Raw genomic sequence first — 144,179 nt, 5'->3', positions numbered from 1 at the left:
AGCACTGACTTTAACAGGGAAATTAACTCTGCAGCATACTAGTGTTGATAGGAGAAGAATATTGCTCTGCCCAAATGTTTTGCTGCTCACTCCACTGTAATGTTACAGATAAGCATTTAGCCTCTTTTCAGCACAAAAGCCTTTCTAATCTGGACAGTAGAAATATTATGCAACCTGTTTCCGTCTCTTAAGCATTTAATTAAGTTTCTGAACAGATTTTAACAAATGCTCCTTTTTGAATTTTCTATACTCCTTGAGAAACTTCTTTCCATTTTTATAACTTGACTGTAAAATAGATGAAGTCTATGCTTTGGGATATTTTTATTTCCCTAAATACTGTTTTTGTGGGTTTTTTACTTTAAATCTGCTTTCTCTAGAAATTGTTATATACAAAAAACATCAAGGAACAAATTAGGAAAGAATAGACACAGTAATGCAATGCAAACCAAATCACTGCTTTCCCTTGGCATGTAGATTTACATTGTATTTGTTTATGTATCAAATATATTTTTAAAAATACATCAGGAACAAAACATAGGCCCTGTGCTGAACTCTAATGATGGACTGTAACCTGTGAATGATAGAACCTGTGAATGTGTCTGTGGGATTTATCACATACAAACGACAAGAAGCACTGTAAGTGTTCAGAATGAAGTCCATATCATTTCCTAATTCATCTCATAACAATAAGAATGTCTGCTGGAATGAAGACAAAAACATAGAATCAAAACCAGGACATGGGTATGGCCAATTTCAAATTTTAAGTCATTTAACCTATAGAGTTGTTCATACATTTTGGATTTCCATTTGAAAATGCTAATATAGTTTCAATCGCACAAACCTTAAATTGTTTTCACAAGCAAGTTTCTGATGCTACTGCTCTTCAAGGTGGCATTTTGAAGTGGTAGTCCTCTCTGCTGGTAAACTGGGCAAAATAAATTAAATAAAGGTGCAGTACATAGTATTAAGCCAGCCTCCAGAGTTGTGCGCTATTCTGAAAGTTGCTGAGCAGCAGAAGATAAAGTAATCACTCAGTAACATCAAGATGAATAAAATAAGAGGCTATCTCATGTTGCAATTGATTTCAATCTGCTGAAATATGCGCTATGCATTTTGATTAGCTTGGGAATGCAACGTGCTGTGCTCTTCACAGGGGGAGTTTGTTATTTGATTCTTTTCCTTCTTCCAGAAGCCCATCATTCATCACACCTCTTTCTAATCTACATTTTATGTCTTCTGATGTGATCAGTGGGCACAGTAAAGGGTGCTACTTTGCAATTCGACATTTTGATTGGAATAGACATTGTTGAGCACCAGGTTCAGGGAAAAAATTACTAATGTCATTAATTATAATTTCCAGTGACCTTTTCGATGCCTTCCAATTTCCTGACCACTCTACCTTAGAAGAGATGAGTACATAATTCAAGATGTCATTCCAACTCGTTCTGTTTGTTTTACAGGATTATGCAAGTCATAAAAATGAAAGATAATTTCTGATAAAGAAATAAACAACTGCACAGATAATGCCCAAGATGGAGAGCCAATGGCTCCTGATCATTGGAGTGCAATACTTTCAAGGGAAAATAAATAATAATTATTAGTCATTTTGGGGGACAGGTGAACAGTTTAGTGTGTCACTATGGAGGATATGCATTGGCAGGTTATGTGTTATTTCTGGGATTTTCTTTCTTTTATTAAAGAAATCTTCAAGATGATTTGAGGCTTGGAACATGGACAAATCATTGCAATTTAACAAAATGAGAAAGAGTGGAGAGACTTTGGGAAAGACAGCCTGCCATTTTACACTTGACACCAATTGCTTCCTGTAATGTTTAGTTGGACTATTCAGATATCTAATTATTATATACCAAAATATACACTGAAAAGTATGAAGGATAAAGAAAACCAATTCCAAAGAAGCCAGGTTAATATATTGTACCTGTATTTATTGCCAAAAATGCTAGATAAATAATCCACATTAAATAATCTTTTGGAAGGAGGCCATCTAAAAAAATGAGTTCCAATAAAGGTCAGTAGACATAAAGTTTCAAGATTAATTAACACATTTCCATAATGCAGTCACAAGCTAATGCAATTTAAAATATAGTCTTTGTCACCCATCCCAAAAAGTTTATCATAACCTGAGCCAACATGTGTTTTTCCAGATGTGTTATGCAGCTGCCATTATTCCAAGACTGTTGGCCATTCTAGTTAGGGCTGATAAGGGGTGCAGTGCAAAGTATTTGTGATTAAGCTGGGATGGCTCTCACTGAGCTTGAAATATGCAGAAAGAGGCAAGAATGATTAAGATACTAGTGCATTTACAGACCATTCAAAATTATTAATTAAATGGAACTCTCATAGAGATCAATAAAATTATGCATTTTTTGAATACAAAAAGAGCTCAGCTAGATCAATCCCAAGGTCTACTGAACCCACCATCTCATTTGCGCAGTGGCCACTAAGAAAGTTGCAAGTTCACTAAATGAACCACCTAATTTACTAAGCTGTTCCAACAAAATGAAATACATTTTATTATTTTATTTACTTAGGCTTCTATGCCATTCCAATCCTAGGCTTTAAGAAGGATGGGACTATCTTTACCTCTTGGAGTAAATTGTCCAAGAGGAGGGGCACAGCTGGAAAGGCTCCACTCATCAATGAACCCATGAAGGAGGAACCTATAATAGCTGTTCCGTTTTAGAATTCACTGGCTGGGCAGATTCCTGATGGAGTCAGCATCCTCTAAGATATCAAGGTCCTAAGCCACGAAGGGCTTTAAAAGTAACAACAGTACACTGAATTGCATCCTTACCAGTAACCAATGTAGTTCCTGAAGAAAAGGTATAATATGAACAAACTTAACAGAACCCATTACTATCCAGGCTACTACATTTTGGACCAGCTGTGGTTTCCAAATGGTCTTCAGAGACAGCCCCATGTACAGTGAGTTGCAATAGTTTAAACATGAGTGATAAGTGCGTGAGTGATCATCCTTAAAACTTTCCATTATATGAAAGGCTGCAGTGGTGTACATGCCAAAGCATGTGAAACCCTCCTGGCTATAGCCTCTACCGGTTCTTCCAGCAGGAGCTGTATATCCAAGAGGACCCTCAATTTACTCCAGATTCAGAAGGCTTCCAAATCCACAGCCACTCTGTCTTACTGAGTTTTGGTAAACCTGATTTTCTCTATGAAGGCTCTATCAGCCTCCAGGCAACAGAACAAAACTTTGAGCTCAACTTCTCTTTCACTCAGAGTGTAGATATACAAAGCTGAGAATCATCAGCATATACATCATATCCCACCTTGTGTCAGTGAATAACCTCTCCTAGAAGCTTCAGGCAGATATGAAACAGTAAGAGGAAGAAGACCAAGGCCTGTGGTACCCAACACTGAAGATGTCTTCCCCCTCACCTCATGCACTGTGGAAACTGGCCAGGAGAAGCAAAGCCTTGGAAGATTTTATTTAATCTACAGTGACCAGCGAGACAAAAAGAGAGATCTGGAGAAAGAAAATAAACAAATAAATCTGCTAAAGTTCAACAGAAAATAATTACCTGTATTTATATGAATATAAATAAATATTAAAATGATATTCAATATTTATTTATATTCATATGGAGGTGCAGGGCTTTAGATCTCCTATCCTGAGCAAAACAGGAAGTGTATTTATTTTGATTAAACAACAAGGAAAGGCAAAGTTTTAGAGTCTTTTTTCTTTTTCTTTAAAAACAATCTATAGCCTTAAAAGTGTATGTAAACCTAGAGGGAATAACCATCAAGAATGATGGAGAACTTGGGAAATCACTCTTATCTGTAATGGAAATTATTTAGTCAGTCTTTGAAGGCAATTGGTCAGAGGTGTTCTAAGCAAGAGTGAAAAGTTGGTTTTTCTTGTATTCCTGTTTTGTTTCTATGCACTTTTGAAATACTTGTTTTGATAAAATGGCATTGTCCTAAATTTGGCATGAAATAAAAATTTAAATTTAACCATTGTAGCTGTATTTGACTTTGGTAGAAATGAAGTGGGTTCTATTCTAGCTTTAATATTTTGTCATTGTATTGGCTTTGAATAGAACAGTAAGTTCCAGTTGGATTATTTGGCAAACATAAGCTTTCTACATATGGATATATAATAATATTCTATTAATTCTCACTGGATACAACAAATATCTAGGTCTCCTTGTGCTAGGCATTGCACAGCATACAACAGGCTTTCTCTCTTTTTAAAAGAATACAAATCAAAACCTCAAGCAAAGGATAGGGAAATCTCACATTTGATTTGCAGAGTTGTGCATCTCAGCACCTGACTATGCAAACTCTATTTTGCATCTTCATATACCTAATCCTGAACCTCTTTTCATCTCTTAGAGTAAAAATGATAAACTGCAATACAGATTCCCTTTGGAAACTGAACAATAGAATCATAGGCTTGGAAAGGGCCATGTAGGCTATTAAATCCAATTTTTGCTCAGTGCAAAAATCCAGTTAAACTCTATCATGAGAAGCTGATATCCAGCTACCCCCTGAACACATGTAACAAGGGGAAATTCACCACCTTACTTGGTAAAATTTCTTTCTGTTATTTTCAGCCCATTTACCCAACAAATAAGAGCATTCTGATTTGTATTTAAGTCTGAAAGCTATCCCCCAAATGCATGTCCTTTACAAATTGGATACGCATTTTCCCCATCATGTCATCTAAGTCATTTAATATTCAACAGATTGGAGGAAAGGACTGGAAAAAACCAGGATGCTTATAGTTGTATTTAATTGTTTCCTTCTGCCAGTGGAACAGATTCTGCTGACTTATCTATTTGTCTTTTTCTTCCACTCCTCCCTCTGCCTTCCAGATCTGCTCAGGAGCATTAATGCAATCTGCCAGGAAAAATCTGATAGGTGCATGGAGGAGCAGAATATAGGGAAAAATGAAAATTACCATTATAAAAGGGGATAACTGCTTGTGTGAAGTAGGACATAAGGGCCAAATTATTAATGATTTTCCCACATTATGGCGGGCCATACGCATGAGCCTGGAATCTGTACTTTGACCAGACATAAAGAGAAATACAGTATCTATACTGTAAGAGGTAAGCAGAATGACCATTAAAATATGGTTTGTCTGAAATTAATGCCGCGAATTTAGAATCATAGAAGTTAGAACTGGTATCAAAGACAATCAAATTAGATATCAGAAAACTTGGCAATCTTTGATTGTACTCAGCAGTCAGTCTCAGTATGCACAGTTCCTGTTTCAGGTAGATCAAACAACAGTAAATAATGCACAAGGGAAGTTAATCTGCAGCCTTGGTAGTTTAATAAATAAAAGGTAACAAATCCATTCAGATTCATGGCTTCTTTCCAATGCCGGTTTGAAAGAGAGCTGCTGTGAATATGTACAAATAGTGCCAATAGCTTTCTGCTGTTGCCTTTTATTTGTGGTAGTATATATTTTAGGACACAGGAAGCTGTAGGCTTTCATGTCACAAATACTGCAAAATAATAAAAGCCCTTAATGAAACTAGAAGTCGTTCGAAAATGGGAGTAGGCAGGGGAATCACTAATAATGGCAGTAATAATTCCCACACCTATTTCAAAGCTTTGAGCACTGGTTAATTTTCACTTCCTACATCTTCCTATATAAAGTATCACTTTCAACAAGAATTTGACTTGGTGTTTTCAGACTGTTCCACTTGTGGTGTCTTTGAAAAATAACCATTATTGGCTGTGATAGCTGCATTTCTGCTAAGTTCCCTTCTTTGGTGATTTTATTTCTGAACTGTCAGGTAGCATCACACATTTTTTTCTTTTCTTCCTAAGAATAAAAAGGCTGGATATTTAACTGATGTAGGAGGATAGTCATGGATATCAGTGGAATATCCACCACTTATTCCATCTGGAAAAAGCCTAGCATTCATCCCAGTTATACCAATCTCCCTTGGCTGAGATGAGTACCTAAAACCTCCCTGATAAATGTCTCATGAATGATTCCACTGAATAATCATCAGTGAAAGAACTTCCACACTTCTTCCAGACAACCTGCCATGACACTGAACTGCTTACAAAATTAAGGTGTTCTCCTCAAGGCCCTTTTAAGAAAATGGGACTTAGCTGTTTTCCTTAAAATTAGTGAAACTTGTATTTCTCTCAATAGGAAGAAAGATCTATTGTTCTTCTGAATATTACAAAATTGTTAACAAACCCTCCTTAAGTGTGGAGAATGAATACCCACGGTGTATTTGTCTGAATGTGGGAAGAGAGAAAGTGAGAGGAAAGAGGAGGAACTATTATACAGATCAGTGTTTCTCAACCTTGGCAACTTGAAGATGTGTGGACTTCAACTCCCAGAATTCCCCAGCCAGCTGTGCTAGAGAATTGAAGTCCACACATCTTCAAGTTGCCAAGGTTGAGAAACACTGATATAGACACTTCATTTTATAAGACAATTAAAATCATTCCAAGAAATGTTATGGTCTCACTTGTCAGATGTCCCATATGTATATACACACAGAGAAAGAAAATTTATATGTTGACCAGTAATATAAACAAAAGTTTTCTTAGCCGTTTATGATAAAAGTAAAAACAAGTCCATAAAGAACAAATCCATTAAACCCTACAGTTTAATAAAAGCAGTAGAGAATAAAATGACTCATCTTCAAAGATCTTAAAACTCTAAAAATATCAAAAGGGTCTATTGATTGCCAAAAAAGCTTAAGATTAAAAAGCCTAGGGGGAAAAATAATCTTCATAAGATATGACTCTTGTGAGGTCATTTCATATTATTTTTGCAAGTCTCACTTTGCCAGTGCCACCCATTATACTTCGGTGGAGACAGCAAGAGAAAGAAGATGACCTTAAGGACCAAGTGGGTATGTATCAAAGTAGACAATTCTTTAAGCCATTTAGAGTTGTAAAAAGTTAACAGTAAAATTTTACTTTGGACCCTGAAATGCCTGGAAGCCAGTACACATGACAAGACACTTGCTTAATGTTGCATCACACCATCCTGTCCAAATGAGATACTACTAGAATGGGAGTAATTTTATTATAGTTATCTCTGTCCAGATAAGCTTGCTATTGGTTATAAACCTAAAGAGGTAAAAAGCAGGTTGAGTCACAAAGGCCACTTGTTTCTAGCAATAAAGTCCATAAAGCAATCCGGCTGCTTTTATTTCCAAAACTTAGGTTACTTCTGAAACCTAACTAAAATGGATCTAAAAATGGATCCTATTAATAAAAGGCTGCATTGGTCTTTATTGTTAGGTAGATACATTCTATGTTATCTACCTATACATTCTGTTGTAATCTAACCAGTAAAACGATGGCTTAAGCTATTCCAGGGTCCCATCACATTACAAGATGACTTAGTCATACTTTGAAAGACAAGGATGGTTTTAAAAAAAATGATTTGACTTCTGGTACTAAAACTTAAAAATGCAGCACTGGCAAGCTTTAGCAGGTAAAAAATGCCAACAGGAACAATACAGGTAGTCCTCAGATTATGACCACAACCGGGACTGGAATTTCCATCGCTAAGCAATGCAGTTGTAAAGTGAGATGTCATGTGACCGGGATCCCTTAGCGATGGCAATCCTGGCAATCCCCATTGCTGAGGTTAAGTGAATTTCATCAGTTGTTTACTGAGGACCCACCCCAATTCAAGCCATTCTGGTCCCGCCCAGCCCTGAGCCTCAGTAAGGTAAGGGACTGCCTCCAACTCCCCCCAACTGCCTAAGTCTCCCCTCCATCTCTGCCCTTTTGGCCACCCTGGACCCTGCCTTGCAGGTGGCAAGCAGCTCCAGAACAGTATGGCACACCCTGGGAAGCCCCAGCCACCCCAGCCCAGTCAGCCGCATTCACCCTCACCACCCTGAACTCTGAGACGCCTGCCACCTTGTGCTCTGCCATCCCAGATGACCTTTGCAGTCTTCTTGCTCCCGCTTCTGATGAGATTTGCCCAGCCTGGCTGCTGGTCCAGGCTGGAGCTTGCCATTCATGTTGTGAAACAAAAAAAGCCCCAGCAAGCTCCACCAAGCTGCAGTGACTGGGAAGCCGGCAGTTGGCTTGGGGAGCCACATGTATGAAGCATTTGCCAGAGAAACTGGAGCACCTGGGATAGCATGGCTCCCTGAGCCACCCCCCGGCACTTTCCCAATGGGCAAAACCACTTCCTGACTTCCCCATTGGCTGGCATTCTTATCTGCACTGCACTCCTGGACCAGGCTGGGGAGCCATGTGTAGGAAGCGTTCACCGGAGAAGCTGGAGCACCCAGGATAGCATGGCAGCTGCAGGTCTGAAAAGGAGACAGCAAAAGCAGTGAGGTGCTTGTGCTTCAGCTGTGGTGACTGGGTGCAGAAGGCAAAAGGTCAGTGCAGGGAACTGGGAGAGAAGGTAGCTGGGCAAACAAATGCTTGCTGGGGCTTGCTGGGGCTTCCCGGGTGCTGCAACTTGCTGGAGCCAGATATACTTCGTCAGCAGTGGGAGCAAGAAGATGGCGAAGGTCAGCAGGGGAGGCAGAGAGCAGAGCAACAGGGGTCTTGGAGTGCAGGGCAGTGAGAGTGACTGCGGCTGGAACTGGGCTGGGGCTGCTGTGGCTTCCTGGAGTGTAGCAAGCAGCCCTAGAGCTGCATGGTTCTGGTGCTGCTTGCTACCCTGCAAGGCAGGGTACAGGGTGGCCAAAAAGGCAGAGATGGGGGGAGATAGGTGGGTGGGGGGAGTTGAAGTGTTTCTGCAGTCATAAGTGAGGGCGGGCTGCCAAGCACCTGAATTTTGATCATGTGACCACAGGGGCATTGCGACAGCCATAATTTTGGGGGCCAGTTGTAAGTCCATTTTTTAGCACCATCCTAACTTTGAACAGTCATTGAATGAATGGTCGTAAGTCAAGGACTACCTGTATCATGTGATGAACATTCCTTGTATTGAAAACCATTGCGAACATAAGCCGTCACTCTCCTAATATAGAAGAGAAATAAGAAATCAATATTTGTTAATATATAGTCAAAGGTGTTGGTAAAAATGTCACAGCATTGTAATCAATGAAGAAGCAAAATAAACAAACACTTGAGACAGTCATTTTAATTATTGCCATCAGAAGACTCCTACTTTGATACACTATGACTATGCTAATGCTTTAGAGAGAGGATTGAAGTTGAGAAGCAATATGCCATCAACTTTCAAGGATTAGTGACATATTAGGAACAACTAATTATAGTTTGAAGTTGCAAACCCAGGAATATACAGTATTTAGTAAGAAGCTATCTCTGTTGAATAATTTATATTTCCATGTAAACGTGAATGGATTGTAATCTTACTGTGCAACCAATACTTCAATGAACTGAGGGCCATTTCACTCAATGGGGCTAATTTCTGAATAGAAACATATTACTTTGCACTTTAAGTAAACTAATACTTTGGAATATTTATTCAGAATGCACAGCACTTTGAATTTGATTTTTAAAAAGTGCTTTGGATCACCTGGGAGCAATCTGAGCATGAATATAGAGTATGTCCACAACTCTTTAAAACCGCTGCATTTTTCCTCACATGTAAAGTTCAAGTATCTGTTAATCCATGTCTGTATGATTGTCAAGAGAACATCAGGGTTCTTGTCTATCAAGTCATCATAAGTCAAACTTGTCTCAAAGGAGATGTTATTTTAAATTCATTCCTCTGTATCCTGCCCTCTAGAATGATAGAGAACAGGTCTTGATCTGCTTCAGTGTGATGTCCTTTTAGGTGTTTGAAGGGTGGCATTGTATCCCTCCTCAGTCTGTTCTTCTCAAGGCTAAACATGCCCAGCACTTCAAAACTGTCCTGAAACAATTTACTATCTACTACTCAGATTATCCTCATGAGCCTTCTCCGAATCTGTTCTAGCTTCCATGAATCTTAAAATATGATGTCTAGGACAGGATACAGAACAAAGGGCAGTTTGGCCAAAACAGAATAATACAGAACTGCTGTTTCTCAAGATCTGGAAACAATACATCTGTTAATGCAGCCTAAAACTGTATTTGCCTTTTTTGCCACTGTTTTCATGCAACATTTGTAATCAACTATTAGTTCAGTATCTGTTTCTCAAGTAATACTAGAAATTAGATTAGATCTGCGTATTTGATTTCTTTTCTTGAGCTTAGAATGACACTGTTTTAAGGTAAGCGACTGAACTAACATTTAGCTCCTTTTACCCGAGGAAGCGATACTCTATGTGACATCAAATAGAGCATTCACATTTCATATGACTAAGGTAAAAGTAGGAGTGATTTAAAAAAAAAAAAAAGAATATAGAGTGATGCCAATGTATTGTCATTTATAGTATTATGCTTAATCATAACATTATGCCCAATATCCAATGATTTAGTCATTTGCCCTCATAATCTAAACAGTTAGAATAAACTGTTTTAAAACTTTGCTCTTCTAGAATTGTAGAATAAATTCTCTATTGCTTCTGTGTAGCATAGCCAATAGCAATTATTCATTTCCAGTTGCCTTAGTGATTTTATTTTATATTTTATACTAAATTCTTAATTTAAAAAGTGCTAATAAAACAGCTTATTCCAATTTTCACCTGTATAATATCCTTAAAGATATCTCTTCCTGCCTTGTTCCAAAATTGGAATTCTCTAATATATGCTTGAGATGCTGGTTAAATGAATTTAGAAGCCTAGACACATAATAGACAATACAGTACAACAAACAAATATATTAAAATGTTAAGAGACAAAGACACAGGGAATGAGCAGAATGGCAGACCTGAAAACAAACAGAAAATGCTACTACCACATAAGTTGTCTATGGATGGCAATGAAGACAAGATAAAAACATAAATCTAAAAGCAGTTTAGCCTTGAGGGAAGGTTTGGAAGTAATGGGAGACATTTTGTCATTGCAAGGCCACAAGCACAATCAAATTCTTCAGTGAGCACTGAGCACTTTTCAGAATGAAAAGCAAAAGAGCGAATAATAGCTTTGAAAAATCCTCAACAGCAAATGTTTAGGCCATATGCTATATCACAGATTTAAGGCTAAGTGACCAGTATAGCCAATGAATGGCTGGGGTTACACTAGAATTGACAGATGCATTCGAGGCGACATTAGGGAGAAAGGCTACTTTAAAAATGCAGCAGGAAAACACTTCTAGAGGTCACGTTTGCAGTGGGAGGGGAGTGAATGCAGAGTGATGTTGTTTCTTCTAGCCCTTCAAAATGGTTGCCAGCCTGTTCTAGCAGTGGGGAAACCCAGGAGTGGGGATAAGCCCTAGGAAGCTATGTTCACTTACCTTCTAAGGATGTTTTCTAGTCATACAAGAAGTTAACTTAATTTATCTTTTTCTGAGGATATAGAATAAGCCAATATTACTAACAATAGTTCTTGGTTTGTTTTAGGAAAAGTATTTATAGGCTACATCTACTTAGGATCATTACTTTCCAGCTGAAAACCCATTCTTGACATTTAGGGATTCTCACTAGGTTGTGAGTTAACTGAGAGAATATTAACTCTGCATCTGCTCAGGGACTTGTTTTACTTCCTAAGTCCCAAGGTTGAGGTCTGACATTAAGAAAACAAATTTTTGCCCAGAAGACCCTTGGAACACATCAATCCTTATTTGCTTTGGAGTAAAACTTGGAAAGAATAGAGATGTAAAATGTAGTTATAAAACCTATGTATATTTTTTGGACATCGGTAATAAGGCCAATACATGCCTATTGATTCCTGTGAAATCGTCATCATCATCATCATCATCATCATCATCATCATCATCATCATCGGAACAGCTTATATCCTGTGAAGATACCTTTAACACCATCAAGCAACAACATCTGCCTAACCCAGGTCCTTGGCAAGGACTCAATGGGTGAATAAAAATGCCAAATCCAGTCTAAACATCTGGCTTACTGTGCGACCAACCACAACAACAACAACAACAACAACAACAACAGTAGCAACATGCTGTAGCTCAACATGTTTTATATGGGAGTTTATCAACCTCAACAACCCATAACGAAGCTTTTGTTGAGAGATAATGACTGGCCCAAAATCACCCAGTGAACTCCCTCATTGACTGGGGACTTTAAATTGGGTGTCTGTAGTCCCAGACTGGCATCTTTATCATTATGCTACACTGATCGACTTACACCTTTCTTAGAAAGGTCAGGAAAAAAATAATTCATACCTTTTTTTCTTAGAAAATGTAACTCTAGAGGTGTAGCATCTACTACATATCAACTTGCCCCAGCAATTATTTTGAATACAGGTGGTTCTAAATAAACCACTATTACTACTAAGACTTCGGACACCTTATGCAAAGACCTAGATCTCTGGAGAAGGCTCTAATGTTGGGAAAGATAAAAAGAGAGAAAAGAAAAGGATGACCAGCAGCAAGGTGGATGGACTCAGTTCCAGTGGCGATGAGTGCACCATTGGAAGACCTGAAAGACCAGGGACAGATCATCATGGAGAAAATCTATCCATGTGGTCACTAGGAATCAGCAGTGATTATGGCACATAATCAGTGAAAACACTACTAAGACACAATCAAAGTTTGTTAATTTGCTTCATTAATAGTTTCATTCCTTCCTGTCAGCCTTTTGAGGTAATCCAGACAAGAAACCAAAACCATGAATGCTAACACTACCTTTACTGTAAAATTACAGTAACAGAATCTTGCAAGTCTGAATGCATGTCTTCCCTCCCTGCCTTTACATTAAAGAGAACTATGGAGTATCCCTTCTGAGACATTTTCCATGCTCCCATTTCTTCTCTGGGCTGAGATATCTTTTGTCTGACCATTGCCTAGGCTGCGGCTCCCCCTCCTCCTGTCTCCCAAGGTTATTCTCACAGCCTATTACACTACCTTAGTGGGAGATTCCAGTCAGTGGTAGCAGGGGAGGTGATATCAGCCTGGTGGCCACTACCTTGTGGTGCATTACAGGGATTCCTCTTCTTTCCCCTATTGCTTCATACTTGTATGAAGTAGCTGGGAGAGGTTTTCTGGCAATCTGAGGCTCAAGGTCATTGATAGTCTGATTATACAGGTAGTCCTCACTTACTGACCACAACTGGGACCAGCAACTCAGTCATTAAGCAAGGTGGTCACTAAGTGAAATGGCTACTGTGCTTATGATCTTACTTCAGCTTTCCTTTCCTTTAAGACTTGTGAAGGTTGTAAATGTGAGGACTGGTCATAAAGTTACTTTTTTATCACTGTTATAACTCTAAACAGTCACTAAACAAGGCAGTTGCTAAACAAGGACTACCTGTACTCATCTTTAAATTGCCACTTTGGGCCCAGGTGAAGATGTTGTTGAAATTCTGTGTTGGTGCCTGAAGGATGTTTGAGTATGGATGGGAAAAAATAAATTAAAAATGAACCCAAGCAAGACAGTTACTGTTTGTTCATCATGGTTCTCTACCAGCACCATGGTTATCACAAAGGGGTTGGGTTGCCCCTGAGGGACAACTCTATATTTGAGGGTCTTCTGGACTCCTTACTACTGCTAGATAAGTGGGAGGGGGTTATGGCCAGAAGGCCCTTACCCAAACTTTGTCTAATGTACCAGTTGTGGCTTTTCCAGAAGCTACAGTGGCTGCAGTGATTCATGCCCTTATCACCATTAGAATAGGCTTTTGCAATGCATTCTACATAGGGTTGTCTTTGAAGACCACACAGGAGCTGCAGTTGATTCAAAATGCAGCACTGGTCTGCTGTCTGGTATTAACTGACTGAGAGTATTACCCCTATTTTGTGGGCCATGCATTGGATGCCAGTAGGTTGCTGGGTACAATTCAAAGTGCTAGCTTTGACTTGCAAAGCTTTAGAAGGCTTGGCACCTAAGTACTTACAGGACTGCTTCCTCCTTCTGGATTTGACCCACCCAACCAAAGAGGTGCTTGCTATACTCAACATCTTGGAGGTGAGGTGGGCTGAGGCTAGAAAGTACTGCTCTCTGTTATGGTACCTACATCATAGAACAGCCTTCCTCTGGAAATTATGCTCATTCCTTTGCTGATTTAATTTATAAGTCACATTTATAGGCCACCTAACTTAGAATGTGTCTGGGCAGTATACAATTAAAAGCAAATCCAATACATTATAAAAACAAGAAGAAGGCAATAATTGAGGACTAAAATAAGGCTTTTAAAGACTGAGTTTTTCTGGAGGGGCTTTGGGGAATGATTGTTGCCACTTGGATGTCTATTTTATTAGTAGTACTATAATTATTGTTGTTAAATATTGTATTTTAATGTTGAATTCTTTGGTTGTTTTTACTGTTGTTTAGTATGTTGTAAGTTGCTCTGAGACACGAAGATCTGCATAAAAAGTGATATACAAACAAACAATTTAGCAAGTTAAAATAAACATCCAAGAATTTGGCCATCAGCTTTTTACAAGTCATTGTGATGCACTTTTATTCTTCACGGCTGATGGACATTTGGAAAAAGATGTCTAAAGGCAAAGATTAGAATGCACAATGCATTGCCTGCTCTGCTTTACTCATCACATAGCAGAAGGTCAGCAGGTATCACATCACTGAAATTCTGATTGTGCATTCAGGTCAGGATTTTTGTTCAGGCTATGATATTCCTCCTTTCTTTTGCATTGCTACACAGTGCGCACTACAGATTTTACCTTGTACCTTCAAGCACACTTTCTTTCATTCTGTGTATAGCATCTAGTAACCCGATGCCTGATGAAAAATCCATTGTATGATTTCATAAATCAGTCCTTATTTTTTGAGTGAGTGCTGCTTGTATATTAGATTTTTAATTGCAATTACAATAATATTACAGCACGTGTGTCCCAGTAACCCATAATGAAAGTAGTATGTCCTGTTTTTTTTTAATGCAGACTTTTTAAACAAAAATTCAGGGATGAGATTAATGTAACAATTCATACTTGTTTGTTAGTTCAGTTTATATCCCACTTTTAATGCATGAGTAGGACCCATGGAACTCCAGGGTGCTTATTTGGAGCAATGCTGCCAGTGTTTAGTACATGCAGTAGGACCTAAAACCACTTACTTTAGATATTTTAAATTTCTTTGGCTTTAATAGGATTGATCAGGAGCAACTGATCACATATCACATTAGAATTTGCATAAGTGTGATTTGTGACAGTGTTATAGCTGATTGTTTCAATCAATCAGCCCTGTTCTTTTCTATGATATTTCAACCCATTTATTTTTTTTCCCCTATCCAGAGTCAGGGAGTATTCTGTGACTGTGATGCATACGCAGTCCACGCAGGAAGATTCACACATTCATATATTCCCCCAGCAATACTTGAGGCTACTTCCAAACTTTCTGAGAGCTCCACTTGTACAAGGATGGTGTATTCAGCTCTGAATTTTGAATTTAAAAGGAATAAGTAGAACATGCTACGGTGCTGGGTGCTGATTTTCATTATTCTACCATACTGTTCTATCCCCCTTCCCCCCACTTTCCTTATATTTTCCTCAACAGTCTAGCATCATTCTGGGGTCATGGAGCAGACTCACTCTTCACTGGGCTGCTCTGGGGTTTCACCCTTTTAGTGTTTTCCTCCCAGAAGATGTATTGGTTCTCTTAAGCTAGTTGATAGCTCCCTCTTTATTTCATTTATGTATTAGATTTATATCTTGCCTGTTCTCCAGGAGTTCAAGGTGATTGTTGTACTATATATACCTATATATATCTATGTATCTATATCTGTCTGTCCTATTTTGTAAAATGCAGTCTTTTTAAGCAAAAATGCAGGGATGAGCTGAATGTAACAATTCATACTTGTTTGCTTGTTAATTCAATCTATATCCCACTTTTAATATATGAGTAGGACCCATGGAACTCCAGAGTGCTTACAGGTAGTACTCAACTTACAACCACAATAGGGACCAGAAAATTCATTGTTAAGTGGTGTGGTCATTAAACAAGGCATCACATGACCACACCCAATTTTACAACATTTTTTGCAATGTTCGTTAAGTGAATCACATGGTCATTAAGTGAATCACATGGTTAAGTGAATCACACCATTCCCCATTGATTTTGCTTGTTGGAAGCTAGCTGGGAAGGTTACAAATGGTGATCACGTGACCCCAGGATGCTGCAACCATTGAAAATGCATGCCAGTTGCCAAGTGTCCAAATTTTGATCATGTGGGGATGCTGTGATGTTCGTAAGTGTGAGGACTGGTTGCAAGTCACTTTTTTCAGTGCTGTGGTGACCTCAAACAGTCGCAAAACAAATAGTCATAAGTCGAGGACTACCTGTATTTGGAGCATTGTTGCCAATGTTTGCTATATGTAGTAGAACCTAAAACCAGCTATTTTAGATATTTTAAATTGTTTGGGTTTTAATAGGATCATGTTCAAATTATGAGACAGCTATGAGGTTCGTAGACTGAGCTTGGACAAAACCATTTTCCTTTGTTTAAATATTCTTACAGAGCTAATGTAGGAGGAAATATCTTCATGCATGCCGAATTTTATATAGTAATACATTCCGTTAGTACCAAGATGCAACCAGGTGTGCTATTTTCTTCCCTTGAGGCAGGAATGAATAACCTATGGCCTCAGGTCTATAGGCAGCTCACTAAACCCTTGGGTGTCGTGCTGAGGCCCTCTCCAGTTGTAACTTCTATTGTGATCAAATGGAGAAATTATTGAATACACAGGAGTAATTATATTAACTGTATATACTTAATGTACTTAACTGAATTTGAATTTGAATTTAAGCTTAGTTTAAATTAATTAAACCAAATCTAATTTTGCCTTGACCTGATATATTTGTCCTTGAGTGGGTAAAGCAGAAGCATAGGTTGTATACTCCAGGATTAAAGGAAGCAAAATAACACACTTCCTTTGGGTCTTTCTGGTACTGCTTTAAAACAAAAGATGAGGTGGAGGATCTGCACATTCAGAATCAACTCTGAAATCATTAGTAATTCAATAATTCTAACAACTTTTCAAGAGCCAATGTGGTATAGTGGTTAAGGCCTCAGGCTAGAAATTGGGAGACTGTAAATTTGAGTTCTGCCTTAGGCATGGAACCAGCTGGGTGACCCTGTGCCAGTCACACTCCATCAGCCCTAGGAAACAGGCAATGGCAAACCATTTCTGAAAATCCTGCCAAGAAAACTGCAGGGACTAGTCCAGGCAGTCGTCAGGAATAAAAAACTGACTCGAAGGCACACACACACCAACTTTTGTCTATGCTGATTTTCCCCAATCTGGCACCTTTCAGATGTGATGGGAGTGTCTCTCCCAGAATTCCCAAGCAGCAGCCACTTGCAGTATTTCTAATCTAGAGGGTACTAATTTAGGTCTGTGCCTATTGTGATAACCACTCTGCTTATACATTGTCCTGCCTGCAGTTGTCTTGCTTCTTGCAAAAGCAGCTTCAGTGGATTTAGCTCCGACTGGTTCCTATACTCATTTAGCCCTTCTTATTTTCTTAGGTCTTCTGGTAAGAATCAAGTCTTACTGTCAGTTTTACCAGCAAAGGGGAAAAATAAATAGTTATCCTGTGGCACCTGAAAGATTTATTTTAGCTCAGTTTTCATGGAAAAATATCAATTTCAAGAAATAACTTGCCTACATTGAAATATTTGTTTGTGTATGGGGATGATGTGTTTTGTGACTTTCCTTTCACCCAAATCTACTATCAGTTTCATTAAATAGTATCTAAAGCTGAAATATTATCAGAGATTTTTCCTCTCTGTATGACTACAATGCTATTAATAATTTCTCTCAGATATAACACTCATTTTGTTGCTACATTGCAAAGCATCAAATGCTTTAGCCTGTCCAAATAGTTAATATAGTACAATCATATAGAAATATCATTGTCCTATAGGAAAGGAATGTGTACATCTGCTTGTATTAAAGAGAGGTAGTCATGTATCCAATTTTTACCATATGGTAAAACCACAACTATGTAATTTGTGACCCAAAAGGAAAAGTTGTACTACTGATGCAAATCCAGAACTTCTATAAAGCTAAGAAATTAACAGAATGTAAACATTACTCATCTGTTTTATTAAAGACAGAAATATATGTGCATTTGAGCCACAACTACTTCTTTAGGTTATCTCTCCATGTCTCCTGGGTCAACAGTCAAGCTATCCTCTAATAATAGCCAAGATAATATCTAAGCTAAGCCTAAAAATACCATTTCTATGACAGCAATATAATGACTTGCTTTTAAACAAAATATGGTGCTAATTTCTTCTGAAGAACTTGAAATGCTTTCCCTCTTTCTGGCCTTTAATTGCTTAACTATGCAGATAGTATTTTTATTTCTGGCAGGTACTAATGTGTCTTGTAAAGTATGGTCCTACAGGATGCCTACTACACATTTCAGGAATTATGGCCGTGAGCAGATGTCACAGAGGTTGAGTTTTGTGAAGAGATTTTAGCTGCTGTGAGGATTGGAAGAACTGAAAAACAGGACTCCCAAATGATGTTTACCTTACTTTTCTGGGGACTAGAGATGGATTGAAGGTGAACCCCCTTGTCAGGAGGAAAAAGTAATACCAGAAAGTTCATATTTCTGTAGCTATTATGGCTTTAAAGGGGCAATTTGTTTCAACAATAATTCTGAAGATGCTGTGAGATGCAACCACCCTCCTCTTCTTAAAAGTGAGGCTAAGCAGCCATGCTGCTTTGCATCACTCCTCCAACCCCCATTCAACAGGCCCAATATCTGGAAGAGGCTTAAGTGCATATTGCTGAAGGGGAATGGAGGTGTAAGTCTTCTAGACCAACCCCCTGTTCAGTGCAGAAATCCACCAGAGAGCTTCTGTTGGTGGTTATCTAGTGAGAGGGAATCTACCTACCAGAACAACTAGAGAAGACACATGAAACAATCAACAACACCTTCAAAGGAATAAAATTCACAAAGGAAGACGAAGACAACACACTATTCTTCCTGGATATCCACATTAGAAGAGGAAATGATGGCTAATTAGAAACACAAGTCTATCAAAAAACAACCCTACTAACCAAGTGCTCCATTACTGTGATGGAATATCTACAAAGAGGATGATGATGTGGGAGATAGCAACAGAGATCAAGCCCACCAGGAAGGGAAAGGAGACAAAAGACAACACAGTCTGCAAGGGGAGCATGGGAAGCATAAGAGGTTCAGGATAGCCACTCTCTAGAATCTCCCAGGGTATATCCACTAGTTGTAGTAGTATAGATTTAGTCTGGCAAGATTCTATCTATAAGGTGTAAGCAAAATAAAGGAATTTAACAGGACAGTTTCACTGTTGTTTCTTGGGCTGGGCCTGACAATTACCAAAGTAACACAAGAGGAGTTGTGTAAGAACATTATTCAGATGAGCACAAATGCACTGCAGCAAACCAAAACAGAAGAAAAAGGAAACAGACCACCTATACATCTTCCAACAAAATGGATACCCATGCAACTATCAAAAAGTACCTGACCATGTAACCCATTACAACACAACCAACACAAGTTATGAAAAGGATAACACTACCATATGATAGAAACATCTCAGAAACAACCAACAGACTATTACAACCACATGGCATCACTGTAGCACACAAATCAGTAAAGCCCTCCAAAACCATTGTGGGGAGATGGGCAGGGACAAGTTAAATAAATAAATAAATAAAATAAATAAAACATCTTAAGTAAACCAATAGATCCAGTAGCCCAAGAAGGAAAAAACAGGAGTCATCTACAATATACTGTGTAAGGACTGTAACAGCCACTATCTAGGACAGACAGGCAGAAGGCTTGCAGAGCGCATCCAGGAACACCAACTAGCAGCCTGAAGACATGATGAAAACTCCTTAATCTCACAATACATGGACAGACTTAACCATAGTTTCAACGGGAAACTCTCAGCATCTTAGACCAAGCTAAGTCCAAAAATGCGACAGAATTCCTGGAAGCTTGGTATTCAGACAAGGCAGCCATCAACAGGCACATAGAGATAAACAACATCTACACTCTATTCAAAAGAGACAATAGAAAGGAAAACAAAAGACCAGAACATCTCCTTGCCAGCAATCAACACCCAGATAAGCAGGGTTTGTTTGTTTGTTTGTTTGTTTATTTATTACTTACTTACTTACTTATTAAATTTGTATGCTGCCTATCTTCCCCAATGGGTGACTCTGGGTGGCTCACAATTAACAATCAAAAGCCTATAAACAATTAAAGTACCCGATAAATAATTAAATACTCAATCCATTAAAATCCACCATAAAACAAACCCTATACGTAAATGCTAAAGACATTCAAGATGATGGTGGGGGGGGGGGATAAAATCAATTACCCCACAAGCCAGGATATAACACCAGGATTAGCACCAGACAAACAACAAGCAGTAAACAACAGCCTAATCTAGGAACTACCAAGGAAAAAAAACAACACCCTCATCAACACTCACAGGACAAGCTACTGTATATAAACAGAGCAAACCCCATTCCCTTCTAGCATTGCAGATGTTACCTATTTGGGTAATGAAATGTCTGCAAGAAAGCAACCAAGCTCAGAGAGCCCCAAGGACTCCACAATCTACCCCTTTTCTAGGCAGATGTTCACTGCTTCACAGCTTTTACTGTGAAGTCCTTGGGGCTCTCAGAGCTTGGTAGTTTGCTTGCAGACATTTCATTACCCAAATAGGTAACATAATGTGCACTCCACAGTTTAACCCTGAGCTACATATATTCTTTTCTATTGAAAGTTTTTACTGTCAGGAAGAAGAAACTTCTAGTGCTTTCAGTGAGCTAATGAAAGAGCCAGGAAAGGCTCTGCACGTACAACGAATGTGTTGTCACATACATTGTATCCTACAAATTTCCTCCCACCTCTGTTCTGACCGACAAAATGTTGTTCCTCCCACCCCTTGAGAACCTTAGGGCTGAAAGGGAGGCTTCTTTCCTATCTGATTAAATCTGTGCTCAACAGGAGCAGAACCCACATGTGAAGACCAAATTTATGACCTTCAGGGGAACCTTTGTTTTCTCCTTCTCCCTTCCTTGGGAATGGGGAGAGCTGCATCAAATAACAACTAGGCATACTTTCCTCCTACCAAAGCTCTTGTAGCTTTGCCAGGACAGCCAGCCAGCTAGATATTTAGGAGCATTTAAAATTATCCGTTGACTTCTCTATGACTTCTGTTGGCCTTGTGTTACAGCAGATATCAAGTCCTGTGTTTGTTCTTGCCAGTCTTATTTCTGTGCCAAGCTTCAAGCTGGCTAGACTGATGTATTCCCCCCTTCCCCATACAGAGACCTTAGGATACAGTTTCCTAGGGGTTTATTACTGACCTCCCCCAAGTACCTGGGCACCTTCTGGTGGTAGAAGATCACTTTTCTAACAAGCTTCAGCTCATTCTTTATCAGGCCCACCCACCTTTGTTTCTGAGACAGCTTATCTGTTTATTATAGAGGTTTTCCATGGCACACTTTTGGGAAGCTCTATTTCATCTATTAGATCAGGCCTCACAACTTGTAAAAGGGAAAGGTCCACATTGATAAATTAAAAAAATAATCATGGGCTGCAAAGGAATACCTGACATGCTGATCAGCTGTTCTGTGGCTAGTGGAGTAGTGGCAGTGTTGGAGTGGTGGCTGCTGTGAGGCTTTTGGGACCATAATGGTGGTGAATTTATTACTTTTTAAAAGCACTGGTGTTCTGCACAAGGTTGCTTGGTGGGCCAGATGCAACCTGCAGGCTGTGTGTTGTGCAGGACTGTGTTAGATGTTAAACTCCACTGTCTTCTGACCTTCATCCACAGTCAGATGATAAAACTGAGCAGACTAATGTCACCTTAGTTATATGTTTATCACAAAGCAAATGCCAGCAGGACAACTGGATTTATCTTTTGCCTATACAACTGAGTTTGTTTTAATAACTGAGTTCATGATTCTGCTCATGCAGGCGGCCATTTATGATTACCACCTCTGCCTATTGCCAAATGCTTCCCAACTTTCCCCTGTTCCAGAGGCCTTCCATTTTCTCCAGCACTTCCTTGAGGATCAACTGGAACATGCCAAGACCTCTAAAACATTGTGCTGGTTTTCATCACCAGAAAGGTCCCCACACAACTGTTGAAGATCATTTCTAGCTTTCTACCAGTTGCCTCTTCTCTGCATGACTCCTAAAAGACTGGACATCAAATTTATTGTACCAATTTCTATTTTTGCTCAGTCCTGTAGCCTTGGATCTGCAGCCTCTAGGAACACTGAAAATTCATGTGCCTTTTCAATGTTCTGTCCTAATCCAGGAAGGTCTTCATGGACCTTTGTCCTTTTCTACCCTACCACTGCCCAGAATCATAGTAGCAGAATCATTGTTATTCCAAACAAACATGTCAAATATTTGTTGCCATTGTTATTAGGAATTGTCATTAGTATTATCTAGAAATAAAATATGAAGGAATATAGCAATTACTTTGAGTGCTGTGTATTATCATTAGGCTTCATAAATTCAATTTTCTTCATTTTTTAAATTTCTTTGGATTATATCCATCAACTTAGTGTGATTATTTTGAATAAGATCCATATTATTAAACATAATGTGGACTCCAAGATACTTCCACACACCATCCATCTATTTATATTTAAACAAACATCTAATATTGTCCTGCAACTTACTTGATAAATTGATTGGTAGGATTTCTAACTTTGGATAATTGATCTTAAACTGATACCACTCTGCCACACAATGTTTTTAATTCTGTAATGGTGGCATGAATGAACTGGATCTGCAATAGTTCCATAAAATATGTTTATGTTTCCTTTTAGCTCTCTAATCTTTATTTTATTATTAACAATATGTACACAATCTGTAACAATAAGCTAAAACAATAACTATACCAATACAGTTAAAAATATTAAAGACCAAAGACCAATGAAACCTTAATTTAGAAAAAAATAAAAGGTGTTAAAAAAGCCAAGGCAAAAGAAAAGAAAAGAAATTTGCTGATTTGGTGCCATGCATTATTTTTATCTGAAAATCCCCTTTTCAGGGGATGTGGAGTTAAAGTTGGGATGGGCATCTTGAGGCTTCAGAGACATGTGTAGTCCTTAACCTGCTTTGGGGATCAGGGGTTGAAACCTCTCTGACTGCAACAACTGAAAATAGGTATTGTAGTTGCCTACAGTTTTGAGACAGGCGGTATATGAATATTGTAGTATAACTTCTAAAGGAAGTAGGCCTACATATTTTGAGACTCAACCCTACCTCCAGTGGACCTCAGCATGCTCCCTCCCACAAAAGAGCCACTACAGTCCTAGCTGTCAAAAGATTAGCTATCTCTGAGCTAAAGACTCAAAAGAGATAACAAAGATAGTACGAACAGAGGAAATGTGGTTTTTGAATTTGGAAGGCAATATGCCTGGTGATACTTTCCATGGCATATGCCAGACTGTCTATCCCACCTGATTTTACAAATGCTTTTAATAAAATGTGAGGCACTAGTATGTTGTAAAGCAAGGCACCAGCCTCCAGGACAAGCTTTATTTCTAAGAATACTTCTAAGCCCATATTGATCAAAAAATGTAAGTAGTTGCAACCCAACTCTCTACTTAGAAGTATGCTCTCATGTCTAGAAAAAAGTGACAAAAGTTAACTGAACTGGGAGGCCGGAGGCAGTGGTGAACAGCCTTACTAGTTTGCTTTACGTAATACAAATGGGTGTTAGTAAATGGATAACTGTTGACTTGCTATGCACACTAGAGCAGGCATTTAGTGAGAGTGCCCAAATCATGCTTTCAGAATTTCAAAGGCAACACCATCTGGCTGTTCTAGATGCAGAATTCTAGATGTAGAATTATGATTTCACTAACAGTAGGCTTAATGTCAAGAATCTATTGTTTATTTATTTATTTGATTTATAAGCCTGCTGACTCCATTATGATTCTGGGTGGTACACAATAAAACTTCAAGACAATATAAGCCAAACAACATAAAATAGCATCAAAACAAAATTAAAAAAAAACAAACCCAGCTGACTGGAAAAATAATACTACTTCGAATGAATCAGTCATCCCCTGTCAGACCTTCAAGATAAAACAGATGAGGAAATCAAAGTTATGAATGCTACTTTTATTATAATGTTACAGTAACAGAATCTTGCAAGTCTGAATATTTTCCCCTCCTCCCTCCCTTTATCTTTGTGAGAACTAGGGAGGATCATGTCTGAGACACTTTTTCAAATTCCATTTCTGCCCCAGGCTCAGATTTCTTTTATCTGACTTGTTGTCTTGGTTGTGGCTTTTCCTCCTGTTCCACAAGTTATTCCTTCTACCCATTACATCCCCATAGAGGTCCTGCCTCCCATTCTGGCCCACGGTCTGAGATAAAAAGAAAGACAAGGTAGGGGCCACACAATTCTCTGGGAGGCTATCATTGCAGAAGATGGTGTTACAATAGAAAAGAGCCATTTCTTGGTCTCATTAGTTGGCACTGTTCAATCAATGGGCCCCAGAGCTTGTCAACCCTTTCAAATCATGCAGGGTGGGTTGCCACCATGGGAAGCAGACAGTTCCTCAGATAACCAGGCCCTGTTCCATGAAGGGATTTATAAGTGATAACCAGTCCCTTGAATTGTACTCAAAAAATTACCCACAGCCTCCAGACACTGGGACAAGATCTTATCATCATCATCTGGTTGGCCTGGGGTTGAGATGTACAACTGGATACAACTGACCCAAATGCACAACTGACCCAAATGTACTGATAGAAGACCTCTTCTAGTGGCCTTATGTAGATGTTAAACCGGGGGCGGGGGGGCAAGGGCATCAGGCCTCAAGGCACCCCACATGTCAGGCATCTCCAAGCTTGATCCCTAATACCAACTAGACCTGAGAAAGGAGAACCACCAGAACACCATGCTTCCTATTGCTAATCCCTGCAGATAGCCCAGAAGGATACTATGGTTGATGTTACTGAAAGCCACTGACAGAACAAAGATCACCAGGATGGTTGCACAGTGGTTGGGCTAACTAAGCATCCTGTCCACTTCCACAGGAGTGACCAGCTCAAACTCACAACAGGTAACTACACAAGGACCCCATGTCCATCACTTCAGCAGGACCTGCTCATTCAGTCCAACTCTGAGCCAATCTGAGTGAGTTTATTTGGCAGATGCCTAGCATATTCCTCCAGATGTTCCTGACACTTCAAGGAACCTGTCACTTTAAAGAAAAAGTCATCAGGCAGCTATTTGTGGACATGACAACTGCATAGAAATAACTACATTTTGCTGCCCTTATTACTATGATGTAATCTCTAATGGGGGCTGTTACTCATGCTTGGTCATGTTTGCTTTTTGTCTTCCTTCGGTGGTGCTCTGGGCATCTCTTCTGGCATTTCATTTCCCCAAAATTCTCAGAGAACTCAGGGAGCACCTTGGGACTGACACACAGAGAGAAGCTGCATAGGAGCAAAGCAATCCAAGGTCCTTGACACATGCCATCCTAGGCAGCGATCAAATCTCAGTCGAATCACCCACTGGATCATTGAGAAAAACACCCTCTGGAACCGCCCAGCCAGTCTAATGTGTCATACCTCTCTGTGGGGGAAGGACAACATCAGTGAGCCAGAGAATAATCTGACCAAATCCCCAAGGATTAAAAGCCTCTTTTTATTGGGTTTCCAGCCTTTGGCCTAAGGAACTCCTGAAATATAAGTTACTTAAAGCTTCTTCCACTACTTGCAAATAACAATTAAGACACACTATGTATTTTGTCCTCCCAAAATATTGAGAACAGATACTTTCGGAAATATATAAAACAAATGGAACATTTACAGTAAATGCAAAATTAATTTTGGCTTTGCTTTTTTGGAGAAGTATTTTTTAAAAAACAAGTTAATGAATCATATGACAAGTAGAAGCTGTTTCTTCTGTTCCTTAAATAAAATAAAAAACATCTAAACCTTCTGTCTCTTTATGGCCTTGAAGCAAATTGAGCTTATAGCAATCTTATAGGCTCTCACAGGATGCTGGTGGCCTTCTGATAGGATGAAGATTCAGTTCATTACCTTGGTGAGGCATTTTTTTCTAGGCAGATGGGTGGCTGTAAATAATAAATTGGGTGGTTGTTTTTAATACACTGGTGTTCTACTCAGAATTTTCCTGTCTTGTGTGTTTTGAAAGTAATTTTCTAATCAGAAGGAAGCTTCCCAACAAGGAAATTATCTAGTTTCTAAACATTTCATATTCTCTTTTTCCAAAGTCTCACAGATAGCTCCAATGTACTTATAGAACTAAATATGCAACTGATGTTCAACATTTCCAGTCCAAATCCCTTTTATGAACACTCCCCAACAGTACTGATATTCCTTATAATAACTCATCTATGTCTGCATAACACCATTATATTTACCTCTGTATTGGTTTGAATTTTAACAAGGATTCACAGTCTCCAGGTCATCATGTAAATATTTGTTGGATTCAATGAATGTTCTTAAGAAACTTGGACTTCAAGAAGTACACCATAGAAATCTGTTAGCTCATTTCCTTCATACCAATCCTTCCTCTAATGAAAATTCCGCACAAATGAAAAGCATTTAATGCTTAATTCACTTGTGATGTCCTTGGGCTTTAGATCTCATAGAACTTAGTCTTAAAAATTAAACTATCTGAGCCTTTTATCCATCCAGTCCTTCTGGCTTGACATATCTTCCAGATATTAAATACTTTGAGCTGTGTTTATTTCCAATCTAATATCAACCTATAGACCAATAAAATTGAATATCATTAGCATCTTCTAGATCTTAGATATTATCTCAGTACTTGAAAGTATTTATATGGCTGCCCATCTACTATTGAAGCTCCAGGTGGCAAACCAAGCTAAAAACATAATTATCAAAATCAGTTGGGAAAAAGAGAAAAAAAATAAAAAAACAAAGTCAAGGCTCCAATAAAAACCTCAACATCCATAGATCATGCACAACCATGCCAAGACTCCATTAACATTTTGGCCCCAGTAATAATTTGAATGTATATTTCATATCTTTTGCAACCATTTTCTGCAAAGTATCAGCAGTGCATGAGATAGAATTTTAGATGTATCTTTCTGTTTCTTGGCTGGACTTCTAAAACAATTGATGCTAAGCATAGGCTTAATCATGTTGATGAAGTTGGAAATACTGTGTGATATTAACTTGCATGGCCTATATCAAGTAAAACCTTTGATGATACATTTTGGAATATAGATGGGAAAATATTGAAAATATCACTTGGCAAGAGAGAGTTGTGGTACAGATTAGGTACAGTGGCTTTAAGGAAGAATGCATTATCAACATTTGGAGATCACTTTCTACTCTGGGTTCCTTGAATTTCAATCACATCTAATTTCCCAGAAATAGAACTACCATATTTACCATATTTGAGCAGCAAAACCCTAGATGAAAACTAGAGGGCAACAAAGAACCAGATCAGTGTTTCTTAAAGTATTGATTGTGATTCCCAGAAGGGTCAAGAGATGATAGAGGAAGAGTTACCAGAGAGTAATTTTATTGCAAGTCCTTTCTGAGTGGGCTTGCCAGTTTGATGCAAAAATAGGCTGACTGGAAAGCCACAGGATGGTATCAGAACCCTGTGCAGATTCTGAATGTACTTTTTCCCCATCTGTGTTTTAATTTATGACATATGCTTTTCAAAGGAGGTACAGTATATCATGCCTGGAGAACACAATATGCAAAACTGACCATCTGACCTAACATCCACTAGACAGAGGGAATCATGAGAGAAGAGAAAGGAAGAGGGGAGATAAGTTGCAGCAAGGAGGAAAATGAAGAGCAGGTAGGGATTGACTAGCACTAAGGATGGAAGGGAAAGGTGGGCTGGGAAAGAGCACAAAAAGCAGCTTTCAGCTGTCAGGGATTTGCTAGCTGCAGCGTTTTAAGAGAAGCTGATGTAAGTCAATGGAGCATAATCTCCTCTCTTCCTGACTTTAGTGTATGAGAGTGGTTGTCTTCAAAATGAAAGACAGACTTCAGGAATTATGTAAACACAAATAAACACATCTGTCCCATTAAAATATAGTTCAACATTTTATTGATTGGAGGGGGGATTGCTTAATTCCAATGAAGTGGTTTTATTTTATCAAATTATGAGTTATCATTGCTTTATTTGATATATAGATTAAAATATGGAGGTAGCATATCTTTTTCATTGCCTAACCTTCACTTCACTTCAGTAATTTGTTTTATTAATTGAGATGAGGGGAGTCCTATAAATTCATTTCATTATCTTAGAGGATTATGTACAGTATGACAGTGTCTGAGAACTCTTGAGTTCTAGTTTTCTGTGCCTCTTTGTTATCTAGTGGTTGTCTGAATATTTGTAGCCCAGATCTGGAAAGAAAAACGTTTTAGGATTCTAGCCCAGTTCTTTCTGGGCTAAATACTTGGAGTTTTCAAATAGAGACAGTAGTGTTCACAGGGTGGGGGGAAGGAGAGCAAATGATGAAAGCAACATCATACCAACATGATGAAAGCTTTGCCCCTTCTGTTTGGGTCATGACATCACCTGCAGGTAATGTCTCCACAAAAGTGTGGAGCATATGACACAAGGCTGCTCTTGTCATTTTGAGGTCCTACAGATGCCTCTAGATTAGTTAACGTACAGTAAATTGCAGCTCCTGATTCCAAAGCTGAAGAAATTTAGTGCAATTTTTTGAGAACAGTCCAGCACTTTATTTGCTGAGTAATCATGTATCTCCAGAAGTTGCTGTGCAGCTGAAAAGCATCTTGTGGGAATCCAGAAACATTAAGGGTTGAAATGTTTCATCACACTCACACTTATTTCATGGTACAGTTTAATGCATAGCATGACAATGTAAACAATGTCAAGCATAATTAATTGGCTGCCCATATAATTGATACAGAATTCCTCCATGACCATCTTGACTAGCGTCTACAAGGTATGACATGAATGCATGAATATAAGTTCTGCTTGATCAAGCCAAAATCCACAATTTTGTTTCCATAATCACCATTGATATCTGTAGGAAGGAAAGAAGGGGGAGCAAATGACAAAATATGTGTCATCATCTTGCAAATGTCAAGACTTAGGTGCTGATGTTAGACATTGGTGGCAGCTGCATGATGACATCACTGCCTGTAACTTATTAATTTGATGTAATCACAATTCGCTACAGATGCTGCAGATAATAAGCAGGATATATGGCTTCCTGTCATTAGTTAATGGCAAAATGATGGCTTTCAGCCTATTAGTAAATTCTATAACTATGTGGTATATTCATAATGATGTTAAGTAAATAATCCTTACTTTCTTATTCCCTATAACAAAAATTGTGTAAAATGGATTTTAGATGCTTATTTGTATTTCTTTGGAGGACAAAGTTTTAAGTCCAGTTATGCAGCATACAAATAAGTGGATAATATTCTTTGATAAATTCATGCAGTAGCTACAGACATTCAGAAAAATTAAGGTTTCCTCTCTCCCCAAACTCTTTATTAGCCCAGTTTCTCCTCAAAGACTCCAACAGCCATAATTCCCTGATCTTCTACTGCTGCCTCAGTCTTATTTATCTTTCAACAGGATGCGGGTTTATCTTTTTTTCTTTAGGACAGAAAGTCATCTTGGATCATATCTCAGAGATGATGATGTGAGTGAGGGCAAAGAATAACAATTGCTTTACCCTCGCTCAGAATGGGGTAGGGACAAAGAAGCTGAATTATGTGGTCTGCTTTGTTTTGGCAAAGCCTTTGAAGCTCATAGTGGTGTAGTTGTGATAGCAGGAACCCTGTCTTTCTTCCCCAGCACCTCCAAACCCTTAAGGTAACTTAATATTATATTAGATATTCTCCTTTTTCTATAAAAAAACTATGGGTATTGGGTTGGGTAGATGAAAAAGAGGGCAGATGCAGAAGAAAATATGCATATGCACATGAAGAATCATTGTAGGGAGTTATTATTATTTCCAAACATCACAACTCTTTCCCTCCATTTTGATTTAGTGATACTGATCACTAAACACAAAAGTACAAACACAGTACTTTGCTTGTTGTGCTATGTTTTAAGGCCTCCAGATGAGGGTGAAAGTTTGTGCCAGCTTGTGAGAGTTCAGTATTTATGTATGTATGTATGTATGTATGTATGTATGTATGTATGAAATTTATATGGCTGCCCATCTCACAAAAAGTGACTCTGGGTGGCATAAAACAATTAAGTAAAACAATAAATATATAAAAACAGTCATTATTAAAAATATAAAACAATCAGTATTAAAATATAAAGAACCAAAGGCACAGGAGAGAGTGAATATTAACTACAATGTGGAGCCATCTGAGGATGTCACCGGTGCCCTGGGACCCCCAGGCCTGATGATATAGTCCCTCATAGCCTCCAGGCACTGGGATAAAACATTCATGGCATCGCCTAATCACTAGGGGCAGAGATATACAATTGGGTATCATCAGCATAGTGATGATACCTCACCCCATGATGATAGATGAGTTCACCCAGAGGCCTCATGTAGATATTAAATAGGAGAGGAGAGAGCACCACAGCCTGTGGCATCCCACATGGTAGGGGTCGAGGGCAGGATCTCTCCTTCCCCATCACCACCGACTGGAATCAACCCCAGAGAAAGGAGACAAACCAGCACAATATTATGCTACCCATCCCCAATCCTCTGAGCCAATCTGGTAGATACCATGGTTGATGGTATTGAAAGCCACCAAGAGGTTAAGTAGGGCAAGGATGGATGCACAATCCCCATCCCACCCTCACCAAAGGTCATCCAAAAGCATGACCAATGCCATTTCTGTCCCATACATGGGCCTGAATCCCAACTGAAAGCAATCCAGATAATCCGCTTCCTCCAAGGTGCTCTGAAGCTGCTGTGTAACCACCTTTCAGCCACCTTCCTCCAAAAGGGGAGGTTAGATACTGGATGAAATTGTTCAGTATGGTGGGGTCCAGCAATGGCTTGAGGAAGGGGTGAACCAAAGCCTCTTTAAGAGGCAAAGGAACAACCCCCTCACTCAAAGAAGAACTAACTACCACTAGAACCCACTCACATGACACCCCCTGGGGTGTTTAACAAGCCAGGAGAGGCATCAATCTAAAGAGCAGGTGGCTGAACTCACAGTCCTAAGGACCCTGTCAACTTCCTCAGGTCCAACAGGTTCAAACCATCCCCAGATAAACTGTGCAAGACTCCTCCTCAGGCAATTCCTATGGACCTATAACAAGGCCGGCATCCAACTGCGAGCTAATCCAAGCAACTTTGTCTGACAGATGCTGAGCAAATTCCTTTGCACATCCCCGCAAAAGGGCTCATGTCAGCCACAGGGCAGCTATCTGCAGATGCAATAAGAGTGGAGAAATACTGATGCTTCACCACCCTTACCGCCACAAGGTAGGCCTTAATAGTGGCTCTAACCTGTGTTTGGTCGAATTCATCCTTTATGGATCACCAGTGACTGTCTAGATGTCTCTTCTCTCATTTCATCTCCCTCAACTCCTCTGTGAGCCACTGAGAGCAATGGAATCCCTGAGAGGAGAGAGAGCACATGGGCATGATCTGATCCAACACCTCAGCTGCCCCCTTATTCCAAGTGGCAATCAAGGCTCCAGATGGACCCTGCATCAGACCAGCAGGAACAACACCCAGGTTCCTCTGAAACCATACAGGTCCATCAGTCACAGGGGGCGGGCCAATCTAATGGGTCCAGCCTCCCTGCAGTGGGTAGTGGCGTTAGAGAATTCCATGGAAATCAGGGTGTGATCTGACCATGACAGGGGAGACACCAAGAGCTCTCCCAATTTCAGATCACATAGCCACTGATCTGACAAGAACACCAGATCTGGTGTGTGACCATTGTCCCATATTGGGCTCTGGATGACCTGAGATAGCCCCATGGCTGTCATGGTGGCCATGAACTCCTGAACCACCTCAGACTGCACTCCCAGGGAAGGCAGACTGAAGTCCCCCAAGACCACAAGCCTGGGGAACTATATTGCCAGCCCAGAAATGGAGTCAAGGAGCTCAGGCAGGGAGGTTGCTATGCAATAGGGAGGCTGGTACAATAGCAACAATCCCAACTGATCCCTAGAGCCCAATTTAATGAACAGAGTCTCACATCCAGTGACCTGTGGTGCAGTGCCCCTGAAAGCCATATGAAATTCCTGGATGTAATGGAAGGCATGTGAGGAGGAGACTGGAATGGAAGATCAAGGCTATCAGGAGAGAGGGAGTATGTTCCAGGAGAGGGTACAAGGCAAGTGCTTTCTCAGCCCACATCAAGACTGTGAGAAGAAGAAGAGCCTTAGGCTAGCCCCTCCCTAGAGTCTCACGGGGTAAATCCACTAGTTGCTTTAGCTTAGATTTAGTCTGGTGAGATTCTGTCTTTAGGGTGTAAGCAAATAAGGGAACTGTACTGGACTGCACTGCCTCATCGTTGTTCTTGGGCTGGGACTGACACTGGATGACAATTGCCACACTACCACCCCTGCCCCAGAGTCTCCACTGATGCCACACCTGAAACCCAGCTGGGCATATTTCTGAAACGGCTACCCATTTCAGGACCCAACCAGGCCTCAGTGATACATGCAGGTCGGCCCTCTTATCAATGATTAAATCATTAATGAGGGGGGGCCTTATTACAGACTGACCTGGCATTTAGTAGCAGCAGCTGAAAGCTAGGGGCACTGAAGTTCTGCTGACAGGGTACCAGGGCTGAGACCAAGGAACTGGAATGCAAAACCAGTGTAAGACTGGTTCCCCAAGAGTGGCCTGCTTCCTGTCTCCCACCATATCTTCTCATGCCCATCTCAACCATAACAGTATGGCCTGCCTCCACCCCCCAATGGCAACCCATCCTTAAAACCAGGCCCCCCAAGACCTAGGACTAGGAACCTCCCACTGTCCTCTCCAACCATCCTTGGGAAGGGAAGCCGGGCACCCTGAGACACTTTAGCTTCACCAGCTCTCAGTGCCATCAGGATACCTAGCCCCACCTCCCCACATACTACAATACACTCACACACACTACCACACATTCATATACACAAAGACTCACAGGGACCCTCCCCTGCTGCTCCCACAAGCTGGTAGTGGGCTCCCTTCATTCACCCACCACCAATTTCTCCTCTGGCTCTCACCCAGAAGGAGGAATCAGTCAATTCACAATGGCAATTCAATGAACAGATGGAGCAGCCTTCCTTCCTTCCTTCCTTCCTTCCTTCCTTCCTTCCTTCCTTCCTTCCTTCCTTCCTTCCTTCCTTCCTTCCTTCCTTCCTTCCTTCCTTCCTTCCTTCTCAGGAGTACCCAGAGGGCAGGCAAAAATGGCCTCCATGGGGGGAAGGGGGCCCAAAGTAGTCTGCCACTCTACTGTAACTCCCCACCCCACCCGGCCACTGCTCACACCTCCAAAGCTCCAGCATCTAGCAACAAGAAGAGCAGGTGGTACAGGAAGGGACCAGTCAGTATCAGAGGCGCCCAGCAGCATCCAGTAGCAGCAAAAAACAAATAGTGTAAAAAGGGACCATCTCCAAGCACAGCTCAGTCCACAGGCACTGCCAAGGGCACAAACATGGGCAATATGACCACTCCACAGCAGGAGAGCAAGCACAGCCCATCTTCCCATGTGGCCCATCCTTTAGCTTGCTCCTTAGCCCACTCTTCTGGAAAAACAGTCCAAAAGCCAGCGCCAGGTCCAAAAACCACTACCAAGTCCAAAAGAGCTGCTGCCAAGTGCCTCCAAAAACATCCTCAAGCCCACCACAACAGTCACGAGGACAGCCCAAGTGTGGCTTCCTCTGTCTCTGCCATCTTAACTGGATATATGCTTTAAAGCATATATAACTGATTCCTTTCAGACCAAAAGATTCTTTGGCCATCTTGTACTTTAATTGTTCAATCATACTGGTATCATCCTGCATGCCTTCCAGCTTCTTTATCAACATCACTATATTCCTATTTACCGTAAGGTTTTTAACAACTGTTAAATATTAAAGAATGTTGTCTAAGGCTATTTTATTCTAAAAGCTTTACAATGCTTGTGGAAGTTACCTTTTTCCCATTGAGCTGAAGGAGAATTCATTCTTCAAGAATCCATCTCAATCATCCGACAGTTTCATATGGGTGGGAATATTTCAGGCTGTTAGTATATCCTAGTATCCGTTGTCACCTTAGTCTACATTTGGTAGACCCTTGTTTATACTGTCTTATTGGATTTTGATTCCTTGCTTAGATTCTAACAAACATACTTGTTCTGTTGCAAAAGGCCTCACCTCCTGGCTATAAGTTGCCCTCTGTAGATCATACATCCCAGTTCATGAAACGATCACAATGTTTAATATTAAACTTGTGTTTAAATGCTTTGGAGACTGAAAGGAGGAGAATAAACAACACCAGCCAAGCCCTACCCCTTTAGCTCTCCTACACCAATAGGCATTGTTTAGCATTACCCATAGGAAATCTTTAAATTTCCCTTGACAGCATTCAGTGAATTCTGTAAATGTATTCAACCATATTGTTTTTAAACCTTGGCAGAGTGAAAGGTACTGTTCCATCTGCAAATGCATTAAGGAGAGGGAACAGCAGAAATCTTTTTCACATTGTGATCAAAACTAGCCTTGCTAAGGCATGTGATTTTTTTCCCATTAGTATAGAAGAACATAGGCACTTCAATGTGTTCACATGTGTTTTAAGAAATTTCTCAGAAAGCAGCTGGAAAGTACATATCTATGTAATGCAAAGATGTCAGATGTAGGTTAGAGAGAACCCCTGCACTTGCGATAAACTGCCAAAATGTGAGTATGGGACCTTAGGAGATTTGTATCTTACAGATCTCAAGTTTTGTAATGTTCACCTTCTGAGTATTTTCTACCATATGATAGGGCAGCAATATTAAATTGTGTCCTGTGATCTTTCTGTTCCAGTAATAGCAAAAGTTCTAACAATATACATGCCTTGCACCTTATCTCTGTCTTTTAATTTGATTTTCTTTTTCTGATTTCCCCACTCCTTAGGTTTAGTACTGAATCCTTCCTCCCTCCCTCCCTCCCTCCCTCCCTCCCTCCCTCCCTCCCTCCCTCCCTCCCCTTTTTTTTGTAATTAAGATGATTATATTTTTTTAAGGTACTGAAACAAACATTCCTCTTCATTTGATCAATGGACTGATTTCCAAGTACAGAAATGATGTGAAACCAGGTATTGGGGCAGATAATCACCCAGAGTAGGAATGCGTAAACTCAAAACTCAAAAGAGATTGGATCTTCTGAACTATTTTTCTTGAAGTTTGGTAAATATTCAACTTCTTATTCCAGATCTAAAGATACCCATGCATCTTCACCTCGAAAGACCTGAGCCCATCAAGGTACAAAGGTGTGAAAACCAGATACCATAGAGTAAGGCCTACTTCTTGTTCAACAAAGTTCCAGATGAAGTAGAGAAGTAATTTCCATTTCATAACTATAAGTAAGCAGCCCAATTCTTATGCATCATTACAGCACATTGGGAGTTTTATTTATCCTTTGTTTTCTGGATAAAGTGCTGGTGGCAAAAATTCTGGTGCAATGTGGATTGAGATTACTTCCATGGAGCAAACAGCCTGTCGTTTCTATGGAGCAGAACATTTTGACTGTGAAAAGCCTAATGTGACACTGTGGACCATTAGGAAGAAAACTGAAACTTTATAACGGTGTTATAACATTACCATTATATTATACTATACTGTATACAGTTTGGGTTACCAGATCTCAAAAAAAATATTATGAGAGAGTGAAAGAGTAAGTAAGTCAAAGAGGTTATAGCTATATAATAAAAATGCAAGAATAGAAGGAACATGATAGGAGTTAAATAAATTATACAGTATATGGTTTGGAGAAAATGGATGGTGAGAAGGGTACTTTCTTTTCTCAAAATCCTAGAAACAATTCAAATCAGATTCAGGACAGAATGAAGCCCTTCTTCATACATCATACAATGACATATTAACTTTTCAGTGAAATGGATAATAGTCACTAATCTGAATGGCTTTAAAGGGGGATTAAATAGAGATCGTTAGTGATAAGCGATCTCCAGATTCCTCAGCAATAATGTGCATATTCATTGGTATTGTCCTCATTTCCAACTTGTGGACATTGACATTCAGCTGACCAAAGTGGGAGACAGGATGCTAGATTAGATAAGTATGATCTACTAAAGTTCATATACAAATCTGTAACATTTTATACCTTAAAGCATTTCTACAACAATCTGGACATGTTACCAATCTACTTATTATTCCAGCCTTGTACTAGTATAAGATAAATGCTATATGAGAAGACAACCCTCCCTGATCTTCAGGGGTTTCATCTTTGTCTTTGAATATGATTAGGTGGTGAAATCAGAAACTCTACTTTTCAGATTTTCTGAATTAGTTTTGCTGCTGTATTGGGAGGCACATGTTCAGATGTGTAATCTGTTACCATTCTCAGGTTAATAACATTGCCTCTTTATCTTTGTTTATAATTAATTGATTAGACTGGAGCACCATCCATCACAGATTCTTCCTCACTACATTTCAAAAATAAAATAGTAAATCAACTTTATAACCATAAAAATCGATCTAAGTCAGTTACTGAATGTAATTTTGAACTGAAAACAAAAACAAATAGATTGCTAAAAATTGTCATAAAAATGATTTTGAGTTGTTTTAAAAATGTTTTCTGTCCAATCAATTTAAGGGGCTGTTGCCTTGAGTGTAGTACTGTCCGAGTATTCTATTGTAAAACCTTCGTATTCCAAATAAGCATTTCATTTTTATATCTAACAGACTCTTACCTCTCTATAAGTAACTCCATAGCAATTTACCTGACTATGGTTTAGTTTATGGTATGTCAGTGAGGCAGGACTAACAGATACAGGATGACACATCCAAGAGTGTGCCATTCAGGATGATACATCCTCATAGTCTTCTACTTTCCAAACCTCATTCGACATGCTCCTATTTTATTGGAAAGCTGGTTCCAAAAAATGCTTTGGTGCTTCCATCCTAGTTTATGCCTGTGCTACTTATCATACAAAATCAGATACAGAGATTTTTTTTTTTAATCATGTGAACGATTAACACTCCTCTGATTGATATACTAAAAAGCTGCTGCCAGTTATAAGAGGCAGACCTGGGTAAGACAAGCCAGTATTCAACACAGTATAATGAAAAGAAGTATCAACTAGAACTGACACTGGGGAAATTAGATCTGGAAGGATACCTGATGAAACACTGTGATATAGTAATCCATGATTAGAACTCGTGCTTTATGTCACAGTAATGCTGGCAAGATTTCTATGTCTAATGACATCAATAAAAGCTGGAACTGAATAGTCATAGATGAACATGGAGAAAATCTGTGTAAATAAACTTCAAGTGCAATAGAACATTTTTTTTCTATTGGATTTGATTTTTCTGTAGGTCCCATAATAATAGTAGTAGTAGTGATGATGATGACGATGATGATACCTGCAAATAGAAATAGACAGTGGCAAAAGAAAGCAAAGATAGTATCTACAGTAATAGTGCAATCTTGGGTGCAATTCCCAAACATCTGGAATACCACCTGAAGACCATTGGCATTGACAAAATCACCATCAGTCAATTGCAAAAGGCAGCTTTACTTGGAACAATTTATATCCTACAATGACACCTTTAATCCCATCAATCAACAGCATCTGTCTATCCAGGTCCTTGGGAAGGACTTGATAGGTGCATAAAAAAGCCAAATCCAGTCTAAACATCTGGCTGACTGTGTGATCAACAATAATAATAACAGCAACAACAAACCAGAAAAAAGCATGAAGTTCATTGCATAGTGATCTAATCCACTCACTCTCTCCACTCCCAAACACACTGTCTACCCTGCCCATTCACAATTCTTCTTCCCCTTCCATTTTCCATTTCCTGTTCTGCTCCTTCCCATTCTGACTTCATTTTCAATCTATTTTTCTCTTCTGCCCAGGCTTTCCTTTCAGTCCCTCAAATTTCATTTTTAATACATTTTTGTTCTTGCCAGTCTTTCTCTTTTCACTCCATTTTCACCCTTGCCCTGGACTGTAGTAGCTTCTTCTCCACTCCTTATCAGCACATAGCTGCAGTCAGCAGAAGAAACACTCTCTCAGGCTTCATGAAGTAACTGCCTAGCTCTATCTTACACTAAAAAGCAAATGCAAAGCTTTACAGCAGCCTATCAGTTAACCTAAGTCAAGCAACATGCATCTACTCAATCCAGGGACCAACATGTTAGCTCACAGGCCAGGGCAAAGCCTGCTGCCATCCATTCTGCAATTTTTCTCTTTGGTCAGTGGATTTCATAAGAATTCTTTCACTAGGCCTATCCAATTTCCCTTCCCTTCCCTTCCCTTCCCTTCCCTTCCCTTCCCTTCCCTTCCCTTCCCTTCCCTTCCCTTCCCTTCCCTTCCCTTCCCTTTTCTCCTGTTAAACTGTCTCCTCCAATTATTTCTTCATGAATAAAGGCTGCCATCCTCATACAGGACCTCATCCAGCATACTATATTTATAATTATAATTATCAAACTAATTAAGAAAATGTATGCATACAGTGGCAATAACAATATAATATCAGCTCAGAATTCATAAACATAATAGTATTAAAAAAGGAAGAAAAAGAACGAAGAAAAAAGAGGGAGGCCTTATTAATTATGGGCTATTACTGAACACTCAACTCATTAGGCAACGTGTGAGACTAGGCTGAAGCTGCCATAACCTAAAGATGAAGCAGGCACATAAGCAGAGAGGACAAAAGCCAGGAATCTTGTCTATGAGATCCCTTTGGGGAGGTGGATAAGAAGGAAGCAAGTCGTTAAGGAAACAAAGGACCTGAACCAGACAAAAGAAATTGGGCCTGAGCACATGGAAACCCTCACCCCAATCCCATCAACTTGTAAATCAACAAAGCAAGGACTTTTGGGGATAAAAGGGGTCCCAAAGCTTGCCCACTCTGAGTTGTCTGAGTCTTCTGAGTCATCTGAGTCATCTTTGAATCCAGACTTGGCTTCCGTCCCTCTAGCTAGTGCCTGGCAGCCTAATTGGGAAGGACATGGGTAAGTGTGGATGAGTGTGTGTGTGTGTGAGAAAGAGCAAATGTACCTTGCAACCAGTAAAGTTTTGCTGTTACTTTAAATTCACTGGGTCTCCATGTATTACAAAGAACCTCTTGTTCCTGAGTGTTCGGTTGGAAGTGATTTCCGTGTGTCCCTAATTATTTCCCGGCTGTTGACCAGGGCTGTGTGTCTTGTCTGCTCTAGCCGCACCTATCTGGAAAACCCAGGTAGAAAGCAAGGGGGGCTGACAAGATCCGCGTGCCTCAACAGGCTGTGAGTGTGTGAGTGAGTGACCATAAGCTGAACCTGGGAGCAGCGTGTGTAACAAACGCGCCTGAGATCTGGAAGCCCAACTGTGTTCCTGATGTAGTGAGGCCCCTTTCTACAGATGGGTGAGGTACTTATACTATATAACTCTCTCTAAACTCTGCACAGCACTAACCTTAGCACACTTTACAGTGGTGTTTAAAAGTTTGTGGACCCTTTTGAATTTAGATTTCAGCATAAATATAACCTAAAACATGATCTGTTCTCCATGCAAGTCCTATAACTACATAAAGAGAAGCCAGTTAAACAAATGATTAAAAAACATGATACCTGTTCATTTATTCATTGAGGAAAATGATCCAAAGCTACATAATTGTGTGTGGCAAAAGTATGTGAACCTTTAGAATTATCAGTTCATTTGAAGGGAAATTAGAGTCAGGTGTTTCAATCAATGGAATAATAATGAGCGATTAGTGTGGAGATCCTGCCTTATTTAAAGAACAGAATTCTGGGTATTCACTATCAAAGTCTTATCTTCACAACACAGGGATGTGGAAGTGTGTCACAGTTTGAACAAAGGAGGTTTCTGAGGACCTCTGAAAAACAGGTATTGATGCTTACCAGCCTGGAAAAAATTACAAAGCTATTTCCAAAGAGTTTGAATTCACCAGTCCACTGTCAGACAGATTGTATACAAATGGAGGCAATTCAACACAATGTCACTCTCCTCAGGAGTTTGGTAAAAGGCAAACACTGCATTCCAGCATAAGAACCTTATTTCACGTGGTGGTAGTATCACGATTTGGGCATGTTTTGCTGCCTCTGGACCAGGATGGCTTGCTTCATTGATGGAACAATGAATTCTGAATCGTACCAGCAAGTTCTTCAGGAAAATATCTGGGTATTTGTCTATGAACTGAAGCTCAAGAAAAAGTGAGCCATGCAGCAAGACAACGACCCCAAACACATATTCCTGTATATAGCTGTTTCAGTATCTTGTACATAGCTCTGTTTTAATATCTTGACACTGTTTCCAATACTGGTGCCTGCTCTATCATTATCTCTTTCCAATGATAGAGTTGACCCCAGAAAGCAGAAAGCCAGGCTCTTAACTAGGCTCTTTCTACAAACTACAATTTCTTTTGCCTTCATGGACCAGTGGTCATGAGGTTTTCATATTTATATACTATAGATCCCTGTATCATTAAGTGTATCATGCAAACAATTCTAATTTCCAAAATATACAGATACACACATCTGGAAGTAAGGCTAGACTTCCTAGATTACAAATGTGTGCCTGTATGTATTAAATTATAGATGATACAATGTCCTATTTCCTTTCCTGGATAGGACAATAATTACAATTCTTTTTCCAGATGGGATCCAAAATGTTTTCAGAGATTAATTAATTGATAATATGAATACATAGAGCAACAAGGGTTTCAAGATGCGTATTGCTCTCCTTCAGATAGAAAGATATTCTATGCAACTGGTACTTGTTATTTCACCAACACAGATGATAAAAGAATAGTATCAACTGAACCACCTTTAAGGGCATATGGTTTTTTTCTTAAATAAATATATAATATTTCCTGTTAGAGAATAGCTTCTTTTGCAGTTGTTTATGTATCAGATGGTTCTTAATTTAGGTTTTGGGTATCTATATAAGAATTTCTTTGGTTCAATCATTTAAGGTGGTTCATACTAGTTAGTATAATTCAATTCACCTGCAGATTTCAGCATGGAATGCTAATCCATATGTATTATCCATGCACAGGAGAAAATCTTCATCATCTTATGGGAATCTCATGCTTTGCAGAAACACAGATTTGGGGGACAGAGGGAGGAGAAATAAATAAATCTAAGGGAGTAGAAGAAATATTCCTGTGAGCATTAGCAAACACTGGAATGTTGTGATGGTGGGTGAGGGGGAGTTTTTTAGGGAATAGAATAAAAGGATAGACTGGAAGGAGCTGATAAAAAAGAAGACATGGTTAGAATAGCTTCAAAACACTTCAGAACTGTGCTCATTAGCCACTGTTCAGATGGACATGGAAGACGTCTTAGTTAAGAGAGCCTTCCAGATGAAGGCATAGCACTGGTACTTGTATGAGATTAGCATAGGGCTTAATCATATGATACAGTAATGAGGGACTAGCAATTATGAGCAATTTCAACATATCTCCATGCTTGTCTCTGTGAAAGGAAAAAAGCCCTAGGCAAGAAGTGCACAGGATATAAGGCTAGTTATGAAAGCAGAAGATGACAGTTAAAGTTTGTCTCCCCCTCTATTTTCCTTTGCCTTTATTTCACTTATTTTTCTTCCTTCACTATGAAAACAAGCAAACTTGGACCCAATATTTCTCCTTGCAGATTAGGGATTGGAGTAAATCTGAAGAAGTAGTTTACAAAAATTCAGCATGTGGAATCAGCAAGCAACAACACAACAATTATAACCCTATTGTAAATTGCAGGGACCCTTCTGAGAAACAGCAGCTTCTGTAGCCTTAACATGGAATCTGCTATTAATATTGCAGTTGGAGATATCTAAAGTTGGCTTGGATTTCCAGGAAATAATTGTCCATATCATTCCATCAGCAACAGAGGTCAACCTCTTGTACAGTTCACAGATAACTTCTCCTAAACCAAATCCAACATTTAGCAACATTCAGTTACCTCATGCTCCACTGAACTGTGGGCAAATGAGAGGAAACCTGAACAGAGAAATATTAGCATTCCATCAAGCCTTAGGAGCCCCCAGCAAAGTGTCTCCAACCCCAGAGGATTCCAACTTTTCCAGTGCCCTGCCAGCAACAGACTTCCTATAGAAGAGAAGTGCAGCAGTAATAAGGGATTGTAGCCTTAATATTTAAATTAATGTTAAGAGAAACGTGCATATGGTAAGACTCAAATTAGAAACAGGAAGCTTAGATCTGAGTCTAATTTTGTATAACTGGTCTATGCGGCCAAATGTTTAGGTGAGGAAGGATATTCAGTTACATCTTCTTAGGGCCTCCTGTCTCTTCATACAGTCGCCCAGGCTCTTTGCAAACAGAAAAAAGCAGGACACCATCCTCTGTGCCACACAGATTGGATACCATAAATGCTAGCTACTGCATAAGAACAAAAGGTTGTGCAGATATCTTGCCGGGTGATTTTTAAAAATCTCCTCATTGAGAGGCCCAAGTGTACAAGATTGGCCTTGCATGATTAGATCCTTAAGTGGAATCTCTAGCTCATGCATTATGTCATCTCTCTGGCAGAGAGGAAGATGTACAGTGCTCTTCCTCAAGGGGGCTCAAATAATTTCTGGACGGGGGCTTTGTTTAATACGAAAGGGAACGAATAAAAGGGTATTAAAGCCACCATCTATTATACTTGAACTACAGTTGGCTCTGGCAGAGGAACAAAGAATACTTTTGAATTTCATAGGATTATCAGGAAAAAGCTATTTGTTTCTATTTCCTGTTCACTTCTTTCTTTCTTTCATCATTTTATAGGTTTTATCTTGCACATAAAAGGAATTGTTAGAAGATCAGACCTTGATCATTCAGAATGTTAGACAAGACGGGAAGGATTTTGTTAGTTTGAATAATTTCATCTTTAGATACCGTATGTATTATACACTAGAATTGCTTTTGTAAATTGCTGCATTGAACTAGTATGCTCTGTGAAATCAATCCTCTCCTTTAATAAAACGATACTGTAGTTATTATATTTATTGATTACCTAGTAGAAATAAGATACTCATGCATTATTATTTGTTTCTTTCCTAGTAGTTTTGTTAACTTTGGATGCTACCTGTTGGGGCCTTGGATTAATGTGGGAAATGACTAAGTCTATGGCACTGAGTCTATATGTTGGCTACTCCTGGGCCAGTAATAGAGCTGTGCAGAGACTTTGAAAGGGGGCTTCACAGTATGGAGGAGCCTCTCTTCGGAGAATTAAAGCTGCCATGTCTTTTGTAAGGCTTACCCAGTTACTTTGTAAGCTGCTCCTGCTTGTCTGCATCTGCACATATATGTAAAGCCACTGTGTTTCACCAAATCAGAAGAAGCACCCAAATGGTATGTAAGGTTTGCAGAGATGTGGCTTTTTGAATGATTCAAAGAGAGGTGCTTAATCCATGCTTCCAAGCTTTGTAAAACAGCTCCTTGGAAGACTTCGCAAAACTGTAGCAGGTAATAGCCTTTATTGGAACATGACAAAATCAGTCACATTTTTGTATCACATGTGTGACTATTACTTGTAGACCAACAAACAATCTATATATTCTTGCAGCATAATTGATGTAATATTATATGCTGATTCCTCTTCCAGCTAGAATAGTTAGAAGTGCTACCCAGGTCTTACACCCTATTCTTGGACATGTGAAAATTGTACACACTTTTTCCACAGCCTTCAGATACAGCTATGGGAGACATGATCCCAGAAAAGAGTAAATGCACTGTCATTACTGCTACAGAGGAAAATACTTTAAAGAAAACAAGAAAAAAGAGGCATAGAAAGATGTTCTCTGATGCTTTCTATCATTAATGAAGCTGAACGTGGATTGCTTGAGAGAGAATAACACGCCCAAGGCTACCCATTTAAGCAAATAGAGGAGTGGGTTTTTGAACTTCAGGTTTTCTGTGTTCAAAATTTATGAACTACAGCATGTTCAAATTATGACAAATAGCTAAGGGTAGATCCAGCGTTTGTAGCTGAGCTATTTGTGTTCCGATAACTGTAGAGTCAAGGGACGTGTGAGCAGTACCCATGTCTTGAGTCTGCTTTTATCTCTACCTTTCCAGTGGTTGCTTGCTTGCCCTCTAAAGGTTTTCTTGATCTTATTTTTTTGTTTTTTGTTTTTGTTTTAGAGAGAGGACATAGTATATCAGCCAGTGAAAGCAAAGCTACAATAAGTGTAGAAGAGTCCCAGTGGGTCACTGCTCTAAAAATAAAAGGTTAGGTGAATCAATGGCTATGTAAACAAGGACGGAAGAAGCTCTTCCAATGTACAAATTAGCTTTCTGCATTAGGGTCTGCACAATGTTACTTCCTGGGGGAAAATTCTGCACTTAGAATATATAAGTAGGTAGAAGTCTATACTGAAATGCATGAATTCCAGCAAATAGTTCTCAATATATCAGATGAATTCAGTGTCGACTACCCCTTTATGTGTGTGTGTGTGTGTGCATGAGGTCTTCAAACTGGGATTGCTGATAATTAATTCAGGATATATTATCTGGCTGTAATGATCTATTAAGAATTGTACGTGTGCATGTATGTGAAGTATTTCTAGGCCAAAACCAAAGGAATTCTGGAAATGCCCTTTTGGATGTCATTCAGCTATTTCTGGTCTTAATGCAATGATTAGAATGAGTTATTAGAGATTAATAACCTTTGCCCATCTGACTTCCATGTAATAAAATACAAAGACTTAACTTGATTGTCTAGGGATCTGAAAGGTCCATGCTTCACAAGTATTTAGACTTAGGCCTGTCTGAGGTTTAACCAAGTAATTTGCATGTGCCCACACATCAGTTTCAGGAAGATGATTACTTTAGATGTATATTTAATCTTGAAAGGCGGATGCTGCTGATTTGAGTTTCACAAATGGTGGCTGATTGTAACAATTCATGTCTGCTTATCACATTAGCATATATAATTTTTTCAGGCTCCAAGTGTTCTTGATCATTTAGATGCTCTATAAGCATGTAGATTATTGGACCTTGTTTCCTGTGGATTGAGTTTGCTGCTGTCAGCACAAAAGAAACTACAAAGACAAAGGAAATGAATGAATACTTCTGGAGTCTGAAAACTTGGAAAATATTAGTTGTAATTAATATTCCCCAAGTTTATGAATGCTATGTAGTCACCAGGCTAGAAACCAGAGAACATGAGTTGTACTCCTGCCTTAGGGACAAAGCCAGCTGAGTGACTTTGATCTAGAAACTCTCTCTCAGGCTTAGGAAGGAAAGAAGAAACTAAGAGTAAACCATGTTTGAAAAATATTGTAAGAAAACTGCATGGGCTTCTCCATGTAGTCACCAGAAGCCAAGATGACTTGAAGGCACCCTGCCCCCTGTCCTCTCCAATGTTTCACAAAAAAGAACAGCTGCATAAAGTTCTACTTTAACAAAATGTTTTAGTAATATGTAATGTTTTTAGTAACTTTGTAAGACAACCAGAGAGGCTGAGAATGCATTTGGATTGCAATAATAGTAAAGGTCTAAGATTCTGTTCCCTTGGCAGTACCATCTGTCGGGCAAGTATTTCCACTTTTAAATCAGCATATTAAGTTAAATGATGCAATTTTATGTTCAGGGGGTAACAATTCTGCTTTTAAAAATATCATTACAAGCAGAGATGGAATGTCTGTTTTAATGTGTTGTGCCCAAGCGTATTTTAAGAAAGATAATTCTTTAGTGCTTTGGGTGAAAGAGATTAGTACCTCTTGTCATTTTTTTTTTCAATCAATTATAGCAAGATTAGATTGAAGGCTCCTTCATATGTGGTTTGGTATCTATCATCATATACTAGATTTACTGAAAAACATTGATTGAAAATCAAGATGCATTATAAAGACCAAAAAGCACATTTCTTATATCAAAGGTGCCTTCTCAGGTAAGTAAGTAGAAAGTAGAATTTTAAAGATTGTATATTTTTAAATTTAATGGCTCAAAATGAGAATTGTGAACAATAGTTTTATCTGAATTTGTAGGAAACTGAAGGAAGTTTAATTAAAATTCAGACTGATGAACTGATTGATATGATGTATATGACCACCTAACTCATAAATTGCAACTCTGGGTGGCTGTCAGGATCAAGAACACAAAAAATTAATAATTGTGTGTGTGTGTGTATATACACACACATACATACATACACATACCTGTATATAAAATAATGCACAACACAGTACAGCATAACTAAGGCCAAAAGACAGTTATACTTACATTCCCCAAACTGTTTCAGGACAGGCTTATTCAGCACCTTGATGCAATGCAGAGAGAAAGAGGGGAAAAAAAAAGGTTTTCAAGGTAAAAAAAGTCAGGGCCATTCTAATTTTGGGGGCATGCTGTTTTAAAAGGCAGGCACTGTGACACAGAAGGCACTTACCTTCTTTACATAAGAACTGTCACTTTCTTAATTTTCTCAAATGACATTTTCTTATTTTCTTAATGACAGTTCTTAGCAATCCATTGTTTAAATAATATCCACAAACTTTAAGAAAATAGTTAAAAACTTTTGAAAATAGAACCAGGAATTTCATTAGTTAAACCTCAGTCATCAGAAATGTATTTGATCATCACACATCTATGTTGAATGAGCATGTTATTACCGTATTTTTCTGACTATAAGACGATACTTTTTTCTAAAATCCTTACGCTAAAAATTGAAGGGCATCTTATTCAAGGAAGTCAGCCGAGGAGAGAACCGCGCGGTGGCAAAACTGCCCATACTTTGTCTCTGCAAAAGGGCTTCCTCCTATTTCTAGCCTCCAATCACGAGTGAAATAGCTTGAGTCTGCAAACAGACTTCCTCCAATCACGAGCCTTATGTAACTGACGTCAGCTGATGCTGAACAAACCAATTAGAGGAAGTCTGTTTGCAGAGACAAGCTATTGGCAGTTTCACTCGTGATTGAATGTAATCAGTTATGCAAAAGAGCCTGGAAATAGAGCTGCAGACAGACGGTTTGGACCTCCTCCCACTGAGTGTATCAGGTAAATGTTAACTAATTACTAAATAAAAATGTGTTCTGCACTATCTTTAAAATATTGATTTCTTAATTTTGGGTTGGAAAAGTGGGGGTTGTCTTGTACATGGGGGCGTCTTATTGACGGAAAAATACGGTATGTCTATGTAACCTAGATTAATGCACTGATAAAAATAGCCACCTATTTACGCTTTCTCTCTCTCTCACACACACACACACACACTCTTAGACATCTATGCAGCTCCAATTGATCAGATTCTGCACTGTTTAAAATGTCTCTCTCCAGTAATTAGGATTAAAACATAAGTGTGATGGAATGGAATTATGAAGGCCACACTCAGGGAGGCAAGCATCCTCTTTCATCTCCAGAGGGATGAGGAAGAGATAAGAGGATGAGGCTGGCACCTCCCTGAGGAATTCACTCTGTTTTCATAGCTACTGTGGGAACGGAGTTTTCAGTCTGGGAAGATTCTTGATAGAGGTTGTAGCTAATAAACATTGCTGAACAGAACTTGCATGGTCTCCTGGAGTTCCTCGGGCTAGGCCTGACATCAGTCTAATTCCATTCCATCACATCAAGTCATATAGCAATACATAATCAATAAGAAACTACAGTATGATTCTCATAAGATGATAATACTCACTAAAAAGTCCTGCTGCCTCTTTTACCTCAGGAACAAATAATCACATCTCTATACCATTTCCAACTGACTTTTGGAAAATCTTTATTTCTAGGGGCTCTAGAGGTGGAAGGCCCTAACCAAGAAAGTTCGCCTCCAGTTACCCATAAGTCAACAATCCCTGGCAGGAGGGACCATAATATGCCTTACCTCTTCAATATCATTGGGTGGCAGATTCCACACAGAGTAGGCAATCTTGATGATACCAATTCCTAAGACATGAAGGCTTTAAAGGTAACAACCAGCACTTTGAAATATGCCCAGAGCTTATTGGTAAACCAAATAACCAAGTAAGTAAACCTGGTAAACCAAGATGTGTAGTAGAAGCATTATACAGGCAAACCAAATAAAGCCGATCATTACCTCGGCTACTGAATTTTTGACCAGCTGCAGTTTCCAAATGGCTTCCAAGAGCAGCTCTATGTAAAACAGGGTGCAAGAGTCCAGTTGTGAAGAGATAAGGACATGAGGGACTGTTATTAAAGCTTCCCATTACAAGGGCCACAACAGGCACATAAGCCAAAGTTGTGCAAAAAGCCTCCTGGCCATAGTTTCACCTGCTGTGTGAAATGGTAGCCCAGAAGAACCCCTGGACTGCTAGTATGTTCTGGAGGAGTCTGCACAATTCCTCCAGAACTTAAGAACTCTTACTTTAGTCTTACTAAAATCCATAATCCTTATTCCATAATCACAAGGCTTCCAAATCCACATCTACTTCATCTTGCTGGGATTAAGTTTGAGCATGTTTTACCCATCCATATACTAACAGCCACCATAGGCCGAGATGGAATTTTGACTGCAGCTCCTGTTCAGCCTAGTGTGGAGATATACAACTGAGTATGATCAACATATTGATGAAACTTCACCCCATGTCAACGAATGACATCATGTAGATATCAAAGAATAAAGGGCCCAAGCTATGTGGCATCTTAAATCACAGAGCTTGAGTCTTGACCTCTTTCTTCTGCCCAATTGGCTGGAACTGCGGACTCAGGAAGGAGAGAATCATGGCAACACACTGTCTCTCCCACTCCCAGCTTTTGCAGATGGTCCAGAAGGATACCATGATTGATAGTATTGAAGGAAGCTGAGACATAGAGCAAGGCAAGAAGAGTCACACTCCTCTTATCTCAGTCCTGCTACTGGTCACTACAAGGGCAGTCAGTGTAGCCTCAGCATAATAACTTCACTGAATCTTGACTGAAGAGAGTCCAGATAATGAACTTCATCCAGTGTCTCTGCAGCTGCAGCCTCCCACCTTCTCAACAACCTTCCCCCCAGAAGGGAAGATTGGAGATAGGCTGGGTTGAGGGATGGCTGCTTGAGCTTCACTAACTTCAGGCAGTTGGCATTGCCCACTGTCCAAAGTATTAACTAGCATTCATACCCAGCTTCCTATCACCTCTCTGATTTTCATCAAGCAGATAGGAGTCACACTGAACAGGTAGGACTAGTCAAATACATAGATGGCAGAGTTAATGTCACAGAGAACTGTACACATTTACTCAAGATTGACGAACTTGAATAAATTCCATATGGTACCACACTATTGTTTGCCTTTGATGTCAAGTGTCAGTAATGCTTCCATGTTGAGTTTTCACCTCCCCAGTTAATTTACATAAACACTTAGCTATGTCTTACAAAATATGTTTTTATATTTTGTAATTCTGTAGATCTGACTGCAGGAAACCCATGCTCATATCACTGGATGGATAAGAAGTGATGGGACAATTCAAGATGGAAATATTCTGTTGCAGACAAATTATTTCCTTAAAACTCTTTGTTCGTATATTGCAGACATGTTCTTTAGGCAGATAATGAAGGAATAATTTATTTTTAAAAATATATTATTAGATAAATCCAGTTAATTCCTTCTCCTTATGGAAATGGGAAGTGTTCAATTCCTACTTGCCCTGCAGTCCTCCATATACCATGAAGATCTCTTCTGATTTCATGGAGGAGTATCTGCTGGAGCAAGAGGGAGCAGTTGTCGTCCAGTGCTTACTGGAGCAAATATTCAGATGGGGTAGGTGGTTGGCAGTTCTAGGACAGAGCAGAAGACACTGTATAATATTTCATTCCACCAATCTGAATTCTTAATTTTATATAGATATCAACATGTGTCAATCCTTCTGTTAAAATAAGAGATTTCTCTTCTTTTATTTTGTTCCTCTTTGTAGGCCTTGAAATTGTGTTATCCCATAGATACATTGTCCCTTATAAATAAGCCTCATCTCAAGCTCAGCTTTTCATGCTGTTGTCACCTTTACATATTCTCTCCCTAACATCTATTTTGTGGTTTCAATTATAGTGCTATGACTGGATGGATTTTTCCCCCCAGATTCTTACCTTGTAACTCAGTGTCTACCAAGATTTTATTTAGCTTACTACATGTTGTGGTGCTATGTCTGCTTATACTAACAGATGGTTCTTAATCTCTTAACCTGCTACTTATGATATAATACAGCACAGTTAATTATATTCTCTGCATAATGTCACTCAGAACACCATGAGATGAAAGCAGCTTATGAATTTTCTCTAGTATCATGTTTGCAATCTCATTATTTTGGAGGTTTAAATTGATTTAGTTTAGGTGACCTCATGTTAAGATATCTTCCAAGCAACCTATGGGTTTTATCCTGGAATTTAGTTTAGTTTCACCAGTCATCATGGGGAAAAGGAATAGAACTGGATAGTAGCATCCAATCATTTTTGAAAAGGATTAGAGAACTGTAGAGTCCTTCAATGGATATAATCAGTTGCAAAAATAGAAATCTCTATATTCTTGGAAGATGTATGCATTTTACAAAGCTTCTATGCTACTCTTTCAAAATGACTCTGAGTGGTACACCATATGGAAACATTAAATCATCCATCCCTTCACAACTACTGCTACCCTCCCAACAAAGAACAAGCTCATCACCACCATAACACACCATAAAAATATCAGAACATAACCAAAAATTGCTGCCCAAATACCACTTGATTTAAATGGTAAATCCCCACTAAAAAAAAAAAAAAGAAGTGTCTTCACTGCCTTCCTGAATGTCAGTAGTGTTGACAATATTTTTGACAATCCAGAAATAATGTTCATCTTAAATGAATCATGGTTGTTTTCTTTGCAGGGGCATTTGGAAAGACTGTAGACCAAATAGTCCAGGCATGAATACATGATAGACCAGGATGTACTGGTAGGTCTCTGATGATTCATAGTAGTTTGGCAAATAAAAGAGATTCCATCCTTCCCAATCTAAAACAAAGGGGTGAAAGGTTTGCATGCACTTGGCTTTGGTTCTTGTTCTGATGGAACAAGGCTTCAACACTGGATGTCCACCTACTTTTGCTCATAAATTCTAATTAAGTAAGCCTTGTGAGCATCTTCCCAAACAACCTCAGCGTTTTATAGAATCTAATGTTAACATCTGCAACTAGACCCACATTCCCTCGAAACTGTAGCTAAATTCAGAGTCTGAACATTTTTCTGTTTCTCTCCCCTTTATGCTTTACTTCCTGCCTTGCCTAATAAAGGGTTCTTGGGGACGCTACCATTTGCATACTATTTTGTGATCCTGAACCGTCTGACTTAATAAAAGTATTGCCATAATATGGAATTTGGATCATTATTTCAGTGATGCTTATATGGTGTCATGCCACAGATAATGGATGGAGTCTAATGCCATACAATGAAGCAAGAGAGTTATATATTAACCCAGAATGTGCAAGGTTGATGCTGATCTCTGCATCCTATAAAACCAAGGTTTTTATGTATACTTCATATATTTTCAGTATTTGGTTCCTACAAGGATAGTATGCTCTGTAAAAATCATTCTAAATAGAGTCTTCTTCTTTAATCTGCCACTATCTTTAAAGACCTTCCCAAACTGCATTATTCAAACAGGTCAAGAAATTACAAGCATGCATAATGGTGATAAATGGAACAATTCCCCTTCACTGGAGCCTTTACAAATGTGTAATAGTGTTGAGTCCTACAAATTGACTACTTTGTATTAATGTGTGTTGGCAGCTGATCAAGTTTCAAAGTCTTAGACTTCACTCCTGACACTTGTTTTGCTCATAGTAATGAAGTGAGTAACAGTGGATACTTCCATAAAAGCATTCCTCTCCCCCCGCCCCCATTGGTATTATCTATATATTTCCTTAGGTGTTTTTCCCCTTCCATCCCCCTGCTGAGTCCATTACTAAATGCTGAAGGATAGTCCTGCCACAGCAGTACTGTTCAATAGACCTTGAAATTAGCAAGGGGAACTATGGCTGTCTGACAGCTACTCGTATCCTGGCCACCAAGTATGAACAAGCAGCAGAAGCTATACTCACTCACAGGAGAAATAAGGTTCATGGAAATATTAAAGAAATGTGAATGCCATTGCCGGCATGGCAACACTTTGCAGTAATTGGCTTTTTGTGATTCATGCTGGTTTGAATTCAGGGAACCTCAAATAGAAAGCCTAAAAGCATTAGACTGGGAAATGGCTCTTTTTTCTGAAGAAATAGGAAAAGATGAGAAGCTCACTGATATAAATTTTGTTTTAATTTACAAGTTGGTTTCTCTAAAATGTTCTGCATCTGGCTGTTGTGTGAACCATGCTAACAAGATCCCTCACCTTTTTACTGATGTTTAATATGATCTATCTTCTGAATGTCAGATGAATCCATTAACACACTAAATAAAAGGGATATGTTGTTATTAATCTTCACTTTCCCTGCTTTGGTTTTTTCTTAAACTAAATGTAGATCTAGCCAAACAGAACAGATTCAATGGACATCGGTCATTTCTGACATGTTCAGCTGCTTCTGTAGTTGTGATAATGCAGTGAAATTTGTCAGTCATATTTTGTCTTCTGAGATGGATAATATTCAGCATCCCTCAATATTTAAGGCTTTAAAAAAGCATGCGCACATGAACACACACACAGTGATGTCATGTAAGTTTATATTTGTGTTTCTGCTTCCATATTTTTCTAACTTACTTTTTGAACTACTCTTACCTACTTACGTTTTGCACTATATTGCACAATGTTCCCATCCTAATTCTGTACATGATGAGCCCTGGTATTCTTTTTAGGACATTCCAGAGGGGCAATATTTGGCTGATTTTGGAAAGAATCAGGGACTGGGCAGCCATGATGATAGGCAATCTCTCTGATGCTGCAAAGGAGCAGAGGCACTGGTTTCCATGTGGTATCTCAGTGGTGGATTATGAAATTATTGATATATGCTGCACATAAAAACACATTCTTAATTCTGATATACCGGAGATGGTGGGCATAGATGTCTAAAATATATGCAAGGGTTCAGCTTCATTCTTTGATTAACAATCCTCTAGATGGGTGTGAGGGGAACTAAGAATACTAGCTGGGAATCTCTGGTCCAAACTCTTGTGGGACTACTGCAGCTCTACTCACTTGCTGTGTAGTTCAGTGTTAGCCAGACCCAACATCTTGAATATAGATGAAACTCTGGATCCGTTCACTACTCTTATCCAAATCCAACAAGAAAGAGTCAAAATAATATTTTAAAGATTTATTTTGAAAAGAAAACTTTAACTTAAGACCATACTCATGTTTCTGATTGTTGCTTACAAACAGGACCAACTGAATATTTATATGAACATAGAGGTCAGCCAGGAATTACATGTAGTCAGGTTGGGCTTCAAGGATGTTGAACTGTATCCACTCTGAAAGCTGTCACTTATATACCCCAAATCTTGTGCCACCCTAAGTTATATTCATTATCATACTGAAACCTATTTGTATTGTTAAGGGATGGCAAGAAGCATTTACCTTCCTTCCTTCCTTCCTTCCTTCCTTCCTTCCTTCCTTCCTTCCTTCCTTCCTTCCTTCCTTCCTCCCTCCCTCCCTCCCTCCCAGAATTGTAAAGGAAGAATTGTACAATGAGGTGGAAGTAGAATTTGGGGGTCATGCTGAAAAAGCACCTAACCTAGATATAACTTCTCAGAGAAAACAAAGCACTATCTCAGCTATAAATTAATTAGATGCAAGAAACACTTGATTAAAGGAGAAAATGGGATTAGGGTAGGCAAGTAAATTGCCCCTTCCTCAAAGGCACTCACTCTCTCCCTACATGCACTTTCTCAAAAGAAAATAAACTGCTAGCTCAGCCAGAAAACACTGAGACACAAGGAATGCTGATTCAGATGAGAAGCGCTGAGAAACAAGGACATCCAAGGAAAGTAACATCTCATCAAAACCACATTTGAGGACCCCTTTGTTTAGCTCAAGTACACCACTGTATTCACCCATTATCTCTCCATCCTGACTCACTAACACACATTTTGCCGTAACTCAATCAAATTGCTGTATTGATTGAATGCATATTGTAATTTGCATAACTCTGCAAAAAGGGACTATAATCTCTCTCCACTTTAGGCTTGTCTTCTCCTCCTGCATTGATCAGTAAACCCAATGTGTGCTTCAATAAAGGTATGCTGGTCTCTGGTTTAAACAGACTCAAAAAGTCTCCTAGAAAATGCTACTTTGATACATGAAACAAAGCAGAAACATGTGACACAGCATGTTACATATGAAGTGGGTATTATGTTCAACTACAAGAGAAAAATCCCCTAGTTTAGAATATATGGCAGTATTGTACTGTGCTGATTTGTTGCCTAAATATTGATTGGATTGATTATGGGCCATCAAGTCATTTTCAACTCCTAGCGACCACATAGATTTTCTCCATATTGTCCAAATATAGCATGTGTTTATGCTGAAGATCTTACTCTACTTATATTCAACCTATTATTCTTCTGTCCCCTAAAATTTAGTACTAATCTAATTAAGCAGAAACTATGCTGTATGAGATACATTAAGCCCCAGCCTTAGCCTTTTTGAACACAGAATTCGTAACCTTTCTCCTTCAACACCCACTTACTCTTTTCTCTGCCTTCCATCGGCATTTAGGAAATAATATTGGCCTGCATTATAGGACTATTTTAGGGAATTCTAAGATGATCATTGTGACAGAGACCCACGGGGGTGAAGTATCCTTAGTTCCTTCTCTCTCTCTGGGTTCTTTAGTTTCTGGTTGTGTGCAGTCGTGATGACAGAATAACTCAGGAAGCAAGTAGAAAATTTTTTGACCAAGGCTTTACTTAATGCTCAAAAGGATTATGGTAAAGCAAGCTGCAAATTAAAACTTACTCCATAGGAGCAGACAGTCAACATATAGCAGTAAAAGCAGGGTTATGAACCCTCTTCACCTAAGTAGCATTACATAAATGTGCTTTGGTGGCAAGAGGAGTAGACAAAGAAACTTCCCTTTACACAACCGAGGAAAGGCTTGAGACCGCAGCTTTCTCAGGCGACCTGTTCAAGGCAAACCAACAACGACTCAAGGTAGACGCTCACTTCACCAACACCCCCCAATCCTCCTTTTCACTCCTCCAGGGCTAATCTTAAATACCTTCCCCAGATTGGCCGCCACCCCTCTCCACAGATGTTACAATTTAGAGCCCCACTTAGAATTACTTAACAGAGTTTGTAAAGGTTACAATGCAGGATACAAACTGGGGCTCTTTCCCTCGATCTTATCTAGTTACAAAGGTTTATTACTCTCTAACACCTAAAGTTTATTTTTCCAGCCGGTCATAAATGCCTTGTCCACATCACATTGAAGTGGGAGTCAGGAAGCTTCTTTCACCTACTACGGAGAACAGGGAAATGTGCAAAAGGATGGTTATTTCTCCCAACCCTGGATCTCTGTCACAATCATGAATGTGAAATGTACTGAATATATGAAATGTGCTTTTAAAAGGCTAAATATGAATATTGAATGAGTCCAAAACACTATGGTAATTAAACCTAGCATTGCTTTCTGTACTTGCACTGAGTAGTGGTAATACAGGACTTAGGGTATATTCATGCAAACTCTACATACATAAGTGTCTAGAAATAAATGGATAAACATTTTAATCTAGTTGTGACCCAAAGAGAGAAACACCATAAATGTATTAGGTACCATACAATTACAGCATTTTGTATTGCCATAGTAGTTTTTATTGGTATTGTCTTCAGATTTTCCTTTCCTCACCCGTATTTTTAACAACATCTGTTTTTCCGGCTATAATTATGGGATATAGAAACAAACAAAACAAATAACCAAGCATTTTTTTGGTAATGGCTGTATTTGTGATACATGGGTGATTCAACTTAATTCTTGGAATGCGCTTCACTGGATGGCACAATGAGATACTCTACCCTAGGTTTAGTAAATATAAATTTACCAACCACACCATACTTTTCTTCAGTCCATCTGGTATCTGTATAAACATGGAAATATAAACATTCCCAATTAATTTAATTTTGTGGGCCTGCAGTTTTGGCCACAGTCCAAATAATTTGTATACAACAACACATACACATACATATACATGTTTGTGTGTGTACTTGTAATAATTTTATTAAAAAGAACAGTAAAAACTAACAAGAACTAATATTAAGAAAAAGCATAAGGAGAAGAAAAAAGAAATTGGAAAAAATAGTAAAGATCAAAAGCGCAGGGGAAAAAAAAAAAGAAAAGGAGAGAAATGACAAAAGAAAGAAAAGAACTAACTTCCAACCCTCCTTGCAACAGATATAAGTAACAATATACATCAAACTCTTGCTCTAAATTTACAACATAATTTCCATTATTTCTATTTACTCATATTATTTCTAATCATCAAACCCATACAACATAATTTCATTTTTTTCTGATTCCCACAAAAAGTCCCCCAAAGATTTCTAGTTAGCATTAAAATCACACAATATATTATTTTGAATCAAAGCCTACTGATGATACCTCACCCCAAATAGTCAGATGACCTGAGAGTACTGAGCCCTGCAACACCCCACAAAGAAGGGATCCTATGAAAATGAACTGGAACTGACCCATGAGGAAGGAGGAGAACTAGCATAACACCATGCCACCCATCCCAACTCCCAGAGCCAGCCCAGAAGGATACCACGATTGAAAACCACTGGGAGGTCAAGAAGAGCAAGGATGGATGCACTACCCATATCCTGCTTCCACCAGAGTGAGATTAATGCTGTTTCATTCACTTTCAGCCTTACCAGGTAGACCAGACAAGAAACACGACCAGATAAGCTAATTCTACTTTATTCTAAAGCTTCATTAACATAATGTTGCAAGTCTGAAAGTACATTTCTCCTGCTGTCTCCTTTACAGCCTGAAAAACTAGGGAGGGTCCCTTGTAAGCCACTTGCCCCACACATTTTGCTACTGTGGGCTATGCTGTCTCTTATCTGACCATTCTCTAGGCAGCATCTCTTTCTCCTGTCTCCCAAGGTCTTTCCCACATACCATTACATTCCCATACCCAGGCCAGAACCCTATTGAAAGGGGTCTTGATAATTTGCTTCTTCCAGACTACTCTGAAGCTGAAATGCAACCACGTTCTCTATAACCTTCCCTAAAAAGGAAACTGGACAAAATTGTCCAGAATGGTGAGGTCCAACAATGGCCCTTGGGGAGGCCTTGGGGAGGGGCTTATATACCACCTCCTTAAGAGACAGTGGAACCACTCCCTCCCTCAAAGAGGAATTAACCACCGCCAGAACCCAACCACATTTCCCAACCATCCAGGAGGAACATGGATCTAACACAGAGGTGGCTGCACTAACAGCCCCATGAACCCTGTCCATTTCCTCAGGCCCAGCAGGCTGAAACTCTTTCATCCCATCTTTTATCTAGGAGTTCAAGGTGATACACTAGAACTCCATCCTTCAATTTTTACCACATGAACTACTCTGTGAGATAGATTGGGCTGAGAGAGAATGACTGGCTGAAAGTCACCCAATGCACTTCCATAACTGAAAGTGGACTTGAATCTGGCTCTTCTCAGTCCCTGTCCAACACCTTAATAGCCACCATACCATCTGTCCTGTATGTAAAGGTTACATGTACCCATGCCTCAATCAATTTACAAAAATTAAAAACAAACAAACAATAAAATTAATTTAATAGTAGCATCAGTTAGAAGTAGTTTCAATAGCTAGGTCTTAAGGTCTTGTTTAAAAATATTCAGTGAGAGAGCTTAATGTACTTCCTCCCTTATGTGGCTGCCACCAAACAAGTCTGTGTGTGTGGCTGACAATCTGGGTTTTAACTGCAGGCATATAAGAAGAGATTTTCTGGTTGATCATAAATGGACAGGTGTAGATAGGCTCAGGCAGTCTTTCAATTGTCCTAAGACGTTTAGGGTTTTAAATGTAATAACTAGCACATTGACCTGAACACAAAGCTGCACCAAACAACCCAGTGTTGCAGGCACAGAATCAGTGTTAAATCCGGCCATCGTTTCATGCCTCTACAAGGGAGTCCATTCTGCACCAGCTAAATGTTCCAAACAGTCCATATGTAAAAATATTAACTGAGAAGCTCTCCTGTGCTTTTGGCTTGTCCTTACAATCAACCGCAACACTGTGAACCCCAAGAAGTCATCAGATAGCTAGTGAGCATTTTTGGATGGCTTGTAAGTTGCCCCATCCTGAGCCAGATTTGGCAAAGCATGCATACTTAGTTTAAGCAGAAACTCATGTTAAAACATGTGTAAACTTTATTTCAGATACAAGACTTCATTTCTACATTTTGTGATCATCCATAAAGATTGAATTCCTTTTCTGCTTGATATTAATAAAGTTAATTCAATAGTAAATCCCATGCTACAGGATTCCCTGTAGAGTTTCTTGTCAAAAAATACAGAACTATCATAATGATCGGTATATTTAATGAAAAATTTCATACTGCTTTGATAGTTCTTGAGGATTAATCTTTTTTTCCTACAAACTACTCGATTTGAAATTACCTTGTATGAAGTATACTGTGCTCTTGTCAGCAAAAGTAAGATTTTCCATTTCAAATGCAGTTTCTCAGGCTCATTTCAGTATGCTTGATATAGTTGCTTTTGCTGTACTTATTTGAGCCGATTGCTTTGTGTTATCCAACTTTAATTGCTTTTTCAGAATACTGAGGGCTATAGAAATGATACAGCAAGTCTTTGACAACTGCCATAGTTAGTTTCCTGCATTCAGCCAGGCTTTTGCTTTCAAGGCCACTTGAAAGTTTGTTCTTGAAACAGAAGTTAGTTTTCAAATAAGTTTGCAATGGGAAGGAGGATCTATTTCAAAAGGTTTGTTTTGCAAGTTGAAGAACTTGCCCGAAGTATTGTCCCGGTACCCATTCTTATATGACACATCCTCAGGACATTGCCTATGTCTCATCCTCAGCCAACAGCTGAAGCAGCTTAAAGCTATCTTCAGCTGTTCCAGTTTTAAAGTAATGTTTTCCTACTTTTCCTCTCACAATTTTGCTTCATCAACCTGCTTCATCAACAGTGCGGCTGATGGATCTGCCCAGCTCGTGTTGGCCACCCTAGGCTATCCTTCCCCTCCAGTATTTGGGCAACTGCTTTCCTTGATCATTTTGGCTTGGGCTGTAGAAGACAGCAGACATCTGGCTCCCACAGAGGCACTGCCCGCATAATGCATGATTAGCACTTTCTGAAACATTTGTCAGGTTTTATGCAGGCTCCTTATATATGTGTCCAGTAGTAATGTGTGGCTGTGAGAGTTGGACCATAAAGAAGGCTGAGCGCTGAAGAATTGATGCCTTTGAACTGTGGTGCTGGAGAAGACTCTTGAGAGTCCCCTGGACTGCTAGAAAGTCAAACCAGTGAATCTTAAAGGAAATCAATCCTGATTGCTCATTGGAAGGATCGATAATGAAGCTCAAGCTCAGATACTTTGGTCACCTAATGCGAAGAGAGATCTCTTTGGAGAAGACCCTGATGCTGGGAAAGATTGAAGGCAAAAGGAGAAGAGGACGGCAGAGGATGAGATGGTTAGATAGCATCACTGAAGCAATGAGCATGAAACTTAGCAAACTCAGGGAGGCAGTGAAGGACAGGAAGGCCTGGCGCAATATGGTTCTTGGGGTCACGAAGAGTCGGACATGACTTAACGACTAAACAACAACAAATATATATGTGGGTTTAACGCTCTTTTCTGAGAGCACTAGATCTGTGTATAAAAGATAGGTTTGAATGCTAGTCCTACGATGCATAGTCAGTCAACTTACAAAGAAAAACATAGCCAACACACACCACCTGTGTGTTGCTGGTTTTGTCACAAATAATTACGACATAGGGCTTCTGTTGCTTCAGCCAACAAGTGGTTTGCACAGCTGTTCCCCCCCCCCGCTTTTATCACTTGGGGTCACCATCTTTCATAGTCCTGTGCAGTTTTGCCTATTCCATTGATTACTTACAGGTGCTACTAGCCTTGGCCATGTGCTGCATTATCCTGAATATAATTTCGGCATTAAGACCAAACTGAGATTTCAACTGAATGGCTATCACTGTTTTTATTATACAGTATTTCTTCAAAGGCATATGAATACAGTCTTTCATTTTCTATTTTGTCCTTCAAATAGTCTACTTCTTCATTTGCCCTTATTACTCTTCATTCCATTATGCTATGATCATTGTCTCCCTAATTCTTCTTCAGAATTCATTCATTTATTTTTTTCATTCATTCATTTAATTCAGCCAGAAAATATCTTTTTAAAGACACACACATCTAACCACAGCATTTAATTATGAATCCAAAAGTCATTCTTTTTTTAAAATAATTTTTATTAAAGAAGTTTCAACAGAAGAAAAACAATACAATTGTTTTGTATTGTATTTCAGTCTTTCCATTTTTGCACATATAATAGTCTTGCAGTGATGATCATATATAAAAATAAACTTCCATGGCTCTTTTCAAATGGATTGTCCATTAATCCAGCAAAACAAGTACTGGTTTCAGATGAATATTAGTCTTTAAGATTCTTTGTATTGTTGAATGTATTTGAACCCCAGATTTTCTGCCTTTTTTACAAGTTTGCCAGGCATGATAAAACAACCCTTCATGTTCTCCATATTTCCAACATAAATTCGAAGTACCTTTATACGTTCTAGATAATTTTTATACCAACAGTATATCATTTTGTAAATATTCTCTTTTAAATTATAACTGTGAATTTCAATCCTTTCAACTATGTGTTTTCTCACTGTTCCCACAATATGTTGGAATAAGAATAAGAACCAAAGTTCTTATCCCATTTTATCATACACTCTTGCACTTGTCCTTCCTCCCTTTCAAATTTCAGCAAAAGTTTATACATTTTAGCAATTACATGTTCATCAGTTCATAATTCAACTTCAATTTCTGTCTTCTGCTGTTCAATTCCAAATGTCCAATTATCTCCTTTAAATCTTTTTGTTGACTGTGCATACAAAAAGCATTGAAAATTAAATCCATTGGCAGCCTGATGCTCTCTTGGTTTCATCTTATATTCTCCATGCTCTTGTTCTAACATCTGTTGATAAGTTAACCATATCTCTTTACCTGCTGTTTCTTTCCTATAAAATGCTTCTTTTTGTGCTGAGACCCATAAAGGCATTTTTGGGCACAGTCTGGGTTTATATCTGTTCCATATTCTCAATATGGCACTTCTAATGTAGATTTTTTAAATCTACATTAATCTTAACTTTATAGTACCATAGAAAACCATACCATCCAAACCTCAGCTTGTGCTCGTCTAGTTCTAAAACTCTTTTATTCTCAGCAACACTCAGTCTTTCATCTAAACTGAACAGCAGACTGCAAAATACAACTTCAAATCAGGCAAACCCAATCCTCATCATTCCTTTGCATCTTGAAGGACTTTGTATTTAACCCTTGGCTTTTTCCCTTGCCATACAAACCTAGATATAGATTTCTGCCATTGCTTAAATGGTGCATTGGTTGTCAAAATAGGTATTGTTTAATACAAAAACAGGATTCCAGGCAATACATTCATTTTTATCACAGAGATTCTCCCTAACAGTGACAGTTGTAATCACTCCCATTTTAACATATCCTTCTTAATTTCATTCCAAGTCTTAACATAATTGTTCTGAAATAGCATACAATTCATAGTCATAGTAATACCCAAGTAGTTCACTTTTTTATCAATCTTAAAACCAGGTGTTTTTTTCCCCATCAGTTTCCTTTGATTTTCCATTTTTATATTCTTTGTTAACATCTTCATCTTTTGGTTATTAATTTTTAAACTCAGCTAATGCCTCCAAATCCTTTAGTTTTACCATTTTTTTATTTCCATGCATCTACAAGCTCTCAATTGTCATTCATTCATATATGGATGGATATATACACACACACACACACACACACACACACACATACACACACACACACACACATGCATGCATGCATGCACGCAAACAAACTTTTGGTAATTTACCTTGTGTTATTTTAATATATTTCTCAGAGGTTCTATCTTTTTGCGGGTAAATTACTCAATTCCAGTCTCCCATTAAACCCCAATTTTCATATGATAAATCTATTAGTTTATCCATAAGTCCTTTGTAGAATGTTGCTTTATCCTCATTTGGAGCATAAATCCCCATTATCAAACTCTTGGCCCCATGTAAAGTAGCTTCAACCCCCACATATCTGCCGTAATCATCAGTAAATATCAGTTCTGGTTGTAATTGGGAATTTATATACAAAACAACTCTATTTCTCTTTTTGGTGTCTGCTGAAATAAATTCTGCACCCAAATTTTTTCAAATAAATTATTCTGTATCCTTTTTTCTAATATGTGTTTCTTGTAGACAAACTACATCTTGTTTCAATTTTTTTCAATAGTGAAATAATTTTCTTCTTTTTTGAGGAGCAAGTCATTCTTGAGGGATGAGGAAAATCCAAAGCCTCTGGAAATTGGTATTCAGAAGAAAAAAAAAACCCCTATGTGTAAATTTCAGAAACTAGTATTGTTGGACTTCCGGTGAGTAATGTCTGTGCACTAGACTCTCCTTTTCAAGCAGAGAGTCATCTTCACAGACTTTTTAAGCTCAGGCAAGCTTCCTGGAGCCTGAAAAATTCTCCAGATCCAAAAAGAATCCTAGAAATTGTTCCATATGACCTCCAGACAGCTTTTCACAACCAGAAGACCTTGAAACAGAGATTTTCAGGATCGACCGGTGAGTGATCAGCTGGGAGGCGGGGGTACCATCAAGTTCCAAGCTGTACAAAAGCTGAAAAAAAAAAAGGACACTTGCACTGACCTCATTTCTAAAATCACATTTTTTGGGGGGGGCTTTTTTACTTCTATAGGGTTAAAGAGAGGCTTTCTTTAGTTACAGTATTTTTTCCTTTTGGCTACTATAGGTGCTTAGTGGAAAGATTTTACTTTCTTTTTTTGATTAAGATAAATAGTTTTGTATATTCAGCAAAAAAGGCAAAGGCTTAGATTTTTATTAATTTTTAAGAAACAAGAGAAAAGGATTTTTTTTTTATTATTTTTTTCTCTGGCCATTCTGCACTTGGTTTGTGATATTGGAATGTAGATATGGGAACTGTGTGAACTCTGCTTTGTTTTCCTACTTAATTGGACAGGTATCTTAAATAAGAGACTTCCTCCCTTTCACTATTAATTTTGGATAGAATGTAATTTGTATTTTTGACTCTAGAGAGTGCTATTGACCATGGCTATTAAGAAACCAAACTGCAGAGATGAGTGCTTCAAGATTATGTTTCAAAACTTTGCAGGAAAAAATAATTCAGTGCCTGGAGGATAAATTTGATAATTTGAACAAGAAACTCAATGCTAAATTAAATGAGGCTGTTATTGTTGTAAGGCAGTTGAACACAAGTTGGATATTTGGAGAATAATATGGATAATAAAGATATGAAGAAGAGAGATGGATATTTTACTGGATTTTAAATAAAAAGAATTTTATTTTGGACTTAAAATTACTTTGGATCAGCCTAACAATGATATTGTTTTGAATTTACAAAAAGAATGTTTTGAATCACTGAAAGACAAAGAGAACTTATTGAAATGGTTCCTGAAAGAAGAAGACAAGGAGAAACTAATAGAGATTCAACTTGTGTGGCACTGTTTGCTAGGTTTAAAGAATGAACTCTTTAAAAGTAAACAGAACTTGGATCAGTCTAATGACGACACTATCTTGGATCTACAAAAAGAAGGTCTTAAACTACTGAAAGATAAAGAGAATGCATTGAAGTTAAGAAAATAATAAAGACTCAATATGTGGAGTACTATCTGTTGGGATTAAAGAATGAACCTCTTAAAAGTAAACAGAAAGTACATAAAGTAAATCTGTTTGACTATGGTTAAAACATAGGCTGTGGTTTCTGATAGATTAATACCAATTTTTTTGGGACCAGAACTGTATGATGATGTTATTAAGATTACTGTTGCTTAATAGTAGTAAAAATGAATACAGGTTGTGACTCCTGATAGTCATTAGAGGGGTTTCTTGTTGATTAGGACTGAATGGGGAAGTTACTAGGACCATATAAGGGAATGTTAGTGCGGGTGGGAAATATGAGTGATATAAAGGCGCTTTCTATTATCTGTGGGAAGGGATGATAGTATATGATAATACTAGAGAGATTTTTATATGCACATAGATGACAAAAACACACAGTTATTTAGGATTGGACATTAATGGCGGTAGCAGAGATGGTGACATAGTATATTGAAATTAAAAAAGGAGGGGGGTTAGCCTTCTGTTTGGAAATCGTTTTTGTTTTCCTTTTTTTGCTTGGGATCGTAAAATGCCATGTTGACTTGGGTTTTTGACAATTATTAGATTTTAGGATTAGAGAAGTATTTTGTATTACTTATATTTTTAGAGTAAAAGATGTATGTATTTTATATTTGTATCTGCAACAGAGAAAGTCGGAAGTCCCCTATTCTTCCTCTCTCTTCTTCTTTTTTTTTTTTATTTTACTTTTATGCACATTTAAATTTATTTATTTTTTTTTCTGAATGTTTCTTTTTCTTTGTTATTTCTGTTTCCTTATATTTTGTTCTTTATTGAAAATTAATAAAGTTTTTTAAAAAAAAACTAGCATTTTTTACTGTTGTCACACACAGACTCTTAACAAAAATCTTTCAACTTTATTATGGTCATTCGTTACAAGAACTAAGGGCAGAATAATGTGGTTAAATTCTCTTTGGATAGAGATATGCTTTTTTTCCTGCAGCTTTAGTGTAATTTGGAATTTCCCAAGCTATTTACAATTATTTGACAGAGACTGCATTACTGGAAAGTTACATGGGAAAAGAATTCTGAAAAATGGTTACAATAGATCATCAGCTAAGTTTGTTCCAAGAAGAGTCAGATACCTCTTCTCTAATTAATATGTCAAAGCAATTCAGTAAGCTAAAATACTGTACGGAAAAAAAAATAGTTACGGATTTTGCAGAAGCAGTAGTGACATAAAAAATGTTGTACCTATACAGGTTCCAGCTATACACATTTTCTACATATTTAGCACATGCAGCTTTATCTATCTATACCTATCTATCTATCTGGTTGTCAAACTTCCTGAAACAACTTTGGGCAGCTTACAGTTGGATAGCAGTATAAAAAACAAAGGAACTAAAAGCAAAACCCAACAAACACAGAGAACCAAAAAAAGAGCATAGCAGAATAACAAGATAAAAGGATAGCAGAATAATCAGGCCAACCATTGTACAGACCATTCAAAAACCTTTCATTTTGCATGGATTCAATTCAGGCTCGGGCCCAGTGTCTGGGAGAAGAACCAGGTATGCAGGGTTTTATCAGAAGGCCAGCAGGATTGGGGCTACCCAAACTTTGAGGGGAGTGATTTTTCATAGGATTGGCACTGCAACAGAGAAGGCACCCTTCCTGGGTCCTGCCTGGTGACATTATTTAGTAGAAGGGACCTGAAGCATATCCATCCTGTGGATGTAGCTTGGTTATCTGTGTTATCTTCCTGCTGAGTAAGTAGAAACTACAGGAAGACTATAGGGAGTGAACTCAGCTGAATGTACAAATGAGCATAAATAGAAATATGACAGTGGAGTTTAATAGAAGGAAGAGAAGACAATAATTAGAGAAGCTACATGTTCTTGTTATGCCTCTGTCTGAACAGTCATTCTCACATGAGGAGGACCAAGAGAAAGCAGCCAGACCAGAGAATCCCAGACCAAGCAACAGCAGTGAAATGGCTCATGACCCTTGGGCCTCAGAGTTTCATTCATCCAGGTCACAAGAATGCCACTATCTCCATGTAAAGACTCAGTAGGGAGATGGAGAAATACTCAGCTGCACCAAAAAAGGATTTGACACAGATAAGCTTACTCGGGATTAGCCTGGTTTTTTAATTACCCCAACATCTCTTGGGCAAAATACTGTGCCAAGTATGGTCCTTCTGAGAGATTCCTGACAATTTTGTCCTTCAAAAGGTGGAGGGGGATACAAGAGGATCAGCTATTGTTGACTTGATGCTAACTGATAAGAGGATTTAATTAAGGTGGAAGTGGAAGTAGCAGGAAGATGATACTTAGCCATACATCTCTGCTCCAGGCCACCCAAGTAATGCTGTCGAGGTGCTTTACCAGGGCCTGGACGTGATACAGGCTTGGATGGGGAAGAATCAGCTTTAGCTCAACCCTGACAAAGACCAAGTGGCCTTTTAGGGGTTCCCATATCTAGTCATTTGCTACAGTATCTTTAACTCTGGCTGGGGTGACATTCCCGCAGTCAAAGCTGGTGCGCAATCTGGGAGTTCTCCTGGATTTATGGATCCTGCTTGATGAGCAGGTGGCATCCATGGCCAGGAGGCCCTTTGCACAATGACATCTTATGCACCAGTTGCACCCTTTCCTAGATCAGGAGGATACTGCTCATGGTCATTCATGCCTTAATCACCTCACAATTGGACTATTGCAACTTGCTCTATATGGGGCTGCTCTTGAAGAGCATGCAGAAGCTGCGGCTCATCCAAAATGCAGCTGTATGGGCAGTAGTGTGTGCACCTTGGTGCTCCCATGTATCACCACTGCTGTGTTGGCTGTAATGGCTTCCAATAGGCTTCCGAGTACAATTCAAGGTTCTGGTTGTCACTTTTAAACCCTACATGGAATGTGGCCAGGTTGCTTGCAGGTTAACCTGCCTATTCCCAATGGCTTCTGCCTGTCCTATTAGATCTGGCAGGGTGGGCACATTTCAGATCCCCTCAATGAAACAATGTTGCCTGGTGGGCCCTCAGAAGTGTGCCTTCTCTATCATGGCACCTGTTTACAGAACAGCCTCCCCCTGGAAATACAGATGGCCCCAACACTGTTGGCCTTCAGGAAAGAGGTGAAGACCTTGCTTTTCCCCCAGGCACTGGGGCATTTATTTATTTATTTTTCAAATGTATATATGCCACCCAACCTCACTATACAAGTGATGGAACTGGCATGGGGAGGTTGGTAGAAGAATGTAAGATTTATCAGGGCCTTAACATTATTTACTGTTTATTGTTCTAAATGGTCTTTTTCTGTTCACTGCCCAGTGCTCCTTTTGGTAGATGGATGGCTATAAAAATTTGTTCTAAAATGCATAAGTAAATAAAAGCAAGCTAGGGGGTAATGAAAGCTAATTACAATATTCTTCTTTTTAACAGAAACTAAAGCCCAAACTTCTAAAACATAGATTTTAATAAACCCAAAGTTTTGATAAATAGGATTTCATGGAGGAAGAAGCCAATGGTAAAAGGAACTGAAGGTAAAGTTCCTAATGAAGAAGATATTGAAAACATAAATGCATCCCCAAAAGTTTACTGAAGATCTTAAAAAAAAAAAAAAAAAAGGCTCACATGTAGGTAGAAAGAGGATGGATCACCAAAAGAGAGAGCATATATGTAGGTACTTTCGAACTGTAGATCTTGTGTCAGGAAAGGCTAAAGTTCAGAATGAACTAAGGTTGTTGAACAATGTGAAAAGAACGTCTTCAGATATGTTCAAAATGAAAAGAAGAGAAAAGAATCAGTATGAGAGCTGCTCAATGAAGGCAGCACAGTATTAACAGGTAACAAAGACAAGGCAGACCTACTCAACTCTTTTTATAGACTTTTCCAGCAAAAGGATATGTATTCCACCATGCAGCTGTGAAAAGCAGAATGAAAGAGCAGGACTGAAGTTTGAAATCGATAGAAATATGGACAGGAAATACCTATTTATTTAGAATGACTTTAAATATATAGGATCAGAATTTACCTATTGTAGGATTCTAAAGGAACTTGATGGTCTAGCCAAACATATTTGTATTTCAGAAAACCCGGAGATCTAGTGGAGTGCCAAACAACTTGAAAAGGGAAAACATTGTCCATGTCTTCAAAAAGGAAAAAGGGTGACCCATGGAATTACAATCTAGTCAATCCAATATCAGTTGATTGATTGATGTATCATCAAGTCATTTTCAACTCTTAGTAACCACATAGATTTTTCTTCATGACGATCTATCCCTAACCTGTTCTTTCAAGTCTCCCAATGGTGTACTCATCACCACTGTAACTGAGTCCATCCACCTTGCTGCTGGTCATCCTCTTCTTCTCTTTCCTTCTAATATTCCCAGCATTACAGCCTTTTCCAGAGAGCTGGGTCTTTGCATAATGTGTCCAAAGTAGGATCATTTGTGCCTTGAGTGAGAACTCTGGGTTGATTTGCTTGATGATCCATCAGTTTGTTTTCTTCACGGTATTCTCAAGATCTTGTCCAACACCAAAGTTCAAAGAAGTCAATATTCTTCCTGTCTTGCTTCTTTAAAGTCCAACTTTCTCTTCCATATAGTGTCACAGGGAATAACCTTGCTTGTGTGATTCTGATCTTTGTAGGTATAGACACATCACAGCATTTGAATAGAATAAATCATAAAGATGATGTATGATCTATGAATATGTGAGCACCTTAAAAATGATGGGCCAGCATAGATTTGTCAAGAATAAGTGTTGCCAAACTAATATTATTTTACTTTTGTTCTGGTAACTTTTAAAAAAAATTATAGGGATGCTATGGACATAATACATTTGGTTTTCAAGAAAAGCATTTGATGAAGAATTCTGCAGCACTGTGATTAACAAGCTAGTTAAACATGGAATGCATGGCATGTCAATTAAGTGCATACATACTGTAGCTAGCTCAAAAAATGTATTCAAAGAGTGCTTGTCAAGAGTTCCTCATCACACTAGAACGAGATATCAAATCAAAGGCATTGGCAGAATCAGAAGATTGCATCAAAATGACAAAACAGATGTTACAAAGTTTCAGTGCAAGCTGTTCCCCTTACAATACATGTACAAAAGGAATGGTAACTTGCAACTTGATCATAACACTTGTTTCATCTTTTCCCCATTCCTGCCCACAGCACCCATGGATCAAATAGGTTCAGATGTTCCAGTCCTGGGCCCTGCGTTCTTTAACATTATTATTAATGGTTTGGATGAAGAGGTAGAAGGACTGCTTATCAGATTTACAGATGAGACAATTTTGGGTGGGATAAATAATACTTTAGGAGACTGAAATGTTATACAGAATGTTCTTGGTACATAAGAGAAATGGGCAGAAAATAACAGAATGAAATTTAGCAAAGACAAATGCAAATTCTTTCACTTAAAGTACAGAATTCAGATGCAGAACTATAGGAAAGGAGATAGCTGGCTTGGTGGTAGTGCTAGCTTTTAAGTGATTCCCCACCCACAATGATGAGAACTTTTAAAGCTCTGTATTTATGGAACCCAAATGTCCTGACCTCCCCATGAAAAACAGCCAGCAGAGTGCCTAGAAACAAGTATTGATGTTAGAGGTATAGTTATACTTCTATACATTTTAAAAGAGAAGTCACACTGTTATGTCTGAGGATTCCTCTTTTAGTCAATGCTAATGGTATAAAACAGTTGGCCTGCCCCTACCATTTGTTCGAATGACATGGCCACCTACAACAGAAAATGCCATGGGGCAGGTATGTCAGGCTGAACCATCCAAACTCAACCATTCCTACCTCTTGAGCCCTGGTCTTGGCAGCAGTGATATTTACTTGGGGCTGGCCTTATCTGGCTGAGGTTGCATTTCTTTGCCTTCTTCTAATGCATCACAAACCTCATTGTTAAAAAAGATTCTTTTGTGGGCAAATAAGCAGAGAGGCAGGTAGCCCAGTACATTCCCAATAGCATACAATGTACATGGACATGAATTATCTATTAATGTGGTACACACTAACATTGATTCTGCTGTAATGCAGCATTTATATTTGGAAAAAGGAAGCAAGTGCCAAGTGGATCAGTGAGAAGGTAAGAAAGTTTGAAGAACAAAACTAACTTGTGTCTTGAGGTACAGCAAAGGCTACTCTCCCACTGAAATAAAATACAATTGCCAACCCAGGTAGCTTCTGCACATAAAGAGTGTGTGGAAGAGTTTCTTTGACTCATGTCGTGTACCATGTCTTTGGTTGATTCTGTTGAGGGATTGCTTTCAATTTTCCATCTTGTTTTGTTTATTCTTTTCAAGTCATGAAGGTAATGAGCCTGATAGCTTTATCATCATCAAAAAGCAGAAAACAGCATTAGATAACTAATTTGCCTATAAATTGGTTCTTTTTTACTTTCCAGAGTAGTCACTGTTATTTTTTTTTTCGCACAAAGTTGGTAGTATTGGCTCTTAGCTGTATGTACTTATTTGAGTTTTTTTTTTCCTCTTTAAGTTTAGAAATTAAGAATTGAAACTAGTCTAAAATAAATTTTAATTCACTGAAAGCAATATGAACTGCTGTTGATTAAAGCAGAAAATTGCATTATTTGCTGGATCATGTCTACCATTTTAAGAAGGTTTGTTTTTAGGCTTTCCTCTCATGTTGCAAAAAGTTGCACTGCTTGTGTGTGGCTTGTGTTTTCATCTGAGAAGAAGTGCACATTCCTACCTAAATGTGCAACGCAGGACTATTGTGTCATCATTTTTAAAAATATTTATAACCAGCTATTAACACTTAAACCAGCGACAAGCAAAATGGTGCCTTCTAGATGTTTTGAAGTGCAACTCTGTAAGCTTTGGCTGTCAGAGATTATGTGCATACAAAATATCTGGAAGCACCAGGTTCCTTATCTGTATCTTAAACCAACACATATTGAAAATCTCCCATAGAAAGCAAGGACCTGCCTCAGCATGAAAAGGAATGCCTCGCCACCCTTCCCTTCACTGTAGCTTTTAAAAGATTCTACCTGTGCTGATGCAGCCGTGTAGAAAAAAAAAAAAAGAATTTACAACTAAGATGGGCACCTGTGAATATAGCTAAGAGGCATGAGAAAAAGTGGTGGGGGTAATTGGTTGGGTGGGGTAGTTTTCATGCAGTTTGGAACTGATTGGGCTGACACACCAAAGTTTCTTATCAGGAGAGCTGGAAAGGCTTATCCATTTGAGCTCCAGAGCTGGAATTGATCAGCTGAAGCTAGAAGGAAAACAGCAGCTAGCTAAGCATGCCTGAAGCTTTAGCAGCTGGAGTAGGGACAGACAAAGTAGTGCTAAGTCCAGGAATAGACCTGGAGGACCTGGGGTGATCGAACAAGAGCAAATGTTTAAAGAAGCTTAGTTAGGACTTGGTATGGGAGGCAAGAAGTGGTCCAGTGGGAGAGGCCTAGTCCTGCAGGTGAAAAGCCCTGCAGAAGACTGCATGAGGAATGTGTGGCTTATCAAGACACATCTATGGGCAATACATACTGAAGAGCAGGAAGTTTTACTGAAGAGACCACAGCAGCTGGTAACTCACTAAGGAGGTCCAGTGCTAGAGAGTGGCTGCCAGCTGTGATGTAAGCTGAGATTTTCTGGGTTGGCTTTCTGGAGGAGAGTAGTATGAGAGGGTAGTCAGCAGTGAGAGAAGTCCCAGGTTAGATCCTACAGTAGGCCTGGTAGGCTGTTAGCTTCAATAGACCTTTAGCTGACTCAAGCCCTATTGTAGCTCCTCCTCCCTCATAGAGGAGCTGCAAACACCATTATAGTAAACTAGGATAGGAGGTGAGAGCAGCATAAGACTAGAGCTCTTAGAAGGCAATTTGGGGAAGGAATTATACTGCCCAATTCATAAGATAAACTGCCCAATTCATAGGATTTGCCAACTCATTTGCCTGAACTCTGTACCATTCTAAGTCAAACCTAGGATATCATTGGAAGCTAAAAGGGGACTTGAGAGGGACTTCCATAACAGGGTGCTGTCACTGAAAAGCCTGTGCCCTACATGTTTTACAGCCTTAGCACTTTGAGAGATAGAATAACAGAACTTCAGATTAATCTACAAACAGGTCCACATGGGTGGAGGAAGTCCATAATTTATTCTAGCCTGAAGTTATTTAGGTACTGTTGGGGAAAAAAAAATCATATGCTTGAATTGGACCCAGAAACAAACTGGAAGAAAGTGTAACTGATGTAGGACAATGTAAGATGATATAAAAAGCACACCACAGGAAGCCATCTGGCCGTAGTATTTTGGAGCAGCTGCACTAAAATTAATAAGAGTTAATGGCACTCAGGCAACAAATAAATCAGAAGTGTCCTGCAAAGGTGTAACTGTATATTTTCACCACAAGATGTTATGGGGATAAAAATGCAGCAGTTGAACAACTTGGTCTTTTATCTTTGTTAGCAGGATGAATCTGTCGTTCTTTGGCAGACAAGAACTTCAGGATGATGGTTCACCTTCTGTCACCTTCAGGCTGTTCTGTTGCAGTGACCTTTTTTTGGTGTTGACTGCAAATCCACAAATCCACATGGCAATAACAACTCATCTATCAGGTAGCAACTGAATTCTTAAATGGGTCATCCCAAACAAAGCCATTTACTTGGTGGCCAGGCAACATCTCCATTATAACAAATGTTGCCTATGACATATTGATGTACAATATTGATGATTAAAGTCTGAACTGATACTCTTGGCCAGATATCTTGAAATATCTGTTTCACTATAAAAATGCAAGATAACATGCTAGAAATGTAAATGTGAACTCTTGAAATATCTAGTTTTTGCTGCAAGTAAAATAATTGTGATCAGAAAGTTAATTCAAGCATTTTTTTCTGTTTCTCTCTCTCTCTCACTCACTCACTCTGGCAGGGAAGTATGATGTCAGTAGTAAAACATGAAGGACTTTGCAATGCCAACTAAGATTTGATACTATTCTGAACCCAGTGTGTCACCCATTCGAAATTACAAAGGACATACTATATATTTTCCAGCAAAGGACAACTTGGATGTTATTTCTTTCATTTTTCATTTGTAACAGAAAGGGATTCACCTGACAATATTGTGAGTTGGGGGAGGTCAGTGGCTGCAATATATGGGCAATGATTCAAACTGGCTAGGTTGCACCATTCTATGTCTCATATGAAGTGAAACTGAGATTTTAAGTCTATTATTGTTTTATAAATGATGTTAACCCTACTTTAGACAATTCTGTACTTGTAATATACTTCCTATCTCAAAATGCTGGGAAGCTATGCTCTCAGTTTTCCATCAGAAAGGATTTGGGGGGATGTATAAAGAGCTCAAGGCTTTGGGGCTATTGTTCACCCAAATTTTATGTAATAATACAGTATTTAATTTTTCTACCACCATTAGTACAAATTTCTATTTCCCTTGTAGTTTGGAGCTACCCCACTCATGGAACAAGGTTAAATGATAAGACAGAACAGACTTTGAAAGAAAAAAATATAATTATCTTTTCAGCAAACCTAAAAAAAAGTTGTAGCTGCTTTAAGGAGGCAACTCATTAGCATGAATATAACTCTTAAGATAATTCCAGTGTTGGATAATTTCCAACCTCTTAAATTTCCTTAAGATAATTTCAAAATTATCTTAAGACTTGGATAATTTCCAACTTTTAAGATAATTTTCCAGTGTTGGATAATTTCCAAAAATTTCCCTTTCTGGGTAAGATTATGTGGAGAAGATGATGGGGCTGAAGTTCTAGAAGAAAGCAGATGATGTGGACCCTTTTCAGTTGGACTTTGGGTCTGGGTTGAGGTCTGTGGTGGGACCAGAACAGGGATGGTGTAGTTGGATATCTCAGTAGTTTTTGATATAATCTGGAAAGTCTCCATGGGTTTAGAGAACAGCATTGTTGTACAATAATTCTCCTTCTTCCTTTGGGGTCAGTCCCAGTGAGTGTTGTGGGGGAGGGGGAGAGAGAGTGAACCCTCCTACTTTATAGGGTTTGATGCTTTTCCATTCTGATTAAACATCTATGTGAGGCTGCTGGGCAAGGTAATCTAATGGTAGGGGAACAGGTATCATCAATATATGAATGATACTCAAATTTTTCTTGACTGGCCAATCAGGTGATGATGTCAAGATTCCATTCCAGTGCTTGAAGGGTTTTATAAACTGGATGGGGAGGAACAGCTTTAGGCTCAACCCTAGCAAAACTGAGCTGTAGATTCAAAGATCCCTTGTTTCAGAGCTTTTTCTATCTCTAGTTCTTGATGGAGTTGCACTTCCCTAGGTAGAACTGATGCATAATTTGGAGTCCTTCTGGAACTGTGGCTCTTGTTGAAGGAGCAGATAACAACCATCACCAGGAGGGCCATAGATTCATCTAATGTGTCAATTACTCCCTAACCTGGATCAGGAGGCCCTTCTTGTAGTCACTCATGCCTCAGTCATCTGTTGTCTGAACAACTGTGATTCAATGTACATGGGACTGCCCTTGAAGACCACTCAAGGGCAGTCCCATGTACATTGGTCCAGAATGCAGTTGTGAGAGTCGTTATGGGTACACCTCATTTTGCCTATGTGACATCTCTACCTTTTGAAATGAACTTATCACTAGTTAGTTTCAGGGAGCAATTCAAGGTTCTGACTGTCATCTATAAACTCCATGATTCAGGGCCTGGATATTTGTGTGATCCATTGTTTTTGCTCATCCTGTAAGATCTGACAGAGTTGGCATGCTTTTTGCATTGTCAAAGCAAGGCCAACTTATGTGATCTCAGAAGTCAGTCTTCTCTGTGGCCTGCCCTCTGGGACAAGTTTCCCTCTTAGAGTCTGCACAGCCATGACCCTGCTGGCCTTTAAGAAACCTTTGGTGCTCTGGCTGTTTCATGAGGTCCTGTGGCAGGGCAATTGGAGATTCCTTTTTTTCTTTTTGGTGGTTATAGTTTCCCTAAGATGGCTGTTACTGTTGATCATTGATTTTTCTTCTTCTGTTTTTATTTTTAAAATGTATTCATAACGTGGCTGTATGTCGACTAGAGTTTCCACAGTGATTAAGGCTGCTTATAAATTGATTAAATGAATAAAATAAAGCAGCAGAACCTTTTCTCAACTTCTAAGGAAAGATGGGCTGCTTTAATGAATAGCAAAGAGAAATGTTGTACTCATACGAGATCTAAAGAGTTTCTTCTGAGTTACTCTCAAAGCATGCACAGCCCTGATACATAATTTATCTTTGGAGTCTGTCATCTTGTGTTTTATCATTGTAAGCAGTATCCCTCACCCCACCTCATGTCAGTTTTGTACTACTGATGGATGTGTTTATTTGTATATTAAGCAGTGTCATCAGAGAAATTTGAAAATGGGCACAATGGTGTGTCTTAGTTAAATTGTGCTGGCAAAGGTTTACTGAAAACATTTTGAACACTGTTTGAGCAAGTAGCTGCTACAGTCAAAAAAATCATATAACTTGAAAACATTTACTCTGATTTCCATGAAATTTGGCACACTTCATCCCTCATAATTTAGTTTCACTTTAAGCTTTAACCCATTCTGTTTACCAAAAAAAAAGGAGGGGGGAGAGGCATTTTAAATAACTCAAATAGTAATTTGAAGTCCAATTTCAGTGAAATTTGACAGATTTCATAACTTCATAATGGTTTAACTTCCTTGCAAATTGACCCCTTCATAATATGTAAAAAAGTTACAGGTCCAGTTAGGAATTTATATTTTTCTCAGTGATTTCACTAGTATTATATTGGTGAATTCATAGTATACAATATTTTTATATGCTGATAATATTTTGGCAATTCTGGATAACTATTCTACGTCATTGTCTAACTTGATATGGGAGGAAAATATTCAGGTTATAAGATTAATTTTTAAAAAAGCTAATTTGCTTCCTTTGGGAACTGATATATCAATAGATCTAGGGTTTTGTCATATACACAGAGCATATCAAATATTTAAGATTAGATATATCAAAAATATTTCCAACTACAGTATGTGGAAATTAGCATGTCAGATGTCATAGATAACATTTCTATGGATATCAAAAGTGGATTAAAATTCCATTAAGTTGGTGAGGTAAGGTTAGTATTACTAAAATCACTCTTTGACTGATGTATATTTTAAGAGGTACCCCAATGTTAATTCCAAATAGGCATTCATTCAGCTTGATAGATTTCCAAGAAAATATATATGGCAAAACCGACTACCAAAGATTTAATAGTACCTGTTGAAGAAGGTTTTAATATATTTTATCATCTACATTTAGGTGGAATGAGAATTCAATTGAATATCAACCTTTATGAGCTTTATTGGAAAGTTATTCTGTATCTCTGTTATGATGCTGACAATTATGTAGGTCAACATATAACAGAAAAAGTTTGTCATTTCCTGGCTTACATGCAGTTGGACATATTTGGGCTCTACTGGGATGTAGATTAGTTTTGATCCTGAATCTCATGAATATTTAACTTTATAGAAAAACTCTACTTTAAAAATAGGTGGGAAGACATGCTATATGGACAGAGTCTGAAATAGTTACTTTAAATCAAGTACTGTACTGTGTAATGATTATTTTATGGATTTTTAGCAAGAGATAGAAATGTCTTTGCTAATACACAACAGCAGCAACACAATCAGCCTAAGCACGTCTTGATGTCTCAATATTGGCCTGATGTTTTAGCTGCCTCAAAGAAGCCTGAGATACTATCAGTTTTGATCAGACCTGTTTCTGAAATTAAACTGACTTCAAAATTATACCAAAAATTGGGGGAAAAAATAAAGTTAAAATTAATGGTATTCATGACTTATGGAATACAGAGTTGGAATATCCAGTAATGGAATATCAGTGGATCTAAGCTTTAAAAAATGTTAAGTTTACTTCTTACTCTGAAGGCTCTCATTCAGAAATATACCAATATACAAAACAACTATATGTCATATTTGTTGATCTTACCTCTGGCCGTGATTCAATTGACAGGTTCTGATTATGGGAAAAACTTGCAAGGACAGATGTCAATAGTGCCTTTACAAATTAATAATTGCATTGCATACTGATATCACAGCTGGAGTAAGAATGGGCCCACAACAGTGGAATACAGAACATATTTGATACATGAAGCAGATTAGGGAGCTGAGCAACAGCCAGGCTGGTTCAACCATACCACCAGCAGCCCACCCTGATCCATCTGTCCTGTGCCATGCTGCCAACCTCCAAACAGCTGGCTGGCATGCCGGCAGCAACGATCCGATTCTACACCTGCTGCTGACCTTCCAGATAGTCTCCCCATCATCTGGCAGGTTAGAGACTCTTGCCAGGTGCCCTTTGTCACCAAGTCACCCAAAGGCCCAACAAGGAGTACTTTAAGACAGGTGAGATGTTTATGTCCCTATGCACTTGGAAGCCCTTGTGGGGGATTGAGTCTAAAGTCTTGCATAGCCCATTTCTTTCTCTTTCCATTCCATTCTAGTGAGCCATTACAGTATAATTATTGTAAATCTTCTGAAGTCACTGTGACCCATAAAGACATAAAAAGTCTCTGCATTAACACATGGATATCAGTTAATGGTTAGTCTTGAATGCTAGGTCACTGTGTTCTCTCAGGAATGCACTGTATGTGCTTTCTCCATCTTTGAAATGCTTCTGAAACTCACACTTCTCATCTTCTTATGCTTCCTGTGAGCAATGTGGCTGCCTCCAACAGCATGGAAAGCTGGTTTTGGTGTACGTGTGTCGCTGCATCTGTTATTAACTAGAGCCTTGTAAACTTAGGTTTACTGTTCCCTACACTTTTTGGCATGTGCCCTTTCATGGGGTAAAACATTTACCCCATTACTATTTGCTTAAGGCATTTAGTAGAATTGCTTTTGCAAATCACCTTGATAGGTTATATTCTAGTCACCAAAATGGACATAGAATACATATGGCCCAATTCACCCAGACTGAAGAATATTCTTAGTTCTTTCAAGCATATTAGTTCTTTCCCCTGAAATCAGTGGAACTGAAATCTGCTTAGCTTTGACTTGGCAGTATTCTCAGGCACACTTGCCATGGTTGCTGTATTCCAATGAAAGACAAAGGTGGCCCATTTGTCTTGTCATCCAGCTAATCAGTCATCAGCTGGGCAGCAAAAAAACAAGTTGCTTCTACCTAATGGCAAATGGCAGGGGAGAAGCCGCAATCTTCTACAGGACTGCTGGAAGCGGGGGAAGTAACTCCCAGCAACCCTGCTCAGCGATGCTACTTTCTCATTGTCATTGGTAGCATGGAAGCAGCAGTCTTCAGCCCTGACCCAGCCTAGAAAGATAACTTTGGCTGTTCTTCTCTCTTCCCAGTATTCGCATTGCAGCCACAGACATCCAAGGCAAAGGGAGGGCAAAGAGGTTGAGCCAAGGATGAAACGTGCATTGATTGTACTGGTCTAATTGACTGTAATAAAGTTAAAGAAAGAAACATGCATTGTGATATTAGGATGCAACATTGCAACACCTGTCTAGTCTTTTTACTATTTTATTTTATTTTATTTTATTATTTTCATCGCTGTCATTTATATGGGATGTCTCTGACTCAAGTTGATTTGTTCCCTGCTGTATTGGCAGCAAACATCATCATCCATTTAATGGTAATGGAGCAATCAGTAACCTTCAGTGGTGATCCTTACTCACCTTTGTGCTGGGAATTAATTTTCTTTCATCTGGGTATGCTTGGAAGTCTATAAAAACTAGAAAATCATCTTAGTGCCTGCTTGGATGCTGGCCAACTATTAGAAGTAGTTAGACTGCAAGAATGCTCACATTCCATTGATGTATCCAAGCCAGGATAAAGTAGGGGCAATTATGCCACTGTGTAAAGTGAATAGGCACTTCATATCATATTTAGTTGGAAAGTTTCACTTCATTTTTAACAGCTGGGAGATTTTAAATTAGTAGAAGGCAACCACTGTATCTGTCAATATTTCTATGGTGCCCACCATCATGCTCTCTTTCTCTCTCTGTCTTTTAAAGAAAAGGTTCATTAATTAAAATATGCATTAAACAGGAACTTGGTGTGCTTAGTGTCACCTTTATTTACAAGTATGCATCTGGTCCCATAAAAGCTACAGAAAATAAAACTACTTAGACAATTAATATAGCTTTTTAGAAAATAAAATGTGTGGTGGCTGCATTCCAGTGCTTTGTTTTCAAATGTGTCTACCTTCCCATGGGGGAAAAAAAAGTCAGAGGTAATCTGGGGTGGTAGACAGATTCTGTTGGTTTAGAAGGGGTAATGGAGAGAAACCCCTCCAGTTTGCCTTTGGGTGTTTATTGAGTTTGCCATAGCAGCCATAGCATACACATGCTCTCAAAGTCCCAAATGTGCCCACATCCAAAAAAGTTTCCTTGCTCTAAAACAGGAGCAAACAGGTTTATCGTACATCGTGAGTGCTGCCTGCTTAAATTTTGCAACCTCTGACCAAATTCGCATCACCTGTACCAGTTATGGTAGACAGATATGGGTCTTAGGCATTCTTCTGGTTGAGCCTTCATCTTAACTGAATTCAATGGCCAGAATCTTCATTTCCTTCTTTGAATTGATGGAAAAGATCTTGGTCAATATGTTTTATTCTTTGAAGAGGAGATTGTAAATTAAGGGTAGGAGAACAAAGAAAATGTAGGTTTTAATGAAAGTATTCTTTAGTATGATTGTCCAGAAAGATATCAAGTTACATGATTTGAAATGTAGAAACTGAACTTGTTCAACACATTGTAAAATTTTATCAGTGTGAAGGGATACATGCACTTTAAAGTCTTGGAATAATTTCAAGCGGTTTTTGAGACAAGTGTTGAGAGAAGACAACCACCAGTGGCTATGAAAAATATTGCATTATCTAACACTCACTGTTACTTTAAACAATTGTGCATTCTTTTAAAATCTCCTTCCTTGCAGAGGAATGAGGTTGTCAGGATCTCTGAGTTAAACAGAAGATTTCAGTCTACACCTACATTTTTCAAAAATATTCACACAGCATTGTCTGTTTAATCTGCTGAGGATATATAGCAACTATACAAATCTGTGCTCTGAAAAAAGTCCCATAGTCCTAAAATTTTTAAAGTATTTAGATTATCATGATGAAAAATACCCTGGTTTGTTTATTTATTTATGATTTATAAAGATTCACAATACCTTCATAACTAGAAAAAGGAAGAATTTGAGAGCAAACAAATTTGAAAATGAGGGAATGGAAAACTGTCAGTCAGCCACTGAAAGTCATGTTTGTGATGGTGAATGAGGCATATCTCTTTATTCTGAGAAGCTTTTCAACTTTAACAACTGCTTTAGCAACTTTATGCTAAGAATATAATTGATAAGAATTTCATCTGGTTAGCTTTTGGCATGAACTTTTTTTTTTTTTCAAACTTCATTAACTGGAAAAAAAAGGATTTTTTTATTTGTGAGAAAAATAAAACTGAGGAATTTAAGGAGGCTTCTGAATTCTTTCTCATCTAGATGTTTGCCTGGATTGTGAAGTCTTGTTCTTGTTCTATTTAATGGTAGAATCATAGAATTGTAGAGTTGAGGGGACCACAAGAATCATCTGATCCAACCCTCTACAATGTACAGGAAAATCAATCTAACCATCCATGAGGAACACTGTTCAGCCTCTTTTTAAACCCCCCCAGAGATGAAGAACATCCTCCATACATAGGCTATTCCACTGTTGTACAGATTTTACCATCAGGAAGTTTTTTCTTATATTTAAACAAAATCTAGGTAGCTATGAACTGCAGGTAGAATTGTAGCTATAACCTGCAATCTGATACAGCTTCCAGTTCCTGTGCCTTATTCTACCCCATACATACATATCACTTCACACAATTAAACACAGTTGGTGGGGAAGACAACTTGCACACAGTCTTAAATAAAACAAGAGAAACAGAAGTTGAAGTTGAAAGGTTCAACTTTTTAAAAAGCTGGATAACTGCAGGGGTAGATGATAACCAGTGCCTTGGCTGACAATTGGACAGGCAACAGATCAAAGCCAATTAATGACCTCAGAGGTATTATTGAAGAATGACAAAGTTTGCATTTCTGCTTTGTTCTTTACACATTCATTAAACAGATCCAAAGATTGGCTTTCAGGAAACATACAGAACCTTTTCCATCCTTTCCGGGCTGCGCAAGCATTGGTTTTACAGAATTAGGCTCTTTTGTCCTTCCAATGCCTGTGGGAGTGTTCAAAGAATCCTTTTCTGACACATATACAGAAATTTCAAAAAAGCAATCTTGAAATGATTTGTTTCCACCACAGTCCTTTTGATGAAGTTTTACCAAGAAGGAAGGAAGGAAGGAAGGAAGGAAGGAAGGAAGGAAGGAAGGAAGGAAGGAAGGAAGGAAGGAAGGCAGGCAGGCAGGCAGGCAGGCAGGCAGGCAGGCAGGCAAATTTGATATCTTATTAGTGTGGAATATCTTACAGCATGCAGAAATGACTTAATGTTATTAATTAAATAATTAATTTAAATAATTAACATTATTACCCATAAATATCCATTATCTTCAGGAGAAGATCACAGCAAAGAAAGTTTCAAAGGATCTGGCTTACTTGGTTTTGCTAGCTTATTAATGTATTTATGAATTTTGTGAGTGACTTTTCTTGATTACATTAAGTGCTCACAGTGACATAAAGAAATAGTATTCCCCCCTACTCCCCATTAAATGGCAAGGATTTTTAGAACAAAATCATAGGGCCATTGTCAGCCTGGAAAGATTCGAAATAAATCAACAGTGCCAATAAAACCACTACATTGGTTAAACAAAGTTCAGAGACAGGATCGAGGGGAGTTTCTTCAGAGACAGAAGACCATCAGTACAAATAAATTCCCCTCTCCCTGGTCAGTATTGTGCATTTCAAGCAGTAATAATAGATTGCTGGACCCTAGGGGAAAAAAGTTCAGTCAGAAGTCTGGGCAGTAAAGTCATTTAAGGGACCTGAAAGTGGTCAACTTCAGCAACTTGAGTTTCAGAGTTCCTAAAGATGTGTTCTGTCCTCTAGCATCTCTTTCCAGGTAAACAATAGGACGAGCGAACTCTAACTCTAATCCTCAGACTTGACCCTTTCCAGTTTGCCTCATTACTACACCCTCCCCCCCCCCCTTTCCTACAATAGTAGATATCAATGCTAAATTTGCTGCTTTGGGTTACCTTTCAAGGGAGAAATGGGAAGCAGGAGGGAGCTGATAGAGGCCTTCGAGTAGTTTTGGTGCTGCCTTAAAAAAAAACCTTGTTCAACCTCCTTCTCATTAAATTCAGTACTGATCACTCACTATATACATCATTGATTCCCCCATGCTCACCATCTTTATCATCATATATGCTGGTGATGCCATTGGTGGGGCAGCAGCTAGCCAACATTAGCTAATTTCAAAGACCTGGTTAGGACCTGGATGAGAGACCACCAGAAAGTCACAAGGTTTTAGGCTAGACTGAGACATTATAAACAACGTATTTGCAAATAATTTCTTACTGCTGCCATGAAAACTACATGGTTGCAGTCATCAGGAGTACAGCATGATTTGAAGGTCTCTTTATATATACATTAGAGAAGCATTTACTTCCACCAGCAATAACCATTTCAAGAAGCTGCACAGCAGAGGGAGAAACAAAACTTGCCCATAGCTTCTGCTGAAAAATGGGTGTTTTGGCCTCCCTCAACTATCACTTAGTTGATTGTGATGCTACTTTGTCTCTTTTTATTCACAATGGCTAGACAATTACAAACTGATGCCTTGTCCTCCTCTTGTGCCACCTCTTGTGTTGGGTCCCTCTGATTAGATGAAATGGTTTCAGTGCTCCCATCTGTAAAGTGCTCGAGTTGTCTTTAATTTACAAAGCTTTAGAGATTTTTTTTAAAACAAACTTTAGTTCAATAAAGAAATGGACTGCTGATACTTATCAGACCAATCTGTTTTTGTAATTGGCAGCTGCATAGAGTGATAGAGTTTAAATGTTCATCTAATGCCTTCTGAATTCCAAGCCAAACAGTCAGAACTTTAAGGGTGAAAACAAAAAGGAAGGTAGATCAAACAAAACTAATTGCATGGCTATTAAGAATGTTGGGCTTCTTATCAACTGACATTATTTATGAGTTAGTGCTTAGATATGCCATTGCTAAGCCTTGTAGTGTAAAGTAGGATAGTTGCCTCTAATTTAAATTGATGAAAAAATTCTTCAGTTATCTATAAATTGGGAAATTCACAGAAAACTCAAGAATCAAGCTTGTCTTCCAATGTTAATCTGAATCAAAGGAAGACTTGAAACCATCTTCAGATACTGGGAGCTGCGTACTGTACGGTATTTCAGTACCAGCTTTATCATGGGAGAAAAATGAAACCTCACTTATTTCAGGAAAGATGATTTTCCCATCTTGCATTAGAGGTGGTGGAAAGCAGTGATCACCTATTCCCAAGGTAGAAGAACTTTCTTAATAGAGGTGGGGGTGAGTGTGGAAAGAAATCTGAATCTCACAGAACAGATAAGCAAATACTAGGCATTTGTCAATCCTTATAAACTGATAATCTGGGAAAAAATATGCAGAAGAATGATGCTGATCTAATTAGGTCATTCTTGATATCCAAGTAGGGAGTTAATAAACAGAATGGGAGTGACCCATGTCATTCCCACCGGAAGATTTGGAAAAAGAGACAGAATTGCCAAATCATTTAGATCAGAGAGCTGCAACACTACCATATATAGAAAGGAAAGCAAACCACAACACTGCTTTTTTTTTCTCTTTCAAACCTCAATTTTACTTCCTAAATAACTGAAAAAGATCCATGTTGTCTGCTTTTCTCATTCTATTTTAAAATAAAGCACTATATTACATATTGATCAGACTGGAGTTTGCTCGCTCTGAAAATACATATGAACGCTAGTTCATTACCTATGGCAATAAACTGGAGAAAGTTCATGCTGTACCAGGCTGACAAGAAGAATATACAGCCCTGCCAAGGATGAATTATAAAACACTGTCTCACTTACATAGTGATTATCTGCGGTGAGTGATACAAAGAATAGATAAAAGTAAAGAAGCTGATGAACTGAATCCACTTTCATAAATGTAAACAATGCCATATGCTTGCAGTCACTTTAACAGTGATCAAACGTAATCAGAGATGGTGCTGACAGATGTAGCAAAAGTGTTAACTTCATCTTTCATCCTTTTGAGTGTGCACCCATGCATATGTGTGCTTAGATCAAAAAGCTCCTTAAATAATTATTAAGTGCTTGTACATCATTTAGTCTAGCAAATAAGCAAGAATATAGAGGGGAAAAAAGTATACATTACAAAATGCTGTGTGCTATGGTACCATAAAACGTTACTGATTCATACAGTTCTAATAATCAGTACTTGAATGGGAGACCACATGGAAAGGCCAGAGATGTAGGGTAGAATGGGAAGTAATACCCCGCTCCCTCTCCCAGTATGCTGGAAGAAAGAAAGAAATGATAAACCACATCCAAACGGTCACCAAGAAAACAACAGTGCGTTCCTAGAAGTTGAGCTTGACCTGAGAAAATTTTTATTTTTTTATGGAGCTGTGAAGCAGACAGAATGTGGCATCATATTGACTCTTAGTGACTACCTAGATAATTCTTCTCCATGATGATCTGTCCCAGCATGGCCCTTCAGGTCTTCCAACAGGGTACCCATCACTGCTTTAATTGAGTCCATTACCTTACTATCAGTTGTCTTCTCCTCTTTCCTTCCACCTTTCCCAGGATTATAGACTTCTCAAGGGAGCTGCGTCTTCACATAATGTGTCCAAATTATAATAATTTGAGCTTCATCATTTGTGTTGCAAGCAAGAACTCTGAATTGACTTGTTCTGTGACCCATTTGTTAGTTTATTTGGCTATCCATAGTATTCTCAGGAGTCATCTCTAATGTCAGAGTTCAAAAGTGTTCATACTTTTCCTATCCTGCTTCTTCAAAATCCAGCTTTCACTTCCATAGAGTGTCACAGGGAAAACAACTGCCTGCACGATTCTGATATTTGTAAATAAAGACACATCATGCATCTGAATATCTTTTCCAAAGCCTTCATAGCCGTTTTACCAAATTTTCTTTCAGGCTTTTCATTTGCACATATCACATATTTATAGTACTTGTAATTCCTATGTAATTGTAGGAAAAGATAATCTTGTTCCCTTTGGAATGAAGGTACTTGAATGTCATAGTATTTTGAACAGCAATTCATATATAGAGCATGTTAAACTGATTACAAGACTTTGCCGGTATAATTTTCTTTGAAATTTTAAGGTCTAGAAATTTTAGAGGGGCTAAAATCTAAGTTAAATTCTCATGCATCCTCATCTCATTTTCAACTGAAACCAGCCCATTTATGCACATTTCCTTAGTTTCTTCCTTCCTGTATCAGTGCATGGACGATCTTATTTAGTTCATGGGAATCAGTAAAATACCACAATTATCAACATGTTTTTCTAAACTGCAACTCCATGCAGTTTTCTAGGCAGTATTTTTCAGAAGTGGTTTACTTTGCTTCCTTCCTAGGACTGAGAGAGAGAGACTAGCCTAAGACAGGATTAGAATCCACAGTCTCCTGGTTTCTAGCCTGCTACCCTTAGTTAGTACACCAGACAGGCTTTCAGGCAAAGTATTAAGTATTTGGACCCAGGGAAGCTAGAAGGCTGCCTGTTTCCAATCATCTTCCATGCCAACATCTGAGGTCATCCTCTACCACCCAACATGATATGTGACAAGACTCTTTTATTAGCTGAGGTGGGACTCTCTTCAGTGGGATGATTATTTTTCCCTTTTCTTTTAAGCTTCCTGAACCAGGCCAAGACAAATGCTTTTCACTCATTTTAATTTCTAAAAGCTGATTCTGATGCTAGAGTGTCAATTCATAATTACTTTATGTCCACTGACAACTTTAGAAATTCACAACATACTACAAAAGTGCACTGCTGCATATGTGTCTATGGATCAATCTGGGTATCTAAGAATCACCATTTACCTCTCACTCCAACCTTGTCAAGTGGACAAAAATGATATGATGATATAGGGTAGTATGATTATGTATGAACAAAATTGGCCACACCAGTTTTAAAGAAACAGTATGTACAGATTTCCCCAATGCATGAAGAACCAGCCATTTTAAGTGTGTTACAGAGATGATGCTATCAAAACTTAAACTCTGAGTTATGTGTGTTTACACTATTTCAGCAGATAGTTACTTGCTCAGAAAAAGCATTTAGAGAAATCTTCAGATTTAGGTCTCAGTGCATAGATTAGCACAGGATTACAAACTTTTTTTTTTTGAAAGAAAAATCCCTGCTTTCTGTATAGAAAGCCAGAATTTGACCCTGAAGGAGTAGTGGAGAGAAGAATATACATTTTATAACTTCTAGCAACATTGCTTAATGATTTCAAATGTCTTAGACTGCAGATTTTCTCATTCCCAGTATACAAGATTGTTCAATACATGGGAAAAGCACTAGATGGTGGAAGGCTGGTTTATACTGTGAATACTAACTGAGTTCTTCCTTCTTGTTATTTAGAACTTGGAAAATTTTATATATTAACCTTCTTCTTTGTTCCATTATTTCTATTTGCTTAGATCTTTGATTCATCTTTAATATAATATTGGCCTATTGTTTTATATGACAGTCACTCTTTATTAAGGAAAGTTGCAATTAACTTTTATTGGTATGGAAAAGTTATAGGAAAATTTAGAGTTTTTTCTTAATCCATTCCACTGTTTTGCATCATTGCAAAATGAAGCAATGAGGGCCTTCCAGCATGTGTTAACCAATGCAATCATATGGTGCATAGTTTAATGTACTATCAGATGAGTAATATTGAAATATATCCATTTAAATTGGCTGGTCTTCCAGATTAAAGCTCAATTACCATTAGATTAATTAACACCTAATTTTAATCCAACTTTAGTGTTCACAGAAGAATAGTTAAATTTTTGACCCTAATTTTTTTATGTTATAGTGCACATATTAATATTCATATGCAAGCCAAAAATATCTTTGGAATACTCAGGGTCCGATAAGCTACTTTAATATTTGATTGAATTTGGTGGTTTCATAGATTTGGCAGAAAGAGGTTCAAGGAGAAAGGACATGGTTGAAAGTACACACAAAGCTTTGATCTGGAAGGGCTGCAAGCTTTTAGCACAAATAAGCAGACATACAAGCAGAGCCTAGAGTCTAGACACGCCTTATACATTTTTGCTAAATAAAGTTTCACTGCCACGACCACATTGCTTATGACGTTGTCAGAAACCTCAATTTTAATAGACTTTTAACAGAGTCAATGAATTTATAGTTTGTTTTTGAAATAGCAAAACCTAACCAGATGACCTGTGCAAAATGGTTGCCATCTGTCTTGGCTGTGTGAACAGCCGCGGTGGCACATTTGGCAAAGTGTTAGAAGCAATATGCTCCATTCTCATCAAGTATTGAAGTGGGTTGATCTACGTCAAGACACGGTCAAGCATTGAAGGGCCAGAGAAACATACAGGGCAGGGCAGCGCAGGGGCAAGGTCAAAGCAACTGTTACAATCCAGTAAGGAAAAAGGCCAGTTTGCTTCATAGGTCAGCTTGAACAGGTGAATGAATCCAATCACTCCATCAAATTTTGCATAGGCCTAACAGTGGTCTACTTAGTTACATATTTCCTTTCATATCCTGTAAAGTTTGGGACAGATTTTTCATTTCAGGGAGTCTGTGATTGAAGACTTGAGTGAGGAGGTCCAAGGTTATAGGGAGGGAGAGAAGAATCTCAAGCATCTCCTCAGCCTGAGTGTGTGAAAACTAAGAGGATGAGACTGGTACCCCCCTAAGGAATTCAGAGTGTTTAGTTGCTGTTGTTGGGGGTTAGAGTTAGTCTGGCGAGATTCTGCCTAGTAGGTGTAAGCTATTAAAGTAACTGAACTGTTCCAGAATCATCCCACTGAGCTTCTTGGGCTGAACCTGACAGAGTCCCAGATCGGGTAAGATCTTGGATGTTTTAGGATATTCTGATATCATAATGTATAAGGGTTTACAATTATGCATTTTTATTTCATTTTATTGCTGTATTTTAATTAATTAATTATTGTCATGTTTGTTTATTTTTGTTTTATTGCAGTCCCTTTGGGACTGGGGCAGTTATAAACATTGTAAATAAACAAATAGTATTTAAAATACATAAATATAAATAATTAGATCTAAGCAATGTGAAACCTTCTGTATCATGCAAATAAGAAATCATTATTAGCACCTTGCTTTTTTGTAATTTACTATGTATCCTCTAAGTTCAAACACTACCCATGCAACCAGCCCTCTCATTTGGTCTTTGCACAGATCCTCATATTCCAAAGCAAACAATGACTTCTGCCCTACTGTCAACCCGGGTCCTGAATAATTCTCAGAACATATGTCTGTTAAGTATATTTTTCCAAGGATTGTGGCATTGCGAGCCATTATGGCATACTCTGATGTGATTGCTCACCCCAGAAGCCATTGCTATAGCAAGGTTATACAATTTCCACTGGTGTGCAGAGATACAGGTATAAGTGTAGATATACATATTTAGGCATATGAATATCTCTAATCATGCAAATGTATGATGGCAGTTATTGTCCAAGCACCAGAGATGAAATAAGATTCAGGCTGTTCACTATTTCTACGTGGAACAAGGGCTGCATCTTGAACCCTTGCCTTGGGCAGCAAAATATCTTGTCGTAGCTGCCAACCTATTCACTTGTGTCTGTTGGGCCCGTTGGGCCTGCTCCACTCCCCACCACCACCTGCCAAGAACACCGTACTACCCATCAGCTGCTTGTGCCAGGCAATACACCAACAAACTGATTGGCGAGGTTCAAGGAACCATACAGAAAGAAAAATACAAACATATATATCATTTCTTTCCATTCCTTCTGGTGCTGTTTGCGACTGATACCATTGCTGTACTTCTTCACATTCCGTCTCAAGTCTCACCCAATTAATCTGGGTTTTGCCTATAAATGCTCCTCAAAGTAACACAAATCAGAGAAATGTTGCTGCACAGTAAATGCCAGTGTTACCAGTGTAGAGCTTTTATGAAATATGTTGTCTATTAAGAAATCCCTTATCTTTGGTCTTCTGCTGCAATAGCAAACAGTTTTATCATTCTGCAACGCGATTACTGTTCAGATGTTCTTCGAGCATTCATAACACTTGTGTTTACACTTATATAGCCAGTAATAAAAACATGTTTCTGTACCCAGAGAGAACTTTGATGTGTATTTTAGTAATGAACATTTGGCATTAGATTGTTTGGACATTTTTAAGAAAAGGAGAGGAAGGAAGGAAGGAAGGAAGGAAGGAAGGAAGGAAGGAAGGAAGGAAGGAAGGAAGGAAGGAAGGAAGGAAGGAAGGAAGGAATCAACTTCTGCAATTGGGGACAGATTATAGCTGTTATATGAATTTCTTGTAGTTTTGCAGATTGAATCCTATTGCTTTTCTCCCTTCCTTTATGTTGTGGCAACCAGAACACCACCACCAGGGATTCAGAAAATTAACAATATTTGCTTGCAAACTATATGCAATGTTCTTCACATTTTTTTTTAAATTACAGGATAGCACTGATATTTAAATCCTACTTAGGTCTCTGTTATACCATTCCACTGCTGCTTAGTTCAAAGGAATCTACCTCCTTAGGACATCTTGATGGATATTTGTAGGGAAAGCCTTCAGAAGTGCAGTTGTATGAACACTGTCTCCCACATTAGCAAGAAACCTGATTTAATGCTGATGTTCAGTCATTGGGAAGTCAACGTGCATACAACTGTGTGTGTAAAGGCTTTGCTAACAGACTTCTTCACTGTCTCTGTGGACATCTTGGGAAGGGTCCAACTCTGCATTTCCAGTTAAAATGTGCAGGAAAACAAAAGACAGTATCTCCTCTGAGGACAAAGACATTGAAATGAAAGCTAGCATTCAGGTAAGGAACTATGAGGCAGACCCAAGTCCAAACCCCCAAGGCCATGATCATCTGGAAAAGATAAGCATTTGTAGATTGATTTAAAACTTGGCATGTACATTTAGGACACCATATGTGAAAACCTGCTCCACCTTCAAAGAGAGATGCAAACATAAATGGGAACAGAACAACCACAGCAAGGTTTTTCCAAGACTTTGCTTTCCTAGCTATGATTTATTTTGATGCCCAAAGGCCTACCTTTGACCTTGCCCCCCCCCCACAAAAAAACCCCAGCTCCAGTTTGTTGCCTAATAGAAAGGGAGCAAGCTTTAAAACTCACAGTTGTTATCACCGGAGAGTCATTATAGCTGAGAAAGAGACGTGCTGAGAAAAGAGGCCCAATCTGCACAAAGGTTATATAAACTGGCTGCCTGCTGTTTATAAAGGTCCCGTCCTCCCTCCATCTCCTTGATTGGAATCACTTGTAGCAGGAGAGCATTGCTACAATCAAAGGCACATCCCTGTGTGATGCATTTTTAATTATTCACACCTGCTAAGGTTGAAAGCCGCCCACCCTGTGCTGCTGCTTGAAGAGAAAGAAACAAATAAACAGTTGTGACTCAGGGTGCTATTTTAGAATGCTCACAATTTTCCTTTCCAAGAACAAGATGACATTCATTATCCAAGCTGATTTGAGGTATATGTTACCACCCCGCACCCCATATGCATGTTTGCATTAACTGGGAAGGAAGTTCTGGTGCTTATTCAGGAGCTGTATCTTCTCCACTCTGCTCTGAAATGAATGGAGGGGTATGTGGGTCTGAAGCCAGAGAAACATCTGGTCTCTGTAGGTCTTGAGTCTGTTCTGAAGGAAGGCAGTGTAATGGCTATCCAAGGGATTTGGCCCAGATGCCAGATAGACAAAATGGATATCCAGGAAACAATTGAGTTCAGAACCCAGAATTCGCTTAGGTAGAGATCTGCTCTTGAAATCACACTAAGCTTAGGAATCCTACTTTGTTACAAGACAATGCAGGGAAACAAATCCAGGGATATTTTTCAAGCTGAATTGTACCTTATTGTTTTGATGTCTTTAAATTATTATTATAATTATTGTTGGTTGCACAGTCAGCCAGATGTTTAGACAGGATTTGGCATTTTTATCCATCTATCGAGTCCTTTTATCCATCTATCCCAGGACCTGGGATAAGCAGATGTTGTTGTCTGATAGTGTTAAAGGTATCATCACAGTATATAAGCTGTTCCAAGTAAAGCTGCCTTTTGCAATTGACTGATGGTACTTTTGTCAATGCTAACGATATTCAAGTAGTGCTCCAGATGTTTTGGGATTGCACCTAAGACACCTATAACTATTGGTAGTATCTTTGCTTTCTTTTGCCATAGTCATTCTACTTCTATTTGCAGGTCTTTATGTTTTGTGATTTTCTCCAGTTCTTTCTCTTCTATTCTGGTGTCTCCAGGTATTGCAATGTCCACTATCCAGACTTCTTTGTCTTTCTTCTCAACAGTTGTTAAGTCTGAGGTGTTGTGTGGCAGGTGCTTTTCTGATTGTATTCTAAAGTCCCAGAGCACTTTAGCTTCTTCGTTTTCTATTACTTTGTCTGTTTTGTGGTCCCACCAGTTCTTGCTTGCAGGCAAATGGTATTTCTTGCAGATATTCCAGTGCACCATTGTTGCTACTTTGTCATGCTGTTATTTGTAGTCAGTCTGTGTAATCTTCTTGAACCAGCTAATTAGACAGACTACTGTTTCTTCAGCTTCTTTGCAGAGGCAGCATTTTCTGTCTGTTGCTGTCTTCTCAGTTCTGGCTTTGTATGCATTTGTTCTTAAGGCTTGGTCTTCTGTAGCCAGAATTAGCCCCTCTGTCTCTTTCTTCAACTTTCCTGCTCTTAGCCATTGCCACGTCTTGTTGTTATCTGCTTTGCCTGCTAGTTTTTTAATGTACTGACCATGTAATACTTTGCCTTGCCATGTCTCTTTTCTATTCTTCGTTGGTCTTACTTGCAGGCCAGTTTGGTCTCTTCAGTATTCAATAAGCCTTCATGGTGTACTAGCTTCAGTGCATCTTCTTCACTGTCCTTCAGGTATTCTTCTAATGCCCCTTTTTTCTTCTTCAACTGTCTGGTGTACTTGTAACATTCTATGGCCACCTATGCTCCTTGGTAAGTAGAGTCTATCAACATCGCTGTGTGGATGAAGGGCATGATTCATTGTCATTATTTTTTTGGTATTCCTATCCAGGGCTTTAAATTCAGCTTGAGTCCAGTCCACTATTCCAGCTTTATATCTAATGACTGGAATTGCCCAGGTGTTAATTGCCTTGATGGTATTTCCGCCACTGAGTTTGGACTTTAAGATCTTCTTCACTCTTCTGATGTATTCACTACTAACCTTCTTCTTGACTTCAGTGTGCTTGATGTTGTCAGCCTGAAGGATGCCCAGGTATTTTTAGTGATCTTCTTCATCCAGACTCTTGATGTTATTTCCATTGGGCATCTTGATTCCTTCAATTTTCACTATTTTCCCCTTGTTGATGGTAAGAGTGGCACATTTGTCCAGTCCAAACTCCATTGCAAAATCTTGGCTATATATGTGGACAGTGTTGAACAGCAATTCCGTTTCAGATGGTGTTTTCCCATACAGCTTCAGATCATCAATGTAAAGGATAACCTGGTAGATATTTCTGATGTTTGATAGCCATGGCCTGACTTGTTCAGTATTGTTGACAGAGGAATCAATGCAATGACAAACAGTAGTGGTGATAGTGAGTCTCCTTGAAAGATGATGATGATGATGGTGATGATGATGATGATGATATCTGTGTGCTATTTTTGTGACCCTTACAGAAGGGTGATATCAGTAGTGTTTGCAGCAAATTGTGATGATCCCACCAAAATAACAGCATGTAAGCAATGTTCTTTGTTGTCACGCAGATGCTGCCATAACATACTTGCATCCCAACATCTGACATAAGTATGTGTGTTATTTGTGTGATGATGTAATCATGGATATGTCATCATCTGCCCCCCACCACAGATAACCTTGAGTGATATAAATATAAGATGCTAAAAATAAACTTTCCTTAGAGTCAAGTTCAACATCTGGTAACTTCATGGATACATCCCAGCTCTTTTCTTGCAGTAATATGGAAATGATTTGGCATTGCTTTCTTTTGTGATGTTGAAAAAAGTTGAAAGTTGAAATTCATTCTAGTCTACAGCCCTGGAATTCCTTTGTGGTCTCCCACCCAAATACTGACTAGGTTTGATTCTGTTTTACTTCCAAGCCCAGACAAGGAAACTAAGGTGATGAATACTTTTAATAAAACAATCAAATCAGTCCAGTTTTTCCCATATATTTGGTGTCCTCTAGGATAATTTCCTGTTCTCAGCTAACATGATTGAAGGTCAGTTGGGGAAGACTACAAAACGTATTGTTTTATGTAGCCGGAGACCTCTGATGCACTAATAGAACCATCCTCTCAGCATGTCAGAAAGATTTGCTTAAATCTAGCACCACCTAACAGAGGTATGTTCTCTGAATCACACTATATTTAAGCTTGATCTGTTCTAAAGCTTCTGGTATGATGACAAATAATTATGGAGTCCTTGGGGTTCTCTGAGCTTGGTTGTGTTCTTGCAAACATTTCATTACCTGATGTGATGGAAGACATGAGCGAGGAGGTCCAAGGTATAGGGAGTGGGAGAAGAATCCTAAGCATCTCCTCAGCCCTCAACCAGAGTGTGTGAAAGTGAAGAGAAGGAGACTGACACCACCCTAAGGAATTCAGGGTGTTTAGTTGCTGTCATTGGGGGTTAGAGTCTGGTGAGATTCTATCTAGTAGGTGTAAGCTAATAATGTAACTAAAGTGTTCCTAGATTGTCCTGCTGAGTTTCTTAGGTTGAACCTGACACCTGGCTAGGTAACATCTTCAGTGCTAGAATGGAATGGGGTTTGCTCTCTGTTTATATACTGTGGCATGCCCTGCCAGTCTTGGTGGGGGTGGGGGTTTTGTTTTATTTTTTCCTCTGGTAGTTCCTTGATTAGGGTATTGTTTACTGCTTGATTGTATGTCTGGTGATAATCTTGGTGTTAATCTCTGTTTATCTGGATGATGACTGCTGGTGAGGAGATGTTCTGATCTTTTTGTTTTCCTTTCTATTGTCTCTTTTGAATAGAGTGTAGATGTTGTTTATCTCTATGTGCCTGTTGATGGCTGCCTTGTCTGAATACCAAGCTTCCAAGAATTCCCTTGCACTTTTGGATTTAGCTTGGTCTAAGATGCTGACAGTTTCCCAGTTGAAACTATGGTTAAGTCTGTCCATGTGTTGTGAGATTAAGGAGTTTTCATCATGTCTTCTGACTGCTAGTTGGTGTTTCTGGATGTGCTCTGCAAGCCTTCTGCCTGTCTGTCCTACATAGTGGTTGTTACAGTCCTTACACTGTATGTTATAGATGACTCCTGTTTTTTCTTCTTGGGCTACTGGATCTTTTGGTTTGCTTAAGATGTTTTGGAGAATTTTAGTTGGTTTGTATGCTACGGAGATGCCATGTGGTTGTAATATTCTGTTGGTAGTTTCAGAGACGTTTCTGATGTATGGCAGTGTTATCCTTTTCATAGCTTGTGTTGGTTGTGTTGTAGTAGGTTGAGTGGTCAGGCACTTTTTGATAAACTTGTGTGGATATCCATTTTGTTGGAAAATGTAGTATAGGTGGTCTGTTTCCTTTTTCTGCTGTTCTGGGTTGCTGTAATGCGTTTGTGCTCGTTTGAATAATGTTCTTGCACAGCTCCTCTTGTGGGAGGCTGGGTTGTTACTTTGGTAATGGAGTACTTGATTAGTGTGGGTAGTCTTCTGATAGGCTTGGGTTTCTAATTTGCTGTTGTTTGTTCTGCTGCTGAGGATGTCCAGGAAGGGTAGCATGTTGTTTTCTTTCTCTCTGGTAAATTTTATTCCTTTGAAGATGTTGTTGATGATTTCATGTGTCTTCTCTAGTTGTTTTTTTTATTATTATAACAAAGGTGTCAGCTACATACTGGATCCATACTTTAGGTTGTATGTGTGGAAGTGCTATAGTTTCTAGGTGTTGCATTACAATGTCTGCTATGAGTCCTGACAGTGGTGATCCCATGGGTGTGCCTCTGATTTGTTGGTAGATTTGTCCATCAAAGTGAAGATAGGTAGTGAGGCAGAGGTTGATGAGGTCCATGATTCTGGGTATTTCGATCTGGGTGTATTTGGTTAGGTTATTCACTTCTATTAGAGAAAATTAACCTATGATTGTGAAGCTCTATGTGGCTCTAAGGACCTATTCTGTGATGCCCAGAGCTCTTGTTGACACTATTTCTGAAAACTGGTAGCAGATTTCTGCAGTTTGAGGTAGGAAACCAACAAAAATTACAATGTAAGCCGCAAAATTATGCATATCTACTGTGCCTACATATATAACCTAGCCCTATCTACTTTCATTCTAGTGCTTATCTCACACCTCAATAAAAGTTTGCCTACTTTGTGCTAAGAAGATGGCTTTATTAGTGCAGCAGAGACTCGTGATCAGACAGTACATTGGTTTATACCTGAATAGCATCTTATTCTGGCAGATCTGTACAGCCTTGTTTCTTTTTATCTACTTAAATGAGACTGTAGGGACACTTCAACTTAAATCCTTAAGAAGCTGCAGTGTTTGTATTACGATCCTACTCTCTGTCCTTTATTTTTCACTCATAACTGCCATAAGATAGTATGTTTTTAGGGTTAATTTTTGTTTTTTCACCTCACTTGAATAGCTTTGCAATTTTTAAATTTCTTTTGCTATGTATTCTTTTTCAGAATAACCTTTAAGTATGTCCTTCTTGCTGCTCTGTCTCCACCCTTTCATTCCTCCTCTCTAAGGACAAGTTCATCACATTTCTACCTCTCCTTTTTTCTTTTCCTTTCTGTCCTTTCCAATCTTTTTAGTCTTGGATTTATCTGGAAAAAAAAAGGGACAAGCATATAACCTATTTGACAGAGTATTTGACCTTTGATGATCTCGATACATTTCCCACTGGGTAATTTCCACAGCACAAAACTCCTACCATTTAGGTCTCCTACTGGAAAAAAAAAGAGAGAGAGAGAGAGAGAGAGAGAAAGGGGGGGAGGGGACTGGAAATTGCAAATGCCATGAATCCAAAAACATGATTTTCAGTGTGGTTTAAAGGCTACATCTCTAAGATATTTGTAAATATGAACGTTTGTTGGTGATACCTTACTGACTAAGTAGTTCCTTAGTTTGATCAGGGCTCTTTATTCTATTTGCATTTTCATTGTCACTTTCCTGGAGCTTTCCTGGAGCTCAAGTACCATGATATTTTCCAGGTAGTTTGTTTTTAACTCCCATCAGCCTTAGTCAGCAGGATCAGTAACAGACAAACACACGAACAACACTTGTAAGAACTATAGTCCAAAAGATCTGGGGGATATAAAATTGCCTACTCCTGTTCTCGCAAACCAGTCTCCACTGATGAATTGCCAGTCCCAACACTATAGTACTTCCTCTTTACAAATACTGTTAGCATAGAGTGAGATTCAGATGCCAGTAAGCAATAATCAACAATTCAATCATTTACAAATCAGCCTGCTTTTATTTAAATGACAGAAATTTCTTGCACCTTGCAGACTGAAGACGTTTATTGTGATATTATTTTCATATGATGAAAGCCTATTTTCATCATGTCTGAGGGGACATTGAAGGCAATATGTTCACCATCAGCCCACAAAGAGGGTCTAATTTGAAAAAAATCAACAATCAATAGCAAGCACAAACCAGGTACATTTTAGAAAGTCATAGTAAAATCCTGATTTATTTCAGGCTAGATGCATATTCAAGAGCGAAACACAGAAAGAAACTTTAGGAATTGCCTTGCGCCAAGATCATTTTCCATTTAAGTACAATATATGTGTACAACCTTTGTGGGTTGGGGATTGCATATCAGTCTTATGGGAATAAGTCAGGAGCTACGTCTGAGTTGGGCAAGGGGGATGATAGATGTGGTCAAAATAGGAATAAAAATTATATTTTTTCTTAAATACATTTTCCTTAAATTTATTTTCCCCATATGTTCTCTCCATCTTCTACTATAATCCCAAGTCTGATTTACAGAGGGAAAGGTGGTATGGGAGCATGACAGCCAACAGCACTAAAGGGTCCCTCCCAACTTACCTGCTGGTATGCAGATGAAAAAGAGATGACACGCTGGAGGAAAAACAAAGAAAACAAAATTAGTTTCTGGGAAAGCAAAACAAGGAGGGGATGGATTTGAGGTGAGTAAAGTTCACTCAGATCTGCTATGCTGCCCTGAAGTAGATTCAGAAAATTAACTAAGCCAAAAGCCACATTGCATACAAAGGACAGAATGGTTGATTGAAAAAACCATGATGCACACACTAACAAGGAGGAGGTAATCTGCTCCCAATCAATTGCATCAGCTTTATTAGAAGCTTTAATGCCCTGTGCCTGGCACACAGAGCAGTAATATCCTTCAGAACAGGAAGGCAATAGAACTGGTCAGTTCTATGCCCAAAGTGGTACAGGCACTTGTCATCCCAGGATCCATGACAGTGGACAGCCACAAAGGCATGATATAGGGACAGGTAGGAATGTATAAGCCAGATGTCCAGAAAGTGACAATGGTTTTCCCCAAATCAGAATAGATTACACAGCTAAAGATCTTCACAGCCAGGATGATAGTGTGTAGATACTTTGAAAAAGGTCTAATACAAAAATTAATATGCAGGAGCCAGTGGAAATATGAGAAATATGTAGGATAAGGCAGACATGGAAACTATTACTTCCACTTTCACTGATTTGCCTACCTTAAAAAGTGTGCATCTTAGGTGGGCATTACATTGGCTTTTCTTTGTTCAAGTGTGAATCAAAGAACAGTGTTGGAGAGAAGCCAAAGGAAAAAAGGCCACATGGAGGCAAAAGCCAGAAATGCCATTAAAGAAATGGCTGGACTAACTACATAATCATGTCATCATAAGTGGAATGGGGCCATCGTGTGTTTAATACAGCTATCGTATTCTGGATTATGGAGCTGGCAGGTGAAATGGCATTTATCAAATACAATAAGGACTTATACTGACAGCGGTGAAAAGAAATATAGGAACTTATTGCATGTCAAGCTATAGTTGTTTAAAATGGATTCACCGACTGGAGAATAGAAAGAAGGACAAGGGTCAACTAGGGCAAGTACAAAGGGAATTGTAGCATGCAACTGCAGTCAGAGCAAGTGGTGCAGATCTGATTGTAAGTATGATCATGACTCCAAAGGTTGCTAAGGGCTCCTTCTAAAATCTGGTAGAACAAAAGATATGGAAAACTGCCAAAGACCTCCAAAAAGTGGGGAGCATAACTCAATTTTGGCAGCCAACAGGGGGCAGATAGCTGTCAAAAAGAAAGCCATATTTCAATCAGATGAGTGCATCTCTTGGACGCTTGGCAAGATTCAGGACATTCAGGAGAAGGCATTGCATTGGTTGCACTATTAATTTAGACAGTAAGTTGATTCACTCAGGTGGCCCAATTTTTGTACCATTTGTGACTTTCAGGCAAGATCCACTGTATGTGTAGGCAGGTGGGTGACCATTTGTATCCCAATACATAATCAAGGCAGGAGGAGACTCCTTATCCAGTCCAGCTTGGATGCTTATGGGCTGGCCTTCCTTTCAATAATGGCCGGAAAGTATGCAATTGACTTGCATTGAGATGGAAAGTATACCTTGTCTTCCTTGATGTTTTCTTGGGAAATAGGCTGGTCACATACAGGATTTGAATCCAAACTCTGAGCTGCGTCCAAAACTTCATCTAAGAGCTGTAACCACAAAAACTGTGGCTGGAATTTTCTCACTATTTGAAACTCAGTACATGAAAAGGATGTGTTCTTTGGACATGATCCCCTTCTCTCTCCCTGCTTACTGTGCTTCATACTGTTGGCACAACCATTCTTAAAAACTAAGTTGAATTTTAACTTAACAAGATTTGGGAGTGGGGTTGCATGTGGTCTTCAGGTTCCAAGCTGTGTCCCCATGATTTACATTGACTGGCAGAGCCTCTCTTGACATCCAGCTGGCATCTTTCCTTCATGAACTGGATCTTTTACCAAGAATATTTCTATTCTTAAAAGCTAAAAAAGTTAAAGCAAAGCAATAAGCAAACCTGAACTGTTCTTAGTAAGATATGATTCAGAGTTTATTGAATATTGCCCAACAAACTATGCAATAAGGAGTCAGTGAAATGGATCAGCCACTGTGGGCCAACCAAGGGGAGTAAGGGGAGTATCTCTTTCCTTAATTGTTCATACAGCCAATGCCTACACAGGCAACTTCAACTAATCAATGGCAGCAGGTTTGCAGAGCCCAACTGCTTTGCCATTTGCCTTTAATGCCATTTGGCACCTCCAGGAAAAGAGCAGATGCTTCCCGCTCTGCCAGTTCAGAGCAGTGGCCTTACCATGTTGCCTAGTGACAGTTTTGCAGGCTGTCATTGCATCAGTGTGCAGCTGCATTTTTTTTTTTTCCTGGGGAAGAGCTATCATCAAATGACAGTATTATATTTAAAAAAAAATTCTTCAGTGAATCTGCTCTACACTGCTTTACTGATTGTCTGTTTTCTAGGTTGGTGTGTATGTGTGTATGTGTGTGTAAATATATTTACACACATATACACACATCATTATCATTTGTTTTTCTCTGTTTCATATGCACATTAAAGATCTATTTTTTAAAAAATGCAGCCAATGCAATTTATGTTTCTACCCACTGGTGCCTCTGTTGTCCCATTTTGCTTCTTTCATTGTTTTGGAAGACTATCTGCAGGAGTCTTCAACGCAGGAGAGCCAGATACTCCCTGTCTGTGGCTGCAAGAATACAGCCTTATTCTTGGCTGGACAGGCTTTAGCCAATGTGAAGGACATAGGCTTCTCCGGCTTCAGCAAATGCATGTTAAGTGCTGTATGGTACATCTAACTCCTGATCCACTAGGGGAGATACGTTTCATTCCCTCCAAGTTCCCCTTTTCAAATTGTACATCTTCCACCAACACAGCATCAGTGACATTTCTGAATATAAGCCCATTGTGTATGGTTCAGAATTTAAGCTTTCCCATTCTAGCAATGCAGAAACAAAATGCTAATGACTGTTCTTACAATAGTGTATGTGTGTGGGTGTGGGTGTGTTTAGCTCATATGTAGGCCAAAAACAATGTACATTCCTCTACCTACATTTCCATTTGTCAAACTGCATATAGACTTTGAAAAAGGTTATTGAGGTCACAGGAAAAACTAAAGCACTTGATGTTTCTGAACACAACTTTCTCTAGAACATCAGCAATAATACCTCAATATAAAGCAGAACTGTCAAATATCTTATTAGTATTTACTACAAGTGGATTTGGTGGAATGCTCAAAGAATAGAAAATTTCAGGGAGATTATATAGCTGTGGTCATTGCTAAGAGCTAAACTTTAATAAGTTATACAAAAAGGTAGATGAAAAAATAGGCCAGGCTCATGGGGGAAAAGCAAACCAACAACAAAGCAGAATTGCTTGACACATTTAGGGCAAAGAGATTCTTGATGGATAGTAGACTTAGCTATTTTTTTTTTCCCCTGGACCAGTAATCTCCCTTACCAATGGTAAGTAATCAGACAAGAATCTCAGAGTCTGTTTGTGAATTTAAACTGTTCCTATCACCGAGGCACCAGGGAAGCCGTACATAGCATTCCGACTGTGTCGGAGGGCCTCTTCTATTGTACCATCCCCCCCACCCCCCAACATTCAAAAAACACATCGAGGAATGCTCATGCTTTAAAAGTACTTCTGGGAATGTGTGCAGAAAATGAATGAAGATTCACATCTCTGTAAATGTCAAGAGTTCAGGGAGAGAATGAGATATATGAATTCTGGAAAACTGCTAGACTTGAATTTTTTACTGCTGATATCCAAAAGCATATGCCTTCGGTCCTTTTTGAATTGCTTTTTCACAATTGTATTTAAAAAAAATGCAAGCAAAGGAATATAACCATGGAAGCACCGCACCAAAGAGTCGGAGATTCAATTTAAATGAATATCATCAGGTGCAATAATATGTGTTCATTTATTCTTGTCATTATATCAGATGCTTAATTTCTAAACTGAGAAATGATGAAAATATCACACTTCTACTTGCAGAAAATGTTGTGTTTATATTGGAGGTTTAAATTGCTTTGAAATAGCTTTGCACTATCTGTGTTGGGTTTGTTCCTTGTGGCTGACTTAGAGTGCTATTCACCAGTCTTTAAGCTGGCAGAAAACTATACTGGCATAAAATTAGCTACCAATTTCTATCGTGCTGCGGGCATGATGCAGGGAGATGGCGCTATCCTTGCTTATGATATATAGGACACATTGGCAGGGATTGGTAGATTTCCCTAGCTTTGTTTCTCTCCCCTGTACAAAAGATCACTCTTGGTGATGGAAGAAACATCCACCAGTCCCTTTCTTTAACATGGGTTGAGGCTGGCGAGGAGGCAAGTCTTGATGGATGGCTCAACTGGCCAATTTACCCATCTGTCAACCTTAACTGTTTATGTGCTTTCAAAAGGAGCCCAACTATCAGCTGATACTAGCTGATACTTTGACTCCTTTGGGAAATGAGTTTAGCACTATTCCAGAAAGAGCACAACATCCATATTCAAAAGGAGCCCAGCTTAAATGTAGTGCTATTCCAGAACAGCACTAAACCTGGGTCCAAGAGTGCCTTGACTATCAGCTGATAGTCTGTCTCTTTTTGGACACAGATTTAGGCTGTTCCAAAAGTATGCTAAACCAATGTTCAAAAGCTGCCCAGACGACAACTGTCAGATATGGGGAAGGTTGTGCCGTGAAATAACATGACATCAACTGGACTGTTGGCCACATTGTATCCATAGTGAAAATTGTGCAGGATTAAGAGAAAAATATTACATTTAAAGCAAAATGATCTAATGCTGCCTCGACTAGGGCTGAGGACTCACAGAATCATAGGTTCAAAGAGTTGGAAGGATCTTCTAGTGCAATCCCCTTTCCAAGCCAGGAATCCTCAGATGCTCCCAGCCAAATGACTGGCCAACTTTTGCTTGAAAACCTCCAGTGATGGAGGAGTCACAACTCCAGGAGGCAGGCTGTTCCACTGCTTAATCGCTCTCACAGTCAGGAATCTCCTCCTTATTTCAAGTTTGGATCTCCCTCCATAAAGCTTCTCCTCATTGTCCTTCCCCGGGATGCTATGGAAAATAAATACACACTGTTCTCCCTGTGACAGCCCTTCAAATATTGGAAGACTGCTATCATGTCTCCCCTGAGCCTTCTCTTGAGGTTTAACCATTCATCATTGGATTTAGCCTCCAAATCCCTTGCCAACTTTCCTTCACGATATGTTTGCGCTGCTCACTGCATTCTTTCCAGTTCCTTAATAAAGGCAATGTCACAAGAATATATCAAAATAAGTACATAATTAAAAAATACTAGAGTGTGTTTGTGCCAAGGTTAGGTGCAAGTGAGAAAAGAACCTTTTTGCTTATGTAGAAGAGAAGCAGAGAGGCATTTGTAATCCAAATGAGAATTCTGGCCGGGGTTTAGCTTAGTTTCCCATTTTTACCAACTTCCCTTATGTAATAATTTGAATTTCCAAGTGCATTTTCAAGGTACAGATTTTTGCATGTATTTTTCCTAATGTTAAGGTTTACAGCCAATATAGTACTTGACATATCTATTATTTGCTATACTTTCCCTTAATGTGTCTGTCTGTATGTGTGTGTGAATGTATATATACAATATATATACATACATAGAGAAAGAGAGAGAGAGATACCCACATACACACACACCCTTTCTATGATGTTGCACTGGCATATACACACACACACACACACACACACACACATATATAGAAAGTATGCTTTGGGTATAATTTTATTCTTGTTAGGTGTGTTGCTTTCCTCCAGGAACTGAAGGTGAAATACAAACATCTCCAACTTTCTTCCACAATACGTTTGCAGCCCAGAGTCAAAATTTGTGAGAAGAGTGGCTATATACAGTAAATTGAAATAAACAATCAAATTAATAAATAAATAAAAATAAAATAATCCTGGGAATAAGTTAGGCTGAGAGGAGACTAGTTTTCATGGTTGAGGGGTATATCACCCTCTCCCTGGTCATAGTCCGAAACCTTAATCATTATATTATATCTACACACATGGCTATCTGAGGAACCCTCTCCCACCATGTAACAGCTTTGTAAGGTATAACTGTGTTCAAATTTACTAGGCATGTGGGATGATGAGAGCTTGTAGTACAATCTCAGCAAGACAACTGCTCCTTCCTTCCTTCCTTCCTTCCTTCCTTCCTTCCTTCCTTCCTTCCTTCCTTCCTTCCTTCCTTCCTTCCTTCCTTCCTTCCTTCCTTCCTTCTCCGTCTCAATATCTATATATCTTTTCATCATGTTGCTTTGAAAATCAATACCAAGAAAAGGCACAATTTAGGGCAAATATCTCTTGCATTGAAATAAATGGAACTGCACACTGTTTTGTTAAGAGAGGGGGAGAGAGAGAAGAAAAATAAAAAGAGTCTGAAATAAAAGTTATGCCATTTCAAATGTTGGGATAGATCCACTGCAGCTGAAAACACTTTCTTGCTGTAACCTCTAAATGCGGTCTCCTTGCCCACTTTTGCCATCTCATTATTTGTAGAGAGCAACTTGTGTAAAATATTTATGGAAGCTTGCTGACTTGCGGACTATGGTAATTCTCTGGTGGATGTAGGGAGTTTCTCAGTCAATGAATTCAACAAAGCACAGGCAAGACATTAAACGCTTCGTAAAATCAGGGAGAACCACTGAGAGCTGTCCTTAAAATTACTGTTAGCAAGAAACCCATGAGCCTCAATTATTTAATCTATGCAGCTGTTGTTAATAGCATTAATTATTTCATTCTAATAGGAAAATTGTCGTTTTCTATGTTGTAGCAGCAAACTCTGTGGCTGCAGTTCTGAATTCTCTTTAATGGCTATAACCACTAGATGGGGGTAAACAACCTTCATTTCCGCTGAGACTCCCACGGTGAAGATATCAAAGATTGCCTACAGCGCACTAGATACAGAATCTTAGGGTTTTTGAGTAAACCTTGCTATTTGTTAGCTGTAGGCAGTTTGCTATTATATTGAACTGATATGGTGCAATTTCCATGTGTATGGGTGTGCAAGGATACTGTACAGATGCAAATTCTGTTCAGGAAGATTTGTCCTTAGTGTTGATGTTGGAGGTCCAAATGGTCTTTTAGTGATTCAGGACCACTGGCCACAAACAGGCAGTTAGATTAGGGATTTACTCTGTATCCCCTCTTGATCTATCACCCTGCTTGTTGTTTGTTGATGAGATTGCTAATCTGAGCTCACTTCCTTCTGCCAAGCATACACACACACACACACACACACACACACACACGCGGAACATACATTCTTTGACTCTACTGCTGGTAGGGTATAACTAGCTAGGTCTAGGATTGTCTATCGCTATATAGTATTTCCTAGAAATAAATCTTTCTGTTAATAGTTATGTTATTGGTCAGGTTAGATTCCTGCTCTTAGAAATGCTGTTATGCACAAACACAGACAAAATACTTTAACATCTAAGAGCTGAGTCTAATGAGAAGTTCAAGGCAAGAAATTGTCTATCAAGATCCAAAGCTGTTAGTGGCTGCTAAATGAGGAACAAATGTTTACAGTGTATTTATTCATTCTGAAAGACACTCTCAAAGGAGTGTATTGATCTTGGCCCTCTTCCACCTTGATGGGAAATCTCAGTGGCTCATTGAATCAGCAGTGGAGACAGTTTGTTTGATGTCTTTAATGCAAAATCAGAAACCAAAGATTGTATATGGACAACAGGGCCATATTCTTGGTAAGAACCAATCCAGCACAGATGCTGAACCTGACATATGTAAGATATGTGTACATTAGCTAATGCAAAGACAGAAGGTAGAGAAGGATTGGGAATTACAGTGATTGTTCTGTAATGTTTGTTTCCAGATGAATGTGTAGATCCAGTAAGATAGCAAATGATCCCACCTTCCTGTGATTCCATAGTACCATCAATGCATGTATGGGAGTATAGTGGGATCCTAAGCAGCAGTATTAACTATCTGTTTCACTGCTAAAACAGCACCTACCTATGCAATGGATACAGCTAGGTTTGGAATCTCAATATGGTCTGCAAAATCCTGTATATTATAAACAAAATAATTTATCCATCCAAACCTGTCTGTTGCTTCATCTATACATCCCAAGGCATTGGGTGGAAAAGATCTCATGATTCTAATGGGTATGGATGGTACCCTGGTTCCTCCCATGAATTTTGTTAGCTTCTCCTCTGAGATGCCATTTACACATTCCAGTTCTCTCTTCAGTTTCTGTTACTTTCTCGTTTGCTTATAAATGTAATCTGTTTCTAGAGCTTCCCCTTTTCCATCAAACACACAACACTTTTTTACATTTCACTAGCACATCCCAGTTGGATCATTTTGCTGAGCTTGGTATAAAGGTACATGAGAAAAACTATGATCTGTGTAGAAGAGGCTCAGTTTTATTTCTCAGGTTAATATTTTTCCATGATTGAATACTGCACACAGACACATTTAGAGAGACAATTTCTTTTCTACCAGGGAAGAAACAACAAACCTGAGATTTAAAATTTCTTCTGTAGCAATTGTTCAATTACAAATAACACTCTTGACAGCACTAAGTGCTACCATTGGTACCCTGTTGTGCTTATGATTGTATGTTACATTACAAGGAAAGTTTGACAAATCTATGCTGAAATATGTAGTGCAATACACATAGTACAAGGTACTTCAAAATTGGAATTATGCAACACAACACTGCACTATGGTTTTTCCATTCATATGTATAACCAGGAGAAGTGCTTTGGAGTGGTGTAGGAGAAATATGCGCAAAAGGGAGGAACACAAGACAAGACCAGCTGCTACTGAATCCAAATTTGCCTTCTCTATGGGAGGTTAATTAAGAGGCATGTAAACCTCTTGGACAATGTCTTGTCCATAGTGTCACATTGCTATAGTCTCCTGCAGCAGAGAACTGAAGAACTTCCCCGAGATGCCAGTGGGGTGAAGGTGACCAATCTGATGTAGAAAACCTGAACAGACTTACACTTTACAAAGCTGTTAAGTGAGCTGACTGCATGTTGCTGCTGCTGCTGCTAATCTTGAAATTCCAGTTCAGTAAAAAGAACAATTCTCTGGCTGATCTTCCCTGGGCTCAGAAGCTAAGCAAAGTCTGACCTGTTCATTATGTGGATGGGAGACCACCATATAAATTAAATAAATAAATGTTACCTTTTGCTTTAGCTAGAACAGACAGGCATCCAGTCTTAAGTGTTGAAATCATCAGTTAGGCTAAATTCCAATGTGGTGCTTTTTGTGTTCCCATTAGATTTCATAAGCTGGAAATTAAATTGGATGTTAGCTTGTGGGAAAACCACATGTTAAAGGATCTCTGTGACACAAGCTAGACACCTGTCTATGCAAATGAGAAGAAAAATGCAAAAAAGGTACTGAGATGATACTTTAACTCTAGGTTATAATGTACTGAGATACGGACATACAATGCCAGGGAAGGGATATACACATTCATTTGGCAATCAAATAGTCAACCCACAGACTGGTTCAGAGCTGGGCGCTTAGAAGGTTTTAGTTAAGGTGTTGGACTAGGACTGGAGAGACCAAAGAAGTCATAGAAACTCACTGGATGTATTTGAGCCAGTTGCTCTCTGCAGACCTAACCTACCTCACAGAATTGTTGATAGAAATCCAAATAAATAAGTTAGTAAATAAATAAATACAAGCAAACATTAGGAAGTGCTCAAAATGTGGAATTTAGAACTAAATTAGAGGGAAAATTGGAAGATAGACATGATTGAAAGTATAGCTTTCATGCATCTGTGCAGACAAATATGCTACAGGGCTCAGCATGTTCTTTCCATTCCAGGTCCAAGTAGGTTGCAAAGGGAAGATGGGAGAAAGCTCTAGCCAGTAGTGACAGGTACAGAGCAATAATAGGAGCAATGCAAGGTGAGAGAGACAGAGGGCACCTTGTGGGACAATGAGTTTTTTTTCCCCTTTATATCAGAATCTTGATCATGTGATTGAACTTTTCTGTACTGTACTGAGAATTTTACTAGATCTTTTACATTAAGGCCATCATATGATCTCTCATCTCAGTCTACATAACAACCACTCTGGCTATGGCAAGAGGCTATCTTGATTCTTTTTTAATAGAGTTTAATATAGTTCTCCTTGGAGCCAGCCTTGGTTCTGTTTTTGTGTCTGATTAATGGGCTGTTTCCATCGGATGGGTGCTGCCTGGCTAACATGACTTTTGTCTCCTGGGCAGAATTCTCTCTCTGTGTGTTCATTTTAAGCCTATTTTAAGGGCTGGGTTCTCCTTGAGTTAGGTTTCCAAATATACACTCTCAGGTTTCCATGTGAGAGTTTAGGATTATCCTAAACCTGGCCTAACATCAGGTAGCACTGCCAGCCTTTCTCTGGTCTGGCTGAGATGTTAATATTAGGTTCCTCCCTTTCCCTTGTCCAGTCCCTTTTTGGCTCTTTAGCCAGCATATCCCTCTATACTGCTAGCAGATCATTTTGCCAGCAGAACTTAAGAGTCAGCTAATGAAAATACCTTTGGCACATTTGTTAAGCATGTTAAGATTGCACCCTAACAGCCCAGGCAGTTCAATACTTTTCTTCCAAAATAAATAACAGGCTGACTCTCAGAAGTACAGCACCCTAGCATGCTGGAAAAAGTGCATAGAGTATATATTTTGAGATGAATATTGACACTTTCTATTTACTGACTGCAGAAATGTTATGCATTTTTAACATTTCCATATTCAGTCCAAAAATATTCATATAGAAGTGAGGGTTGCAGAACTACAAGTGTGCCATTGTAATAAGCAGGCTTGCCAATGAATGATCATAGAAATGCTTGATAACAGAGTCTTTCTGAATGCCTGCATGAAATTTACCATTTTGTCTGAACCTGAAAGCTAGAGCACGCTTTCCCTAGCTCATAAGCAATTCTGAAGAACTTACGCAGGGTGGCCTAGTTTCTCTTTAAGGAAGAAAATGAACCTTTCAGCTCAAAGCAAAGTTTTGTGTAATTCAAAATCTTACCCCTTGCATTTTAAGCACTGGTTGGTCTAAATAAAGCATACTGTACTTTCCCATTTGCTCTGTGTTACTGGAGTTATCTGTTCTTCTAAAGAACCTTCCTTTGTTAATAAAAAAAAAGCCCTAAAGAAAGGAGAGCAAACATGATTTGTCTTTGAAGATTTATTTTTATCTTCACCAGCTGTTAAGCCTGCCCCACTGGCTTATACTGCCAAAAATAAAAAAAAAAATAAAAAAAAAAATAAACCCTGGTATTTCATTTGTGTTGCAGCCTTCTTGGGGGGAAAATATAATATGTTTCTTGGCATTGCATGTCCTTGTTCTTCTGAATTTAGGAAGAGATTATTTTCCTTCAGTGTGCCTTTCCAGTCAAAGCAGCGTTTCCTATCCCTTAATAGGACAGTTACCAGGAGGAGTAGCATTCAGCAGAACCTGGGGCATGTGCAAAAGCAAGGCTGAAAAGCATACTAATGACTGCCAGTTAATGCTGTCCGTGAAGGATTACCTGGGATTATATGTAATTATCTGAAATTGCACAATGTTTTTGGCCATTTTTTTTCAGAGAAGGGGTGTAATCGATAAGGCTTCTGATTTTATTTTTTCCCCTTTAACTATTGCCTTTCATTTCCACTTGCTTATTCATTGAAAGTAGACAATGTTCATAATAAAGAGATGAGTGAGTTGTGAAAAACGACATGTATCCAGACCTTTGAAATAAAGGGCGCGTCTGAAAGGCACCCAATTCCCCTTTGCTTCCCAGCGAAACCTCCAGTTCAGGCCTTGTAAAAAATAAAACACAAGGTGCAAAATGGTTCAATTTTTACACTGGAAAAATATCCTTTAAGCAAAAGAGAACACGTATCTTAACTTTGCCTCTTGGCAGAATTAGTCCTCTGATTCTCTCAACTGAGGCAGCAACATTTTCTTTTTCTTTGAAGGGATTCATCCTGCTAAAGTTAACCTATCAAGAGGCTTCATAGAAGCAGAAGAAGGAGCTGAAACCAGGAGTGGAATCAAAAAGAGATACAGGTATATTTCCCCCCTCTCAACAATAAAAACCCAATAAAAATGCAGAATATACAGTATCATCGAAAGAAAGTCCAGTATCTAGTCTGCATTGCACCCTTAGGCTCTCTTCATGGGAAAGGCTCGCATGCTGCACGGAAGAACTGTGAAGGTCATTTAGAGCAGTGTTTTTCAACCTCAGCAACTTTAAGATGAGTGGACGTCAACTCCCATGCTGGCTGGGGAGTTCTGGGAGTTGAAGTCCGCTCATCTTAAAGTTGCCGAGGTTAGGAAACGTTGATTTAGAGAATGGACATGAAAGTGGAGGGCTTTTTGCCTCAGTTTCTCTGACTTCCTTGGGTATTAAGTATTTCATTCACAGGGAATATATATCTTTATCAAACAAGCTGGTTTGCCAATGGTGCTCAAAGGAGGCTGCCCTGAAAATAGAAATTAAGAGTGTGTAAAAAAAGAGGGAATATGGTTTGAAAACTTTATATAGCAATAAATGTAGTTGCAAGTATTGCGCTGTGTTTTTTTTTTTAAGAACCAAACATAGTAGATAGTATAATAAAATGGCAAAAGTCCTCATTCCCACCCTCCAACTCAAACTAACGTCCCCTCTAGTGTGCAAACGATTAGGCCAATGAAAGAAATGCAACAGCTGTCGATTAGTGGAAACTTAGCAAGAAAACAGAACGTACAAAGAAAATACACAATTCCTTAGAAAACTTTGTACCTCAAAGTGCCTTGAGATGTGAGGGGTTTCAGTTCTCTGAAATATAAACAGCCAGAAGATCCTACTTTGGGGCCATACAGCGAATGAGGGCAGTGGAATGGCAAAGCGGCAGACCTATTCACTGAGCATCCACTTCCTGATGTTGGTGGAGAGAGGAACAGAGGAAGGGCTGTGTGTGCTTCTTTTAACTGGGAATATGTCATCACTACTAGCCACTTTGAGGACCCTGGGACAGTATTCCATAGTCCACCCTAGTGGTACCACCATCCATCAATGCAGTGTGTCTTTCCCATCGATTGCTAGCTGATTCTTTAAATTAAGGATGCCAGTTTATAAACAGATCAGATAATTTTAAAATCCAAGCTGAAGTGATTAGAACAAAGAATGTATGCTTCTTCCTTTCAAGAGTGCTGAATTGCATTAGATAAATTTGAATGTTTAGATATTTTGAATATAAAAGTCAAACCATGACCCAAACACTCCAGGGCCTGGCCCATTAATCTATGGTGTGAGTAACAAAGGAGCTGCTATTTTCCCAAACTAATGCTCCAGCACAAAATTATTGTTAAAGCTGTCAGCCACTGCTAACCATCTGTTTGCAGAGTATATATGAACTGGGGTGGCAATCAGGCATTTAGTGCATTTTAAGACATTGACGAGAGTTTTTTGTACCTTTTAAAATATGTGCTGCGTTCACTGTGGAGGGGAAATCTGGATACAGAAAGATTTCTGTGTCCCGTTTAGGTTAAGTAGGCACTTTAATGGGTTTCTGTACCTGGCAGTTTACCAGCTATGCTCTATTCATTTGCCAGTTGTGCATTCATTCATTTAACTGCTACTGAATGACAGGTGGGACTCATGTTTACATTAAGAGGCAGTCTCATGTACTAAAGAAGCCTTCCTCAACCTGACAGCTCCAGATGTCTTTTACTAGGCATTATATACTCCCAACACTATACACTCCCAAGGTGTTCGAATGCCAAAGGCTGTTCCAAAGACTTCCCAGTGTTTTATTACACTTATTTCCCTATCTGTTTCCTTTTTTTCCCGACTCCAAAAATTTGGGACCTCAGAACATTTACATCCATAAGAAAGGTCATGATGGCAATTTGTTTTGGGACAAAATGGAAAAGTGTCCCCCCCCCCTTTATATTCTGATAGAAAGCTCTATGATAGTTTCTTCTTCCAATGAAGATTTTAATTATTGTAATGCCTATGATTAGCTTTCATAAAAAGCTATATTCAAAACTAATGTGTCACTGCTAATGATTGATGTGGGTTTGATGATTGGGCCATTCTAATTATGTCCCCAGTCTTGGGGAATTCTGTAATTAGGCTATCCAACATACTATTTGTCACTTCACTATGCATTCCAAATTCCTAATAAATCTTTTATGGTGTGATGCTTGAAATTCATCAAAGTATATATACAGTTCCATCCCACTAGGTGATTTCACCTTTCTTTAATTACTAGATAGGGATTCAAGAATATAAGATGGTTACAAAGTCATATATCAGGTAATCAAGAGGAAAATCTTATTAACCTAATGTTGTGGGTGTGTTGGGGGTTGGCTGGGAGAAGATTCAGGTTAAACCAAAAGAACAGTATTTGCCATTCATTATTAGTACATAATACTAGAATTATAGAACATATAAACAGTGAAATTCTGATTAATCTATTCTTAATCATGGCCTTTGTTCAAAGAAGGCTGTGTGTAGGTTGCTTCCATTACTAACAACACATGGAAAGCAAGCTTGTGCAGTAATGCCAACCAGTAAAGGAAAAGTGGATTCATGGCAAAGATGGATAGGAAAGAATATCCATATCTTTGCTGTGCAGCCTCAAGCTGGGCACCTTGAGATTACCTGAATATCCATATCATAATGCACACACAGAGACACTCAATTGCTGCTGGTGTATAATCTCTTTCTCTGTGCATGACTTGGTTTACCATCCTACGCTCTTATATGATACATGAGGAGAAATATCTAAATGTCTTTCTCCATAAATGCAATGAGCAGTGGAAATCTGCATAGTTTAAACTAACTGTTCCTAGGTATGTGTCTCATGTTGTAGGTCAAAGATGTCTAGCTAGTAGTGGTCATCCTAATTAATTTAAATTAAATATTTAATTATGTGATCAACTTTCCTTTTCAAGTCCTTGTTTCAAACATACTAACCCCTGCACTGTAGCTCTGCTTTCTTAATATATATATTGGGTCTCTGCTCAAAAATCACTTTCCTGTGTAAATAATCAGGATATGGTATAACAATCATGATTCAATATAAGTAGCACTGCAATCTGGAAACAATGTCCCTTTTGTTCTTCCCATCCAGACTAACTCAGTCCAGTCTGTTAGCTTATATTTAACTTGTGGCTGAAAGGGTCACCCAAATCCCTTTCACAATTACTAATGCCAAACCAGGTCTTCCCAATCTTGTACTTGTGACTTACATTTTTCCTAGTCAGACGAGGACTTTCTATTTCTCCCTGTTAAAATCCCACCCTGTTCATTTCAGCCTACTGCTCAAGCCTTCCTAGATTGTTTTGAAACCTTTCTGTCTCCTCTAAAGTATTAGCCATCCCTCCCATCTTTATGTCGTCTGCAAACTCAATAACTCAACTCCCTCATCCAAGTGACTTGATAAAAATGTCAAACAGCTCAATATATCCCTCCAAGATGAAGTGGAGCCATCAATGAACACTATTTGGGCATGGTCATTCAGCCCACTGTGAGTCTAACAGTTGTAATATCCAGCTCATATTTTACCATTTTATTACTGATGATATCATTGAAAGACTTTGCTGAGGGCTACACTATGACCCTGGCATTTCCCTTATCTATTTATATAGTAACACTGTCTAAAAAGGAGATAAGGTGAGTTTGGCAGGACATCTTTATCGCAAACCCATGCTGGCTCTTGTTAATTGTTGCATTCCTATCCAATGCTCACAAAATATGCTGCTTAATAATCTGCTTAATGGACCTTGCCCAATGTAGATGTCAAGTTGACAAGTCTGTAATTTCCATACCCTTCTCAGTAGACACAATCTGATTATAATCTCAAATTACAGGAAGAGGAAGTGAAGAAGAAACTGGGGAAGAAGGCTTTTCCCCCCTGTTCTCTTCCAAAAGAAAAGAAAAAGATGGTTTTTTTCCCCATTAAAAGAAAGCTATCAGTGTTACCGTCTCTTCTACTAATTAGAAAAAAAAATACTTTTTTTTTGTTCTGGGCAAGGGTAAGAGAGTGGGGCTTATAAAAGTCAAAATGGCAGCCACAACCATGGGATCAAAGTCCCACCCTTTTTTATGTACATAGTAAGAAGGGGTGGGAGTTTGATCCAATTTGGCTGTCATCTTGACTTTCTTGGCCCCTCCATAGACACTCTGAGAGGCAGCATGGGGAAGACTGGAAAAAAAGAGAGCTCAGGGAAGTTGCGAAATCTCTCTCTCTCTCTCTCTCTCTCTCTCTCTCCCTCCTTCTCTCCCTCCCTCCCTCTCTTGCATATATACACATATACTGCAAGAGAGAACGAGAGAGATGAGACCTGAAAATCAGAGGGAGGTGGAGAATCAGCATAGAGACATGTAATGTGGGAAATGTTATAGGAAGTGGCTACAAGGGGGAATGAAGCTGCCCTGACTGGGCCTGTTGGAGCCACACCCAACTCCATTAGACTGCTTCTGGATAAAAGGCTACACCTTTTGTATTTCCTGCTTCCTGTTAAATGATCTCCAGAATTTTGCTACAAGGTGACAGACAAATTTGGTAAAGAGGTATGAAATCACACTGTACTCATTCATCGCCTTGGTTAAATGGATGGTTTAGTAAGCAATCAGATGAAAGCTGGACTGGGAGATTCCAGAAACTGAATTGGCTCTGGCTAGGTCTGGTTCTTCTTGTCTTAACTGCAACAAAAACATTCCTTTTGTTCCCTTCTTAAAAATGCAATCTCAATATGCACAATGGTTTTAAAGGCACTATCATTATACATCATAAAGTGATTTCTTTAAAAAAATTAGAGCAATAGGCTTAAAATATTTCTGGGTTCCTGGAAGGCTTAGATTTTAAACATTGGAAAACATATTTAATCAGGCACTCAAGAGACTTAGCCTCTCTCCCCTAACATTATGCCAAAGGCTTGTTAAATTATAACATCCCTGGGACTTCTTGTGGTTTATAGTCTTTATTAAAGTGCAAGTCTTAATAACGTATCTAAGGGTGAATGATCCAGGGCTGATGTGATAGCTACACAGGAAACTGCTATCAATGTCCTGGTCAGAACTAAGCATTTACTAAAGCTCACCAATTCCCTGGAATTATGAGAAATTCCTTTGATTTTGCTGTATGGAGAATTTCTACTCTGGAGAGTGATGATTTGTCTGTCAATAGCGCCAAGGACAGCTGCTATATTGCTGTATTCAGCAATCTGCACTGTTGTCAAGCACTTGAGTCAGGTTAAATAAAACTGTGGGAGGCCTATCTTCAAACTGGCAACTTCAGAAGGCTGAAGACGTAAAACAAGGTGAGTGGATCACCACCTGATGCTAGCATTCCCACTTGGAGTACAACCTTCCTAGAAACATGCCATGAATTGTTAGTACAAATCAGAAAATCAAAAGGCAACAGCAGAGTTTCATTCGTCCTTCTTTTCCCTTCTTACATATGATTGAATTTAATATTGTAACACCTAGCAAGTGGGAAGCAATTTATCTGTTCATTGAGTTCTGTGATTTATTTATTTAAGGCATTTCTGTGTGCTCTCTCTCTCCCACACACACACGCACACACTTATGTGTGTGTGTGTGTGCATGTGTGTGTGAGAGAGAGAGAGCACACAGAAATGTGTGTGTGTGTGTGTGTGTGAGAGAGAGAGAGAGAGAGAGGGAGACCAGGATAGCTTATAATAGTAATGCAAAATATAAGAATGCAGTCAACGGATAGATGTCTCTTAACAGAGACAATTCTTGGAGTGTTATTTACTAAACTTTACCAATCCATCCCTAGTTAGAATGCCTTACAAACAAATTGTTCACTGACCAAGGTATCAGTAAGATTAGACATCTCTACAGGCTGAAATTAGAAAGCTAAATTTTAGTATAAGTGTAGTCCAATGCAAGATCACTGGAAATGTAAAACAGATAAGTACTTCAAAACAGATCACTATCTAAAAGCAACTTAATATATTATTAATGTTAATAGGATATTTGGGTGAGTTGTACATCTGTTCCCTGAAATGTAGGGTTAGGGTTAGAAAATTGGGGTATGCTGCCCACTCTAGAATCAAGTGAGACAATTTGATTTTACTGTGACATCTGCTAGATGATATTGTCAGTTTGGGGATTTCACCTGGTATCACTGCTTGGTAATGTGCAATGTTGGAGTCTTATTAAACCTATTGTTTATGAGCTACAAGGTCTACATATTCACTTTGGAATCTGCTTATTGTTAATGTATGTGTGTGGGTGTGCATGCGCTAGTCATTATTGCCTCCTGGTGACTGCCTGGACAAGTCCCTGCAGTTTTCTTGGAAGTGGTTTGCCATTGCCTCCTTCCTGAGAGTGAGTGACTGGCCCAAGGTCACCCATCTGGTTTCATGCCTAAGGCAGTAGAACTCACAGTCTCCCATTTTCTAGCCTGGTGCCTTAAACCAACACACCAAACCAGCTGTCTCTTGTTGACACAGAAGTCCTGAAATGGCCTGGGCACTGGGGTCATTGTACTTTTAGAACACCTCTCCCAATATGGACACTTGGAAGGTGGTGTGGGTAAACCCTTGAGAAATCTTGCCAACTGTATCATCCTTACCATGTAATTCCCTGCCTTTAGAGGCATGACAGGCCTAGTCAGGTTAATTGCTTAACAAGAATGTCTTAATCTGTGCTTTGGGACCCCTATGATGTATTGGCTGCTGCTGGTTTTAAATAGGCAAGATTTGTACAATTGGGTTCAGTGCTCTGTATTTCTGTATTTGTTTTATTTTTTAGAATTTTGGAAAACCACTCAGTGATTCCCCAGTGAAAAGCAGTATATTAAATGAACACCTTCTCTGTGTGACCCTTGAAGATAAGGCAGCAGGTAGTGCTGTGAAAGATTCTTCTCAGTGGGATTCAATAGTTGTGGCTCACCTACACCCTGGAAAGGTCCTTCGATACTTATCTTAATATTAGTTGGATACAAAGTAAAACTCTTGATTTTTTTTCTGGGCTTTGAAAACTGTTTTGTGGTTGTACGATGGCTTTAGTTTAATGGATTTTATTCTTTTCTTCTCTGTTTTAAATTGGTGTAATGCTCTCTACTGTTCTTTGCCTTTAAGGGATATCTTCTGTCCTTTGGTTTCATCGTCTTTGTTGCTGTGTGACTTTAATTGTGTTGTACTATAATGTGCCACAGAACTAGAGACAAGCTAAAACATTTGCTTGGGTTTTTCCTAATACAATTTGAATTAGCAGTCTTTATTACATCTTCTGCCAAAGTCCATAGGAGGATGGAACTCCTCAACCACTCATAACTTTGAAACTGACTTATTAGTTCTAACTTTATTTATGGATTTAATGCAGCTGTATCATTTTAATGTAATTGTCATCAACATCGTCAACAGTTAATGACTAGTTTGTGTGCTAGTTTATAAAACTTTGATTCACTGTAGTTAATCTTATTTATACTTAATTTATAAAGACTTAACTTGATTTAGAAATTTAATTATAGAAATACATTATTTCCCTTCCATCTCTACATTAACAACCTGTCTAAGGCTCCAAGAAAACTGCAGTATATATTAGTTTTGCTAAGTCTAAAGGTGCATAAATTAGACCTGGATACTTAATTCTACATCTAATTCCCATTTCCCTAGGGCTACTAGATCTGGGCTGCAAAGACCTAGATGATCACTAGGTGGCACAAAGAAGGAGGAAGTGTCTGTTTTTATTTGCTGCCATCTACAGTATGTCTTGATTTTTGCAGTTCAGACACAATAATCCTACTTTAGGCTAATTATAATAAATTAAAGTAGAACTTGATCTCTACCACTGTCAGTTTGAATCTGTTTATTTAACTTTGCTTTGTGAAGAGAAAGTATTTTATTGTTATATAGCTCCATACAGCACCAAGTAAAATTATTCCAAGTTTCATGCAGTCCTTTGAATCAAAGTTAAAGTCACTTGTTTTTCTACTCCTCAAAATGTGCTGTAACATATTTATCCAGTAGCAAAACAAAAACAAACAAACAAAAAAACCCCAAATATAAAAAGGTGGGAAATAACAACAACAATAACCCGCAGTGAGGCACTACCCTGATGTGGTTGTGGGGCTTGCATGCTCTGAGGAGGATGAGAGCTATGCTAGAGGTTCAACCATACTGGAAAGGTCTCATCAGAGGAGCCACACGAAGAGTGTCTCTCCCATAAACAACATGGTGAGACATAATTTACAAAAACCCGTACCAGATTGGTCATTGCCCAGCTAAACAAGAACTGTGCTAGGTGTTCTAGTTCCTGGACACCTGGTGACAAGTGGGCTACAGGACTCAGGACTGCTGGCTGAGCAACCAGGGCTAGCAGCTGCAGGACTACTAGAAGAAAAGTTGTTTACCTGTAGCAAATATACGAAGACTGAAAACAAAGAAATAATTATCTGCGATTACAAATCAAGTCCAACGAGAAGAGGATATCTGAAAAGAAAGCACCAGTTCTGGAAAGAACAACATCCAGGATCAGAAATAACAGAACAGAGGCTAGCAGATCAACGTTGATTTATAATACGAAATAAAGTATTCACAGAAGTAGAATTGGAAGAACTACAAAGGCCTACCCAGGGCAAAGAACTCGAAGCCTTGCCAGAATTAGCTCAGACTGTAAAGACAAACCAGGGGGAGTCAGCAGTAGAGGAAGCCAGCATACCTATTGAATCATTTTCATTCCCAAACCAGGGACCTTCTCCTCTGCCTTCTCTTCAGAAAGAACAAAACCCTCTAACTAAACAAACAGATGTACACACACACACACACACCTCATTCATTCATTCATTCATTCATTCATTCATTCATTCATTCATTCATATTCCCCACCCTGGGGAGAATTATCTGAAATTCAGGGTCATATTCCATTTACAGTAGTTCTGAATATGCCTAGAATTGAGTGATTTTCATCTCAGTGTGATTTTTCCTGTCCCTTTTTCTTAGTGATTAGGTGCCCAAATTCAATGGTATATCTTCACATTAATCATGGGAAATACAACAGCAACTATCCGGATGATGGATCTTCTCATCTTCTGTATATCCTACTCATGGAAGGAACTCCTGCTCCTTTATAGAACAGCTTTTGCTTACCAGAGTAAATTCCCAATATTTCCATGGACTCTTACAGTCAAAGAGGATGATAGGCTGGCATTCACAGCATTATAATTATATGAATAGTTGTTAAAAATTAAACCTCAGACCCCATGTTTCCAATTCAGACAGGACTCAGCATATAGGGGCAGGACTATTGTCTCTCCAGTCAGTGGCATAAATAAAATTAAGAGAAGGGTGGTGGCTGGCTGGGACTCCTGACCACTTCTTTGATCTTTGCAAAAACCAAACCTTGTTTTGATCTGCTGCAAGACCAGCTCATGACCACCAAAGATGGCAGGGTGGCATGATGGGTGGAGACCATGTTGCAAGAGGAAGCAGGCTGAGGATGAGTGCAGCAGAGTGTATTCTTTATACTGATTCCAGCAACCAGGAGATGGCTGCCAAGACAGTTAGACAAACAAGGAAACCCTTTGCAGCCATCTAGTGGCCATATGTACAGCCCAGATCTGGTGACCTAGTACTGACCCCAACCTGCTGATGCTGCTCCGCTCCTAAAAGAGCACCCCAAGGTTCTGCTTCTGCTTTCTTTGACAACCCCCAGATATCAGAGCAGCTTGGTTCCTGAAAATGTAGCCTCTAGCTCAAACTGATGACTAATATAGAGATTGCAAGATATTTCATGAATTTGCATTGGGGCCCAGAGAGGTTGACTTATGCTCCTGCCTCCAACCCTTAAACACTGTATTCATTTTCAGGATCCCTGTTAGAGCAAGGAAGACACAGCCCACAGAAAATTGCAACTTCTCTATTTGGTGTCCCTGTTGCCTGGTAGAGTTAGAGATTAATTAGTTTCCTTTCATTTACCATTATGAGAATAGCATACCTGCCACCATGTCAGAATCAGAAATAGGGACATGGTTTCATTACAGTCTGAAAGGGATACGTATTTCCTTTCCCCAATGGTTTTATAAATCCCTTGCCCACTGCAAAATATGAAAAACTGAATATGGTTTCACTAGGCTTTTGCTTGGATTTCTGTTGGAGCATAGGACAACAATACATTTTTGAAAATAAAGTTGTGCTCTTTCAGAATAACCTTGGAATGGAACACTAAAGGTTTTTTTTTTTTTTTGGTAAAGAACAGAGTTCTGATTATTAGAAGAACTATGATCTGGAGTGATAAATAGCTTTTGAAAATAAAATACTGTTGAGAGGAAAATGGTTCATTCCTCTCCCCTCCCAGCCCTCTTCTTACCCTATTCCTGCGATGTTTAGTATTAAAAGTAATAATAATTGTATTTTTATACAATCCAGAGCTGTAAAAACAGTTTAAATAATCAGTCAACAATAAAACCAAATGTTAATTGAATATTAAACATTTGTTTTAAAGAACAATCTGATCCTGGATTAATTATTATTCTGGACATGCCTGTAATGTCTTCAGTTGTTGTTTAGAATAAGTCATTCTTTCTTTAAGAAAACATTTTATAATTAGGGTACTGCAGCCAAGAATCAGGTTTCTGCAATTTCATCATCAAATCAAGGTTAAAGCAAACCATGGTATGTGTGATATGTGAATCTCGTATTTGGTTTCACATCTTGGTTTATTAACCAATTGTACTAACTTAAATTTTTGCTTTGAAGGATAATATAGAATGACTTTATCAAAGAAAAGAAATCATAATGATGGACAGAGCTGATGGAATTGATTCTATTTAGGCAAGAGTGGGAGAAAGCTGCATATTTCCCAATCTGAAAACCTAATTCTCTCTCTTCAAAAGCAAAAACCGAAGACTTGTAAATGGGTGAAATGAAGAAAAATCTACAGTTCATTTCAGTTGGAGGAACTGGAACATAGGAACAAAACTGGAGTAGTCTTGAAATCAGGGAAAGCTTGATTAAAGTGCAGAATGCTTTTATTCTCCCAGTGGTTACTGCCTTGGTGAGCCTTTGCAAGGTTTGGAACCCTCTGTTTACCTTTGTTCCAGCGGTACAGCTGTAAATCAAGATAGAAAGCAACTAGATGTGAAGGAAAATTTTAAAAAAGGTCATTTAATCACCCTGTTAGCTTAAAATGATTATTGATTCCTAGAGGTGATGTCTAATTCTGCCAGAAAATCCATTTTAGTAATGATTACTGTCCTCTGCTTTATCTATTATACTACAAGTTATTAAAAGTGGGAATCCCCAGGGAAGTTTATAAGTTTAAATAATAATATCATTCGTTCAGATATCTATCAATCTCTATATATTTGTACTTGCCTCCCCCCACCACCCCCAAAAAAGAACAGCAATTCAGAGTTATCCCTTTAGCCTACAATGGAATTGGAGTAGACAATCACGAAAAATATTTTTTGCTATAGGTCTAATTATTATTTCCACCCCATGGAAAGCTGGTTGTGCAAGGCAATATATGACAGATAAATATCAGCAGAGAGGAAGGGTGGATTGGACATTTCATTGTTTCTTAGTATTAAAACTGTACATCGATACTGTTCAAAGAAATTTTATATTCCTTGATGGCTTAAAAAAGTCCTTATTATCAACCTTAGCTCAGAACTGTTAAGTTTTTATATACTGTATAAAAGCACCACTCAGTATTTCCCCCTTTCTCAAAAAACAAAGCTGTTCCTCAAACAAACCAAATGTATATTCATCTGTGTTTCACAATCAATAATTATCATGTTTGTAAAGATATTTCTAAGCTGTGTTTCCTTGACCAGGCATATTTGTTTCTAATTATAAGAGGGGAAGGAAATGGTATCTATTTATTAGTTAAATTTCTCAGGCCTTATTGGAAATGTAATTATTCTGTCACTATAACTTGGCTATGGTGTCTGCTGTATAATTCCATTAATTTCATGGCATGGGAAATATTCCCCAGACACAAGAACTGACATTTATAAACCAAAGTTTATTTGGCACATGAATTTTATTAACACTGGGTTATATAGGGACAATGAAACTAATTCTGGTTTCAGCTGAAACACATCCTCTAATTTCCTAGAAGTTTTTTCTTTCTTTTCCTTCCGAAGAACAACCTGCTTTATTACCTCATTGAAAAGCACTATGAAGGCATTTTAGAATTTCTCTAGCTGGCATTTCAGATATGGTAAATGTTTTTCTCTGTTCTTCAGAAGCCTTGACTGCTCTGTATCCTGACTGGAAAAGTCTCTGTGGGAGAATTTCTCTTATAATTTTGCTTCCTTGGGTTTGGTGACCAGATTAACAAATCATGTTGGAATCTATGATGTTTGTTTTTTGCTTAACATGGTATCTGAAGCAGGCCACGATGCCTTGCCATCAAATCATGGCTTAAATCATCCTGAGTTAGCATTACGTACAAACAAGGATGATTTATAAGAGATACCCTGGTTCCTTCTGGGTCATTATCAGTGGGGTGCTGAAGCCAGCTTGTACCAACTCGTGAGAGGCAATTGCTTTTAATTTTCTGGGATTTTGCAAGCTGATTGAGAGCAAAAAAACCATTTGAGTCCTGACCCCAAGCTATCTAATCAGCTGCTCACAGCTAGTGGTATGATGCAGCAGTGGCAATGGAGCCAGCAAAGCCAGCTGTTATACATTTAGCATCAAACCACTAGTCCTTACTTTGTTTTGGTGAAGCGGCTTATGCATCATAATTACACTATGGTTATACTACTGAGAATATGCATTCCCAGAAGAGTCACCCATGATGGGCAACTGATAGATGAGGGGTCAGGCTAAATACACTACATCCCAGTAGAGAAGGAAATGGCAACCCACCCCAATATATTTTCAAGGAAACCAAATGTGTATTCAGAACCTGGACAATGCCAACATTCTGGAAGATTAACCTTCCAAGTCAGGAGGCATCTAATGAGCTACTGGGGAAGAGCAGAGGACAAACAGAGTTCCACTGGTACTTATGTGGCTCAATTAAAACCAAAAGGCAGTCCAGCTGCTAATATGGCCAGAGGCAAAATGAAAATTCAGTGCTCCATATCTATCTATCTATCTATCTATCTATCTATCTATCTATCTATCTATCTATCTATCTATCTTTGGAATGTGGAGTGTCAGAGTAATGAACCAAGACAAAGTTGATGTTGTCAGAGGAGAAATATCAAGACTAAACATTAACATTGACATGGACTGAAATATGCCATTTCACCTCAGAGAAGCATCACGTTTTCTACTGCAGACAAGAAACAATACAAGAAATGGAGTATCAATCATTATTCACAAAATAGGGCCAAAGTTAGTGCTCAAATATAACCCCCCAACCTATCCTAGTTTGAGTCCAAGACAAATCAGTTAACAATATGGTGATCCATGTCTAAATTCCAACCAAAGATGGAGAGAAAGTGGAAGTTGGATGATTCTGTGGCAAACTTTGACCTAGGTGTTGACTCCAGCTCAGATCATTAACTCCTATTTGCAAAATTACAACTTAAAGAAGACAAATAAAATCCGTAGACCAACAGGATATAGCATCAACAATATTGCATATTACTCTACTACAATAGTTTTAATATATGGAGTACCCGAAGAACTCTGGACTAACATTTGTGATGTCATAAAAGATGAAGCAAACAAAAGTATCCTCAAGTGCAAAAAGCAAAAGAAAGCACAATGTTCTCCCCGATATGTTGAAAATAGCTGAAGAAAAGCAGAAAGCAAAAAGCACAAAGATAGAAGAAAATTTGTCCAACTAAATGCTGAGTTCTAGAGAAGAACAATAAAGACGAGGTATATGTAAATAAGCAATGCAAAGAAATTGAGGGTAACAATCAAAGAGGAAGGAAGAGATGTTTATTTCAGAAAATTACAGAAATCAAAGGGAGCATTTATGGGCATGTTAAATGACACTGAAGGCAAAAATCTGTTGGAGACAGAAGATATAAGAAAAACTGTACCAAAAAAAAAAAAAAAATCCCCCAAATTGATAATATATACAAAGGTTGATAACTAAATGAGAGCCAGGCTTTCTAGAAAGTAAAGTTAAGTGGGCCCTAGGACATATTGCCAACAAGAAAGCTGGAGGAGTTAATGAAACACCATCATTTTAAACCTTGTAAGATGATGCAGTTAAAGAGCTATTTGCAATTTGTAAGCAGGTACAGAAAAACACAGCAGTGGCCAAGAAAATGGAAAAATCAGTATGCATTCCAGAACCAAAAAAGTCAGTGCTGAAAAATGCTCAGATCACCATTTGCATTACTAGTAAGATCATGCTCAAGGTTTTGCAATCTAGACTTCAACCATAGAAGGATTGCCAACTCAATGTGAATCAATGGAGAAGTTCAGGTATTAGGAGAGTTTATCTTCTTAGGTTCAAAAATCTACAAGAATGGGCTATCCATGAAATAAAGAGACAACAAAGAAACTTCATACTGACACCAAAGGTATTTACTGTTAAAGGTATCCAATCATAATGTACAGATGTGGAAGTTAGCCTATCAGAACCGCTGAAGGAAGACAACATGATGCCTTTGAGTCATTGGGCTGGAGGAAATGGTTGAGAATCCCTTGGACCACAGGTATCATTACTAAATGAAGTAAAACCAGACTGTTCACTGGGAGGGATAATAATAAAACTAAAGTTTAGTTATTTTGGATACATAATATGAAAATTGGAGAAGACTCTGATCTTTGGAAAAATTGAAGGCAGTTGAAAAGGAGCTGACGGAAGACATGATCACTGATGACACAAACATGAGCTTACAAGAACTGAAAGAAGCAATTACTGACAGACAATGCTGGAAAAATGACATCCATCAGGTCATGAAAAGTTGGAAGTGACTGAATGAATGAACCACAACCTTGGTCTTTCACCTGTCCTGACTCTTGGCATTGAAAATTATATCTGGAACTGAAATTTTGGCTTGAACTATGCCTGGCAATTAATTACAGAAAATATAAGGCTGAAGCAGACTTGTGCACAATTAAAAAAAAGGAACTTTATTATTTCTGTTCATTTATACATAGAGCAACCATAAAACCATAGAGGCAAAAAGGCCGAAATGAATATTCATGAACTTTCTGTGTTGTTCTTATAAAAAATATTTTTAAACAGGTCGTGAAATTATTCTAAATGTACAATATGAGCCTCTGCTAAACACTTGATATTTTCTAGTGTGTAATATGGGTGGGTGAACAATGGACAGATCTCAAGTTTGCTAATCGGAGCCCTGGAAAAAAGGTTCCTCCTTGAGGCTTTTATGAAACTTACAGTAGGAATCCTACTGCTTTAGGATACCTGTTTATCAAAAGATGTTTCTTTCTATCTTGGGAGTAACATTGTCATTGTCCAAGATTCTGGGGACAGCAACAGACAGTGACAGTGAGCAAAATTGTACTTAATAGGCAGAAACAAAATGGACCAATCATTGCTGTTTGGTGGTGGGCTGATTACCAGAATGCAATTTAAAACAAACAAGTGATTATATTCTCCCTCTACAAATACAAAACTAACTTGCTTGAGAAAAGACTAAGTTGAAGTTTTTGTCTGAAACTTGCTAACTTTCCACAAGAATGGAGAAGATTTTGAAATAACTTTGGAGCGAATCCCGTTTTTGAGTAGCAATTACCTTTTTGCAGGAGGTGATAGTTTCCACTTGAGTTGGGTAACTGCCTCAAGTGATCTTCCTTGGCAGATGCGTATAAGATACCCATCTTTTAGTGCCTGGTTTGAAGCATTTTGCCCTAGTTTGAGTACCAATGTTTGCTCCATACCACGCACAGCTCCTGGGGTCAGGAACACTGAGAGCCACATACTTCCTATGATATAAATTGTACTGAATCCTGCAATCTGCAGAAATGTCCTTGGAGACTAAGCCCTATACAGGTACACATTTATGACCTTTTTGCGACAAGGGCAATTTTGCTTAGAGGCAAATCAGTAGTCATACTGTGGCTGATAACATGTGGGTTGAAAAACGTATTGAAAAATCAGAATAGATTAGCATGTAAAACAGCAAAGAACATACTGACAAATTGTCATGAATATATTTCTGTAACATGCAGGCAGATTCTGATATTATGATTCTGTGCTGAATGAAAGACCGCTGCAACTTAATGTGTCTTGATTTTGAAAGTGCCTAACTTCTACAAACTTTTTCAAACTTCTCTTGAAAAGAACAGTCTTCTGTACCTGCCAAGAGTCCTTCCACTGCTTTCTTTGGTGCTTCTTTCCCTTGTCTTCCTAAATATATTTATCAATAAGGGAGGATAAAAACTAATAGCTGTATTAATGTAACACACTGAAACACAAATTAGTCAACCTCATTTTAGACTAGCATGTAGTGCACACTCAGTCTGTGTAGTTAATAGTTCAGGGTATTGTGCAAACTCAGAAACTTGGGTTAAGTAAGCCATTGGTCAATTAGTCATATGTTCCATGAAGGTAAAAGTAAGATTTGCTTCAAGGTGATTTTGACTCTGGGTGACTTCATAAATAAATTCACGTAGTTTTCTCAGCAGCAGTACATCTTCCTCCAACATTTTTAAAAAACTTTCCTATTTAGCCTATAGCCTTGGTATTCCCCCATCTAAATGCTATCCATGAATCACCCTGCTTAGCTTCTGAGCCCCAATCTGGTCAATCTGTTAGTAGCATTTGCTGAGGCATCACATGGACATGGTCTGTGCAGAAGAGAAACAGAGAAACTGGAAAGCTTATTCTTCAATAGCAAAGCGGAGGCTTGGAAGCACGTTCCCAGGTGGCCAGGATATATACACACAGGGAAATGGGCAGAATGCTTGATACCTTCTCTACTATTGAAAACATTGGAGAGAAGAACATAAAGATGAAATCTGCACGTTGTTGTAAAATGCTTTTTCATGGGTACTTAAACATGACATCGTCTGTACCTTGCTCTTCAGTCAGAAAAAGAATAATTGCGCCTTGGCTCTGCAATGCCTGTTTGTTATTCCTTGCTAGATTTGTTTCCCCTCTTAAGGAATAATTTTTATGACCACTGTTATCCAGCTCTTCATATGCGGGTGCTTAACTGTAGGAGTCTTTTGCAAAGAGATTGAATAATATCTTCTTAATTTCTGTCACCTCAGAATAAATGCCCCCCTGCCTCCCATTCTTGTCCTTTTTTATTTAAGAACCATGCAGTCATTAAGTAAGCTCTGGTGCTGAGCCTTTTAATGCAGCTACAGTAATTAACGGTAATCTAACAATGGTAAGAATCAATTGAGCTTGTTTTAGGACAGCAGTGATGTATTTAAGATCATTTCATTACTGTACCAAATGATGTACCCCTTTGCTCTTCTGTGTTTTTTCTACCTGTGTGAACATGGCTTCTAAGTGGACTTGCATCAACCTTTTTTGTGGGTATAGTATGATGGGTTGGGGGGCTTCTTTTCTCTTTCTCTACTTTAGCAGGAAATTCCAGCCTTGTTTTATGAACTGAAACAGGAGCCTTCTTGATAACGTACCATCATCAGAAAGCTTTTTAGGGTTTATAGCAAAAGGTATTCTGGCTGGCTTAGCAAGCAAACAACCCTCCCCACACCTGAACTTAATGGACTAAAGGCTGTGCTGCTACCAGTGAAATAAATACCAAATTGACAGCATTTCAAATGTAATATGTAGGAAATAACTTCATGTTGGAAGGAGTGGGCAAAAGTTACTATTATCCTATAGCAGGGTTTCTTAACCTTAGCAACTTTAAGATGAGTGGACTTCAACTCCCAGAATTCCCTAGTCAGCCATGCTGGCTCAGGAATTCTGGGAGTTGAAGTCCACTCATCTTAAAGTTGCCAAGGTTGAGAAACACTGTCCTATAGAGATAGTATTAAGAGCTTGGATTCAGGATAAAACAAGGTAACAGCAGCTTTTCTAGTTTTCAGTAATAAAGTGCTGTGAACTCTGGTCATTTTCAAATCTTTTTCAAATCTTTATTTTTACCATATAGACTGTTGGCTAGGCAGCAGCTATGTACAGTTTGCTACAGTAGTTGTTCTGTCTGGGCAGCCAAACATTTCAAATTGATACAGTATTGCTTTATCAATTCTCCATATATTCATTTTCAGGAAAAAGCTCCTATGTCCTCACAAAGAAAAGCTGTACTAGGATTTGTTTGGTTTTGGTTCAACATGTTTGGAACCATGGTTTATATTTTATGTGATGGGTGAGCTTAGCTGATGAAGCACAGGTATCAAGTACTAACTACAATGATGAGAAAAATGATGTAATGTGCATTGTGACATTGTTACAACCCCTCTCCCCCTTGGATTTGAATCCCAATGTTGGACACAAGTATGTTACATCACAAAGTTTGTGTCATAATGTAATGATGCCCATTTCATCATTTGACTCCTTTGCTGCCCCTCTGCAGACTCGTTGTGCCATGGATAATGATTAAATAGTTATTAGAAATTTATTTGTCTATTTATTTATCAAATTTATATGGCCTCCCATCTCACCTGAAGTTACTCTGGGCAGTTTACAATAAAACCAAGAATTAAAACATTTTGCAATGGTGGTCTGCATATCAAAATGAATGACAATTTGCTCAGCTGTGGCTTAGTGAGAAAAATGCAATTGACTAAGCATAAGTCAATGCAGCAGTGCAAACAGTAACAGGTGCTTTTTGTTATGCCCATGTGTCACTGCTGCTACATGAGCTGTATTTGCTGCCAGTTGGCTTCTGATGCAATTCAAGGTGCTGGTTGTTACCCATAAAGCTATTCATGATTATTTGAGGGACCACCTGTCTCCAGTTGTTTCCACCCATCTAGTACGTTCGGGCAGAGAGAGTATACTCCAGGTCCCCTTAATTAAACATTGTCATCTTGTGGGACCAAGGAAGTGTGCCTTCTCCGTCAGCAGCCACTGCCCTCTGGAACAGCATCCCCCTGGATATATGCACAACTCTCACTCCCCATGGGTTCTGGAAGTCTCTTAAGACCTGGATCTGTTCCCAGGCCTATAGTTAGGGTGTCTGTGGAGCTTCTGTGGAGTCTTTTTTCTGAATGTTGGAAATGTTGTTTTAGTCTGGGCAGTCATATTGTTTTAAGTTGTGTTTTTAAACTTATTTATTGAATATATTGTGAGCCTCCCAAAATCTATTTGGAGTTGGGCAGCCTTAACAAATTTAATAAATAAATAAATGTGAGATCCTAACCCTTTGGGCAGTGTTTCTCAACCTCAGCAACTTTCAGAAGTGTGGACCTCAGCTCCCAGAATTCCCCAGCCAGCCATGAGTTGAAGTCCACACATCTGAAAGTTGCTGAGGTTGAGAAACACTGCATTAGGGCAAGTAGATATGATATATATATATATATATATATATATATAGAGAGAGAGAGAGAGAGAGAGAGAGAGAGAGAGAGAGAGAGAGTGAGTCAGTCAGTCAGTCAGTCAGTCACTGGATGACAACAAAAAACTAGAGATTTTTATATCTCTTTGTTACTCTCGTGTGGTTGTCTGGTTTTGCACCCCAGATATGATAGTCCTATAAATCATGGCTTGAAAAACAGAATCTCCGGGTCTGCATATTATGTTAAACAAAAATAAACAAATCACATTAATTTATTTGTAATATTTATAAACCACCTCATTCCTGAAGTTCTAGGCAGTGTACAAAATAATAAAAAAACAGTACAGAATAGCAATTCAATAAAAATAATAAAACTGTAAACAGCAACAAAACCATAGCGGGAAGATCTTTCTCTAGCTGCTTTTCCCACTTCGATAACATTATGTGTTAGCGTGTTGCATGAGTCCGGTAAATGTCTTTATAGCACTTTGAAAGTAAAGTGCTAAAAAAATAGCAATGAGATTGGAGAAATAAGGGAAAAAATTACTTCAGAGGGATTCTTTCATTTTTCTTTTCTTTTTTTCCCTCCAGTGTCTGTTGTCTCAGGGAGTATTAGCTACAAGCTTTCAAGAAAGCTCTGTATCTCCACAAGGGTTATATTCTTCTTTTCTGTAACTTTATTGATATTTATATGGACTCTTGAAACACAAAAAGAGGATCCCATTTGCAGAGGGACTGAAAGAGTGTGTTATGTATTCAGTTTCAGGAGCCCCACATCTTAACACTGTGCTTTTGAAGTCAAACAGTTATTTTAATTTAGAAGGGTTAAATGAATATTTAGGGTTCAAACCTCCCCCCCCCCCGGCCATTATTTTATTATAAGGGATGATGGCACCCAGGCAGAGATCAGGGTTGTTGTTTTTAAATATAAAAGATGCTTTAATTTTAATTATATATAAAATATTATGGATGTTCACATGCCAAAGACTGAGATTTCTTATCTGGGTGACTTTTAAAGCTTGTCTCTTTACCTTCTAAGGCTTTGTTCTTTTTCTCTCTTCTAACCCAATTCATTTTACTTCACTTTTTTTTACCTTGAGATTTTGCCTTGTAATAAACAGGTTCTTTCCTTCACTGCTTTGTTTTGGGGTGCAAAATATTGTGGTTGCCCTGAAATAAGGTTCTCTTGAGGAGTTGTTGTTCAGTCATTAAGTCGTGTCCGACTCTTCGTGACCCCATGAACCATATCGCGCCAGGCCTTCCTGTCCTTCACTGCCTCCCTGAGTTTGCTCAGTTTCATGCTCATTGCTTCAGTGATGCTATCTAACCATCTCATCCTCTGCCGTCCCCTTCTCCTTTCGCTTTCAATCTTTCCCAGCATCAGGGTCTTTTCCAAGGAGTCCTAATGCAAAATCTATCCAGGTGGAAATGCTGCCCAATTACAAAAAAGAAACAAAAATTGCAGTGCATATAATATATTAATGAGAGGACAGGACAGCCCAGTTGTTGAAGAGGCCCAAAGGGGTCCTTATTCCATTATGGCTAATAATATTACTATGCCAATAAATCAAAATGTTCCACCTATTAGGCCCCACCATCCCTCCCCCAAAATCTAATAAGACCATACAATACCTCAGATAGTAGGGGTAGGCAAGCTATAAATCTCTTGTAGTCCTGACTTCTTTTTTTTATAATAACTTTATTAAGTTATAAAAAGCATAAAAAGCAAACAAGAACTAACAATCAAGGAGAGAACAAGACAGTTGGAAATAAAGAAAGAATACAAAAGTGATGGAAAATAAAAAAAAGGGAAAAAAGGAAAAATTACAAAAAGAATGACTTCCGACTTCTTATACAGCAGATATAGATAAATCATATAATAACCTCTTACTCTAAAACTACATCTTAACATACTTATTTTGTATAACCTATTAATTTAATCATCATATCCATATATCTTAACTTCATTTTTTCTGTCTCCTGCAAAAAGTTCAAAAGAGGCTTCCAATTGGCATTAAAGTTAGTCAATGTTTTTTCTTTAAGCAAGGCTGCCAATTTTGCCATCTCAGCTAACTCTATCATCTTCACCATCCATTCTTCCATTGGGGGTAATGTCGAGTCTTTCCACCTTTGAGCATATAAAAGTCTAGTTGCAGTTATCATATATAAAAACAAAGGTCCCTGAGCCTGACTTCTTTTTTTCAGACATTTGATGTGCCAGAAATCATGGATTCTCCAATTCTGATAACAGCTTTATGGGTCAACCTTTCTCTGTAGCTTCCCCAGTCTTTAATGAACTTCCTGTTTAGTTGAGAGAACTGATTTCCTTTTGTGGTTGTATTTGGAAAGGGTTTAAAATTCCCCATCTCCCAACAGTGTTTTAATTGAATTGAATTAAAATGTAATTGTTAAAAGTCTGCTTTAGTATTTCTATGAATTCTGGTTTAGTGTTTTTGATATGAAAACTTCATATGAACTGCTCCTTCATGCATGTCTCTTCAAGCACAGTTACACTTAGTTGTGGATGTATGGGAATTTCCAATATATATTTGCTCTGGGCAGGGAGATGCACTTTTCCTAAAAGCTGAATTCACCTGAAAGGAAGGGTAAGTTTAACCATAATAATTTATGGTTCAAATAGAAGACATGTCTTAAAGTCAGTAAGAATACTGTCTAAATCCTCCTATGGGCTGGAGTATGTGTCTTAAATTAAAAACTGTTTTCTTGTCAAGTAAACATAATGTGTGCTTCTTAAGCAAAAGTTTGAGGGGAAAATAACAGATGGTAGTGGAACCCATTCATTGCTGCCCATCAGTCCCACAAAAGCATTTTGCTGAATCTTGCTCTTTCACTCTCTGTGGTTGCTTCCATGAGGAATCAAGGCATGGCCACGAACTAAGCTTTACCTCAAACATATTAGCATCCAAATTAGATAACTGAACCACACTGATACAGAAGACCTCATACTATATAAGCAGATTTAAATAACTCTGCACATTTTCCTGTGCCACCCTCTTTCTTTTCTCATCACTCCCCTGAAAACTATAATATCTCTGAATTCTTTCCCACAACAATAAAGCATGGTCTTTGTCCTGAAATGTTTTTTCTTTGCCCAAATCCTTGACACTCTCAGGGAAATTTATAATGGATTTCTTTTATTTCCCTCAGGAGGGTTGACCTGTAGGAACAAGGGATGAGCACTGCCCTCATTTTAGAAGGCCATGGTTGTGGTTCATCAGCACTGACTGCTAGGTTTCCATGTACTATTGAGATATAGTGAATTTGAATATTTGATATTGTCATCCAACAAGAGCGACATTGAAGTACTCTAAGTAGGTCGGGATGTTTGTGTGTTTGTGTGTGTAAATACTGTAAGAAACTCTGTTATGGGAGCACTAGTCACCTTTTGGGATGAAGTGGCAGATTTATTTGCATTTCTTCCATTCCTGTTATCTGAACAGTACATTTATCCAGATAAGCTTCTGAACTCTCACCGTTTGTTTTTCTGTTTCTAATATAACATGCAATTTCTGTTTCTGTTTTAAGGATCCATGTCGCACCTTCTCAGGAAATACCTTTTTGTGATATAATTCAGAATGTTCAAGTATCAACACCATGTGACTTCTGGCTTTTCTTTTTCATAGCATTTCAGTAACACAGGTTGTAGGCTCTGCAAGGCATTCAGAGGAGTTTTGAAATGCAGGGGAGCATGAATGAAGCATCTCTCTTGCAGCCAAGTCTCCTTCCAAGTTGATGGGGCTGCTTCCAAAGCTGCTCCTGGCTACACCCAGCCAATTCAGTTCACCGGAAAGCAGCTGCATGAGCCTTTCCTGAGCCTGCATGAGCTGTTTTAATGATTCAGAGAGCGATGCTTTATTTGTCTTCCTGCATGTTCCAAAGTACTTCTTTCAAGTGCTTTGCATTGCCCCAGTCAGTTGTCTAACCTCAAGTCCTGAATTTTAGGTTTATTTAAGTTTAAATTAAGTAATAGTTTAAATTATTATTTAGGTTTCAACTGCCAATTGGAAAAAAGAAGGGAGAAGGTGACAGAAAATAAGTGGGGTGGTTTTTTTTAAAGAATTATCTTCCAATACAGCCTTCCCCACTCTGGAACCTTCCAAGAAGACATGGCCAATGGCTATACTGTGTGGGCATTATAGAAGCTAAAATCCAGCACATCTGGAGGACTCCAGATTAGGGATGGCTATGGTAAGATATATAGCTTTTCTTGCATCAGAAATATATTTTAGATCCCTATTTCTCTTTTGACAACTGCTGTAGAAGGAATGGGTACAGCTGGATTTTCTTATGAAGAGTCCAATATTTAGCCTTCACCACAAAAGCCGAAATTATTGGCAGTATGATATGTTGTGATATCAGTCTCCCTGGCTCATTACAAAACTACAACCCTCAAATTCCTGATCATAACAGTATCTGTCTTTTAGGATCTTCTTGTCTTTCTGTACATCTAATCATTCTCCATCTTCCAGATCCTCATCTGACTGTAATGCAATACTGTTTATAACCTCTCTGGGCACATTGATGTGCATGATCATCTTCTGTTTCTGTATCTATCATGACTTGTTAGAAGTCTCTTTAAAACATTCTGTCATGTGAAGTGTTATGCTTTAAACCTTCTGTCATCTTGACTTTTATGTTCAAAACCTTCTGTCATATTAACTGCAGTGCTGTGACCAAGCTTGATGGCACTTCACAGAGGGAGCTCTTAACTTTCCACCTCCCTTTCTCTCTTTCTCTTTCTTAGAATTTGAGATAGGTTTGCCTTTCTTACAGAAAGAAGTCTATGGGGTGGTTCTGAGATTTTCCATACTGCATGTGCTAAAACCTTTCCAGATGCCTTTCAGATGTAGGAGATGAAGAGAATAATAGTCTAGACCAGCCTTCTCCACCTCCCCATAAACAATTAATGCATTGTGTATAATAAATGCGCAATCTAGTAGAAGATTCTTTATGGCATCCAGTATCTGCTGAATGTTTTTTTAAAGAGGAGCATGTGACCCTGCTTCTCAAGTCATAGATCTCTGACAAATCTCTTACAGAAGGTTTACCCTTTCAATCACAACTAAACTTTAATTAACACTCTAGGAAGAGGCTTGAGTTATGGATTTGCTGGCCCAGTTTTTAAGTTAGTGCTCATCATTAGTGCTAGTAACTATGTTTTTTGGGGGAAAGGAGATCCTTGGCTCCACTGATGTAGATAGGATTGTACTTAGGGCAGTTCCAGACTGCCACTGTTTTCATTCCCCAAACTCTGTGAAGCAGTTTGAAAGTAATACATAATACTGTGAATCATGTAAAGATCATTGCCCTCCTCCAAGCAAGGTCCTTTTCACCCCATTCTATCCAAAATGGAAAGGGGGAAAATAACCAACTAGTCAAGGAGTCTAGGCATCAGTTCAAGTTAGCATTTGTTTTATAGGACATGGAACTCAGGAGTTGTAAGAGGAGTGGAGAAAAAATTCTCTCCAGTTGGGAAATGGAGTTCCAGTGTCCCACCATCTTCTTCTTCCTGTCAAAATCAAGCTTCTTGGTGGTTTCAATTAAACCACAGTTGAGCAAGAATTAATTCAGCTCAGCTTTCCAAATCCAGAGCTTCTTTCAAACTAGTTCAAAATCTTCAGGTGAAAGAACCATGAAGAGTAAGCCTTCTTCCCATCCTGTCAAGTGAGCAGCATCAATTTAGTTGCAGTCAGATAATTCCACTGTGCTTATTTCCTTCATCGCTATTGCTATTGCTGCAGGAGAATCCAGAATCTGCATTTATTTAAGGATGCTGGACCTTTTTCTGCATTTGTTGTCCATTTGGTAGTTTTGTCTAGCCTCCAAAGAAGGAAGCTGAATGAAGAAATAATAGGACATTTGGAAACTATTGTACTGTACATTAAACAGTTCAATCAGTACAAAAGTTGAGACTTTTCATAGTCACAGGCCTAGCCCCAGTTCTATTTATCTGAGCAAAATCTATGGAGGCTGGAAAAATATCCATCATATTTGTTGACATTTTGTGGAGCTCTATAGAGCATCTGTAAATATTCACACATTATTTGTCTGCAAAAGCAAATTATGACTGAAGTGGCTGTCTGATCTGTGATTGCCAGTGCTTATGCTCATAGAGGTCACCAATCAATCATAACTTATCCATGGGAATAATAATCTGAATATGGCAAGAGGACAAGGAACTAGGAATTCTCCCAAGCAGCTGATAATTTGAATCTGGCTGCTAGTTTGGCTGCTAGTGATCTGATAAACCCTTGGCTAGTATGAAAGGTCAAGTGTGCCTTGGCACTAGGAAAGAGACAGCAAAAACTCATCAACTTCATAAATCTCTATAGTCATTTAGAAACAGATGGCTGCACTGTTGATTTACTAGTCCAGTACTTGGGTATAATGTGAAATGACTAATTCCTATTTTGTTTGTTCATTTTAGGAATAAGAACTTTATAACCATTCCAAGGATATATCTATTTTCTAGCCAAATGAACCACTTCTTTAAAAAGTAGTGGTGACTGAGACTGAAATTTTACTCAGAAGAATTTTCAGTGGAAGGATTTTCAGCCCGTTAAAAGTTGGGCTCACAGCCACGGAAGCAGAACATACATCATTGCCATCAAACATAGCATAAGAAATAGTTCTGGAGAAAGAATATGATTCAGAAGCGAACATTCTACATTCTGGAGGCTACAATACCCATGTGGAGGCTCATCTTATCAACATTTTGACAAAGAGAGTTGCCCATGAAAAATATTAATGCAATACGTATGCCCTCCATTTATGTCATGTTTGGTTTGCCTTTGGGGAATGAGAGATTTAGCTGTCAAAGTTTTTTAGTAGGTTTGTCATCTTTTTTGTCGTGTAGAAAAATGGGGGAAGGAGGATTGGAGACGGATCCTCTACTGGCAAGATTTACTTTTTCACACTTTGTAGTATCCGCTACTCCAAGGAAATGGTCAAACCCTGTGGAAATGTCAGAGCATTGGGAAAGGGCTGTTTGCTGGTCTCTTGCATTACTCCTGGACCTCAGTTTCCAGAGGGAAAGTCATGTCTGACTATTACAGAAAAAAAGGTGTCAGTAGCACCTTAAAAACTCACTATCTGTGTATTAGTAGGGTTGTTTTAGTCCTTAACATGACAGAAGACTCTTTGTTGCTTTGATCCAAGGGTGTCCACAGATATGATAAAAAAAGTCAAGGTGGTGGTTGCGATGGTGCAATTGAAACTCCACCCATAAAAATAAGCAAATCTTCAATTGCACCATCTCAGCCACCATCTTGACTTTTTTTACCTTGTTATTATTACTCAATTTTTATCTCACTTTTTTTTTTTTTTTGATCAACTCAAGGCGGTGAACATACCTAACACTCCTTCCTCCTCCTATTTTCCCCACAACAACCCTGTAAGGTGAGTTGGGCTGAGAGAGAGTGACTGGCCCAAAGTCACCCAGCCAGCTTTCATGCCTAAGGGAGGCCTAGGACGCACAGACTCCTGGTTTCTAGGCCACCACCTTCACCACTACACCAAACTGGTCCTCCTGCAAACATCCTGCTTTGCTCTCAGGCTCCATTAAATATGGTTCTTTATGTTATAGGACATCCATTTTGGATTCCAGTTGGCTTAAACCATAGTACCTTCCTTTTTCAGAATTAATAAAATATGAGTTGCTTATCTTCTAATCATAAGATCCAAAAGAAATATGAACCTGAGTGAATTTTCCACATTCATACCATTACAAATCTGGAGAATGTTATTTTCTTGGTATTGCTTCACATTTCATCCTGATCTCAAGACTCTATATATCCTGCTTTTTCAGTGGGGTAGAAAGGGAGGCATAAGGGCAATTTCTAAGCAGCTCAGCTTCTCAATTCATTTCAAGAAAGAGTATAGATCCAGAAAGAAATTGTCCTAGTAATGAAATAAATCTCTCTGGTGATAACAATGAGAAAAGTGGGTGCCCTTGCAGTGAAAAGAGACTAATGTAGCAGCTTATATCTAAAATCAGATAGGGCCTTGCATTTGAAATGTTCATCCACAAAAGTAGAACTTCACACCTACATGTATTTCTACTGCAGGCAAGTTATGTATAAAACTTTCAGTGGTACTAGAAAACAACAGTGTCACAGAGTTTGCAGTACATTTGAGATCCTTTTTCGTAATCCCAGCAGAAGGGTCTTCTGTCCATGCTTACAGAAGGTAAGACAACAAGAAGGGATCTTGAAATGATCATGTGTGAACCTCTGAAAGGATACAACACATCAGTGCTTCAAGCAACTGGTTGGAAGGGACATTTAGATCACTTTCACATCACTGTGAATGAGTCACACAGTCCTGGTAGATGGACACCGAGATTCAGCTTCTCAGAGACTCGTTCTGAGCAGAAAGCAGAGCACTGATTCTATGACTCTGACATTACACACTACAATACCTTCTTCAGTCACTGGATTTTCAGAATCAAAAATAAAAAAGATATATGACATTAGACAGAAGCAGCTATTAGTATTTCATAGCCTCTAATCAGTTAATGTTGGTTAGTCTAGAATTATACTGACCTTGAAAAGTTTGTAAGAGATGCAAGAAATTTGTTATTCCAATTTTATTTTCCCTGCTTAATTTACCTTCAGATTATGCAGGAAGAGTTTCTAAATCTAAGTCTTGAATAAGTACAGTATGTTTCTATCATTACAGCTTTTTAGCTTTTTAGGATATCTTCCATGTGGGTCACCGAGCTAAACAAATACTTGTTGAACAGAGAACATCTTGACTTTCCACCATAGCAAAATTACACTTAAAGTATATTTTGGCCTTACTTTGCCATAAAATCAAGGAGGAGGAGGAGGAGTTGGAACCAGTTTTGGAGGAACAACATTACTGAGGTGCACTCTTGTATCATATGAGGTACAGAAAAGACTGTAGATAGATCTACCAGATAGGTAGGTCTACCAGTCTCTCTTTTTTTATCACAAAGGATCAACAAATATGATGTAGCCTTGAAGCCAGAGGGGTTTTGGTTTGTATTTGAAAGAATGAGGAGGGAGAAAAGCAAGTATGATCACAATCAATTTTTAACAAGAGCTATTGCTAACAGAGATTCACAGTCATGATGACCAAAATTCACAGATTCACAGAGACTCCCAGTCATGATGACCAAAAAGAAATAATACACAGTGCTGACTTATTGGACAGAGGACAAGCAAGCAGTCTTTATGAACATGCACAGTGGAATATCATTCCAGAAATAATAGAACTTTTTTATTTTTTATTTATTTTTTGCTTGGGATAATGGGAAGATACATAACATATCTACTACAAAAACAGCTGAAAAGTTATAGAATGATAAAACTTGTCATATGTATATTTGGATTATTCAACTGATTTTTAAAATAGAAATATTAAAAGAACCAAATAAAAGTTGTTTTAGAGATATGATGCTAAAATAAATGACATAGTCTCAGTCTAGGAAGGTGGCAAGGACAATCCATTTCCAACAATGTTGCCAAGAAAACTGCTTGGGGATGTTCATGTAGTCACCAGGAGTCAAGACTGATTTGAAAGCACAATAGAATAAAAATAAAATAAAATAAAATTTCTCGTCCCTCCCCCCCACCCCCAATTAGGTCTTCATTTTCAGAATAGTTTATTTATAATAATTTTTATTAAAGATTACATTGTATAGATAAAACTACAAGCTACAAAAAATAAAAGAAAAAGAAAAAAAGTGTAGAGAAAAAAACAAAATAATAAAAAAGAGAAAGAAAAGAAATATATAAAGACATAACTTCCCCCTTCATCCCAGCAATTTTAATAACTTATCACTATCTCTTAAAATACAACAGATACTCTCTTTATCCCATATTTCATCTCATTCCCTATAAATAAATTTTTAAAGCCTCATTCTAATCAGTAAAAGTCCATTAAGAGTTACCAGTAATAACAACATCTATTATAAACTTGATCTAATAATCTCCCTTGAATTCCTTCCTTTTACATTTATATCTCATTTTATATTTTAAACATATCCCCCAAACCTCATCATTCAAACTTGGTGTCAGTCAAAATCCAATAAAAGTTTCCAGAAATATCAATGTAACTGTTTTAACGTTTATCAAATAGACTTAAGATGCAACAGATGAACTCTCTTCCCCATTTCCCATCTCTTATCTATAAACAAAACCTTAAAACATCCAATCTTCATTAGCAAAAGTCCATTAAAGATTACCAGAGATAGCAACCTAGCTATTTTAACCTTGATCAAATAAACCAACTTTCTATTCCTTCCCCTTGCTCCCAACAATCTTAGTCTTTAGTACCATCAAATAATGTCCTAGCACTTGATTTCTTTTCATTTTCTCCTTTCTCATAAAATCATTGGCAACTTTAACAAGTCCTTTTTGTAAATCCAATATAGAAAGGTTATCCAAGTCACTCTTCTGGTTTATTATTTGTATGTCCTTTTTAGTTATTAAAACATAAGCTGGTTTCATTTGTATATCCAGTATTTGATCTTTTTCCATATCCTTCTCATAGCCTGTCATTTTTAAATCCACATTTAGATCAAATTCCATCTTATCCAGAAAAACTTGTCCCCCTTCCATAACATCATTTAGTCTATCTACAATGGCAGACATCCTTAAAATTAACTTCTGAGTCCACTATTCACAAATGTCTCTCAATACATCCAGTGTTAAAGTATTTTGCTCCATTCTGCATTAGCAAATTGAGTTTAGGTATTCTTCTCCTTTAATTGTAATCTTTATTTTCTTCTGGTGCCCTATGGTGTCCAACCTTCAAAGTCTCATCTTATCATGTTGTTGTTTTTTTTTTCTGAATGCAAAAATATGAATAGTTCCCCATGGGAAGGATTCTTATATTTAATTTCAAAAATTTATTAAATCCATCTGGACCCTTAGACCAATTGTAACTTTCTAAAATCAACACTCATCCTTTTGCTGTTTATTCCCCCTCAATTTTTTTTTTTTTTTTTGGTAAATCCTTAAACTCACACTTAAAACTTCTTTTGTAAAGGATTGAAGGAAACTCACCCAGTGAATACCATAAAACTTGCCATTCTGAAGGTTCTCAATATTTAAAAAGCAATACAAAATTAATTCCAGAGTGATTGAAATGAGGCTCAGCTGAACCTTATGTCCATATAGGCTACTTTATGACTATGAGCTTGATGGAATCCCTTGACTCTAGCTGTTTGACTCATACGTTTTCTGCAAAAATCTTGGTTCCTGCCATCTACTCAAGAGGACCAGCTGTCCAGAGTATGTGTGGGCAATTTCTCGATCTCTCTTTTCTTTGGAGAGGTTTCGATGGCCATAATCCAGCACCAGGTCACTGTTTTCAGTTGTAATGTCATACCCTCTTCTTCAGGGAAGTCAGTTTGCCATGTCCTCACTGGAAGTCTCCTTAATTTGCAGAATGGTCTGACTAGTTCTACGCTTTGTTTTACAAATAATGATATAGTAAGAGGGTCATGGGCATGGTGAAAAAGCAGGCAAAATATGCAAAGATAAAGATCTCAACTATTTTAAAAAAGTAAACGGTAGGTTTTCATGAAGCTAGGGAAAAAATGCATAGGTGATTTCTTTTGGGTATTCAGATCTAAAGGAATTAAGGTGAATAAATGTTAGGAGGTTGTTTAAACTAGTTTCAATTATTAGAATGAGGGTTACTGATAAAAGTGTTGAGAAGGAAAAAGCCCTAGGGAATTTGGTAGGAATTTCATTACGCAAAATCTGGTGAATACATTATGTAGAATAAATGTAGTACATTAGCTAACTAAACTAATGGTACAGCTGAACAGTGACCCTAACAGTCTGTCCATTTTCTTGAAATAACTTGGTAGTGACATTATCTAAATGTTACAATAGAATTATCTTACCTTTGATGCACTTTTTGGTGTGAATAAGCTGGACTTATGAGCTCTTTAAATGCACATACCAGAAAACATGAGTTCTAAAAGGGGACAGGGAAAGAAATATACACACGTGAGCTCTGTGCAAAGTCTATGTGCATAATTAACCTGAGAATTTGTATAGTGATGTTGTGATGACCACTAACAAGTCTGAAAGTACATTTCTCCCCTGTTGCCTCTACAGCCCAAGAAATTGGGGAGGTTCCCTTCTGAGATGTTTGCCACACCCACAATCCTTTTGCGGGCTAAGCTGCCTCTTATTCAACTATGGCCCTGGCTGGGGCTGTTCTCCTTGTCTCCCAAGGTCATTCCAGGTTATTAGTCTTGAAGACTTAATATTACCACAGGGTTGAGGACACCATGTTTACACATTCCAGCCACAAGGAAAAAATAGTGTCTCCATCTCTTGCTTGCAAGTACCCCAGAGGCATTTAGTTGGTTACTTGGAGAAACAGGACCCTGGGCTAAGATGAGGAGCCTTGGCCTGATTCAGAATTTGTACACATACTCTATTCTGATCTTTGCATATTTATCATGAAGGCCTGAAGAATACTTCTAAGTACTTTCATTAGAAACTCTTGTCCATCCTTTGAATTAGACAATTCAGAACAATTAGCTGATGGTGGACTTGGTCAACACATGCAGGAATAACAGGATTGGCTTAGCATTCCATCTCTCCCTTTAATTCTCCACCATGCAGACTTATACCTGAACTGTCTCTGTAATATTCTACGTCATGAACAGTCAGTATGAACAAAGAGATGTTCAATAAAATGAACATCAACATAGCACTGATTCGCATGAATTCTGCCAATGATTTAAAGATATGACCAAGTATATGAGACAGTGTTGCAGTAGAGATCCATTATGTGAAGTGGTTGTGGCTGACAAGAAAGCAGGGGATTTGAGTGTCCTTTGGGCAATAGTTTTTTTGATGCAGTGAATTCAGTAAATGAACTCTGCAAGCAAGCTTTTTCAGTTGCCACTCCTCTCCTTTGGAACAGGGATCCACTTGACGTCAAGTCAGAGCTACCCTGATGGCATTGAGGAAAAATACCAAAAGACCTGGCTGTTCTGGAAAGCCTTGGAAGCTTGATGGTATGGTGGGTCCCCTTTCTGCTTTAGTTAATTGTTGTCATAACTGCTTTTCATTGGCATGTTGATGTACAGAAAGGTTTATTGTTGTCACTAGTTTTGGGATTTTGTTATATTTTCTTTGTTAGTCTTTCTCATTATTTGTGAGACTCTTCCAGCCTTTTTGGATTTGAGTGGCATATAAATAATAATAAAGTAAATAAATAGAACTAGGATCAGCATGAATATAGGGGAAAATTCTCTCTCCTGAATGTTATTGATAGATTTGATCTAGCTCCCCTTGCTGTTTTCCTTTGGATGCCTTGGCTCAAACACATTTCTCCATTCTAAGAAGTGTCTGATGGAGAATGCTGTATCCTGCAAGTCAGTGCTTCTATGCTTGTCCCATACAACTTCCCTGCACACAGATGTTACAGAAGACTCAGAAATATCCTGTATTCATTGTGGCAAGGAAAGTTCAAGATTCAGTTCATTCTTCTTTATTTATAGGGCCATGCCATGAATATAAATGCTTAATCTGATGCCCGTAGGCCGCATGTGCTGTTGAAAGTGTTAGATGCAACTCCCAGAATTCCTCCAAAAGAATTCAGTAAGCTAAATTTTAATGTATCAGTTGAGGAACATGATTAAATAAAGGGAATAATTCTATCAACTGTACTTAATGTGATTTTAATAAGATTTTAAATTAACTCAAATGTATGTATGTTGGAGGGTGGGGGTTGCATTTTTTTTTCTTTTAGAAACCATTGCTTTATTTTGGTTTTGACTACCTGTAGTTCTTGGCTGTCTCTTTCTCATTTAGTCTTTTTTATCTAGCTATACAATCCACAATCTGAGCAATTTGCAACCTGAATGTTCAAAGATTTCAACAAAAATACTGTATTGTTCAATACTTAGAAATGACTCTAAGGTTAAATATAATTCAACTTTCCAAAATTCAAATGTGTATGAAGCTGACAATGTGAAGTTATCAACACCTATATTTAAAATCATAATGTTTTAAGTCAGTCTATGATTGTTTTGACCTTAAATATCAAGTACTCTTACCTATCCATTTATCCACATACCTACTTGGAAGAAATCACTTGTCAGATTTCATAGTTAGAAAAATTCAGATATGCATTCAGTGTTTGGAACACTGAATTTTCAATAGATGCAAATTTCATCTTATTTCACAAGTGTATCCTGTTTTATTGCCTGTCAAACATAATTCCTTATCTGTTATACCAGCATTGTGACATCTTAATTGATCTGGTGGTTATGGGACCTGTAGCCCAAACTCCAAGCAGCTAATCTGTTTTGGGAGTGATAACCAAGCCAAAAAAGCCAGTATTTATACATGTAACTAACGATTGCATGAACGAACAAGCCAAGATTCGCAGTGACTGTAAGTGATTGCAATCAGTGAGCTTGACAGGAGAAGAGAAAAGAACATTGCTGTGAAATGAAGAGACAAGAAACTTCCATTACCTTGACTTTGTCCCAAGGCAGAGTTCAAGTCACCAAGGGCTCCTTAGACATTGCAAATGGCAACACGGGGCACTTCTATGTTGCAGGTGCCAGCAATATGTCATGTATCGTTCAATGCATTGTTCAGCTGTCACTGATTACAGTTATCTCTCTGCGATAAAAGCTCCTGCCACTGCAATTTGGAAGCCAGAAATAGATTGCATTGAAAAAGGACTAATTGCATTTAGTTCTTCCATCATATTTCTTTTCTAGCTAAACAGTGACAGATTAGGATTCCTCTGTCATTGGTCACACTCCTGTTCTCATATGTTGCTGTAGTGACAAGAGATGTAATCCAGGTAAAGGAAAAATCCATGCTACTGAAATACCAGAACTGTTTGTATGGATGAAGAAGCGATGCTGTATGCACCTAGGCCAATGCAGATAGATAGATAGATAGATAGATAGATAGATAGATAGATAGATAGATAGATAGATAGATAGATAGATAGAATCACCAGAATTGCGGGAATGGCATGCCTTCTGCGTCAGATCTTGTGGCATCTGAAGCCACCCTGAACAAATCACAGACACTGCTGCGTACTGTCCAACCAATTAGTACATTATCATGTAAATGTGGATGTTTTATGTTCCCAAAACCTCTTCACTCAACATTCACGCTGCTGTATTTGCCCGCTACACCAGTTCAAGCCCATTGTGGCTCATTTTTTAATTTGTAAATAAAATCTGCTAGGATTCCAACTTGCTTGAATTTCTGACCTTTTGTCTAATTTCCATGCTGAGTAAACGACATTCTGCATAAGACTGGCGGCAGTTTTCTCTCAATCTGCAAAAAGCAAAGAGTAATTCTCCAGAGATTGCATTAAAGGAACACTTAGGCTCCAGGGTCCGGCAATCATTTGTGACATAGATTCTGATGCCAGATCCTACCAGGCTTTGAGGGAATTGAAATACTAATCTGACTTCCCCCACCCCACCCCTTATTTTCTCTATTGCTTTAACCATGGACAATAACCTGGTCACTAATCTAGACAATGCATTTCCCTAATGATAGAATTAACCCATAAGAGAAATGGAGATATTTAGTTCTATGTTATGTATGCATACTTGTGTGTCCATGTGCCTTTGAGTCAGTGTCAACTCCTGGCCATTGCCTGAACAAGTCCCTGCAGTTTTCTTGGCAAGATTTCAGAAGTGATTTGCCATTGCCTTCAAGGCTGAGGGAGAGTGCCTGGCCCAAGGTCCCCCAGTTGGCTTTGTGCCTAAGGTAAGACTAGAACACATGGTCTCCTGGTTTCTAGCCGGTTGCCTTAACCATTGCACCACACTGGCTCTCATGCATACTTGTACATATGT

At 38.6% G+C, this 144,179-nt stretch overlaps 1 long non-coding RNA gene across 1 annotated transcript; it reads right to left on the bottom strand.

The window, feature by feature from the left end:
• Positions 1-37,185: 37,185 nt before the first annotated feature.
• On the bottom strand, positions 37,186-142,907 carry LOC148217058 (uncharacterized). Its single transcript, XR_015797919.1, has 5 exons — positions 142,824-142,907; positions 140,226-140,299; positions 96,988-97,020; positions 46,257-46,293; positions 37,186-37,451 (listed from the first exon to the last, which is right to left on the bottom strand). It is a non-coding gene; the product is annotated as an uncharacterized LOC148217058 (long non-coding RNA).
• Positions 142,908-144,179: the final 1,272 nt, after the last annotated feature.

This window comes from Python bivittatus, unplaced genomic scaffold (assembly GCF_059951505.1).
Source record: "Python bivittatus isolate LINGU-HERP-01145 unplaced genomic scaffold, Pbiv_v1 ctg000020_np1212, whole genome shotgun sequence".
In the NCBI taxonomy this organism is placed as follows: domain Eukaryota; kingdom Metazoa; phylum Chordata; class Lepidosauria; order Squamata; family Pythonidae; genus Python; species Python bivittatus.
The sequence above is the reverse complement of the archived record's forward strand: the minus strand, read 5'-3'. Positions and strand labels throughout refer to the sequence as shown.